Source organism: Staurois parvus, unplaced genomic scaffold, assembly GCF_062004578.1.
Source record: "Staurois parvus isolate SC_StPar_1 unplaced genomic scaffold, SC_StPar_1.0 ptg002003l, whole genome shotgun sequence".
Classification (NCBI taxonomy): Eukaryota; Metazoa; Chordata; class Amphibia; order Anura; family Ranidae; genus Staurois; species Staurois parvus.
Window position 1 is genome coordinate 11,590 of NW_028319799.1, and position 144,179 is coordinate 155,768.

At 51.8% G+C, this 144,179-nt stretch overlaps 3 protein-coding genes and 1 pseudogene across 4 annotated transcripts in view; all 4 read left to right on the top strand.

The window, feature by feature from the left end:
- LOC149433053 (interleukin enhancer-binding factor 2 homolog) overlaps positions 1-300 on the top strand; it is an 11,447-nt gene extending 11,147 nt beyond the window's left edge. The window contains exon 14 of the mRNA XM_089664703.1: positions 135-300. The gene's annotated coding sequence lies outside the window, so the exon portion shown is untranslated. The remainder of the gene's footprint in view (positions 1-134) is intronic.
- A 10,038-nt stretch (positions 301-10,338) lies between these two features.
- LOC149433054 (uncharacterized) lies at positions 10,339-12,916 on the top strand. Its single transcript, XM_089664704.1, has one exon. It carries the CDS (start codon positions 10,339-10,341, stop codon positions 11,872-11,874), a length of 1,536 nt encoding a protein of 511 aa, XP_089520830.1. The 3' UTR covers positions 11,875-12,916.
- Positions 12,917-35,288: 22,372 nt separating this feature from the next.
- Positions 35,289-111,674, top strand: LOC149433055 (atrial natriuretic peptide receptor 1-like; annotated as a pseudogene). The gene is made up of 22 exons (XR_016308884.1): positions 35,289-36,557; positions 65,438-65,637; positions 71,053-71,163; positions 73,435-73,570; positions 83,910-84,001; positions 84,079-84,215; positions 85,462-85,546; positions 87,872-87,992; positions 94,107-94,181; positions 94,513-94,590; positions 96,593-96,698; positions 97,190-97,261; positions 99,279-99,438; positions 100,896-101,051; positions 101,169-101,337; positions 104,175-104,321; positions 105,186-105,309; positions 106,909-106,977; positions 107,090-107,264; positions 109,448-109,546; positions 110,136-110,227; positions 110,833-111,674. The product of XR_016308884.1 is annotated as an atrial natriuretic peptide receptor 1-like (transcript).
- A 30,844-nt stretch (positions 111,675-142,518) lies between these two features.
- The window catches only part of LOC149433056 (integrator complex subunit 3-like), a gene marked incomplete at its 3' end in the record, with an annotated part of 20,820 nt that continues 19,159 nt past the window's right edge, over positions 142,519-144,179 (top strand). Inside the window, exon 1 of the mRNA XM_089664706.1 lies at positions 142,519-143,752. Within this exon, the coding sequence (XP_089520832.1) occupies positions 143,684-143,752 (69 nt within the window). The remainder of the gene's footprint in view (positions 143,753-144,179) is intronic.

Genomic DNA, 144,179 nt, shown 5'->3' on the forward strand with positions numbered 1-144,179 from the left:
TACTTTATAGACCCTTTAATAGTGAAGTAATGACAGTTCTCCCCTAAAAATGGCAGTTGTTGTTTTTTTAACCTTGTCTGCTCTCTGGACCAGTCTTAACCTTTTTTTTATTGTTTCATTTTTTCCTCCTGCAGATTGTGGTCCCTCCAAAGGCAGAAGATAAGGTCTATTCTTGGACCAAGGTCCCTCCCCCGCCATGTTCTTTGTTGTACCCCCCACTTGTGTTGTGAATTATTTTATACTGTAGACATTTTGTTTGTTGCAGACGACAATAAATTTTTATTTCCACCGTTCTTAACACATCTTGTGTAGAGTGATTTTGTACAACTCCTCATGTCTCGGTTCACGTTACTGCTACCTAGAAGTTGCGTGACTTGCGGTGCAACTTTGCTAGGCAACGCAAGTACTACTCTGAAGCAACTTTCAGGGAAGGCCTGGGTAGTCTCCCTGTCGAAGTCTCCCTGTCGAAGTCTCCCTGTCGAAGTCTCCCTGTCGAAGTCTCCCTGTCGAAGTCTCCCTGTCGAAGTCTCCCTGTCGAAGTCTCCCTGTCGAAGTCTCCCTGTCGAAGTCTCCCTGTCGAAGTCTCCCTGTCGAAGTCTCCCTGTCGAAGTCTCCCTGTCGAAGTCTCCCTGTCGAAGTCTCCCTGTCGAAGTCTCCCTGTCGAAGTCTCCCTGTCGAAGTCTCCCTGTCGAAGTCTCCCTGTCGAAGTCTCCCTGTCGAAGTCTCCCTGTCGAAGTCTCCCTGTCGAAGTCTCCCTGTCGAAGTCTCCCTGTCGAAGTCTCCCTGTCGAAGTCTCCCTGTCGAAGTCTCCCTGTCGAAGTCTCCCTGTCGAAGTCTCCCTGTCGAAGTCTCCCTGTCGAAGTCTCCCTGTCGAAGTCTCCCTGTCGAAGTCTCCCTGTCGAAGTCTCCCTGTCGAAGTCTCCCTGTCGAAGTCTCCCTGTCGAAGTCTCCCTGTCGAAGTCTCCCTGTCGAAGTCTCCCTGTCGAAGTCTCCCTGTCGAAGTCTCCCTGTCGAAGTCTCCCTGTCGAAGTCTCCCTGTCGAAGTCTCCCTGTCGAAGTCTCCCTGTCGAAGTCTCCCTGTCGAAGTCTCCCTGTCGAAGTCTCCCTGTCGAAGTCTCCCTGTCGAAGTCTCCCTGTCGAAGTCTCCCTGTCGAAGTCTCCCTGTCGAAGTCTCCCTGTCGAAGTCTCCCTGTCGAAGTCTCCCTGTCGAAGTCTCCCTGTCGAAGTCTCCCTGTCGAAGTCTCCCTGTCGAAGTCTCCCTGTCGAAGTCTCCCTGTCGAAGTCTCCCTGTCGAAGTCTCCCTGTCGAAGTCTCCCTGTCGAAGTCTCCCTGTCGAAGTCTCCCTGTCGAAGTCTCCCTGTCGAAGTCTCCCTGTCGATCCGGTAGCCGTAGTGTTAACTTTATCCATAATGTGCTGGTATGCATAGAATACTGACACAATATAGGACTTGGTTGGAAAGCCACCCCTGCAGTGTGCAGAGGTGCAGGTCTGGGTTCCAACTCTTCGTCCTCTTGATTGGTTGGCCATGATGCAACTCCTGTGCTTGTGAGTTGCATATTCACAACAGGCATGCTCTAATTTGTGTACACCAAGCCATGCATGCGTAGCTCAGTGCACAATCAACGGAGGGGGGAGGCAGGACTACCCGCTGCACTTTTTTTTTTTTAAAAATACACCTCTGGCCCAAACACATACCCAGGATTTAGCTGAAGTCTTAGAGCTGTGGGTGCTTTCATGACCCATAGAACTCGGCTCGCTACAAGGCCTGCCCAGATAATGGCCAAAAGTCCACAAACACACAACTTCATACGGTGAGGACATTTTGTAGACATCCAAAACGATGACTTTAATATGAAGACCACGTACTCTTGTTGGGCTAGAACAGTCTCCATGTCTTTGGGATGTCCTCCACAAGAGTTGGGAGGCTCTGTGGGCATTTCTTATTTGGGAGGTCAGGTACGGATGTTGGATGAGACTTGCCTTATGTGTTGGGCACCAGAAAAATCTGGCTTACAATTGGTGTTCCGATTCACCCCCTGAGGGTGTTCAGTAGGGTTGAGGTCAGGGCTCTGTACAGAACACTCAAGGTCCCCTCCCAAATCAGACTGGTTATCCATGGCTTTATGGAGCTGGCTCTACTATTCTGGGAATGCTTCCCCCAATTTATGCTGGTTACTGAGGCCATGAACTGATATTGATGAAGACCTGGCTCGCACATGGGGCCTCAAAAAAAAAAAAAAAAAAAAAAAAAGTTAGCAAGTTCTAATTCATCCTGAAGGTCTGTAGTAGGGTTGAGGTCAGGGCTCTGTCCAGGACACGAGAGTTCCTTCACACAAAACTGGCCAAACCATGTCTTGTTGGGACATCCCACTCCCAAACCATGGCCAACAATATGGAATTGTCCTTTTTGTGGCATCTTCTACACTTGCCACAAGGTTTTAGAGGATGTCTGTGGGAATTTGTGCTCGTTTGTGAGGTCAGATATTGATGTTGGATGAGAAGATCTGGCTCACCATCAGCTTTTTCAGTTCATTCCAAAGGTGTTCAGTAGGAGTGAGGTCCAGGCTTTGTGCAGGACACTCGAGTTCCTCCACACAACTGGCCAAACCCATGTCATGTATTGTTGGGACATCCCATTCCCAAACCGTGTCCATTAATATGGAGATGTCCTTTTTGTGGCATCTTCCACCCTTTTTTCAGGAAGGCTTTCCACAAGACTTTGGAGGATGTCTGTGGGAATTTGTGCTCATGTGTGAGGTCAGATATTGATGTTGGGAAGACCTGGCTCACCATCAGCTTTTTCAATTCATCCCAAAGGTGTTTAGTAGGGTTGAGGTCAGGGCTATGTGTCCAGGACCCTTGAGTTCCTCCACACCAAACTGGACAAACCCTGGCTTTGTACATGGGGACAGTCATGGTAGAATGGGAAAAGGCCTTCACCTAAAACGGTTTCCACAAGGTTGGAAGAGCATTGTGTAAAAGTCTCGTATTGATGGAAGATGCGTTTCTCCCCTCATGTACCCTTGTTGCAAAGAGTTGTCAGAAGCCCATGGGGGTCAATCTAATACCTCATAGGTTCTCCTAGAGGCCCGTGTGACCCAAGTACATGCGAGAAGGTAATCTCTGGTGTGTTAGACTCGGCAGAGCAGGACAATGCTGACCATGATCAAGAAGGCAACAGCAGCGCCTATGTTCTGGTGTTGGAAGAGCCTGACGGTAGTAAACAAGTCCTTCCACACGGAGAGGTCTGTGCCCGTATGTATCCAGCCGCATCCTTTACTGCTGAGTCTGTTTAGTGGATCAGCGGGAGAATTGGCTCCAATCACTTTAATTTTAGAGTAACGCGTGAACACGGTCTATGGTCACCATGGCAACCCTCATCCACCACCTGAAAATAGGGTACAACACTTAGACAAATTGTGCTCCTCAGGGACCCCATACTGGGGCCAGACATGATTATGATGCTGCAACCCTTTAAAGGTGAGAATGGTTTGTAGTTCTGAGGCTGGTTGACTCTTGTAATGAAATTTTAATGAAACGCTGGAGGGTTTAGTCTTCAAACTGAGAGTATAACCTAAGCAAAGCATACGAAATGGAAGCTTCTGTTCATTGAAGACCAGATATTCATAGTAAGAGTACCTTTCTACCTCTGAAGAAGACACATTGCAGGCGCCCTCGTCCCTTCACGTATTTTTTTGAGGCCAAGGCTCATCCTGTAGTGGATTGTGATAGACAGTCCACGTTTTATTAGATGATCAGTAAAATGACAATTTTATAGTCTTGCTACTGTCTGTATCTTGCTCTTTAAATTCCTTACTCTCTTAAGTAAACAATCAGATATAGGGTGACGGAACAATGATGATAATTAAGATGGCGCCTTCATCCGGAGTCTCACCCTTGGTGACTCATTAGGAGAAAAGTATCTTTTAATGTAAACAACCCCCATAAAAGGGAATGAGTCTCTTTGGGGACAATGATTGGAAGATATCAACACGGATGGACGAACACGCAGAAACCCAGTGGACTTTTCACCCAATCAATGTATATGCTTTGCCTGCATCATAAGCCCTATAAATGATACTGTTAGTTCCTCAATAAAACAGAATTTTAGGAAGTTGGCAAACTGCGAAGTGTCAGTGTCTTACTTCCACGTGCACGTATTCTCATATTAATTTGGCTCACTGGTAGATCACGGTAAATGGTCTGTAAGTGACCGAGTCCAGGACATTTGGCGCCCAGCGTGGAGCCCGGGTTCTGAACACGGGATCAGCCCGACCCAGAGTGGATGAGGGAGACCGTGGAGCATTCCAGACGCGGAGACTGATCACCTCCAAAAGCGGTAAGTGAATTTTTATGTCTAATAATTCCTTACCTGCGTAGTCTGGAATTGCTCAGCGGGACTACTCACCCGTCTGGCTGTCCGTTGATCAGCAAAGTGACAGGTATACTTGCCCGGGGCTCCTTTGAACCCACCTGTCAGTGTAACGTCATCTACCAGTGTGATATGTCTTGTCTTTTGTGTTGTCTGTGTGTACCAGTGTGATTGGTTGGGTTGTTGTTGATGCGCCTGTGAGGGAGGGGAGAATTACGGCAAAATATTCCTCGTCAGGAGTGGACAGGATACACTCTGATTTGAGAGAGGGTGCCGGGCACTCGCAGTCGTGGTGATGGTGACTGTCGAGGGGAAACTCGTAGTCGCAGTAATGGCGACACGGGGGAAAAAACCACAGCCAGGGATTGGCTTGTGGGGGAAAAAGAAAACTAAAAAAAAAAAAAAAAAAAACATTTTACTCCTGACAGGCGTGTCTGAAATACTATGTCATGATCACACTGTGTATGTGGATTAATGTTTGGTGTACACCACGAAAGTGTGGGGATTAGTACAAGTAGTAGTACAGTGACAATCGTAGCTTCTGATATATTGGTTTACAGGGTTAATGTACATTATTCTCAGTGTAGCAGGAAAATAGGGAAGTTACTGGAGGAGAAGCAGGGGGCAAGGTGCTGCGCGGGTTTCGCTTACACTGTCTCACGGCACAGCACTTTCAGAACAGAGTGACGGCTTTGGGGACGACCACCTTAGGGTCCCCGGGAGGGAAGTAAAACAAAATGGGACAGAAACTTATAAAGCCAGAGAACAGTTCGTTTGCTTGTGAACTGGTGGAGGAGAGAGAGGGACCAGAGTATGTAAAAAAGTTGAGAAAGCTGTGTAAAGAGAAGAGAAAGAGGGCTTCTAATGAAGCATGACATGTTAAAGACAGCAGAAACTTGGTTTAATGTGGCCCGCGCCCTACATCAGGAGGGGTGGGTGGAGCAAAAACTGAATCAGATCAGGAAAGGAGATGCGCCCGGCAAGGCGCCGCCCCCCTATGATGATGGCCCGTCCTGGAGGTGCGAGGCATGTGGAAATACAGGAAGGCCCCACCCCGAGAGTCCAGATTTTTGCATACCATGTAGTCAGAACCTCCGGATATGTAAGGGGTGTTCAGTTAAGAATCCGGGGTGGGAGGAGATTTGCAAGGGATGTGACCGGAAGCTGACTATGCAACATCCGATGCTTCCAACTCAGTCACCTCCATTTCCGCCTCCGGCCCCGCCCCTTCCGCTTCCGCCCTCTTCAAAGATGGCGGCGCCCAGTGAGGCCACCGGAAGCCATGTTGACTCTGGGCTTAGTACACCGATACACCATACACACCTCATACCAGCTACCACCTTGTGCCCAGTGCTTACTGTCTCTGGCTCCCAACCACCTTCGGCCCTCCACACACCCCTGATGCCTGTAGCACCACCACCAAAACAAACAGAGGGTTCAGACCAAGTTGAACTGAAGACACCCACAGAATGGCAGGGCTGGAATTTTACAGATGTGGTAACCCCTACCTCTCTGCCAGACAGAAGAGGATGGGCTCAAGAAAAGACAGTGGCTGCGGCAGTCCGCCAGGGTACCCGAGAGGATGATGCTGTTTCCATTTATTCCCAACAGAATGATCCGTTCTCAGAAGGCCATGGTCCAGAAAGCAAACCACTCGTTCAACTTCCCCCAACCACACAACCCCATCGTCAAAAATTATCTGTGTATGAGTCTGGAATGGGAGCAGACTCAGCACCTCATCCCTTTTCTTCCACTTACCACAATCCTGTCTATCGCCCCCAAGGATCTGAAGAAGACCATCCCCGCCCGGTGCCCAACCTACCTGATGCTCCTATCATGTATGTGGCCTTCACTCCATCCCAAGCCTCCGCACTAGTCACAACTCTCCCGGACCCGGAGAAACACCCGATGCCTTTTTACCGGCGCATAGCTCAGATCCAAAAGACCTATTCCACAGCCTGGAGGGATTTGGTCAGTCTGTGTGAGATCAAGGCTGGGGATGCATATTGGCCTATAATGGAAAAGGATCTCACCAGAGTAAAGCCAAATGAGGACACCACTTATGCCTCGGGAATTTCTTTCTGTGACCAGTTGCAGCAGTGGGCCAGAGAGAGACTGGCGGACCAGGCCACCACATTGCAGGACATTGGAAAAGTTCCATACCAGACTAACACAGGTGTTTACAGAGCTGGGATTCAGTGTCCATAACAAGGTACATACTCAAATGCTGGCCTCTGCATTTGTATCAGGACTAAAGGAGTCTGTTCGCAAGGGTTTGATCACTGCCTGTCCTGAGTACCGCACCCTCCACCTGGATATACTGCTGGTGGCAAAAGGTCTGGAAGCGGCCCAGACGACCCGGAAGCCGACACCACTCATGTTGTCAGCTGGAGAGCAGGTCCCCAGAAGAAACCCACTTGTTTGCTTCAACTGTGGAAAACCAGGACATTTCAGAAGGGAATGCAGAGCTCCCAGACGTTCACGACGACTCAATGACTACAACTCAGGGTGGGAAGAGTCTGCAATGCCACCACCTCCACCGCTTCCAGGACCAACACGCACAGGCCCTACCCAAGAACATTTGAACCTTCTCCAATAGGACAGGGGCAAGCCTGTGTCCACTCCCCTTATGACAGTTTCTTCTCATGGATATGGTGCTAGTGGGCCCCTAGCAAAGGTCACTGTTCCCATTGAGGGACATCCTCCGGAAGTTTCAGGCCGCCCCTTGCCAGACCATGTAGAACAGGCCTTACAGGAGCTGCCACTCACTCTTTGGTCCACCGGACCTGAGGATATTGGCCATCTGAAAGTTACTACAGTGTTAGACCAGCTTAAGCCTGGAGCACCATTGCCACGGAAGCCTCAATACCCTCTGAAGCAAGCCCAGATGGACGCCATCTCCAAACAAGTCAATATACTTCTGGAAAATGGGGCATTAATTCCCTGTGTGTCCCCATGCAATACACCCCTTTTCCCAGTGAAGAAAAGAACTCCAAAAGGTGAGCCCACCAAATATCGCATGGTTCAAGATCTGAGAGCAGTCAATGAGGCAACTATTTTGGAAACCCCCATTGTACCAAACCCCCACACCCTGCTTGCAGGGGTACCTCCCACAGCCCAAGTGTTCACAGTTATTGACTTGGCAAATGCCTTCTTCAGTGTTCCGCTGGACCCCTCCTGCATGTATCTCTTGGCCTTTACCCATGCTGGCTGACAGTATACCAGGAGAGTTATGCCCCAAGGGGCCCAAAATTCGCCAAGCCAATTTACAAAGGCCATGACAACTATCCTCAGCACCTGGCAACAGTCACACCCGGAAGTCATAGTGCTCCAATATGTGGATGACTTGCTCCTATGTGCCACCAACCATTCTGAAGGAAAAATCGCCTCTCTGAGCCTCCTCCACCACCTGGCTGAACAGGCTGCAAGGTTTCTAAGGACAAATTACAGTGGTGCCAAACTTCTGTCATTTTCTTGGGACATTGCATTTCCCAAGCCACTCGTCACCTCACACCGGATAGAGTACGGGCTATCCAGAATGTCCCAATACCTCAGGGACCAAAAACCCTGCATGCTTTTCTAGGGTTGGTTTCCTATTGTTGTTCCTGGATCCCAGAAGCCTCCATCTTGATGCAATCCCTTTATGATGCCCTGAAATCTGAACCCTTTACCCTGACAGAAGAAGCTGTACTTGATTTCCATCGCCTGAAAAAAGCCATCTCCACTGCACCTGTATTAGGTCTACCAGATTATGATGAGCCCTTCAAACTTTTTGTGGCTGAGAGACAGGGTCATGCAACAGGAGTTCTGGCACAACGCCATGGGGGTCGCCTCCGGCCTCTGGGTTATTACTCCTACAGGCTAGACCCGGTTGCACAAGGTGGTCCCTCCTGTCTGAGGGCTGTTTTTGCTGTCCATCTTCTCCTGGATAAGACGGCAGATCTGGTCTTAGGACATCCACTCACACTTCTGGCCCCCCATGACATTACCGCAATACTGAACCAAACCCAACCAAAACATCTATCTGCCGCCAGGCATCTGCCTGTGTGACCTGGCGATCCGCCGTGGCCGCCTGGGTGAAAACCAGGAATCCTAACCGCTAGCCAGGCATCTGCGACTGCAAGGCTCCCTTCTTTTACCTGATCATGTCACCCTGGTCAGATGCACCCAGATAAACCCTGCAACTCTTCTCCCTCTTCCAGGGGGGGGGGTAGACGAAGCAGAAGAAGACACCAAAGACGTGGCACCAGAGGATGTGGTACATGACTGTTTGGAACTTATGCAGGCAGAAACTACACACCTACCAACAGTCCATGATACGCCCCTATCAAATCCTGACTTAATACTTTTTGTGGATGGATCCCGCTTTGCAGATAATGCTGGCACCTACCACACTGGATATGCTGTGACTACCGACACAATGGTACTGCAAGCTAGACCTCTTCCACCTTTTATGTCTGCACAAGAGGCTGAACTAAGGGCCCTCACCAAAGCCTGTGAATTAACAAAAGGAAAGACAGCTAACATTTACACGGACTCCAGATATGCACTGGGGGTTGCACTTGATTTTGGCCTAATCTGGAAAATGAGGGGCTTTCTCACGGCAGCTGGGACTCCTGTAAAGCATGGAAAGGCGATCAACCACCTTATGGAAGCACTTTTACTACCAGCCCAAGTGGCCATACTGAAGGTGAAGGCCCACGGTAAATTGACCACTATGGAAGCAAAAGGAAATCATCTGGCAGACATGGCTGCTAAGCAAGCTGCGGTCAGGGAGCAGGAAGAGGATGAAGAGATGTGCAGTGAGGTGATGCCTGTGCTAATTCATCAGCCCAAGGACAACCAACTCCAGGAAGCCCAGGATAATGCTTCAGAAGAAGAAAGGAAGGAATGGATGCAGAAAGGAGCAGTTGAGGACAAAGGATTGTGGGTGGTGGGGAAGAAGGTTTTGCTTCCCAGATCCTTATATCCGGCAACAGTGCAGTGGGCACATGGAGCGTCACACCTGTCCAAGATGCTAATGAACTCTTTGATCAGTAAATACTATGTGGCACCCGGAATTACGGCTTACACAGACAGATTCTGTAAGTCTTGTGTTGTATGTGCCAAGTGCAATCCTGGAAGACCTGAGAAACCTCCAAGCGAGCATCTGGCCAGGGCACTATATCCATTTCAGAGGATCCAGATAGATCATATCCAGATGCCAAAAAGTGGACGATTTGAATATGCCCTAGTGGTGGTGGATATGTTCTCAGGATGGCCAGAGGCATTCGCAGTAACCAACCAGACGGCAAGAACCACTGCCAAGAAGCTGCTCACGGAGATAGTCTGCAGATACGGAGTGCCCGAGGTGGTTGAAAGCGATCAGGGACCGGCTTTTACTGCCAATGTCACGAAAGAGATCTGGGGGGCTCTGGGGGTCACACTTGCGTTTCACACACCCTATCATCCCCAGAGTAGTGGGAAGGTAGAGCGCCTAAATGGGGTCCTGAAGTCAAGGATGTTAAAAATGGCCCAAGAGGTAGGCATGGGATGGCCGGACAGCTTGCCTATTGCTCTTTTCAGCGTTAGATACACACCAAGGGGAAGTCATGGGTTGTCTCCCTATGAGATTTTGTTTGGGTCCGCCCCTAGACTGGGTACCTACTATCCTCAACAATTACAGTTGCAGTCTGACTCATTGACAAAGTATGTGATATCTTTGGCACGTGTGTTGACTAATATCCATGCGCAAGTTTTCTCCTCCATTCCAGATCCTGAGGCGGACACTGGAACGCACACTTTGCAACCTGGAGACTGGGTCTTGGTCAAGAAGTTTCTGCGGAAACATACATTGGAACCCAGATATGACGGTCCCTTCCAGGTGCTTCTGGTGACGGCCACCTCAGTGAAGCTAGAAGGAAAGAGTACCTGGATCCACGCCTCTCACTGCAAGAAAGTTGCACCCCCAGAAGACAACTAGAACATGAGACTATACACATATATCCTTTTGTATGTGCTTTCGGGAATGGGTAGGGGACAAAGAGTGGCAATCACAAGGGAAGGTGGGACACCCGAACAGAGTGGCCTGATAACATTTTGGTACAATTCTTCCAACACCCGTGTGGCCACTTTTGTCTTTGACTTCTGCTTCATAGCGCCTTGTCCGAAACAACCTTGGCAGTGTACTACGTATCAGGATCACTCCAGTAGTATATATATATGTGTGACGGATGACTATTGGGGAGACAAATGCAGATACTGGGGCTCAGTAGGATGGAATACGGGGCCTGACTGGGGGTATAAACCGCTAAGTGCCTTAAACCGCAAAGATAAAAATGGGAAGAGCCTAATTGATAGATTGACTATATTTAAAAAAGGCACATGTTCATATGAAAACCCAACAGGGAGAACTATGCCACTCACCCTCACCATAGAGAACCCCAGCCCAGGAGATGAGGGGCTTTACTGGTTGGGATACTGGGGACATGGGGGAGTGATGGGACAATTCTGGATAAGGGATATGTATAGATCAAACCGATGGAAATCTTTCAGAGATACTGCTCCCACCTATAACCCACTTATGCCAAAGATCAAAACGTTGGCAGAGATGGTGGCCATAGCAAACCCTACATACAAAGATACTATAGCAGTAGAAACCGGCCTCTCAGACACTAATCTGTGGTTAGAATGGATGAGATACAATGCAAACTCGCATAATAAGTCCAACTGCTATGTGTGTGGGCATGCCAGACCACATCTGGGGACGGTGCCACTAACCCTACCAGATTCCATAGAGGAGTGTGTCTTAAGCCTGTATACTAACATCTCTACGAACCAGTCTTTATGTGAGGACTGGAAGAAGCGTTACCCCTTAATCCAAGGAGACGAAAAGGCCCCAAATGGTTTAACCATATATCCCGGTAATTATACCTGCTATGCCAACTATGAGGGAGGAGGAAGGTTTCTTGGGAACTTCACAAAGGGATTCTGTGCTGCTTATAGTACAGCCCGGTCAGATCTCACCCAGAACCAGGTCATGTCATTGGGGGATATATTCTGGATCTGTGGTGATCAGAAGATTAGGACCCGACTGATGGGGAAATGGAGAGGGGAATGTACCCTTGCCAATGCCATAATGCCATTGCACATCCTCTCAGATCCATTACTTAAGGGGCCGCCTAACCCCCTCCATGCAACCAAGCACAAACGAAGTGCCCCACAAGGGAGTTTTGACCCCCATGTCTATATAGATGCGATAGGAGTCCCAAGGGGGGTACCCGATGAATTCAAGGCCAGAGACCAGGTGGCCGCGGGATTTGAATCCCTATTCCTCTTCATCACTGAGAACAAGAATGTAGATTGGATAAACTACATCTACTATAATCAACAACGATTTGTAAACTACACACGAGATGCCTTAAAGGGGATAGCAGAGCAGTTGGAGGCTACTTCTAACATGGTCTTTCAAAATCGTATGACACTTGATATGTTATTAGCTGAAAAAGGGGGGGGTCTGTAAAATGATACCAAAGACCATGACCTGCTGTACGTATATCCCAGATAACACAGGCCCAAATGGGAAGGTGACACTGGCCATCAAGAGGTTGGAGGACCTGTCAAATGAGCTTAAGGAAAACTCAGGTATTACACATCCCTGGGATCAGTGGTTTGGATGGCTGAGTGGCTGGCAGAAAGCCCTCGCCCACGCAGGGGTGGTTATCCTGGGTATTATCATTCTAATGGCAATAGTCGCCTGCTGTGTGATCCCTTGCATTAAGAGGCTAATAGGGAAAGCTGTGAACGAGATCACCCCTACATTCCTGAACTATAACAATGTTGAACTCCCCCGTGAAGAAAAGGAATCCTATACTCCCTTACAGACTGTGGCCCCTGATCATCATATTTCAGACTTATAAAAAAAAAAAAAAGGGGAATGCTACAAATTTCCCCCCCCTAACAGACAACTATAAACAGGGAAAGACAGTGCCTGACTGTGGCCTTCTCAGGACGTATCGAGACTCTAGGGATGGATTAGCCACTCAGGGGCTCTATATGCGTCTTAAAAGAGTTCCAGAGGGAGGGCCACCAGGCAGTTAGGACATCTGAAGACATAGGGACAGTCAGGAATAAAATAGCCATTTTAAGGGGGGATTGTAGTGGATTGTGATAGACAGTCCACGTTTTATTAGATGATCAGTAAAATGACAATTTTATAGTCTTGCTACTGTCTGTATCTTGCTCTTTAAATTCCTTACTCTCTTAAGTAAACAATCAGATATAGGGTGACGGAACAATGATGATAATTAAGATGGCGCCTTCATCCGGAGTCTCACCCTTGGTGACTCATTAGGAGAAAAGTATCTTTTAATGTAAACAACCCCCATAAAAGGGAATGAGTCTCTTTGGGGACAATGATTGGAAGATATCAACACGGATGGACGAACACGCAGAAACCCAGTGGACTTTTCACCCAATCAATGTATATGCTTTGCCTGCATCATAAGCCCTATAAATGATACTGTTAGTTCCTCAATAAAACAGAATTTTAGGAAGTTGGCAAACTGCGAAGTGTCAGTGTCTTACTTCCACGTGCACGTATTCTCATATTAATTTGGCTCACTGGTAGATCACGGTAAATGGTCTGTAAGTGACCGAGTCCAAGACAATCCTATAAGCCCTCCACTTCTTCTGGACTCGAGCATACCTGGCAGGTCTTCCAAGTTTGTAGAGAAGCCCACCTCACCATCTAAAGATGGGGTTGTCTTCTGGGTGTGGAACAACCAGAAGCCCACCTCCCCATGTAAAGATGGGGGGTTGTCTTCTGGGAGTGGAACTTCAGCTATCTCACACCTAAGTCAAGTGGGGTTCAGAGTAGGTTCCTCTGACCGGGGAACTCTCTCAGCCAAAGAAAAGCAATCAGAAATGTAACCTTTCGAGTCGAAAGGATTCAAACAGAAATTTCTGCAACACAGAAAGTGTCAAGTGGAAGTCTCACGGAGTTGGTGGAATCCCAACTGGCCTTGACGCCTTGCAATTAATGTCAAGCAACCAATCTGCAAAAAAAGCTGACAATGGAGCCTTGACCAAACTTGAGGCCAGTCCCAGATAAACTCCAGATTGGGAAAAAAGTCTAGTTGAGACCCCCGACAAGCTTGCAGGGAGAAAACTCACACCGAACACAATTATTTCCAAGATCTGTGGCAAATCTTCCTTGAAGGCACCTTCCAAGTCTTCTGTAGAGTGGGCTTCAGTCTCAAAGAACGCCGGCTGTAACAGCCACGGCACTAAACCAACAACTATAGAAAAAAGGAAGAGTGAACCTTACATCAGAAGGTCTGGATGATCCAGAAGATCCAAGGTTTGACCTCCAAGGAGTGCCTAGTTCTCCTGTTTGGTTCAGAGTGATAGATCAGAGATCAGAGCTCCTGGTTTTCTGCATCATGAAAAACATTACCAAACATGATTGATTACATCTAGGTAACAAAAGTACCGACACTTGGGGGTTCCAGGACAATGACGCACCAACAATGACTGACGGTCCCAGGACAATGACGCACCAACAATGACTGACACTTGGTGGTTCCAGGACAATGACTCACCAACAATAACTGACACTTGGGGGTTCCAGGACAATGACACACCAACAATAACTGACACTTGGGGGTTCCAGGACAATGACACACCAACAATAACTGACACTTGGAGGTTCCAGGACAATGACGCACCAATGACTGACACTTGGTCCCAGGACAATGACGCACCAACAATAACTGACACTTGGGGGTCCCAGGACAATGACACGCCAACAATAACTGACACTTGGGGGTCCCAGGACAATGACGCACCAACAACTGACACTTGGGGGTGCTGGGACATGAACAGTAACCTACGTTTGGGGGTTCCAGAACAATGGCGTCCTGACGACAACCGACATTTGGATGTCCCGGGAGAATGATGTATGAACAGTAACCAATGCAGTGGTCCCAAAACAGTGACACCCTGACAGAAAACAACACTTGGGGGGGTCCTGGGAGAACGATGCATCTACAGTAACCAATGTTTGGGGGACCTAGGACAATGACACAAACAGTAGCCAGCACTTTTTTCATTGTCCCAGGACCCCCAAGTGTTGGTCACTGTCTGTATGTCATTGTCCCAGGACCCCCAAGTGTTGGTCATTGTCTGTATCATTGTCCCAGGACCCCCAAGTGTTGGTCATTGTCTGTATCATTGTCCCAGGACCCCCAAGCATTGGTCACTGTATGTCATTGTCCCAGGACCCCCAAGCGTTGGTCATTGTATCATTGTCCCAGGACCCCCTAGTGTTGGTCACTGTTTGTATGTCATTGTCCCAGGACCCCCAAGCGTTGGTCATTGTATGTCATTGTCCCAGGACCCCCAAGTGTTAGTCATGTATCATTGTCCCAGGTCCCCCAAGCGTTGGTCATTGTCTGTATCGTTGTCCCAGGACCCCCAAGCTTTGGTCACTGTCTGTATGTCATTGTCCCAGGTCCCCCAAGCGTTGGTCATTGTATCATTGTCCCAAGACCCCCAAGCGCTGGTCATTGTATCATTGTCCCAGGACCCCCTAGTGTTGGTCACTGTATGTCATTGTCCCAGGACCCCCAAGCGCTGGTCATTGTATCATTGTCCCAGGACCCCCTAGTGTTGGTCACTGTCTGCATGTCATTGTCCCAGGTCCCCCAAGCGTTGGTCATTGTATCATTGTCCCAGGACCCCCTAGTGTTGGTCACTGTTTGTATGTCATTGTCCCAGGACCCCCAAGCTTTGGTCACTGTCTGTATGTCATTGTCCCAGGTCCCCCAAGTGTTGGTCATTGTATCATTGTCCCAGGACCCCCTAGTGTTGGTCACTGTATGTCATTGTCCCAGGACCCCATAGTGTTGGTCACAGTCTGTATGTCATTGTCCCAGGACCCCCAAGCATTGGTCACTGTATGTCATTGTCCCAGGACCCCCAAGCGGTCACTTTATGTAATTGTCCCAGGTCCCCCAAGTGTTGGTCATTGTCCCAGGACCCCCTAGTGTTGGTCACTGTCTGTATGTCATTGTCCCAGGACCCCCAAGCGTTGGTCATTGTCTGTATGTCATTGTCCCAGGACCCCCAAGCGTTGGTCATTGTCTGTATGTCATTGTGTCAGGACCCCCAAGCGTTGGTCATTGTCTGTATGTCATTGTCCCAGGACCCCCAAGCGTTGGTCATTGTCTGTATCATTGTCCCAGGACCCCCAAGTGTTGGTCATTGTCTGTATCATTGTCCTGGGACCTCTGACAGTAACCAACACTTGCGTTTCCTGGGACAAAGATGTACAGAAAGTAACCAAAACCTAAGGGCCCCGGGGACAATGATGTCCAGACAGTGACCAACATTTGGGGGCCCCAGGCCAATATTTCACCGTCAGTGACAAACAGATGGGGGTTCTGGGACGCTGAAGATCCCCAGCTTGGGTTTCTTACGTATATGCCAGGAAATGTGCTCCAGAATTTTCATACAAAACCTCAACGGCTCCATACCTTCTACAGCCTGCTCACCTGCTGCTGCAGTTCACACATTTAGCCAGAAGATGGCGCCCAGACCTTCTGTTCTTGGTGGTGTGTTCCCAGCCGCTTGGAGTCTTCTGGCTGCCGGTTGGGGTCAGTGGAAATTTTTCATAAAGCCTTCTATCAGTTTCCGAAGGTCGGATGGAAGATTTATATGGCGTTGGATGGAGTCCATAGTCCTGGATTGTCTGTGCGGTTCCAGAGGCACTCCGCCTGCTTATCGTCCTTCCTTTCTGCCCTTACACTCGGTCCCGGGGGGGGTTGTTCGGTGTGTTCGGGAATTGTTTTGGCCCGATTGGCTTGGACGATTTTCATGGAAAATACCTTTTTGGGACTCGAGGTCGGCCCCAACCCTCCGGGCAATGTAGTGTCCCCCCGACTAATACGGCACAAGTCTCGGGAATAACAACCTATATATAGTTTTCTCTTCATTTCCTGTCTCGGGAAGACAACAGGAAGTGAGAGGTCATCTCTCCAACGTGCTTCGTGTGAAGGTTCCCTGAGCTTAGTGTCATGGAATGGACCCCTGAGGGGTGAAGGTTCCCCGAGCTTAGTGTCATGGAATGGACCCCTGAGGGGTGAAGGTTCCCCAAGCTTAGTGTCATGGAATGGACCCTTGAGGGGTGAAGGTTCCCTGAGCTTAGTGTCATGGAATGGACCCCTGAGGGGTGAAGGTTCCCCGAGCTTAGTGTCATGGAATGGACCCCTGAGGGGTGAAGGTTCCCTGAGCTTAGTGTCATGGAATGGACCCCTGAGGGGTGAAGGTTCGTGTGAAGGTTCCCCGAGCTTAGTGTCATGGAATGGACCCTTGAGGGGTGAAGGTTCCCTGAGCTTAGTGTCATGGAATGAACCTCTGAGGGGTGAAGGTTCCCCAAGCTTAGTGTCATGGAATGGACCCCTGAGGGGTGAAGGTTCGTGTGAAGGTTCCCCGAGCTCAGTGTCATGGAATGGACCCCTGAGGGGTGAAGGTTCCCCGAGCTTAGTGTCATGGAATGGACCCCTGAGGGGTGAAGGTTCCCCAAGCTTAGTGTCATGGAATGGACCCCTGAGGGGTGAAGGTTCCCCAAGCTTAGTGTCATGGAATGGACCCCTGAGGGGTGAAGGTTCCCCAAGCTTAGTGTCATGGAATGAACCCCTGAGGGGTGAAGGTTCGTGTGAAGGTTCCCCGAGCTTAGTGTCATGGAATGGACCCCTGAGGGGTGAAGGTTCCCCGAGCTTAGTGTCATAGAATGGACCCCTGAGGGGTGAAGGTTTGTGTGAAGGTTCCCCGAGCTTAGTGTCATGGAATGGACCCCTGAGGGGTGAAGGTTCCCCGAGCTTAGTGTCATGGAATGGACCCCTGAGGGGTGAAGGTTCCCCGAGCTTAGTGTCATGGAATGGACCCCTGAGGGGTGAAGGTTTGTGTGAAGGTTCCCCGAGCTTAGTGTCATGGAATGGCCCCCTGAGGGGTGAAGGTTCCCCGAGCTTAGTGTCATGGAATGGACCCCTGAGGGGTGAAGGTTCCCCGAGCTTAGTGTCATAGAATGGACCCCTGAGGGGTGAAGGTTCCCCGAGCTTAGTGTCATGGAATGGACCCCTGAGGGGTGAAGGTTCCCCGAGCTTAGTGTCATGGAATGGCCCCCTGAGGGGTGAAGGTTCCCCGAGCTTAGTGTCAAAGAATGGACTCCTGAGGGGTAAAGGTTCGTGTGAAGATTCCCCGAGCTTAGTGTCATGGAATGGACCCCTGAGGGGTGAAGGTTCCCCGAGCTTAGTGTCATGGAATGGACCCCTGAGGGGGAATCTCCCCAGCGGGGACAGAGACAGCCAAAAAACCTGACCAGGCATTGCCTTCAGATATACATTTCAGAGCTGCCCCTGCAACCATCTCATTCCACCACTAGATGTCCTCAGGCCACCATCACTCAACCCAGGAGACTGAGGACATACAGTGAGTGCAGGGTGTCATGGAATGGCCTCCTGGGGGGGGTCATGGAATGGCCTTCTGAAGAAGGGTGTCATTTAATGGCCTTCTGAGAAGTGTCATGGGGTGTCGGGTGGGGGGGGGGGGTGTCATGGAATGGCCTCCTGAGGAAGGGGGGGGGTGTCATGGAATGGCCTCCTGAGGAAGGGGGGGGGGTGTCATGAAATGGCCTTCTGAGGGGGGTGTCATGGAATGGCCTTCTGTGGAGGAGTATCATGGAATGGTGTCATGGAAAGGTCTCCTGGGGGGGGGGGGTATCATTTTTGTGTCCTGCTAAGATGGATGTCATGGAATGGTCTCTTGAGGAGGGGTCATGGACTGGCCTCCTGAAGGGGGTGTCATTTTTTTGCCCTATTGAGGGGGGTGTCATGGACTGGCCCCCGAGGCCGGTTTTGAAGTGAAATCTATCCCTTGGGGGACACACTGGCTGCCCTCCCCCACTCATCTCCCATTGGAAAATCCGTTTTGTGACGGAATGGCAATGACATATATATATACCATGTGAGGCCAGACTACAACTCCCATCATCCACAGCACCGACATATATGATGCAAGACTACAACTCCCATCATCCACAGCACCGACATATATGGGGCCAGACTACAACTCCCATCATCCACAGCACCGACATATATATGGGGCCAGACTACAACTCCCATCATCCACAGCACCGACACATATATGGGGCAAGACTACAACTCCCATCATCCACAGCACCGACACATATATGGGGCAAGACTACAACTCCCATCATCCACAGCACCGACATATATATGGGGCCAGACTACAACTCCCATCATCCACAGCACCGACAAATATGATGCAAGACTACAACTCCCATCATCCACAGCACCGACATATATGGGGCCAGACTACAACTCCCATCATCCACAGCACCGACATATATGGGGTGAGACTACAACTCCCATCATCCACAGCACCGACATATATATGGGGCCAGACTACAACTCCCATCATCCACAGCACCGACATATATGATGCAAGACTACAACTCCCATCATCCACAGCACCGACATATATATGATGCAAGACTACAACTCCCATCATCCACAGCTCCGACATATATGATGCAAGACTACAACTCCCATCATCCACAGCACCAACATATATATGGGGCAAGACTACAACTCCCATCACCCACAGCTCCGACATATTTGGGGCCAGACTACAACTCCCATCATCCACAGCACCGACATATATATGGGGCAAGACTACAACTCCCATCATCCACAGCACCAACATATATATGGGGCGAGACTACAACTCCCATCATCCACAGCACCGACATATATATGGGGCAAGACTACAACTCCCATCATCCACAGCACCGACATATATATGGGGCAAGACTACAACTCCCATCATCCACAGCACCGACATATATAGGGCCAGACTACAACTCCCATCATCCACAGCACCGAAATATATGGGGCGAGACTACAACTCCCATCATCCACAGCACCGACACATATACACCATGTGAGGGAAGACCCCAATCCACGCCGCGCGGTCACGGAGAGAAATCATTGAGTGGAGCGTACTGCATCCGTGTTGTGGAGTGGATGTTGGGAGTGATAGTCCCGCTGGTTTGGTTTGGTACGGCACACACGCTGCAATCACAGATCAGTCTGGCGATGCCGGGGAAGCCGTAGGATGGGGGAGCGCGGTGTGCGGACACACTGATGTAGTGATATATGTTGTGTGGATGATGGGAGTTGTAGTTCCCCCCCCCTCCCCCTCAGCATCGCCCGCCATGTTCCAGCTCTGCACATTGTTCTGCAATCCTCAGTCCGCGGAGGGGGCGCTCTGCGCATCTCACATCCGGCCCCCCAGGATTCCGGGGCCCCGATATCCCACCGACTGACCCCTCACCGGGCAGGACCACCAGAGACGAGCGGGGGCCATTGTCGGCACTCGGCGTGTAAAATCCCCAATGAGCCGTCCATCCAGTCCTGACATTCACACAGCTGCGCACCGGAACGCACCAAACACGCACCGGAACGCACCAAACACGCACCGGAACGCACCAAACACGCACCGGAACGCATCAAATACGCACCGAAACGCACCAAATACGCACCGAAACGCACCAAACACGCACCGGAACGCATCAAATACGCACCGAAACGCACCAAACACGCACCGGAACGCATCAAATACGCACCGAAACGCACCAAACACGCACCGGAACGCACCAAACACGCACCGGAACGCATCAAATACGCACCGGAACGCACCAAACACGCACCGGAACGCACCAAACATGCACCGAAACGCACCAAACACGCACCAGAACGCATCAAATACGCACCGAAACGCACCAAACACGCACCGGAACGCATCAAATACGCACCGAAACGCACCAAACACGCACCGGAAAGCACCAAACACGCACCGGAACGCATCAAATACGCACCAAAACGCACCAAACATGCACCGGAACGCACATGTCCATCTTTAAGGGCCAGTTCACACCATAGAAACGCAGTCCGGATGCACGGTTTGTTTTTACGCTTTTTTGGCGCGTTCTGATGAGTTATTTATGCTTCCGGGTTCATTTCTCCCCTCTTATTATTTAACTTAAATAGGGACAGGGTTCGTTTTTGGTGCGTTTTTTGTGTGTTTTTGGTGCATGTTTGATGTGTTTTTGGTGCTTTTTTGATGTTTTTGTTGCGTTTTTTTGTGGTTTTGGTGCTTTTTTGATGTTTTTGGTGCTTTTCTGATATTTTTGGTGCGTTTTTTTGTGCGTTTTTGATGTGTTTTTGGTGCGATTTTTATGCATTTTTGGTGGGTTTTTTGTTTTTGATGCGTTTTTTAGGTTTTTTATGTGTTTTTGGTGCGTTGTTTTATGTTTTTGGTGCTTTTTTATGTGTTTTTGGTGCATTTTTGATGTTTTTGGTGCATTTTTTGTTTTTTTGGTGCGTTTTTTATGTGTTTTTGGTGCGTATTTGATGCGTTTTTGGTGCATTTTGATGCGTTTTTTGTGCTTTTTTGATGTTTTTGGTGCATTTTTGATGTGTTTTTGGTGCTTTTTTGATGTTTTTGGTGCGTTTTTGATGCGTTTTTGATGCTTTTTTTTTATGTGTTTTTGGTATTTTCTGTGCATTTATGTTTTGGTGCATTTTTTGTGTTTCGGTGCTTTTTTGATGCTTTTGGTGTGTTTTTTATGTGTTTTTTGTGCGTTTTTGATGTGTTTTGGTGCGTTTTTGATTTGTTTTTGGTGCAATTTTTATGCGTTTTTGGTGCGTTTTTTAATGTTTTTGATGTGTTTTTGGTGTGTTTTACCGCGATCCAGTAAAAAAAAAAAACGCAGCCTTGTTCTACTTTTTTTTTCTGCATCCGGAACGCACCAGAACTGCCAGCGCTGACGTGAACAATGACACTGACAACCAGATCAACGACTTTCTGTGCGTTTTGGATGCAGAAAAAAAAGCAACTGAAGCGAACTGGAAAGCCTCAAAAACGCACCGGAACTCAACAGAAATTCATAAAAGATGCATGAAAACGCACCGGAATGCGTCCAAAATGTGTCAAAGACATGCGTGGAAAAAAACACATCTGGACTGTATTTCTATGGTGTGAACCGCCCTTACAGATCTGGTCCCTCCCCCCAGTCTGTGATTGGACAGTGAAAGGAGAAGCAGCGCAGCGATGAGCTCATCTGTCACTCTGCTCTCTCCTCCTATCAGCACGCTTCCTGGTTAGCTCGTGAGCACTGCAATGCAGCTGACTGGCTCCTTGACCTGCTTCTCCCTCCCCCAGTCTGATCTCTGCTGCACAGGGACTGGAGTTACAGGACAATGGCGTATGCCGAGTGGGCGTGGCTTGAAGTGAAAAAAAAATGACCCAGCATGCACCAAGCTTCTCCTGATGATGCTGTGAGCTGCACGTGTGTACCATGGGAGGCCTGCGGGGGGCGTATGGTGCTCTTCTCTTCGGGCCCCTTCTGGGGCACTTCCCCCCCCCCCCATGGGGTCTCTTCGATCTCCCGATGACTGAAGGGGCGGAGTTTGGTGAATGGCGCAGTTCACGGCTTATTTTGGCATCAGAGCTCGTCGGACGGGAATAACCGCTACAACCGACCGCGGCAACAATGGAGCCATTATCTGCGCCGGGGGGGGGGGGGAAACTACGGGCACAGATCCCACAGTCCCGGCCACACATCCGGCGTCATTCCCATCCACTGGCTTCTGCCTCAGCCGTCCACCTGGAGGGTGCAGATGAGAGGCTCAGAGACGGCCAGCAACCCCGCCTACAGATGATGTCACCAGCCTGCTGCAGGCAGGAGGAGTCATTTCCTCAGTCCCCTCCCCCAGTGATCAGACTGTACATTGTAACTTTGTAGAAGGGGGAGGAGTCATTTCCTCAGTCTCCTCCCCCAGTGATCAGACTGTACATTGTAACTTTGTAGAAGGGGGAGGAGTCATGTCCTCAGTCTCCTCCCCCACTGATCAGACTGTACATTGTAACTTTGTAGAAGGGGGAGGGGTTATTTCCTCAGTCTCCTCCTCCACTGATCAGACTGTACATTGTAACTTTGCAGAAGGTGGAGGAGTCATTTCCTCAGTCTTCCTCTGGGGGGGTAAAACCACAGCTCAACCACTGGGCTCCCCCCCCCTGCACATGTGAAGGAAGCCTCAGACGTGTAGCGTGTGTCGTGTTTCACACGTGTTGTGTTTTCGCAGTTTTGCGCAGATCTGGCCCCCGGGGGGGCGGAGTTTCTTTCCTCTATTAATAAGGAATGTTCAATATTGACCGATCGTCATCCATTGTCACCGACTTCCTCCATCTGCCCCTCTGTACACAACGGATCGCCTGCTTGTTTGTCGTATCCACAGTCGCCTGCGCTCCGAGGAGAGCCATGACCTCCATACTGTCCCCAGAGACCATCCGAGGGGCCCCTGAACCCTTCCTATGTCCCGGAGGGGCCCCCGAACCCTTCCTATGTCCCGGAGGGACCCCCGAACCCTTCCTATGTCCCGGAGGGGCCCCCCGAACCCTTCCTATGTCCCGGAGGGGCCCCCAAACCCTTCCTATGTCCCGGAGGGGCCCCCAAACCCTTCTTATGTCCCGGAGGGACCCCCGAACCCTTCCTATGTCCCGGAGGGGCCCCCGAACCCTTCTTATGTCCCGGAGGGGCCCCCGAACCCTTCCTATGTCCCGGAGGGGCCCCCGAACCCTTCCTATGTCCCGGAGGGGCCCCCGAACCCTTCCTATGTCCCGGAGGGGCCCCCGATCCCTTCCTATGTCCCGGAGGGGCCCCCGATCCCTTCCTATGTCCCGGAGGGGCCCCCGATCCGTTCCTATGTCCCGGAGGGGCCCCCGATCCCTTCCTATGTCCCGGAGGGGCCCCCGATCCCTTCCTATGTCCTAGAGGGGCCCCCGAACCCTTCCTATGTCCCGGAGGGGCCCCCGATCCCTTCCTATGTCCCGGAGGGGCCCCCGAACCCTTCCTATGTCCCGGAGGGGCCCCCGATCCCTTCCTATGTCCCGGAGGGGCCCCCCGGACCCTTCCTATGTCCCGGAGGGGCCCCCTGATCCCCGGCCACCCTGGTATGTCCCTATTCCTGGCAGCAGGGGGCTCTGCGTCCTCCTCTTTGCTCCTGTTGCTCGGGGATGTGACTGATCGGGTTATTTATTGTCCGGGGTTTCCGGCTCTCCACATCCTGGCCGTCACACAGGGGAGCCCGCGGCCCCTGGAACAATGCTCTGGCTTCTAGGGGCCACTTCCAGCGGCAGGAAACTGCTCCGTGTCCTTGTGTGTGCGCTGACGGCAAATAAGGCGCGGCGTGACCGCGATGACACCGAGTGACCCGGCCAAACCGCCGCCGCTGGGGACACCCTGAGAACATCATCACCGCGCCTGCCGATCCTCGCCCCTTCTGGGTGTACCGTGTGCATGGTGTCACTCCTCATTACATAGGCAGCTTCTGCTTCCTCCTCCCTCAACGAACATTCTGCTTCCTCCTCCCTCAACGAACATTCTGCTTCCTCCCCCAACGAACCTTCTGCTTCCTCCTCCCTCAACGAACATTCTGCTTCCTCCCCCAACGAACATTCTGCTTCCTCCTCCCCCAACGAACATTCTGCTTCCTCCTCCCCCAACGAACATTCTGCTTCCTCCCCCAACGAACCTTCTGCTTTCTCCTCCCTCAACGAACATTCTGCTTCCTCCTCCCTGAACAAACCTTCTGCTTCCTCCTCCCTCAACGAACATTCTGCTTCCTCCTCCCTCAACGAACATTCTGCTTCCTCCTCCCTGAACGAACATTCTGCTTCCTCCTCCCTCAACGAACATTCTGCTTCCTCCTCCCTGAACAAACCTTCTGCTTCCTCCTCCCTCAACGAACATTCTGCTTCCTCCTCCCTGAACGAACATTCTGCTTCCTCCTCCCTCAACGAACCTTCTGCTTCCTCCTCCCTGAACGAACATTCTGCTTCCTCCTCCCTCAACGAACATTCTGCTTCCTCCTCCCTGAACAAACATTCTGCTTCCTCCTCCCTGAACAAACATTCTGCTTCCTCCTCCCTCAACGAACGTTCTGCTTCCTCTTCCCTGAACAAACATTCTGCTTCCTCTTCCCTCAACGAACATTCTGCTTCCTCCTCCCTCAACGAACATTCTGCTTCCTCCTCCCTCAACGAACATTCTGCTTCCTCCTCCCTCAACAAACATTCTGCTTCAGGAGTGATGAGTTCAGGTGATGGGGGCGGGATGAGTTCAGGTGATGGGGGCGGGCTGAGTTCAGGTGATGGGGGCGGGATGAGTTCAGGTGATGGGGGCGGGATGAGTTCAGGTGATGGGGGGCGGGATGAGTTCAGGTGATGGGGGGCGGGATGCGTTCAGGTGAGGGGGGCGGGATGAGTTCAGGTGACCTGGGAACTCAGCACAGGGGTGGTGGGAACCCCTCACAATGGGCACAGCCGGTGTACAGACCCGGGAACTCAGCACAGGGATGGTGGGAACCCCTCATAATGGGCACAGCGGGTGTACAGACCCGGGATCTCAGCACAGGGATGGTGGGAACCCCTCACAATGGGCACAGCGGGTGTACAGACCCGGGATCTCAGAGCAGGGATGGTGGGCACCCCTCATAATGGGCACATGGATGGTGGGAACCCCTCACAATGGGCACAGGGATGGTGGGAACCCCTCACAATGGGCACAGGGATGGTGGGAACCCCTTACAATGGGCACAGCGGGTGTACAGACCTGGGATCTCAGCACAGGGATGGTGGGAACCCCTCATAATGGGCACAGCGGGTGTACAGTCCCGGGAACTCAGCACAGGGATGGTGGGAATCCCTCACAATGGGCACAGGGATGGTGGGAACCCCTCACAATGGGCACAGCGGGTGTACAGACCCGGGATCTCAGAGCAGGGACGGTGGGAACCCCTCATAATGGGCACAGGGATGGTGGGAACCCCTCACAATGGGCACAGGGATGGTGGGAACCCCTCATAATGGGCACAGCGGGTGTACAGACCCGGGAACTCAGCACAGGGATGGTGGGAACCCCTCACAATGGGCACAGGGGGTGTACAGACCCGGGATCTCAGAGCAGGGACGGTGGGAACCCCTCATAATGGGCACAGGGATGGTGGGAACCCCTCACAATGGGCACAGGGATGGTGGGAACCCCTCATAATGGGCACAGCGGGTGTACAGACCCGGGATCTCAGAGCAGAGATCTCAGCGATGGAGTCCCCTGGAGGTGGCCGGTTGGGAAGTATCGGTAGAGAAAGAGGAAGACGGTATTGCCGGGTGTATATCACGCTGACACATTTATAAGGTCAGTAAAGTGCTGTGATTGCACTGTGTGTGGGGGAAGGTCAGACCAAACGTGGAAGAGGATTTATCAGCTGTCCTGAGTGTACCCAGCATGCTCTGAGCTCGGCTTCTCTGCAGTTACAGTGGAACTACAACTCCCAGCATGGCTCCGCGTTCCATCCGTTGCGTCTTGCGGCCTACAGGCCTCACAATCTGACATCCACATTTCAGATTCATGCGGAAAACGTCTTGTTACCCCTGAGATGTGGCGGCAGTCATGCTCCTGGGTGTACCGACCTCGGCGGTTTTCACCGGTTTGGACTCCCCCTTACTGGGGTCTTGAATCCCTCTTTGGGTCCTTCTGGGCCACCATCTTTCCCTTTCACTGCCTGTTGACTCGGCGTCAAGGAACTTTGGTCAGCAATGGTCCATCAGGTGGAGGAACGTCGCTGTGGTACTTGGTCATGAGGACTTTGGCCGGTTCTTTGGTCGTGAGATGTTCTGTTTCTGTGCCATTCGTGATGTTGGTGGTGAGCCATCGGTGGAATATTCTTTGTGCCAATCGCACCGCTGGCATTGGTGGTCACTTCCATTTCTGTGCCATTGGTGGTGGTCACTTCCATTTCTGTGCCATTTAAGCCATTGGTGTTGATGGACAGTGGAGTATTCTTCGGTGGTAATGAGATGTTCAGCTTCTGTGCCGTTCACGGCATTGGTGGTGGTGGTCAGTTCCATTCCTGTGCCATTGGTGGTGGTCAGTTCCATTTCTGTGCCATTGGTGGTGGTCACTTCCATTTCTGTGCCATTGGTGGTGGTCACTTCCATTTCTGTGCCATTGGTGGTGGTCAGTTCCATTTCTGTGCCATTGGTGGTGGTCACTTCCATTTCTGTGCCATTGGTGGTGGTCAGTTCCATTTCCGTGTCATTGGTGGTGGTCACTTCCATTTCTGTGCCATTGGTGGTGGTCACTTCCATTTCTGTGCCATTGGTGGTGGTCACTTCCATTTCTGTGCCATTGGTGGTGGTCAGTTCCATTTCTGTGCCATTGGTGGTGGTCAGTTCCATTCCTGTGCCATTGGTGGTGGTCAGTTCCATTTCTGTGCCATTGGTGGTGGTCAGTTCCATTTCTGTGCCATTGGTGGTGGTCACTTCCATTTCTGTGCCATTGGTGGTGGTCACTTCCATTTCTGTGCCATTGGTGGTGGTCAGTTCCATTTCCGTGTCATTGGTGGTGGTCAGTTCCATTTCCGTGCCATTGGTGGTGGTCAGTTCCATTTCTGTGCCATTGGTGGTGGTCACTTCCATTTCTGTGCCATTGGTGGTGGTCACTTCCATTTCTGTGCCATTGGTGGTGGTCAGTTCCATTTCTGTGCCATTGGTGGTGGTCAGTTCCATTTCTGTGCCATTGGTGGTGGTCAGTTCCATTTCTGTGCCATTGGTGGTGGTCAGTTCCATTTCCGTGCCATTTGTGGTGGCGGTCAGTAGAATATTCTTCACTGGTAACGAGACCTTCCATTTCTGTACTGTTCATACCATTGATGGTGGCTTCATTGGCTTCATTTTTGTGCCGTTCACCGCCATTGGTGGTGGCAATTAGTTGTCCCATTTCTGTGCCATTTAAGCCATTGGTGTTGATGGACAGTGGAGTATTCTTTGGTGGTAAAGAGATGTTCAGCTTCTGTGCCGTTCACGGCATTGGTGGTGGTGGTCAGTTCCATTTCTGTGCTGTTCACACTCTTGGTGGTGGCAGTCAGTAGAGTATTCTTTGTTGGTAATGAGATCTTCCATTTCTGTGCCATTCACCCCATTGTTGGTGGTGGTCAGTGGAGTATTCTTCACTAGTAATGAGATGTTCCATTTCTGGGCCCTTCACCCCATTGTTGGTGGTGGTCAGTAGAGTATTCCTCACTAGTAATGAGATGTTCCATTTCTGGGCCCTTCACCCCATTGTTGGTGGTGGTCAGTGGAGTATTCCTCACTAGTAATGAGATGTTCCATTTCTGGGCCCTTCACCCCATTGTTGGTGGTGGTCAGTGGAGTATTCTTCACTAGTAATGAGATGTTCCATTTCTGGGCCATTCACCCCATTGTTGGTGGTGGTCAGTAGAGTATTCTTTGTTGGTAATGAGATGTTCCATTTCTGTGCCATTTGTGCCGTTGGTGGTGGCGGTCAGTAGAATATTCTTCCCTGGTAACGAGACCTTCCATTTCTGTACTGTTCATACCATTGGTGGTGGCCTCATTGGCTTCATTTTTGTGCTGTGCACCGCCATTGGTGTTGATGGACAGTAGAGTATTCTTCGGTGGTAATGAGATGTTCAGCTTCTGTGCCGTCCACGGCATTGGTGGTGATGGTCAGTTCCATTTCTGTGCTGTTCACACTCTTTGTGGTGGCGGTCAGGGGGGGGGCCATTCATCCCATTGTGGGTGGCGGTCAGTAGAGTATTCTTCACTAATAATGAGATGTTCCATTTCTGTTCCATCCGTGGTGGTGGTCAGTCGAGTATTCATTGCTGGTAACGAGATGTTCCATTTCTGTGCCATTCATGCTGTTGGCGGTGGTGGTCAGTTCCATTTTTGTGCCATTCCTGCTCCTCAGTGGAGGATTCATCGCTGGTAGTGAGATGTTCCAATTCTATGCTGTTCACACCATTGGTGGTCATGGTTAGCTTCCATTTTGTGCCATTCACACCATTGGGGGTGACGGTCTGTGGAGTATTCTTCATTGGTAATGAGAAGTTCTGTTTCTGTGCCGTTTACGCCTTTGCCGGGGGTGGTCAGTGGAGTTTTCTTCATTGGTTATGAGATGTTCCATTCCGTGCCAATCATACCTTTTGGTGATGGCATTCAGTAGAGTATTCTTCTCTGTCAATGAGATGTTCATCTTCTGTGACGTTCACCCTGTTGGTGGGGGTGGTCAGTTCCATTTCTGTGCCATTCATGGTGGCAGTCAGTGGGGCATTCTTCATCTTTGGTGGTGGTCAGTAGAGTATTCTTCACTAGTAATGAGATGTTCCATTTCTGTGCCATTCATGGTGGCAGTCAGTGGAGTATTCTTGGTCTTTGGTGGTGGCCAGTAGAGTATTCTTCATGGTAATGAGATGTGCAGCTTCTGTGTTGCTCACACTGTTGGTGGTGGTCAGTAGAGTATTCTTCACTAGTAATTAGATGTTCCATTTCTGTGCCATTCATGGTGGCAGTCAGTGGAGTATTCTTTGTCTTTGGTGGTGGTCAGTAGACTATTCTTCATGGTAATGAGATGTGCAGCTTCTGTGTTGCTCACACTGTTGGTGGTGGCGGTCAGTGCAGTATTCTTAGCTGGTAATGAGATGTTCCATTCCGTGCCATTCGTACCTTTGGTGATGGCGGTCAGTGGATGTTCACCTTCTGTGACGTTCACCCTGTTGGTGGTCAGTGCCATTTGTGGTGGCAGTCAGTGGAGTATTCTTGGTCTTTGGTGGTGGTCAGTAGAGTATTCTTGGTCTTTGGTGGCAGTCAGTGGAGTATTCTTGGTCTTTGGTGGCAGTCAGTGGAGTATTCTTGGTCTTTGGTGGCAGTCAGTGGAGTATTCTTGGTCTTTGGTGGCAGTCAGTGGAGTATTCTTGGTCTTTGGTGGTGGTCAGTTGAGTATTCTTGGTCTTTGGTGGTGGTTAGTAGAGTATTCTTGGTCTTTGGTGGTGGTCAGTAGAGTATTCTTGGTCTTTGGTGGTGGTCAGTAGAGTATTCTTGGTCTTTGGTGGTGGTCAGTAGAGTATTCTTGGTCTTTGGTGGTGGTCAGTTGAGTATTCTTCACAGTAATGGGATGTACAGCTTCTGCGCCGTTCACATTGTTGGTGGTGGTCAGTAGAGTATTCTTCACTAGTAATGAGAGGTTCCATTTCTGTGCCATTCGTGGTGGCAGTCAGTGGAGTATTCTTTGATAGTAGTCAGATGTTTAGCTTCTGTGTTGCTCACACCGCTGGTGGTGGTGGTCACTGAAGTATTCTTAGCTGGTAATGAGATGCTCCATTTTTATGCTACTAATACCATTGGTGGTGACGTTCAGTGGAGTATTCTTAGCTGGTAATGAGAAGTTCTATTTCTGTGCCGTTTGCACCTTTGCCGATGGCGGACAGTGGAGTATTCTTAGCTGGTAATGAGATGCTCCTTTCCGTGCATTCATACCTTTGGTGATGGCGGTCAGTGGAGTATTCTTCATTGGTAATGAGATGCTCAGTTTCTGTGCCGTTCCCGCTGTGCTCCTCTGTGCTCCTCTGTGCTCCTCTGTGCTCCTCTGTGCTCCTCTGTGCTTCGCCCGCCTTTCCTGAATACTTACAGCATTAAAAACCCAACATGAGTACCATGTATACCAAAACACGGATATAGTACTGCTCAGGAGTATCGGGAGGGAAGGCGGCACTACGTCTGACCTGCCCGCCAGGCTTCTTCGGTATTGACTGTGTTACTAGTACTCTGCTGTGATCACCCAGTACTCTGCTGTACTCCTACCTGCATCTCATTAATACTCCTCTCTTCTCCTCCGCTGTACTTGTGCTCCCTTCTTAATAATACTCCCCACGCGGTCCCATCCCATTGGCCTCCTGTGGGGGTCGCGTATGTGAGGGTGAAGGTTACCCACACAGCCCATCAACCAGATAAAAAGAGGAATAAAGTATTTAGTGTGACCGGCTTTCATACAACCCCCCCCCCCCCAACAATACTCCCCTGATTAATACCCGTCATAGTACTCCCTCACATGCATCTATTCCACCTTCAGACTTTACTCCTCTCATTATTACTCCCTGCAGTGTTACTTCTGCATTCTCCTGCATCACTCCTACAACTGTCCCCTCTAATACTCATTAATACTCCCTGCTGTGTTACTCCTGCATTCTCCTGCATCACTCCTACAACTGTCCCTTTTAATACTCATTAATACTCCTCTCATTATTACTCCCTGCTGTGTTACTCCTGCATTTCTCCTGCATCACTCCTACAACTGTCCCTTTTAATACTCATTAATACTCCTCTCATTAATACTCCCTGCAGTGTTACTCCTGCATTCTCCTGCATCACTCCCTTTAATACTCCTCTCCATCATCCTGGCTGTGCCCCGCTCATTAGTACCATGTATACTCCTTCCAGCGTTACCATTAATACTCTTAGTAATAGTCATCATTCACACCCACCAGATGGGAGTATTAATCTGCACTCTCTCCGTAATGACCTCGGATACATCGATCCCCTCCCCCCCCCCATGTACATTGATGAATACTCTGTCCCCAGGGTGTGTAATGTTCCTCTTCACCCCTCCGGCTCTCTCCTATCAGTACTCTGGGCTGGTGATTCCTCTTATTAGTTTCCATACTCTGACGTCTCTCCCATACTCCTCTCCCATACTCCTCTCTGCATACTCCTCTCCCTCATCCTTCCTCGCTCTCTCTGAGTACCTGTCTGTATCTCATCCCCCTTCTCACACCTCACCGCTCTCCTCTCTCCATTGTGTTGTGTTACTCCCCCTCTCATAATACTTCTCTCTCTGTTCCGTGTACTCCTCTCCTCTCCTTCCTTCTCCACTCAGAGCTTCTCTCCAGTCTAGTTCCTCTCTGGCTCTTATCTCTCTCCTTCCTCTCTCTCTGAGTACCTGTCCCCCCCCCCCCACCATTTCCTCCATCTGTCTGTCCCTGACCTTGCCTAGCAGTACTCCTCTCCACCCTGTACTCCTCTCCTCCCTGTACTCCTCTCCTCCCTGTACTCCTCTCCTCCCTGTACTCTTCTCCTCCCTGTACTCCTCTCCACCCTGTACTCGTCTCCACCCTGTACTCCTCTCCTCCCTGTACTCCTCTCCTCCCTGTACTCGTCTCCACCCTGTACTCCTCTCCACCCTATACTCCTCTCCTCCCTGTACTCTTCTGCTCCCTGTACTCCTCTCCTCCCTGTACTCGTCTCCACCCTGTACTCCTCTCCACCCTGTACTCCTCTCCACCCTGTACTCCTCTCCTCCCTGTACTCCTCTCCACCCTGTACTCCTCTCCACCCTGTACTCCTCTCCACCCTGTACTCGTCTCCACCCTGTACTCCTCTCCACCCTGTACTCCTCTCCTCCCTGTACTCGTCTCCACCCTGTACTCCTCTCCTCCCTGTACTCCTCTCCTCCCTGTACTCCTCTCCACCCTGTACTCCTCTCCTCCCTGTACTCCTCTCCTCCCTGTACTCCTCTCCACCCTGTACTCCTCTCCACCCTGTACTCCTCTCCTCCCTGTACTCGTCTCCACCCTGTACTCCTCTCCTCCCTGTACTCGTCTCCACCCTGTACTCCTCTCCACCCTGTACTCCTCTCCTCCCTGTACTCCTCACCACCCTGTACTCCTCTCCTCCCTGTACTCCTCTCCACCCTGTACTCCTCTCCTCCCTGTACTCCTCTCCTCCCTGTACTCTTCTCCTCCCTGTACTCTTCTCCTCCCTGTACTCCTCTCCACCCTGTACTCCTCTCCTCCCTGTACTCTTCTCCTCCCTGTACTCCTCTCCTCCCTGTACTCCTCTCCACCCTGTACTCCTCTCCACCCTGTACTCCTCTCCTCCCTATACTCGTCTCCACCCTGTACTCCTCTCCTCCCTGTACTCCTCTCCTCCCTGTACTCTTCTCCTCCCTGTACTCCTCTCCTCCCTGTACTCCTCTCCACCCTGTACTCCTCTCCTCCCTGTACTCCTCTCCACCCTGTACTCCTCTCCTCCCTGTACTCCTCTCTTCCCTGTACTCCTCTCCACCCTGTACTCCTCTCCTCCCTGTACTCCTCTCCTCCCTGTACTCCTCTCCTCCCTGTACTCCTCTCCACCCTGTACTCTTCTCCTCCCTGTACTCCTGTACTCCTCTCCTCCCTGTACTCCTCTCCTCCCTGTACTCTTCTCCTCCCTGTACTCCTCTCCTCCCTGTACTCCTCTCCTCCCTGTACTCCTCTCCACCCTGTACTCTTCTCCTCCCTGTACTCCTGTACTCCTCTCCTCCCTGTACTCCTCTCCTCCCTGTACTCTTCTCCTCCCTGTACTCCTCTCCTCCCTGTACTCCTCTCCTCCCTGTACTCTTCTCCACCCTGTACTCCTCTCCTCCCTATACTCGTCTCCACCCTGTACTCCTCTCCTCCCTGTACTCCTCTCCTCCATGTACTCCTCTCCACCCTGTACTCCTCTCCTCCCTGTACTCTTCTCCTCCCTGTACTCTTCTCCTCCCTGTACTCCTGTACTCCTCTCCTCCCTGTACTCTTCTCCTCCCTGTACTCCTCTCCTCCCTGTACTCCTCTCCTCCCTGTCCTCCTCTCCACCCTGTACTCCTCTCCTAGTACTTTCATATCTCTTCCCATTAGTACCTTTACCCCCCCTTCTCCTCTCTTTTTCTCTCTCTTTTTGTCCCCTTATATCTCTTGTTGTCTCTTGGACTCCTTTTCGTTTCTCTCCTCTCCTCTCCCTAACTCTTTTCTTTCTCTTTTTTCTCCTCCCCCAACCCACATTCTCTCCTTTCCTATTTTTTCTCTCTCATTTCCCTGCCTCTCCCTCTCCCCCCCTCTCCTCTCTTCTCTCTCCTCTCTCCCCCATCTTTCCTACACTTTCTCATTCTTCTCTCTCATCTCTCTCCTGGTTCCCCCCTCATCCTTTCTCTCTGTTCTTGTCCCTCTATTCTCGGAGTACCTACCTCTTCTCTCTCTCGTCTCTTTCCATCCCTCCTCTCTGCTCCCTCCATTCTCGGAGTACCTACCTCTTCTCTGTCTCGTCTCTCCCCATCCCTCCTCTCTGCTCCCTCCATTCTCGGAGTACCTACCTCTTCTCTCTCTCGTCTCTCCCCATCCCTCCTCTCTGCTCTCTCCATTCTCGGAGTACCTACCTCTTCTCTCTCTCGTCTCTCCCCATCCCTCCTCTCTGCTCCCTCCATTCTCCAAGTACCTACCTCTTCTCTGTCTCGTCTCTTTCCATCCCTCCTCTCTGCCCCCTCCATTCTCCAAGTACCTACCTCTTCTCTCTCTTCTCTCTCCTCTTTCATACTTGCTCCCCATCCCTCCTCTCTGCTCCCTCCATTCTCGGAGTACCTACCTCTTCTCTGTCTCGTCTCTCCCCATCCCTCCTCTCTGCTCCCTCCATTCTCGGAGTACCTACCTCTTCTCTCTCTCTTGTCTCTCCCCATCCCTCCTCTCTGCTCCCTCCATTCTCGGAGTACCTACCTCTTCTCTCTCTCTTGTCTCTCCCCATCCCTCCTCTCTGCCCCCTCCATTCTCGGAGTACCTACCTCTTCTCTCTCTTGTCTCTCCCCATCCCTCCTCTCTGCTCCCTCCATTCTCGGAGTACCTACCTCTTCTCTCGTCTCTCCTCATCCCTCCTCTCTGCCCCCTCCATTCTCGGAGTACCTACCTCTTCTCTCTCTCTTGTCTCTCCCCATCCCTCCTCTCTGCTCCCTCCATTCTCGGAGTACCTACCTCTTCTCTCTCTCTTGTCTCTCCCCATCCCTCCTCTCTGCTCCCTCCATTCTCGGAGTACCTACCTCTTCTCTCTCTCTCGTCTCTCCCCATCCCTCCTCTCTGCTCTCTCCATTCTCGGAGTACCTACCTCTTCTCTCTCTCTTGTCTCTCCCCATCCCTCCTCTCTGCTCCTTCCATTCTCGGAGTACCTACCTCTTCTCTCTCTCTTGTCTCTCCCCATCCCTCCTCTCTGCTCTCTCCATTCTCGGAGTACCTACCTCTTCTCTCTGTTGTTTTTCCCCATCCCTCCTCTCTGCTCCCTCCATTCTCGGAGTACCTACCTCTTCTCTCGTCTCTCCTCATCCCTCCTCTCTGCTCCCTCCATTCTCGGAGTACCTACCTCTTCTCTCTCTTGTCTCTCCCCATCCCTCCTCTCTGCTCCCTCCATTCTCGGAGTACCTACCTCTTCTCTCTCTTGTCTCTCCCCATCCCTCCTCTCTGCTCCCTCCATTCTCGGAGTACCTACCTCTTCTCTCTCTTGTCTCTCCCCATCCCTCCTCTCTGCTCCCTCCATTCTCGGAGTACCTACCTCTTCTCTCGTCTCTCCTCATCCCTCCTCTCTGCTCCCTCCATTCTCGGAGTACCTACCTCTTCTCTCTCTTGTCTCTCCCCATCCCTTCTCTCTGCTCCCTCCATTCTCGGAGTACCTACCTCTTCTCTCGTCTCTCCTCATCCCTCCTCTCTGCCCCCTCCATTCTCGGAGTACCTACCTCTTCTCTCTCTTGTCTCTCCCCATCCCTTCTCTCTGCTCCCTCCATTCTCGGAGTACCTACCTCTTCTCTCGTCTCTCCTCATCCCTCCTCTCTGCCCCCTCCATTCTCGGAGTACCTACCTCTTCTCTCTCTCTTGTCTCTCCCCATCCCTCCTCTCTGCTCCCTCCATTCTCGGAGTACCTACCTCTTCTCCCTTCTCACACTTGTTGGACTCCCTTCTGCCTGAATCCCACCCAGCGCTCACATCTTTCACCCCCTGGGGACACCCCTCACATGGCCTGTCCCCCCAGCCCCCGCCCACACCCTCCTCTCCTCTCCTCCATTACCTGGAATTGTCAGAACATCTCCCTCTCCTCCCCTGGAAGTCTCTTCCCCCATCCTCCAGAGGGTGATCAGATATTTATCCTCCATTTCCCGCACCCCCCCCCCCCCCCCACACACACAGATACTCTCACCAGTCACCGGATAAATATTTGCAGCTCTGCGAAAGCCAAAATCTCCGGGTTCTGATCTCCAATATTCTCTCCAAGTTTCAGGGTTGCGCCCGGCACCTCCTCTGCCTGCTCCTCCTCCTCCTCTTCATTCCAAGTACCCCCCCAGTAGGTCCTTCCACGGCTGTCAGATCCACTTGGACCGCTGTCAGGGTCGGGGACCCTTCTTTTTGCACCTTGGTGACATCCAGCCAGGGAGGGGTTAAGCCGGGAAGCTTATGATAACAAGGCTTTTGTCACTGAGTCAGGGGAAGGAAAGAAGGAAGCCTGCCTCCGGATAATCGGAATTTCTGTGCCCCCAGCCACTTCCAGCAGCTACGATCTCATGGATGGGAGCGAAGAGACTCGGCGGACGTCAACCGGTTAGCGCCGCCTTGGATGTCTCTCTGTGATCGCTCCCTGGCCAGCGCTACTCTCCGCTGAATCTTTGGAAGAAAGCGCGGAGCGGCTCAAGAAGTGCCCCTTCTTCTCGGCGTATGGGGAAGAGTCGAGCCAGGAGCCTCTAGAAAATGCTTGGGAGGTGGGTGCTGGTGTTCCTGGCCAGTTGGGTGGTTTGCCGCTGCACTCCAGAAGCCCAGAACCTGACCATCGCGGTGCTGCTGCCCAAAACCAACACCTCGTACCCGTGGGCGCTGCCCAGGGTCGGTCCCGCCATCCAGATGGCCGTGGACCGCGTCAACGCCGACCCCGGCCTCCTCCCGGACTTCCACCTCTGGGCGGTTTACGGCGACACCGAGGACAAGCACAAGAGGTGCTCCGAGTCGGCCGCCCCGGTGACCGCCGTGGACATGCAGTTCATCTACCACCCGTACGTCTTCCTGGGACCGGCGTGCATTTATTCGACCGCTCCGGTGGTCCGCTTTACCGAGCACTGGAAGGTCCCCCTGATCACGGCCGGAGCTTCGGCCATTGGGTTCGGAGACAAGGATGAGGAATACAAATACATCACCAGGACCGGGGTTGTCCACTCCAAGCTGGCCCAGTTTTTGATGCACATCCACCAGCAGTACAACTGGAGCAGTCGTGCCATGCTGCTGTACAGCGACGACAAGGACGACCGTGCCTGCTACTTCACCATCGAAGGAGCCTTCGTGGAGCTGCCCAAGTTCAACAATATGACCGTGGTGGACATGAACATGAAAGAGGGCGAAATGATCAACCACACCTCCATCATCCAGGACATCAAGCAGAAAGGGCGCAGTGAGTAACAACTTGCCATCTTCGTTTGCCAACTTGTGGGGGGGGGGAGGTGAATGATGATGCAACACCAACAGGTCACTCTAACAACTACATGTAGGCTTCTTGGAGACCTACAAGTCCATTCAGGGTTGTAGACCACAAGCGGTTGTCCAGGACATCAAGCAGAAAGGGTGCAGTAGATAAAAACTTGCCAACTTTGGAGGGGGGATGATGATGATGCAACACCAACAAGTTGCTCTGAGGGCTACGTGTAGGCTTCTTGGAGACCTACAAGTCCATTCAGGGTTGTAGACCACAAGCGGTTGTCCAGGACATCAAGCAGAAAGGGTGCAGTAGATAAAAACTTGCCAACTTTGGAGGGGGGATGATGATGATGATGATGCGACACCAACAAGTTGCTCTGAGGGCTACGTGTAGGCTTCTTGGAGACCTACAAGTCCATTCAGGCTTGTAGACCACAAGCGGTTGTAGATGTACAAGTCCCAGGTAAACATGGACCTGTGCAGAACTAGAACTCTCAGCATGCAAATAGCCGTCTTGTAGATCGGGGTCTCCAAACTTTCTACACAAAAGGCCAGTTTACTGTCCTTCAGACTTTAGGGGGGCTGGACTGTGACCATTGGGAGTAGAAAATGGCACAGGGGTAGTGGTCAGCGGGAGTAAAAAAAAAATTACATAGAACCTGTAATCAGTAGGGAGTAGAATCATGCCCTATTGTTGGTGTCAGTGGGAGGAATAGTGCCCTATCATTGGTGCCAGTGGGAGGAATAGTGCCCCATCATTGGTGTCAGTGGGAGGAATAGTGCCCCATCATTGGTGTCAGTGGGAGGAATAGTGCCCCATCATTGGTGTCAGTGGGAGGAATAGTGCCCCATCATTGGTGTCAGTGGGAGGAATAGTGCCCCATCATTGGTGTCAGTGGGAGGAATAGTGTTCCATCATTGGTGTCAGTGGGAGAAATAGTGTCCCATCACTGGTATCAGTGGGAGGAATAGTGCCCCATCATTGGTGTCAGTGGGATGAATAATGCCCCATCATTGGTGCCAGTGGGAGGAATAGTGCCCCATCATTGGTATCAGTGGGAAGAATAGTGCCCCATCATTGGTATCAGTGGGAAGAATAGTGCCCCATCATTGGTATCAGTAGGAGGAATAGTGCCCCATCATTGGTGTCAGTGGGAGGAATAGTGTCCCATCATTGGTGTCAGTGGGAGGAATAGTTCCTGACTATTTCCAGCATGCAGATAGTCATCTTGTGGACCACAAGCCCGCTCCAGGTTGTAGACCACAAGCCCACTCTTGGTTGCAGATCCACAAGCCCACTCCGCGTTGTAGACCACAAGCCCGCTCCGGGTTGCAGACCACAAGCCCCCTCTTGGTTGTAGACCACAAGCCTGCTCCGGGTTGCAGACCCACAAGCCCGCTCCGGGTTGCAGACCCACAAGCCCGCTCCGGGTTGTAGACCACAAGCCCACTCTTGGTTGCAGACCACAAGCCTGCTCTTGGTTGTAGACCACAAGCCCGCTCTTGGTTGTAGACCACAAGCCCCCTCTTGGTTGTAGACCACAAGCCCCCTCTTGGTTGTAGACCACAAGCCCACTCTTGGTTGCAGACCACAAGCCCACTCTTGGTTGCAGACCACAAGCCCGCTCCATGTTGCAAACCACAAGCCCGCTCCGGGTTGCAGACCACAAGCCCGCTCCGGGTTGCAGACCACAAGCCCACTCTTGGTTGCAGACCACAAGCCCACTCTTGGTTGCAGACCACAAGCCCACTCTTGGTTGTAGACCACAAGCCCACTCTTGGTTGCAGACCACAAGCCCACTCTTGGTTGCAGACCACAAGCCCGCTCCATGTTGCAGACCACAAGCCCGCTCCGGGTTGCAGACCACAACCCCACTCTTGGTTGCAGACCACAAGCCCGCTGTTGGTTGCAGACCACAAGCCCACTCTTGGTTGCAGACCACAAGCCCACTCTTGGTTGCAGACCACAAGCCCACTCTTGGTTGCAGACCACAAGCCCACTCTTGGTTGCAGACCACAAGCCCACTCTTGGTTGCAGACCACAAGCCCACTCTTGGTTGCAGACCACAAGCCCACTCTTGGTTGCAGACCACAAGCCCCCTCTTGGTTGTAGACCACAAGCCCGCTCCGGGTTGCAGACCACAAGCCCGCTCCGGGTTGCAGACCACAAGCCCGCTCCGGGTTGCAGACCACAAGCCCACTCTTGGTTGCAGACCACAAGCCCGTTCTTGGTTGCAGACCACAAGCCCACTCTTGGTTGCAGACCACAAGCCCGCTCCGGGTTGCAGACCCACAAGCCCCCTCTTGTTTGCAGACCACAAGCAGTCACGCAGAGGTCAACCTTTGCCTCAGATTACATTTTTGTGGACGGAGAACCATTTCAGCAGCTTGGCCGCCTGCGTTCAGGCTGGTCAACGAAAACCAACGAAAAAAAAAGTTCCAGCACGCTGGAAAATGTTTTCCGGAATTTTCCAGCACGCTGTATGTCACATTCAATTTTTAATCTGTAGACCAGCTTCTTTGCCGTGATTCTTGAAATGTTCGTAGAAAGGTCACCATGGCGGTTGATCGGTGGTAGATGATGAATCGGCCCATTGCGGGTGGGGGGGGCGGGGTCAAGGGTCAATCACGGCGATTGTATTGTTGTGGGCGGCCCCTCGGCAGGAATTGCGCGGTTCTGCTTCCCTGCCTGGTAACTGAATTCACATTGATGGAGAGAGAAATTAACTTTTGGCGCTTAAGAAGACATTAATGTTTAATGCCGCGGATCCTTCGCTTGTCGCCTCCCGGGGAAGGGCGCCCGAGGCCGGCTCTGCGTGCCGCCATTGGCTGCGGGTTGTGAATTCTGCGCTGGGGGAGGGGGATAGGTTGTCGGTGACACGGGGAAAAGGTGTGGCAGGCCAAGGATTGGACATTTAATGAGTCCGAATATCTGCTGGAGGAGTCGAGGATCAGCAAAATTCCTCAGGGACAGGCGGCCGCCGCGTGTCTGCAGGAGTGGAAAGGCGGAATCATAGGGGCGGGGCATTCTGTAGAACTGCAAATCCCAGCATGTGCCTTTCCTGGTGGCTACTCCAGGACTACAACTCCCAGCCAGCTCATTGTCATGTAGCAGAACCACAAGTCCCAGCACACCTACAACAGCAGCAGGACTACAAATCCCAGCACGCCCATAGACCCTCTGAGGAACTAAGAATCCCAGCAATCCTGCCGACCTATATACACAGCAGGACTAGAAAACCCAGCATGCCCATAGACCCGCTGTAGAACTAAGAGTCCCAGCACACCTGAACACCTATATACACAGCAGGGCTACAAATCCCAGCATGCCCATAGACACACTGTAGAACTAAGAGTCCCAGCACAACTGCAGACCTATACCAGGAGATGGACTACAAATCCCAGCATGCCCATAGACCCATTGTGGAACTAACAGTCCCAGCACACCTGAGAACTATAAAAGCGGCAGGACTACAAATCCCAGCATGCCCATAGAACCACTAGTCCTAGCAGACCTAAAAATGTAGCAGTACTGCAAATCCCAGCATGCCCATAGACCCGCTGTGGAACTAAAAGTCCCAGCACACCTGAAGACCGATAAAAACGGCAGGACTACAAATCCCAGCACACCTACAGACCAGCAGTAGAACGAGTCTCTGCAGGCCCATAACAGGAGCAGGACTACAAATCCCAGCACGCCCATAGACCCGCTGTAGAACCACAAGTCCCATAACACCTGCAGACCTATAAAAGAGGAAGGACTACAAATCCCAGCACACCTACAGACCTATAAAAAGAGGCAGGACTACAAATCCCAGCACACCTACAGACCTATAAGAGGCAGGACTACAAATCCCAGCACACCTGCAGACCTATAAGAGGCAGGACTACAAATCCCAGCACACCTACAGACCTATAAGAGGCAGGACTACAAATCCCAGCACACCTACAGACCTATAAGAGGCAGGACTACAAGTCCCATAACACCTGCAGACCTATAAGAAGAGGCAGGACTACAAATCCCAGCACACCTGCAGACCTATAAGAGGCAGGACTACAAATCCCAGCACACCTGCAGACCTATAAGAGGCAGGACTACAAATCCCAGCACACCTGCAGACCTATAAAAGAGGCAGGACTACAAATCCCAGCACACCTACAGACCTATAAGAGGCAGGACTACAAATCCCAGCACACCTACAGACCTATAAGAGGCAGGACTACAAGTCCCATAACACCTGCAGACCTATAAGAAGAGGCAGGACTACAAATCCCAGCACACCTACAGACCTATAAGAGGCAGGACTACAAATCCCAGCACACCTACAGACCTATAAGAGGCAGGACTACAAGTCCCATAACACCTGCGGACCTATAAGAAGAGGCAGGACTACAAATCCCAGCACACCTGCAGACCTATAAGAGGCAGGACTACAAATCCCAGCACACCTGCAGACCTATAAAAGAGGCAGGACTACAAATCCCAGCACACCTGCAGACCTATAAAAGAGGCAGGACTACAAATCCCAGCACACCTACAGACCTATAAGAGGCAGGACTACAAATCCCAGCACACCTACAGACCTATAAGAGGCAGGACTACAAATCCCAGCACACCTGCAGACCAACTGTAGAACCACGAGTCCCTGCAAGCCCATAACAGGAGCAGGACTACCAATCCCAGCATGCCCATAGACCCGCTGTGGAACCACAAGTTCCAGACTGATAGCAGCAGGACTACAGAGCACACCGCACACCCGTGGACTCGTTGTGGAACTACAAGTCCCAGGCTGAACACAGACCTATTGCAACCTATAAATCCGTTCACGGCCGCAGACCCCCCGGTCCGCTCAGAGCCCCAGACCTGTGGAACTACAAGTACCAACGTGCAAACAATCGATGAACTACAAAGTGGAACTACAATTGCCAGCACACCGCGCTGTCCTACGTGAAGCAGAGGATGCTGGGACTTGTAGTTCCGTGGCTGCTAGCAAGCATAGTAGATGGTAGCTGTACGGGAGATTGTACAATCAGATTGTATGGTGTATGGTCAGCCTAGAGGTATTAATTTTTATGAACGTTTCGGTCACATATTGGGACTTCTGCACAATCGCCGACCTGAAACCGAGCGACTTCATTGCGTCGGACGGAAATCCGAGGTGGCGGCTGAATAAGCGCCATAACCTAGAACTTGGCACGGTCTCGGTTTTTGTGACGATGTCGGCGTGGAGACGCTCGGATCCGCGGTTACTGCCGCCCCCCGGCTGCTGCCCTGCCCACCGCGCTCAGGTCATGAAGGAGTTAAGTGGCAGTTCGGGGGAGTCAGCCGCTTGCGGATCCAGTGAATGAATAACCAACGGCCATTCCCGGGAGCCATTTTCTAACATACGCTGGGAAGGTGGAAGAGCGGGGGAGGGGGGGACGGGCACAGAAGCTTCCTCTGCCAACGGGCAAAGCGCCAGATGTAGAGTTATAGACTCATTGTTGCCGAACAGGCACAGCCCCGAGCCAGCCTCCCCCACCCCCATCCGGGGGAGAGAGTCACCAATGACAGAAAACCCTCAACTGGCATCCCAGGTCTCCTCTTCACCTGTGTCCGGAGATCTGGACCTTCACCTGTGTCCGGAGATCTGGACCTTCACCTGTGTCTGGAGATCTGGACCTTCACCTGTGTCTGGAGATCTGGACCTTCACCTGTGTCCGGAGATCTGGACCTTCACCTGTGTCCGGAGATCTGGACCTTCACCTGTGTCCGGAGATCTGGACCTTCACCTGTGTCTGGAGATCTGGACCTTCACCTGTGTCCGGAGATCTGGACCTTCACCTGTGTCTGGAGATCTGGACCTTCACCTGTGTCTGGAGATCTGGACCTTCACCTGTGTCTGGAGATCTGGACCTTCACCTGTGTCTGGAGATCTGGACCCTCACCTGTGTCCGGAGATCTACACCTTCACCTGTGTCTGGAGATCTGGACCTTCACCTGTGTCTGGAGATCTGGACCTTCACCTGTGTCTGGAGATCTGGACCTTCACCTGTGTCTGGAGATCTGGACCTTCACCTGTGTCTGGAGATCTGGACCTTCACCTGTGTCCGGAGATCTGGACCTTCACCTGTGTCTGGAGATCTGGACCTTCACCTGTGTCTGGAGATCTGGACCTTCACCTGTGTCCGGAGATCTGGACCTTCACCTGTGTCTGGAGATCTGGACCTTCACCTGTGTCTGGAGATCTGGACTTTCACCTGTGTCTGGAGATCTAGACCTTCACCTGTGTCTGGAGATCTGGACCTTCACCTGTGTCTGGAGATCTGGACCTTCACCTGTGTCTGGAGATCTGGACCTTCACCTGTGTCTGGAGATCTGGACCTTCACCTGTGTCTGGAGATCTGGACCCTCACCTGTGTCCGGAGATCTACACCTTCACCTGTGTCTGGAGATCTGGACCCTCACCTGTGTCCGGAGATCTACACCTTCACCTGTGTCCGGAGATCTGGACCTTCACCTGTGTCTGGAGATCTGGACCTTCACCTGCGTCCAGAGATCTAGACCTTTACCTGTGTCTGGAGATCTGGACCCTGACCTGTGTTTGGAGAACCGGACCTTCACCTGTTTCTGGAGAACTGGGCCTTCACCTGTGTCCAGAGATCTGGACCTTCACCTGTGTCCAGAGATCTGGACCTTCACCTGTGTCCGGAGAACAGGACCGGACCTTCACCTGTGTCCGGAGACTGGACCTTCACCTGTGTCCAGTGAACTGGACCTGCACCAGTTTCCAGAGAACCAGACAAGACCTTCATCTGAGTCTGGAGAACCAGTTCAGACCTTCACCTGTGTCCGGAGCTCTACACAGGAACCTCGCATGTCTCCTCTTCACCTGTGTCTGGAGAACCGGACCTTCACCTATGTCCAGAGATCTAGACCTTCACCTGTGTCTGGAGAACCGGACCTTCACCTGGGTTTGGAGAACTGGACTGGACCTTCACCTGTGTCCAGAGTTTTTTATAGGAACCTCACAGGTCTCCTCTTCACCTGTGTCCAGAGATCTGGACCTTCACCTGTGTCTGGAGATCTGGACCTTCACCTGTGTTTGGAGAACTGGACCTTCACCTGTGTCTGGAGAACCGGACCTTCACCTGGGTTTTAAGAACTGGACCTTCACCTGTGTGTCTGGATCTCTTTAGAAGAACCTCTTAGATCTCCTCTTCGTGTGGGTCCAGAGCCCCATTAATTGGATAGAAATCTGTCATTTTGGAACACCTTGTGAGTATGGAGATCCGAAGCCCAGCCAGCCCAGGGACTGGAAATGAGATCTGCTGGAAAGGATTGCGTGTTTGTGGGTCTCCCGTGTCGCGGAATGAAGCGGGATAATGCCATGTATGGGCGAGGAGCTCGGGAACGCAATGTTTTCCTGGCTGGAAATGTCAGATCTCGTCTGTCACGTTTTATCTGAAGATCGATTTCTGTGTCATAAATCTGATGGATTATGTTGATTGTATTTCACCTAATCAGTCATCTGGATTAAACCGGCAACCACGACAAAATCAGGGGAACGTGTACGAGGAAGGACCTTCATATGTGTACGAGGAAGGACCTTCATAGGTGTACGAGGAAGGACCTTCATATGTGTACGAGGAAGGACCTTCATATGTGTAAGTGGTGGGACTTCTCTAGGTGTACGAGGAAGGACCTTATATGTGTACGAGGAAGGACCTTCATATGTGTACGAGGAAGGACCTTCATGTGTGTACGAGGAAGGACCTTCATATGTGTACGAGGAAGGACCTTCATATGTGTACGAGGAAGGACCTTCATGTGTGTACGAGGAAGGACCTTCATATGTGTACGAGGAAGGACCTTATATGTGTACGAGGAAGGACCTTCATATGTGTACGAGGAAGGACCTTATATGTGTACGAGGAAGGACCTTATATGTGTACAAGGAAGGACCTTATATGTGTACGAGGAAGGACCTTCATATGTGTACGAGGAAGGACCTTATATGTGTACGAGGAAGGACCTTCATATGTGTACGAGGAAGGACCTTATATGTGTACGAGGAAGGACCTTCATATGTGCACGAGGAAGGACCTTCATATGTGCACGAGGAAGGACCTTATATGTGCACGAGGAAGGACCTTATATGTGTACGAGGAAGGACCTTCATATGTGTACGAGGAAGGTCCTTCATATGTGTACGAGGAAGGACCTTCATATGTGTACGAGGAAGGACCTTCATATGTGTACGAGGAAGGACCTTATATGTGTACGAGGAAGGACCTTATATGTGTACGAGGAAGGACCTTCATATGTGTACGAGGAAGGTCCTTCATATGTGTACGAGGAAGGACATAATATGTGTACGAGGAAGTACCTTCATCTGTGTACGAGGAAGGACCTTCATATGTGTACGAGGAAGGACATTCATATGTGTACGAGGAAGGACATTCATATGTGTACGAGGAAGGTCCTTCATATGTGTACGAGGAAGGACCTTCATGTGTGTACGAGGAAGGACATTCATATGTGTACGAGGAAGGTCCTTCATATGTGTACGAGGAAGGACATTCATATGTGTACGAGGAAGGACCTTCATATGTGTACGAGGAAGGACCTTATATGTGTACGAGGAAGGACCTTCATATGTGTACGAGGAAGGACCTTCATATGTGCACGAGGAAGGACCTTCATATGTGTACGAGGAAGGACCTTCATATGTGTACGAGGAAGGACCTTATATGTGTACGAGGAAGGACCTTCATATGTGTACGAGGAAGGACATTCATATGTGTACGAGGAAGGACCTTCATATGTGTACGAGGAAGGACCTTATATGTGTACAAGGAAGGACCTTCATATGTGTACGAGGAAGGACCTTCATATGTGTACGAGGAAGGACCTTCATATGTGCACGAGGAAGGACCTTCATATGTGTACGAGGAAGGACCATATTTAAGGCTTTTTATTTTTTTCTTAGACATTAATTATTAAGACTCAAACATCTCATAGCTTGCAGTACGTCTCCCTCGAATGACACGTTCATCACGGTGACTGGGGCTCCACCAAGGGGTGCCAACCTTCAGCTGTAGGGACCTCTCAGAAGGCCGTCGGGTACATGGGTTCAGGTGGTCCTAGCAGTGGTGGGACTTCTCTAATATCGGAAGTGGTGAGACTTCTCTAATATCGGAAGTGGTGAGACTTCTCTAATATCGGAAGTGGTGAGACTTCTCTAATATCGGAAGTGGTGAGACTTCTCTAATATCGGAAGTGGTGGGACTTCTCTAATATCACAAGTGGTGGGACTTCTCTAATATCGGAAGTGGTGGGACTTCTCTAATATCACAAGTGGTGGGACTTCTCTAATATCACAAGTGGTGGGACTTCTCTAATATCACAAGTGGTGGGACTTCTCTAATATCGGAAGTGGTGGGACTTCTCTAATATCGGAAGTGGTGGGACTTCTCTAATGTCGGAAGTGGTGGGACTTCTCTAATATCGGAAGTGGTGGGACTTCTCTAATATCGGAAGTGGTGGGACTTCTCTAATATCACAAGTGGTGGGACTTCTCTAATATCACAAGTGGTGGGACTTCTCTAATATCGGAAGTGGTGGGACTTCTCTAATATCGGAAGTGGTGGGACTTCTCTAATATCGGAAGTGGTGGGACTTCTCTAATATCGGAAGTGGTGGGACTTCTCTAATATCGGAAGTGGTGGGACTTCTCTAATATCGGAAGTGGTGGGACTTCTCTAATATCGGAAGTGGTGGGACTTCTCTAATATCGGAAGTGGTGGGACTTCTCTAATATCGGAAGTGGTGGGACTTCTCTAATATCGGAAGTGGTGGGACTTCTCTAATATCGGAAGTGGTGGGACTTCTCTAATATCGGAAGTGGTGGGACTTCTCTAATATCACAAGTGGTGGGACTTCTCTAATATCACAAGTGGTGGGACTTCTCTAATATCACAAGTGGTGGGACTTCTCTAATATCACAAGTGGTGGGACTTCTCTAATATCACAAGTGGTGGGACTTCTCTAATATCACAAGTGGTGGGACTTCTCTAATATCACAAGTGGTGGGACTTCTCTAATATCGGAAGTGGTGGGACTTCTCCAATGTCCGAAGTGGTGGGACTTCTCCAATGTCCGAAGTGGTGGGACTTCTCCAATGTCCGAAGTGGTGGGACTTCTCCAATGTCCGAAGTGGTGGGACTTCTCCAATGTCCGAAGTGGTGGGACTTCTCCAATGTCCGAAGTGGTGGGACTTCTCCAATGTCCGAAGTGGTGGGACTTCTCCAATGTCCGAAGTGGTGGGACTTCTCCAATGTCCGAAGTGGTGGGACTTCTCCAATGTCCGAAGTGGTGGGACTTCTCCAATGTCCGAAGTGGTGGGACTTCTCTAATGTCGGAAGTGGTGGGACCGGAGGGAGGGAGAAGGGGCATCCCCAGCAGTAGGTGGCACCGTGGCTCTGAAGTAGATCTAGAAGAGGTTTGAAGACCCTCCGGCACCTGAGTGTTTCTCTTGTCACATCTGGGTGGAGGTTAGACAAATTTTGGAGGTGGTTTGGGAGTTTAGGTCAGGATCAAAGGGGAGTTAGGAGGTTGGGTCAGGATCAGAGGGGAGTTAGGAGGTTAGGTCAGGGTCAGAGGGGAGTTAGGAGGTTGGGTCAGGATCAGAGGGGGGTTAGGAGGTTGGGTCAGGATCAGAGGGGAGTTAGGAGGTTGGGTCAGGATCAGAGGGGGGTTAGGAGGTTGGGTCAGGATCAGAGGGGAGTTAGGAGGTTGGGTCAGGATCAGAGGGGAGTTAGGAGGTTGGGTCAGGATCAGAGGGGAGTTAGGAGGTTGGGTCAGGATCAGAGGGGAGTTAGGAGGTTGGGTCAGGATCAAAGGGGAGTTAGGAGGTTGGGTCAGGATCAGAGGTGGGTCGGTTGTTTAAGTCAGTATTGAGAAGGTAAGTCAGTTTCAAAGATGAGATAAAACTCTAGGACTATATCAGAGGGGAGTTGGGAGGTTAGGTCAGTATTGAGGAAGAATTGAGAAGATAGGTCAGTATCTGAGATGAGTTGGAGTGTCGGGACTATATCAGAGGGGAGTTGGGAGGTTAGGTCAGTATTGAGAAGATAGGTCAGTATCAGAGGTGGGTTGGAGTGTTGGGACTATATCAGAGGAGAGCTGGGAGGTTAGGTCAGTATTGAGGATGGATTGGGAAGATAGGTCAGTACTGAGGTAGAATTGAGAGGATAGGTCAGTATCAGAGGGGAGTTTGGAGGTTAGGTTAATATTGAGGAAGAATTGGGAGGGTAGGTCAGTATCTGAGATGAGTTGGAGTGTGGGGACTATATCAGAGGGGAGTTGGGAGGTTAGGTCAGTATTGAGGAAGAATTGAGAAGATAGGTCAGTGTTTGAGATGAGTTGAAGTGTTGGGAGTATATCAGATGGGAGTTGGGAGATTAGGTCAGGATCCAGAGGTAGGTCAGTTGTTAAAGACAGTATCGAGGATGAACTGATTGGACAAGTTAGTATCTGAGATGAGTTGGAATGCTACGGCTTTATCAGAGAGGAGTTAGGAGGTTAGGTCAGGATCAGACATGGGTTGGTTGTTTAAGTCAGTATTGAGGAAAAATTGAGAAGATAGGTCAGTATCAGAGGGGAGTTTGGAGGTTAGGTCAGTATTGAGGAAGAATTGAGAAGATAGGTCAGTTTCAGAGATGAGATGGAATGCTAGGACTATATCAGAGGGGAGTTGGGAGGTTAGGTCAGTATTGAGGAAGAATTGAGAAGATAGGTCAGTATCTGAGATGAGTTGGCGTGTCGGGACTATATCAGATGGGAGTTGGGAGGTTAGGTCAGTCTTGGAGGAGAGTTGGGAGGTTAGGTCAGTATCGGAGGAGAGTTGGGAGGTTAGGTCAGTATTGAGAAGATACTGTAGGTCAGTATCAGAGGTGGGTTGGAGTGTTGGGACTATATCAGAGGGGAGTTGGGAGGTTAGGTCAGTATCAAGGATCCATTCTGTAGTGAGAACAGTAACTAAAGGCAAGAAGTCTACAAGCTTGGGGGGGTGTTAGAACCTCTGCACATCATTTGGGAGGAGACACATAACCTGGTGATTGAGGTGTCACCGGGGCAGGAAGTGAGGTGGGATTTCCTCTGAGGGGACATATGGGAAGTCGGTGTCTTGGGACTGGTGCAGTCCATGAGGTGTGCTTCAGTGCGCGTCCCCGCGGAATGTTCATCAGCGAGCGCGTTCCCCCGCATGTCGGATCTACAGCCGGAGGAGAAATGCTGACATAAGCGGCCAATGGGGACACGTCCTAGAAGTCACATGCAGGAAGGAAGCCCCTTCGCTGACACTCTGACAGCTGCTTCCTGGGGAAGGGTTGGGGCAGCACGGTGTCATGGTGTCATGGCTGCCACCATTAACCCATAACCAGCCATGTGAGAAGTAACCTGCCAATCCCTGGACCCGGGCTCCGAAAATCCCAACCTCACTGTCCTGTCCGGCCTACAATGTCCTTGTTGCCGAAACCCACATTGACCTAGTCTCCTAATTCACCTCCAGTAGTCAGCTAACCTCCCAACCTACCTCCAGTACTCCCCTAACCTCCCAACCTACCTCCAGTACTCCCCTAACCTCCCAACCTACCTCCAGTACTCCCCTAACCTCCCAACCTACCTCCAGTACTCCCCTAACCTCCCAACCTACCTCCAGTACTCCCCTAACCTCCTTATCCATTTCATAGACTACTCAGACCCATGGCTTATATTGCTCCATCCACAGAAATTCATTCTATACCGACCTAACCTCCCAACTCTCCTCCAACACCGACCTAACCTCCCAACTCTCCTCCAATACCGACCTAACCTCCCAACTCTCCTCCAATACCGACCTAACCTCCCAACTCTCCTCCAATACCGACCTAACCTCCCAACTCTCCTCCAATACCGACCTAACCTTCCAACTCTCCTCCAATACCGACCTAACCTCCCAACTCTCCTCCAATACTGACCTAACCTCCCAACCCACCTCCAATACCGACCTAACCTCCCAACTTTCCTCCAATACCGACCTAACCTCCCAACTCTCCTCCAATACTGACCTAACCTCCCAACTCTCCTCCAATACCGACCTAACCTCCCAACCCACCTCCAATACTGACCTAACCTCCCAACCCACCTCCAATACTGACCTAACCTTCCAACTCTCCTCCAATACCGACCTAACCTCCCAACTCTCCTCCAATACTGACCTAACCTCCCAACTCTCCTCCAATACTGACCTAACCTCCCAACCCACCTCCAATACTGACCTAACCTCCCAACCCACCTCCAATACTGACCTAACCTTCCAACTCTCCTCCAATACCGACCTAACCTCCCAACTCTCCTCCAATACTGACCTAACCTCCCAACTCTCCTCCAATACTGACCTAACCTCCCAACTCTCCTCCAATACTGACCTAACCTCCCAACCCACCTCCAATACTGATCTAACCTCCCAACCCACCTCCAATACTGACCTAACCTCCCAACCCACCTCCAATACTGACCTAACCTCCCAACTCTCCTCCAATACCGACCTAACCTCCCAACTCTCCTCCAATAACTCTCCTCCAATACTGACCTAACCTCCCAACCCACCTCCAATACTGACCTAACCTCCCAACTCTCCTCCAATACTGACCTAACCTCCCAACCCACCTCCAACATTTGCCTGCACTCTGATCACATATATGATAGGGACCTAACCTCCCAACTGACTTGTAATGCTGTCCCACATACCCTACCATGTGTGATCCTGACCTAACCACCCAGCAATTGCAGACTGGATGATAGAGCTATTACCGGACATTCCGTTGCCGTCTCATATTGGCGCCCATCACCCCGTCTCTCCACGGATCGTCCCCGCCTCTGTTGTACAATAAAGATTTATGGGTTTAATTAGGGGGAGGCGGCATTTCCTCAATCTCCTCCCCCAGGGATCAGACTATACATTGTAATTTTGTAGAAGGAGGAGGAGTCATTTCCTCAGTCTCTCCTCCCCTGGTGATCAGACTATGGAAGGTCAATATCCGGGTTGGAAGGTTAGGTCATTATCGAGGATGAATTGGGAGGTAGGTCAATATCTGGGTTGGGAGGTTAGGTCAGTATCCAGGTTGGAAGGTTAGGTCAGTACTGAGGATGAGTTGGGAGGTTAGGTCAGTGTCGGGGATGAGTTGGGAGGTTAGGTCAGTGTTGAGGATGAGTTGGGAGGTTAGGTCAATATCTGGGTTGGGAGGTTAGGTCAGTATTGAGGATGAGTTGGGAGGTTAGGTCAGTGTTGAGGATGAGTTGGGAGGTTAGGTCAGTACTGAGGATGAGTTGGGAGGTTAGGTCAGTACTGAGGATGAGTTAGGAGGTTAGGTCAGTGTTGAGGATGAGTTGGGAGGTTAGGTCAGTGTTGAGGATGAGTTGGGAGGTTAGGTCAGTACTGAGGATGAGTTGGGAGGTTAGGTAAGTGTTGAGGATGAGTTGGGAGGTTAGGTCAGTGTTGAGGATGAGTTGGGAGGTTAGGTCAATATCTGGGTTGGGAGGTTAGGTCAGTGTCGGTGATGAGTTGGGAGGTAGGTCAGTATCCAAGTTGGAAGGTTAGGTCAGTATTGAGGATGAGTTGGGAGGTTAGGTCAGTACTGAGGATGAGTTGGGAGGTTAGGTCAATATCTGGGTTGGGAGGTTAGGTCAGTGTCGAGGATGAAGCTCCATGGATGTATGATGTCCGGGATACCTCTGATCTTCTGGAAGACCTCTTCCTTTTCCTCATCACTCATTGGCTGGTGGCCCCAGGACGCAGTGTTTGGTGGCCCTGGGACTCGGTGTTTGGTGGCCCCGGGACGCAGTGTTTGGTGGCCCCAGGAGACGGTGTTTGGTGGCCCCGGGACTTGGTGTTTGGTGGCCCTGGGACGCGGTGTTTGGTGGCCCTGGGACGCGGTGTTTGGTGGCCCTGGGACTCGGTGTTTGGTGGCCCCGGGACGCAGTGTTTGGTGGCCCTGGGACTCGGTGTTTGGTGGCCCCGGGACGCAGTGTTTGGTGGCCCCAGGAGATGGTGTTTGGTGGCCCCGGGACGCAGTGTTTGGTGGCCCCGGGACGCAGTGTTTGGTGGCCCCGGGAGACGGTGTTTGGTGGCCCCGGGATGCTGTGTTTGGTGGCCCGGGACGCGGTGTTTGGTGGCCCCGGGACGCAGTGTTTGGTGGCCCCAGGACGCGGTGTTTGGTGGCCCCGGGACGCGGTGTTTGGTGGCCCCGGGACGCGGTGTTTGGTGGCCCCGGGACGCGGTGTTTGGTGGCCCCGGGACGCGGTGTTTGGTGGCCCCTCTCTCTCTAGGTGGTGGTAGGACTCTCCAGGACGGTCTCTGAGGTCCCGGGACCTGCCCTCCTTCCGGAACGTTCTGGGCTGTGCAGGATCGCTCGGTCAGGTGACCAGCCAATTATAGTATCTCCAGATCCGCCCCCCAAACTGTCCTCATCGATCCGCCGGCCGTCCTAGAACCCGCGCACAAGGCATTATGGGAAATCTGAGCTCGTTATCAAGTCTCTCGGCTCCCGATCAATATTCTGATTGTTCTGGAAATCCAATTACTTTTGTTCTCTTATGTGGGGGGGGGCATTTTACACCTTACCCCCCCCCCCAAAACATAGACAAACCTCAAAACTAACCCTGGACCCCCCTCCCCCCCACCCCGCGGCCGCGCTGCCAGAGCGAAGCGACAGACGAGACCCGCGGAGAGTTCTTCAACTGACGACTCCAATTAATTACAGGAACGCCGCGCCGCCTCCGATCGACTTCCGTACCGAATCAATGCCAATTACCCCGACACCCCCCCCCCCCTCGGTGCTCCTGAATCTGCCCCCCCCTCGGTGCTTATGGATCTGACTCCCCTCGGTGCTCCTGGATCCCCCCCCCCGGTGCTCTTGGATCCCCCCCCTCCTCAGTGCTCCTGGATCCCCCCCCCTCCTCAGTGCTCCTGGATCCCCCGTGGTGCTCCTAGATTCCCCCCCCCTTCTCGGTGCTCCTGGATCCCCCTTCCTCAGTGCTCCTGGATCCCCCTTCCTCAGTGTTCCTGGATCCCCCCCCCCCCCCCGGTGCTCCTAGATCCCCCCCTTCTCGGTGCTCCTGGATCCCCCTTCCTCAGTGCTCCTGGATCCCCCTTCCTCAGTGCTCCTGGATCCCCCTTCCTCAGTGTTCCTGGATCCCCCCCCCCCCGGTGCTCCTAGATCCCCCCCTTCTTGGTGCTCCTGGATCTCCCCCTCAGTGCTCCTGGATCCCCCTTCCTCAGTGCTCCTGGATCCCCCTTCCTCAGTGTTCCTGGATCCCCCCCCCCCGGTGCTCCTAGATCCCCCCCTTCTTGGTGCTCCTGGATCTCCCCCTCAGTGCTCCTGGATCCCCCCCTCCTAATTTTTATTAATTAGAGGGAATATTTCCTTATCAAACAGAAAAGAATAATCACAAAACATGTTAATTCTCCATTCCTGTCCGAATGTCACCAGAAGATCATTATCAATATTATTATATACATTGTATCATTTATATATATATACAGCACCTCCCAGAAGTGACCCCCCCCCCGGACTGTATACAATGTATATATATATACAGCACCTCCCAGAAGTGACCCCCCCCCCGGACTGTATACAATGTATATATATATACAGCACCTCCCAGAAGTGACCCCCCCCCGGACTGTATACAATGTATATATATATAGTATCTCCCAGAAGTGACCCCCCCCCCCGGACTGTATACAATGTATATATATATAGTATCTCCCAGAAGTGACCCCCCCCCCCCCGGACTGTATACAATGTATATATATATAGTATCTCCCAGAAGTGACCCCCCCCCCCCCGGACTGTATACAATGTATATATATATAGTATCTCCCAGAAGTGACCCCCCCCCCCCGGACTGTATACAATGTATATATATATAGTATCTCCCAGAAGTGACCCCCCCCCCCCCGGACTGTATACAATGTATATATATATAGTATCTCCCAGAAGTGACCCCCCCCCCCCGGACTGTATACAATGTATATATATATCTCCCAGAAGTGACCCCCCCCCCCGGACTGTATACAATGTATATATATATAGTATCTCCCAGAAGTGACCCCCCCCCCCCGGACTGTATACAATGTATATATATATCTCCCAGAAGTGACCCCCCCCCCCCGGACTGTATACAATGTATATATATACAGCACCTCCCAGAAGTGACCCCCCCCCCCCGGACTGTATACAATGTATATATATACAGCACCTCCCAGAAGTGACCCCCCCCCCCGGACTGTATACAATGTATATATATACAGCACCTCCCAGAAGTGACCCCCCCCCCCCGAACTGTATACAATGTATATATATATATCTCCCAGAAGTGACCCCCCCCCGGACTGTATACAATGTATATATATACAGCACCTCCCAGAAGTGACCCCCCCTCCCCCGGACTGTATACAATGTATATATATATATATCTCCCAGAAGTGACCCCCCCTCCCCCGGACTGTATACAATGTATATATATATATATCTCCCAGAAGTGACCCCCCCCCCCGGACTGTATACAATGTATATATATATACAGCACCTCCCAGAAGTGAGCCCCCCCCCCCGGACTGTATACAATGTATATATATATACAGCACCTCCCAGAAGTGAGCCCCCCCCCCCGGACTGTATACAATGTATATATATATAGTATCTCCCAGAAGTGACCCCCCCTCCCCCGGACTGTATACAATGTATATATAGTATCCCCCAGAAGTGAACCCCCCCCCCCGGACTGTATACAATGTAAATATATATCTCCCAGAAGTGACCCCCCCCCCCGGACTGTATACAATGTATATATATATATCTCCCAGAAGTGAGCCCCCCCTCCCCCGGACTGTATACAATGTATATATATATATCTCCCAGAAGTGACCCCCCCCCCCGGACTGTATACAATGTATATATATATATCTCCCAGAAGTGACCCCCCCCCCGGACTGTATACAATGTATATATATATATCTCCCAGAAGTGAGCCCCCCCTCCCCCGGACTGTATACAATGTATATATATATATCTCCCAGAAGTGACCCCCCCCCCAGACTGTATACAATGTATATATATATATATATCTCCCAGAAGTGACCCCCCCCCCCGGACTGTATACAATGTATATATATATATATCTCCCAGAAGTGACCCCCCCCCCGGACTGTATACAATGTATATATATATATATCTCCCAGAAGTGACCCCCCCTCCCCCGGACTGTATACAATGTATATATATATATCTCCCAGAAGTGACCCCCCCCCCCCCGGACTGTATACAATGTATATATATATATCTCCCAGAAGTGACCCCCCCCCCCGGACTGTATACAATGTATATATATATATCTCCCAGAAGTGACCCCCCCCCCGGACTGTATACAATGTATATATATATATATCTCCCAGAAGTGAGCCCCCCCCCCCCCAGACTGTATACAATGTATATATATATATCTCCCAGAAGTGACCCCCCCTCCCCCGGACTGTATACAATGTATATATATATATATCTCCCAGAAGTGAGCCCCCCCCCCTCCCCCGGACTGTATACAATGTATATATATAGTATCCCCCAGAAGTGACCCCCCCCCCCGGACTGTATACAATGTATATATATATATATATATCTCCCAGAAGTGACCCCCCCCCCCCCCAGACTGTATACAATGTATATATATAGTATCCCCCAGAAGTGACCCCCCCTCCCCCGGACTGTATACAATGTATATATATAGTATTCCCCAGAAGTGACCCCCCCTCCCCCGGACTGTATACAATGTATATATATAGTATCCCCCAGAAGTGACCCCCCCCCCCCGGACTGTATAAAATGTATATATATATATATATCTCCCAGAAGTGACCCCCCCCTCCCCCGGACTGTATACAATGTATATATATAGTATCCCCCAGAAGTGACCCCCCCTCCCCCGGACTGTATACAATGTATATATATATATCTCCCAGAAGTGACCCCCCCTCCCCCGGACTGTATACAATGTATATATATAGTATCCCCCAGAAGTGACCCCCCCCCCCCGGACTGTATACAATGTATATATATATATCTCCCAGAAGTGAGCCCCCCCCCCCAGACTGTATACAATGTATATATATATATATCCCCCAGAAGTGACACCCCTCCCCCGGACTGTATACAATGTATATATATATATATCTCCCAGAAGTGACCCCCCCCCCGGACTGTATACAATGTATATATATATATTGTTCTGTAACCCTCTCCTTGTGAAGTAATTGTCGGCTCAGAGGCACCTCGGTGGGTTTTGGCGCTCTGCGCTGCACTAGAAAGGTATTGGTGATCTGAGCCGGGACATATGGGACGCTACCCCTGGGGGGTGGTAACAGATGGTAGAATTGTACGGGAAGCACACAAACCCGGGACAGCTCCATCACGGGGGGGGGGGGGGGGGGGAACGACATTCCGCTGGATAGATATTACCGCCCGACCGCGCCAACTGTTACCTATGAGAGCACAAGTCCCATGGATCCATGGACTTCACTGACACCGATGGGTGACACCCAGTCTTTTCACAAACTTCCTCCCCATTCACAGGACATAGAAATGACTGAACCCCCCCCAGGTTCCCCCTCCCCCCTCCTCTGTAATGTTAGGGAGGGGGCGGGGGAATTCATGTTTGCCATTATGAAGCCTGTCTGTACTGTGCTGGCAGATCTCATTAACAGGTAATGACACCATCAATGGGGCACTTTTCTTCCTACTGACACCATCCATGGGGCACCTTTCTTCCTACTGACACCATCCATGGGGCACCTTTCTTCGTACTGACACCATCGATGGGTCTTCTTTCTTCCTACTGACACCAATGATGGGGCACGTTTCATCCTACTGACACCATCAATGGGGCACTTTCATCCTACTGATGCCATTGATGGGGCTCCGTTCTTCCCAATGACACCATCAATGGGGCACCTTTCTTCCTACCGACACCATCAATGGGGCATCTTTCTTCCTACTGACACCATAATTGGTGCACTTTTCTTCCTACTGACGCCATCAATGGGTCTTCTTTCTTCCTACTGACACCAATAATGGGGCTCCGTTCTTCCCAATGACACCATCCATGGGGCACCTTTCTTCCTACTGACACCATCAATGGGGCACCTTTCTTCCTACTGACACCATCAATGGGGCTCCTTTCTTCCTACTGACACCATCAATGGGGCTCCATTCTTCCTACTGACACCATCAATGGGGCACCTTTCTTCCTACTGACACCATCGATGGGGCTCCTTTCTTCCTGCTGATACCATCGATGGGGCACCTTTCTTCCTACTGACACCATCCATGGGGCACCTTTCTTCCTACTGACACCATCAATGGGGCACCTTTCTTCCTACTGACACCATCAATGGGGCTCCATTCTTCCTACTGACACCATCCATGGGGCACCTTTCTTCCTACTGACACCATCAATGGGGCACCTTTCTTCCTACTGACACCATCAATGGGGCACCTTTCTTCCTACTGACACCATCAATGGGTCTCCTTTCTTCCCACTGACACCATCCATGGGGCACCTTTCTTCCTACTGACACCATCAATGGGGCACCTTTCTTCCTACTGACACCATCAATGGGGCTCCATTCTTCCTACTGACACCATCAATGGGGCACCTTTCTTCCTACTGACACCATCAATGGGGCACCTTTCTTCCTACTGACACCATCAATGGGGCTCCGTTCTTCCTACTGACACCATCAATGGGGCACCTTTCTTCCTACTGACACCATCAATGGGGCACCTTTCTTCCTACTGACACCATCAATGGGTCTCCTTTCTTCCTACTGACACCATCAATGGGTCTCCTTTCTTCCTACTGACACCATCAATGGGTCTTCTTTCTTCCTACTGACACCATCAATGGGGCTCCTTTCTTCCTACTGACACCATCAATGGGGCTCCTTTCTTCCTACTGACACCATCCCTGCCGCACCATCCCACGCTCTTACCGTAAAGATCTCTTCCTACAGCCGAGGGAAGAAATCTGCATATTTCAGAGAATGAACAAATTAAAGGGAAACTCCGGGCAGTGTTGGAATTCCGGTGACTGAGGTCCTCTTTAACATTCCCTCACCTGGTAGGGTGACTGACACCATGCCCCCCCCCCCCCCAGTGGGCATTTGACTGGTTGAGCGGCAGGGAAGGCAGGCTAAGTGTCAGTAATGAGGCGTGGGAGGTTCCATCATCTATTATTCATCAGGTAAACACCAAGGTTCCCATTACATTAGCATTTTAAACAGGCGCATTAGAAGTGACACCGCTGGGCTGCTCTGGGGGGGACAACCGGTGTCAGCTATGCGTGTCGGGGCCCCCCCCCGTCTTGTCACCTTGCGGTGGTGATTCCATCTCTCATCAGCAGCAATCATCATCTCTCCGAAGGATCGTTCATATGATTTCCATGTTCCCCGCCGTAGCTTAATGTGCGCTTCAGGAGCCAACCTGAGATAAGTGACACCAATCAGGGAGACGGGAATGATTTCCAGGAGTCGTTCGTAAGAGAGCTCGGCTTTTTCTCCGTCTGAGTTTAATGTGGTTTTCATAGATTGAGCAGGGCTTTCGGTAGGTCTGTGGGCGGGACTGCAGCCTCTCTCGTTGTTCCGTCTTGGGAAGGAAATGCCTTCCCTGCGCCCCAGTGCTTCCAGGAGACTGAAAATGGGGTGTCAACAAGAATGGGGTGATAGATGTCAGCAGTGGGTCGTTCGTGGGCTCAGGAGTTGGTGTTCCCAAACGTGGGTGTCAACGTTACTCAGCATCATCAGAATAAAAGGCCTTGACTGGTCCATTGGGAACATCTACAGGTTAGGCCAGAGTGCCCCTTTAAGTTAGGGCCTGGAGGGCCGAACATCAGTGTCAGTAGGAAGAAAGGTGCCCCATCGATGGTGTCAGTAGGAAGAAAGGTGCCCCATCAATGATGTCAGTAGGAAGAAAGGTGCCCCATCGATGGTGTCAGTAGGAAGAAAGGTGCCCCATCGATGGTGTCAGTAGGAAGAAAGGTGCCCCATCATTGGTGTCAGTACGAAGAAAGGTGCCCCATCGATGGTGTCAGTAGGAAGAAAGGTGCCCCATCGATGGTGTCAGTAGGAAGAAAGGTGCCCCATCGATGGTGTCAGTACGAAGAAAGGTGCCCCATCGATGGTGTCAGTAGGAAGAAAGGTGCCCCATTGATGGTGTCAGTAGAAAGAAAGGAGCCCCATTGATGGTGTCAGTAGAAAGAAAGGAGCCCCATTGATGGTGTCAGTAGGAAGAAAGGTGCCCCATCGATGGTGTCAGTAGGAATAAAGTTGCCCCATTGATGGTGTCAGTAGGAAGAAAGGTGCCCCATCATTGGTGTCAGTAGGAAGAAAGGTGGCCCATCGATGGTGTTGGTAGGAAGAAAGGTGGCCCATCGATGGTGTCAGTAGGAATAAAGGTGCCCCATTGATGGTTTCAGTAGAAAGTAAGGTGCCCCATCGATGGTTTCAGTAGAAAGTAAGGTGCCCCATCAATGGTGTCAGTAGGAAGAAAGGTGCCCCATCGATGGTGTCAGTAGGAAGAAAGGAGCCCCATTGATGGTGTCAGTAGGAAGAAAGGTGCCCCATTGATGGTGTCAGTAGAAAGAAGGGAGCCCCATTGATGGTGTCAGTAGGAAGAAAGGTGCCCCATCGATGGTGTCAGTACGAAGAAAGGTGCCCCATCGATGGTGTCAGTACGAAGAAAGGTGCCCCATCGATGGTGTCAGTACGAAGAAAGGAGCCCCATCGATGGTGTCAGTAGGAAGAAAGGTGGCCCATCGATGGTGTCAGTAGGAAAAAAAAAGCCCCACTGATGGTGTCAGTAGGAATAAAGGTGCCCCATCAATGTTGTCAGTAGGAAGAAAGGTGCCCCATCGATGGTGTCAGTAGGAAGAAAGGTGCCCTATTTTTGTAAGCCTGCCATGGTGACCCTAATCCACCCGGAAAATCCAAAAACAGATTTAGGATCCCCCTTGAGTGTGTACCCAACTGTGCATCGCATTAAGGACACAACCTCCTTCTCCTTCAGGTGTCTGCGTGGTTCCTCCACAGATCTGCTCTCATGGATGAAATTTCTGTTTGGTTTCTGGTTTCCCAAATTGCCTTTGATTTGTGCTTGTAGGGTGAATGGCATTGAGTGCGGTTGGCATGACTGCATTGGTTGGATCATGTTTGGGTTTTGGTAGAAACGTTCCGAAACTGGGAGTGAGTTGGGTCTGGTTGGCAAGATTGTGTTTGATGGACCATATTCAGCTTCTGGAAGGAACATTTTCTCTAGTATCTCTAGTAGTATGGGGTGTCGGGGTGTCAGGTTTGAGTTGTTTTTTGTAGACAGGGGTGTTATTTTTTTGGTAGGCAGGGTTGTGTTGGGTTTGGTAGGCAGGGTTGTGTTGGGTTTGGTAGGCAGGGTAGTGTTGGGTTTGGTAGGAAGGGTTGTGTTGGGTTTGGTAGGCAGGGTTGTGTTGGGTTTGGTAGGCAGGGTTGTGTTGGGTTTGGTAGGTAGGTTTGTGTTGGGTTTGGTAGGCAGGGTTGTGTTGGGTTTGGTAGGCAGGGTTGTGTTGGGTTTGGTAGGCAGGGTTGTGTTGGGTTTGGTAGGAAGGGTTGTGTTGGGTTTGGTAGGCAGGGTTGTGTTGGGTTTGGTAGGCAGGGTTGTGTTGGGTTTGGTAGGTAGGTTTGTGTTGGGTTTGGTAGGCAGGGTTGTGTTGGGTTTGGTAGGTAGGTTTGTGTTGGGTTTGGTAGGCAGGGTTGTGTTGGGTTTGGTAGGCAGGGTTGTGTTGGGTTTGGTAGGTAGGTTTGTGTTGGGTTTGGTAGGCAGGGTTGTGTTGGGTTTGGTAGGAAGGGTTGTGTTGGGTTTGGTAGGCAGGGTTGTGTTGGGTTTGGTAGGTAGGGTTGTGTTGGGTTTGATAGGCAGGGTTGTGTTGGGTTTGGTAGGCAGGGTTGTGTTGGGTTTGGTAGGCAGGGTTGTGTTGGGTTTGGTAGGCAGGGCTGTGTTGGGTTTGGTAGGCAGGGCTGTGTTGGGTTTGGTAGGCAGGGTTGGGTTTGGTAGGCAGGGTTGTGTTGGGTTTGGTAGGTAGGGTTGTGTTGGGTTTGATAGGCAGGGTTGTGTTGGGTTTGGTAGGCAGGGTTGTGTTGGGTTTGGTAGGCAGGGTTGTGTTGGGTTTGGTAGGCAGGGTTGGGTTTGGTAGGCAGGGTTGTGTTGGGTTTGGTAGGTAGGGTTGTGTTGGGTTTGGTAGGCAGGGTTGTGTTGGGTTTGATAGGCAGGGTTGTGTTGGGTTTGGTAGGCAGGGTTGTGTTGGGTTTGGTAGGCAGGGTTGTGTTGGGTTTGGTAGGTAGGGTTGTGTTGGGTTTGGTAGGTAGGGTTGTGTTGGGTTTGGTAGGCAGGGTTGTGTTGGGTTTGGTAGGCAGGGCTGTGTCGGGTTTGATAGGTAGGGTTGTGTTGGGTTTGGTAGGTAGGGTTGTGTTGGGTTTGGTAGGTAGGGTTGTGTTGGGTTTGATAGGCAGGGTTGTGTTGTGTTTGGTAGGTAGGGTTGTGTTGGGTTTGGTAGGTAGGGTTGTGTTGGGTTTGATAGGCAGGGTTGTGTTGGGTTTGGTAGGCAGGGTTGTGTTGGGTTTGGTAGGCAGGGCTGTGTTGGGTTTGGTAGGCAGTCTTGTTTTTGGTGTTGGTTGACAGAATTGTGTTGAAGTGTGTTGATTCTGGTAGACAGCCTTGTCTTGGGTTTTGGATGATAGGACCATCTTGGGTTTTGGGTTGCAGTATTGTGTTGGGTTCGGTAGGCACGATTGCTATGGGTTTTGGCTGTGTCACGTGTTGGTTAACAAGATTGTGTGGTGTTGAGAATAGTTGGCAGGATTTCTTGGGTGTTGGTTTGTAGGATTGTGTTGGGTTTTGGCTGGCAGGAATTGGTTTTAGTCGGTAGGATCGTGTTGGGTTCTGTAGGCACAATTGCTACGGGTTTTGACTGTGTCACGTGTTGCTTGACAAGATTGTGTGGTGTTGAGCATTTTTTGGGGTTTGGGTGGTAGGACCATCTTGGGTTTTGGGTGGCTGTATTGTGTTGGGTTCAGTAGGTTCGATTGCTATGGGTTTTGGCTGTATCATGTGTTGGGTTTTAGTTGGTAGGATTGTGTTGGGTCTTGGGTGGAAGAAACGTGTTGCGTTTTGTGTGGTAGGTCTGTGTTGGGTTTTAGTTTGTAGGATTGTGTTGGGTTTTGGGTGGCAGGAATGTGTTGGGTTTTAGTTGGTAGGATTGTGTTGGGTTTTGGGTGGCAGGAATGTGTTGGGTTTTAGTTGGTAGGATTGTGTTGGGTTTTGGGTGGCGGGAATGTGTTGAGTTTCAGTTGGTAGGATTGTGTTGGGTTTTGGGTGGCAGGAATGTGTTGGGTTTTGGGTAGCAGGAATGTGTTCAGTTTTAGTTGGTTTTGTTGGGTTTTGGGTGGTAGGATCATGTTGGGTTTTAGTAGGTAGGAGTGTGTTTTAGTTGGTAGGATTGTGTTGGGTTTTGAGTGATGGGAATGTGTCATGTTTTGGGTGGCGGGAACGTGTTGGGTTTTGGGTGGCGGGAATGTGTTTTTTTTTTTGGGTGGGGGGAATGTGTTGAGTTTTAGTTGGTAGGATTGTGTTGGGTTTTGGGTGGCGGGAACGTGTTGGGTTTTAGGTGGCAGGAATGTGTTGAGATTTTGGTGGCAGGTCTGGGTTGAGTTTTTGGTGGCAGGTCTGTGTTGGGTTTTAGTTGGTAGGATTGTGTTGAGTTTTGGGTGGCGGGAATGTGTTGAGTTTTAGTTGGTAGGATTGTGTTGGGTTTTGGGTGGCGGGAATGTGTTGAGTTTTGAGTGGCAGGTCTGGGTTGAGTTTTTGGTGGCAGGTCAGTGTTGGGTTTTTTGGGTTGGTAGAATTGTGTTGGATTTTGGGTAGCAGGATTGTTTCAGTTTTCGGTGTTCAGTCCTCGTGGCAGGTACGTGTGGTTTTGGAACCCATCCTCTCACTGGGCCTGTTTTGGAGGATCTCTATTAGGTCTTCAGCTGTCGAGATTATTTTGGGTTCAGTACAATTTAAGGAAGTATGTTTGAGTCATAGAATTAGGCACAATGTATTGTTTATAGAAAGACATTCTTGTCCTGTGAATTCGTTGTTCTAATTTCCACGAATCCTTTGTGATTGTTACACTGCTGTCTTGTGTTCATTTATATTGTTACCAATTTGAACAAAACACATTCCGTGTCCGATGTTCCTCAGGTGGTCGGTGGAAGTCAATTTCTCATTTCTGAAGCCTGTTCACTGGCCGGCCCTGCTTGTTCTTTTGGGTTATGGATGAGGAACGAATTAACAGAGCAGAGAAAGGCATTGTTCAACAAGAACGGGTTAATTGCCAGCGAACGGAATGTCATTCGTTGTCAGCATAAAAAAAAAAAAAATGCAGAACAAAATAGAAGTGCTGAGGCTCTTGAAGGCTGAGAGCGTGTCGGGTCCCCCATGTTGTTGGAGAAAGACAAGTCTGAAAATTACGTACATGAGAAACTAATAAACGAAACTCTCTGACAAAGAGAATTAATGACACCCAGCTGTACGGCTGAAGCCGCAACAACTCGAAGCCGTTAAATTGCCTCCAAATTTCTCTAGCTGGCAGTCAATAACAGATTCACCTCCCGCACCTGGCCGGGTTGATGGCTCTCATGAACGCCGAGTGCCCATCGTCGCTGGTTCCTTTGAAACCCGGCAGACGAATTACTGCATCTATTTATTGAAGGAATTATCGTCTTGTAAGACGAAGTTCTGCAGCCGTAGCACCAGGTTTTTGCTCATCTTACAGTAGTCTGTTGTTTTTCTCCTCCGGAATTGTAGCCATCGTAGTATGGACAATCCTCAGAAGTCAGTTCACAATTTGTGGCATTTTTCTTCAATCGCTACCACAACATGCCCACCAACAAACCAGAGTCTTATCCAAGCCATCAGGCAATTCGATCTCTGCTAGGGCGATCTTATATCCATAGGGCTGAAGTTTAGACAGCAGCTAGAAGGGGTGCAGATGGTTCGACTGCTCTGGGCTCATGGAGTCAGGGTCCCTCAGCAAAATTGGCCCCATCCCTTATCTACCAGCTGCTCTTTTACATCCTGTACAGAAAAATGCCGAATTCCTTTCCATGTCCTTTCCCCTAATCTTCTGCTTCACTCTGTAGGAAGCCTATTACCGAATTATCCATGGTCAACTAGATCAATGATCAACCAGATCCATGATTATTAATATTCATGATCAACCAGGTCTGTGATCATCCAGATCCATGGTCAGCTAGATCCATGGTCATTCTAGAGCTTGATCAACTAGGTCTGTGATCAACTAGGTCTGTGATCAACCAGATCCATGGTCAACTAGGTCTGTGATCAACCAGATCCACAGTCAATCAGATCCATGAACAACCAGATCTGTGGCCAACCAGATCCATGGTCAACTAGGTCTGCGATCAACCAGATCCATGGTCAATCAGATCCATGAACAACCAGATCTGTGGTCAACCAGATTCATGGTCAACTAGGTCTGTGATCAACCAGATCCATGATTATTAATATTCATGATCAACCAGGTCTGTGATCATCCAGATCCATGGTCAGCCAGATCCATGGTCATTCTAGAGCTTGATCAACCAGATCCATGGTCAACTAGGTCTGTGATCAACCAGATCCATGGTCAATCAGATCCATGAACAACCAGATCTGTGGCCAACCAGATCCATGGTCAACTAGGTCTGTGATCAACCAGATCCATGGTCAATCAGATCCATGAACAACCAGATCTGTGGTCAACCAGATCCATGGTTATCCAGATCCATTGTCAACCAGAATCAAGATCAACCAGATCCACAATCAACCTCGTCCATGATCAACCAGATCCACAATCGACCAGGTCCATGATCAATCAGATCCATGGTCAACCAGATCCATGGTCATTCTAGAACTTGATCAACCAGATCCATGATCAACCAGGTCTGTGGTCAACCAGATCCATGTATAACCAGATCCATGGTCAATCAGATCCATGAATAACCAGATCCATGAACAACCAGATCCATGGTCATCCAGATCCATTGTCAACCAGAATCAAGATCAACCAGATCCACAATCGACCTCATCCATGATCAACCAGATCCACAATTAACCAGGTCCATGATCAATCAGATCCATGGTCAACCACATCCATGATCCAGGCTGCCATATCCTCAGTTGTTGATTGGTCCTGGCGGCCGGTTCTCTCCTGCATGCAGGAAGAGGAGATGCAGTTCTATGGCTACTTCCATTAATTTCTTCTGGACCAATGAGATTCATGGTCATGAGATTGTTGGTTTTCTTCAGAATTATGTTAGGCACGGTAATGCATTTCATTTGGAGCCGTGAGTTTGGCGGTCTACACATACAGTAGGTCCCAGAACCACTTGAGGTTACCACGTTAACGAATACTACTACAGAGTATTGGTGGTATTGTTAACGTGGTAACCTCAAGTGGTTTTGGGACCTATCACTGGGATATATTGTATTGGTTGCCGTAGCAATGTACATTGTGCCTTAGGTTTGGGGGTATCTTGAGGTTAGCGGTGTAGTCTTTTCAGGAAACTGGTGAAGGTGGGGTACCAAGATGGCGGAAGGACCGTGTTGCATACGCCTAGTCTGACTATTTTATTAGACCAACTTTTTTTGTGTGTTTCTTTCCCTCTTCCATGTTTCTGCTCCTCTTCCATGTTTCTGCTCCTCTTCCAGTCATCTACATCTGCTGCCCTCCGGACGACCTACGCCAACTCATGCTCCAAGCTTGGCGCCAAGGCCTGTGCTCCGGCGACTACGTCTTCTTCTACATCGACAACTACGGCGCCAGCCTCCAGGGCTCCACCTTCCCCGACTACCGGCGGCCGTGGTCCAGAGGCGACTCCGACGACGCCGACGCCATGGAGGCGTTTAAGGTAAACCAACCCAACTGGCCAACTTTGCAGCTTATTGGAAGGGAATCGGATGGAGGACTTTGCAGAGCTTTGGAGTTAATCCTCACACAGGCCCCGAGTAGCTTTGAGCTCTCCAGACTGGAATAAGTGTTCCGCTGAATGTTTGTGTGTCTAGGGCCCCGGGCCCTCCATATTTCCACACTTTGTGAGTCATGCGTTTTGACAGACGAAGGGATGCGGGGTATTGTCAGAGGAAGGGATGAGACGGAGTGCTTCCTTGAAGGCAGCCGAGGTCTCCGAGAGACAAGGCGGGAAATAATGGACGAGGGGAAGGTAGCGAGAAACGGAAAAAACGAGAAAATATTAGTGAGGAGCTCGGAAAGATGAGGAGAGTCTGCAGATATCTGTATACACGGTATATATATATATATCAATCGTATTCCCTGATCATGAAATACGGAACAGCAAGCCAAATGGAACGAGTCGCATCAAAAACCACCTTCAGGCCGGTGACACCATGACAACTCCCAATGTGACCGGCTGAATAAATGTCGGAGTCTTCCTTTAAGCTCACGTCGGTTCTCATCGATTATATGGCGGAGGATTTGTCGTAGTCGTCCCGCCGCAAGGGAGACGAGGAGAGACGCCATGACAGAAGGTGACCCTAGGCCTCCGCGACTGACAGTTCTGAAAATGGCATTACCATCCCCCCCCACACACACACACACTGAACTGGAACACCCTGTCACCCGTGACTTCTATGGAAGCAGCACTTAGGCTGATTGGGCCCCCCACAGATTCTGGCCCCCAGGTGGGAGCCGTCACTCAACGATGCTGTATATAGTTCTGTCTACATACTCCGCGGTCTGTATCCAATCAGGCGGACTGGAAGCAAAGGGTTAACTAAGCGGGGGGGCTGAGATTCCAGATATTTCTCTTTTTCTTTACCCTCTATCCCCCTATTGTACCCCAGCCCAACCGTGTCGCCCTATTGTACCCCCATCCCCCCTCCGTCCCTCTATTATACCCCGATCCCTCCCTCCATCCCTCTATTATACCCCCATCCCCCCTCCGTCCCTCTATTATACCCCCATCCCCCCTCCGTCCCTCTATTATACCCTGATCCCCCCCTCCGTCCCTCTATTATACCCCCATCCCCCCCCCCCCCTCCGTCCCTCTATTATACCCCCATCCCCCCCCCTCCGTCCCTCTATTATACCCCCATCCCCCCCTCCGTCCCTCTATTATACCCCCATCCCCCCTCCATCCTCTATTATACCCCGATCCCCCCTCCGTCCCTCTATTATACCCCGATCCCTCCCTCCGTCCCTCTATTATACCCCCATCCCCCCCCTCCGTCCCTCTATTATACCCCGATCCCCCCTCCGTCCCTCTATTATACCCTGATCCCCCCCTCCGTCCCTCTATTATACCCCCATCCCCCCCCCCTCCGTCCCTCTATTATACCCCCATCCCCCCTCCGTCCCTCTATTATACCCTGATCCCCCCCTCCGTCCCTCTATTATACCCCCATCCCCCCCCCTCCGTCCCTCTATTATACCCCCATCCCCCCTCCATCCTCTATTATACCCCGATCCCCCCTCCGTCCCTCTATTATACCCCGATCCCCCCCTCCGTCCCTCTATTATACCCCGATCCCCCCTCCGTCCCTCTAATATACCCCGATCCCCCCCTCTATTATACCCCCATCCCCCCTCCGTCCCTCTATTATACCCCGATCCCCCCCTCCGTCCCTCTATTATACCCCCATCCCCCCTTCCGTCCCTCTATTATACCCCGATACCCCCTCCGTCCCTCTATTATACCCCCTCTGTCCCTCTATTATACCCTGATCCCCCCCTCCGTCCCTCTATTATACCCCCATCCCCCCCCCCTCCGTCCCTCTATTATACCCCCATCCCCCCTCCGTCCCTCTATTATACCCTGATCCCCCCCTCCGTCCCTCTATTATACCCCCATCCCCCCCCCTCCGTCCCTCTATTATACCCCCATCCCCCCCCCCTCCGTCCCTCTATTATACCCCCATCCCCCCCCCCTCCGTCCCTCTATTATACCCCCATCCCCCCTCCATCCTCTATTATACCCCCATCCCCCCTCCATCCTCTATTACACCCCCATCCCCCCTCCGTCCCTCTATTATACCCCGATCCCCCCTCCGTCCCTCTATTATACCCCCATCCCCCCTCCATCCTCTATTATACCCCCATCCCCCCTCCGTCCCTCTATTATACCCCCATCCCCCCTCCGTCCCTCTATTATACCCCGATCCCCCCCTCCGTCCCTCTATTATACCCCCATCCCCCCTTCCGTCCCTCTATTATACCCCGATACCCCCTCCGTCCCTCTATTATACCCCCTCTGTCCCTCTATTATACCCCGATCCCCCCTCCGTCCCTCTATTATACCCCCTCCGTCCCTCTATTATACCCCCATCCCCCCTCCATCCCTCTATTATACCCCCTCCGTCCCTCTATTATACCCCGATCCCTCCCTCCGTCCCTCTATTATACCCCCATCCCCCCTCCGTCCCTCTATTATACCCCGAATCCCCCTCCGTTCCTCTATTGTACCCCGATCCCCCCTCCGTCCCTCTATTGTACCCCGATCCCCCCTCCGTCCCTCTATTATACCCCGATCCCTCCCTCCGTCCCTCTATTATACCCCGATCCCCCTTCCGTCCCTCTATTATACCCCCATCCCCCCTCCGTCCCTCTATTATACCCCGATCCCTCCCTCCGTCCCTCTATTATACCCCCATCCCCCCTCCGTCCCTCTATTATACCCCGATCCCTCCCTCCGTCCCTCTATTATACCCCGATCCCCCTTCCGTCCCTCTATTATACCCCGATCCCCCCCTCCGTCCCTCTATTATACCCCGATCCCTCCCTCCGTCCCTCTATTATACCCCGATCCCCCCTCCGTCCCTCTATTATACCCCCATCCCCCCTCCGTCCCTCTATTATACCCCCATCCCCCCTCCGTCCCTCTATTATACCCCCATCCCCCCTCCGTCCCTCTATTATACCCCGATCCCCCTTCCGTCCCTCTATTATACCCCCATCCCCCCTCCGTCCCTCTATTATACCCCCACCCCCCTTCCGTCCCTCTATTATACCCCCCATCCCCCCTCCGTCCCTCTATTATACCCCGATCCCTCCTCCGTCCCTCTATTATACCCCCCAATCCCCCCCTCCGTCCCTCCATTATACCCCCATCCCTCCTCCGTCCCTCTATTATACCCCGATCCCCCCTCCGTCGCTCTATTATACCCCGATCCCCCCTCCGTCCCTCTATTGTACCCCCATCCCCCCTCCGTCCCTCTATTATACCCCGATCCCCCCTCCGTCCCTCTATTGTACCCCGATCCCCCCTCCGTCCCTCTATTGTACCCCAATCCCCCCTCTGTCCCTCTATTATACCCCCATCCCCCCTCCGTCCCTCTATTATACCCCCATCCCCCCTCCGTCCCTCTATTATACCCCCCAATCCCCCCTCCCTCCCTCTATTATACCCCCATCCCCCCTCCGTCCCTCTATTATACCCCGATCCCCCCTCCGTCCCTCTATTATACCCCCCAATCCCCCCTCTGTCCCTCCATTATACCCCCATCCCCCCTCCCTCCCTCTATTATACCCCCATCCCCCCTCCGTCCCTCTATTATACCCCCCCCCCCCTCCGTCCCTCTATTATACCCCCATCCCCCCTCCGTCCCTCTAATATACCCCCATCCCCCCTCCGTCCCTCTATTATACCTCGATCCCCCCTCCGTCCCTCTATTATACCCCCATCCCCCCTCCGTCCCTCTATTATACCCCCATCCCCCCTCCGTCCCTCTAATATACCCCCATCCCCCCTCCGTCCCTCTATTATACCTCGATCCCCCCTCCGTCCCTCTATTATACCCCCATCCCCCCTCCGTCCCTCTATTATACCCCGATCCCTCCTCCGTCCCTCTATTATACCCCCATCCCCCCACCGTCCCTCTATTATACCCCGATCCCCCCTCCGTCCCTCTATTACACCCCCATCCCCCCTCCGTCCCTCTATTATACCCCCATCCCCCCTCCGTCCCTCTATTATACCCCGATCCCCCCTCCGTCCCTCTATTATGCCCCCATCCCCCCTCCCTCCGTCCCTCTATTATACCCCCATCCCCCCTCCGTCCCTCTATTATACCCCCATCCCCCCTCCCTCCCTTTATTATACCCCCATCCCCCCTCCGTCCCTCTATTATACCCCGATCCCCCCTCCGTCCCTCTATTATACCCCCCAATCCCCCCTCCGTCCCTCTATTATACCCCCATCCCCCCTCCGTCCCTCTATTATACCCCCATCCACCCTCCGTCCCTCTATTATACCCCCACCCCCCCCGCCGTCCCTCTATTATACCCCCACCCCCCCCTCCGTCCCTCTATTATACCCCGATCCCCCCTCCCCCCCTCTATTATACCCCCATCCCCCCTCCGTCCCTCTATTATACCCCCATCCCCCCTCCGTCCCTCTATTATACCCCCACCCCCCCTCCGTCCCTCTATTATACCCCGATCCCCCCTCCCCCCCTCTATTATACCCCCATCCCCCCTCCGTCCCTCTATTATACCCCCATCCACCCTCCGTCCCTCTATTATACCCTCACCCCCCCCTCCGTCCCTCTATTATACCCCGATCCCCCCTCCCCCCCTCTATTATACCCCCATCCCCCCTCCGTCCCTCTATTATACCCCCATCCCCCCTCCGTCCCTCTATTTTACCCCCTTCCCCCCTCCATCCCTCTATTATACCCCCTTCCCCCCTTCGTCCCTCTATTATACCCCCATCCCCCCTCCGTCCCTCTATTATACCCTCATCCCCCCTCCATCCCTCTATTATACCCCCATCCCCCCTCCATCCCTCTATTATACCCCCATCCCCCCTCCGTCCCTCTATTTTACCCCCTTCCCCCCTCCATCCCTCTATTATACCCCCTTCCCCCCTTCGTCCCTCTATTATACCCCCATCCCCCCTCCGTCCCTCTATTATACCCTCATCCCCCCTCCATCCCTCTATTATACCCCCATCCCCCCTCCGTCCCTCTATTATACCCCCATCCCCCCTCCATCCCTCTATTATACCCCCTTCCCCCCTCCGTCCCTCTATTATACCCCGATCCCCCCTCCGTCCCTCTATTGTACCCCCATCCCCCCTCCATCCCTCTATTATACCCCCTTCCCCCCTCCGTCCCTCTATTATACCCCCATCCCCCCTCCATCCCTCTATTATACCCCCATCCCCCCTCCGTCCCTCTATTATACCCCCATCCCCCCTCCATCCCTCTATTATACCCCCTATCTTGTCTCCATAGACAGAGGCTTACATGTGTCATATGAAGAATGTGATTGTGTAGATTCCCTCTTACATGTTGTCTCTCCTGGTCAGTCAGTGATGATTATCACCTACAAGGAGCCGGGGAACCCCGAATACTTTGAATTTCTGCAAGATCTGAGGAGCTACACCCCCAAATTCAACCACACGCTGGAGAGCACACTGGTAATCCATGTACCATCTTCTACATGTGTGTGTAATCCACGTACCATCTTCTACATGTGTGTGTAGTCCATGTACCATCTTCTACATGTGTGTGTAATCCACGTACCATCTTGTACATGTGTGTGTAATCCATGTACCATCTTCTACATGTGTGAGTAATCCATGTACCATCTTGTACATGTGTGTGTAATCCATGTACCATCTTGTACATGTGTGTGTAATCCATGTACCATCTTCTACATGTTTGTGTAATCCATGTACCATTTTCTACATGTGTGTGTAGTCCATGTACCATCTTCTACATGTGTGAGTAATCCATGTACCATCTTGTACATGTGTGTGTAATCCATATACCATCTTCTACATGTTTGTGTAATCCATGTACCATCTTCTACATATGTATGTAGTCCATGTACCATCTTCTACATGTGTATATAGTTCATGTACCATCTTCTACATGTGTATATAGTTCATGTACCATCTTCTACATGTGTGTCAGGTTTGTGTATCATCTTCTACATGTGTGTGTAGTTCATGTACCATCTTCTACATGTGTGTCAGGTTTGTGTATCATCTTCTACATGTGTGTGTAGTCCATGTACCATCTTCTACATGTGTGAGTAATCCATGTACCATCTTGTACATGTGTGTGTAATCCATGTACCATCTTCTACGTGTTTGTGTAATCCATGTACCATTTTCTACATGTGTGTGTAGTCCATGTACCATCTTCTACATGTGTGAGTAATCCATGTACCATCTTGTACATGTGTGTGTAATCCACGTACCATCTTGTACATGTGTGTGTAATCCATGTACCATCTTCTACATGTTTGTGTAATCCATGTACCATCTTCTACGTGTTTGTGTAATCCATGTACCATTTTCTACATGTGTGTGTAGTCCATGTACCATCTTCTACATGTGTGAGTAATCCATGTACCATCTTGTACATGTGTGTGTAATCCACGTACCATCTTGTACATGTGTGTGTAATCCATGTACCATCTTCTACATGTTTGTGTAATCCATGTACCATCTTCTACATATGTATGTAGTCCATGTACCATCTTCTACATGTGTATATAGTTTATGTACCATCTTCTACATGTGTGTCAGGTTTGTGTATCATCTTCTACATGTGTGTGTAGTCCATGCACCATCTTCTACATGTGTGTGAGGTTTGTGCACCATCTTCTACATGTGTAGGGTCCGTGTAGTATCCTATACAGGTTTTGTACACCTGGCTTGGTTTCCAGAGTCCAGAGGCTTCAAAGAGTCTTGGGAGGGCAGAATCCTCTAATCCCGGGTCCATGTTTTATTGGGGACCAGCAGGCTGTGGGTACGGGTATGCACCCCCTTTATAATGAAGGATCTGGCCATGATTCAGGGCTCTACCTGGAAGCCAGGAGGTCCTCTGCCCAGAGGTCAGGGTGTAGGCCAGTAGAGTTGAGAGACCGAGGTGCAATTTTCGTCATGTGTTGCTGTGTATCAGTCTGGAACAGGTATGGGCAACTGCGGCTCTTCAGCTGCTTCAGAACTACAAGTCCCATCATGCCTCTGCCTAAGGGAATCATGCTTGTAACTGTCAGTCTTGCAGTGCCTCCTGGGACATGGAGTTCTACAACAGCTGGAGCTCGGCAGTTGCCCATCCCTGGTCTGGAGGAACAGACACAAGGTCTAAACTTGAGGCCATGGCGATGATACTGCAAGAAGCCGGGAGACTTGATACCAATTTTGGTTTTGTGGTGCTGGAAACCCCCTTCAAGGGTAACCCTGTAAGTTCCTTTTTGGACTTCTCCTAAATAAAAGTGGTCCTCAACCCTGGCTGGTCTGTGCTCACTGGGAAGGTCTACACCTTGAATGGAATCCCCCAACATCACAAAACCTATCTCTCAGCCAAGCTTGGAGTTACTTTCCTTCTATCGGCTTCAGAATTGGCACCGCATTGGCCCTGGCTCCCCCTCGGCCTCCTTCGGCCATAGTTTGGTAAGTGCATTGCATGGACCCCGGGGTCACGGAGTATGTACGTCATGAGGAAAAGCCTCATTATCAGGCCTTGGGCAGAACACAGATACAATCTGGGACAGGATCCAGTGTCGGTCCGGAGTGTCACGCCATACAGAGAGCGTGCGTGCGTGTGCCAGGTGTTGGCGGGACTCGGAGGTGTCATTACCCGGGACTGAGAGCGTGCGAGGACAATGCCAGAGGAAGTATGTGTGCTGCCCTGCCAAGACTGGTGCCTCATGACCCCTTCCATCTTCTTCACAGATGAACACGGTGGCAGCGGCCTTCTACGACTCGGTCATGCTGTACGCCCATGTGGTCAACGAGACCCGAGCCAAGGGGGAGAGCATTAAAAATGCAACCGCCATCATCAGCCACATGTGGAACCGAACATACTATGGTAAGACAGTATGTGACAGGAAATATCTGCCCCTCTAGTGTACCCCAATCCCCTCTGCCCCTCTAGTGTACCCCAATCCCCTCCTCTGCCCCTCTAGTGTACCCCAATCCCCTCCTCCGCCCCTCTATTATACCCCAGTCCCCCCTCCGTCCCTCTATTATACCCCAATCCCCCCTCCGTCCCTCTATTATACCCCAATCCCCTCCTCTGCCCCTCTAGTGTATCCCAATCCCCTCCTCTGCCCCTCTAGTGTACCCCAATCCCCTCCTCTGCCCCTCTAGTGTACCCCAATCCCCTCCTCTGCCCCTCTAGTGTACCCCAATCCCCTCCTCTGCCCCTCTATTATACCCCAGTCCCCCCTCCGTCCCTCTATTATACCCCAGTCCCCCCTCCGTCCCTCTATTACACCCCGATCCCCCCTCCGTCCCTCTTTTACACCCCGATCCCCCCTCCGTCCCTCTATTATACCCCGATCCCCCCTCCGTCCCTCTATTATACCCCAATCCCCCCTCCGTCCCTCTATTATACCCCAATCCTCCCTCTATTACCCCCCGATCCTCCCTCCGTCCCTCTATTATACCCCCATCCCCCCTCCGTCCCTCTATTACACCCCAATCCCCCCTCCGTCCCTCTATTACACCCCAATCCCCCCTCCGTCCCTCTATTATACCCCCATCCCCCCTCCATCCCTCTATTATACCCCCATCCTCCCTCCATCCCTCTATTATACCCCAATCCCCCCTCCGTCCCTCTATTACACCCCCATCCCCCCTCCGTCCCTCTATTACACCCCCATCCCCCCTCCGTCCCTCTATTACACCCCCATCCCCCCTCCGTCCCTCTATTACACCCCCATCCCCCCTCCGTCCCTCTATTATACCCCGATCCCCCCTCCGTCCCTCTATTACACCCCCATCCCCCTCCGTCCCTCTATTATACCCCGATCCCCCCTCCGTCCCTCTATTACACCCCCCAATCCCCCCTCCGTCCCTCTATTATACCCCCATCCCCCCTCCGTCCCTCTATTATACCCCCATCCCCCCTCCGTCCCTCTATTATACCCCCATCCCCCCTCCACCCCTCTATTATACCCCCCCATCCCCCCTCCGTCCCTCTATTATACCCCGATCCCCCCTCCGTCCCTCTATTATACCCCCCAATCCCCCCTCCGTCCCTCTATTATACCCCCATCCCCCTCCGTCCCTCTATTATACCCCCCAATCCCCCCTCCGTCCCTCTATTACACCCCGATCCCCCCTCCGTCCCTCTATTACACCCCGATCCCCCCTCCGTCCCTCTATTATACCCCCCGATCCCCCCTCTGTCCCTCTATTACACCCCAATCCCCCCTCCGTCCCTCTATTATACCCCGATCCCCCCCTCCGTCCCTCTATTACACCCCAATCCCCCCTCCGTCCCTCTATTATACCCCCCGATCCCCCCTCCGTCCCTCTATTACACCCCAATCCCCCCTCCGTCCCTCTATTATACCCCGATCCCCCCTCCGTCCCTCTATTACACCCCCCAATCCCCCCTCCGTCCCTCTATTATACCCCCATCCCCCCTCCGTCCCTCTATTATACCCCCATCCCCCCTCCGTCCCTCTATTATACCCCCATCCCCCCTCCACCCCTCTATTATACCCCCCCATCCCCCCTCCGTCCCTCTATTATACCCCGATCCCCCCTCCGTCCCTCTATTATACCCCCCAATCCCCCCTCCGTCCCTCTATTATACCCCCATCCCCCCTCCGTCCCTCTATTATACCCCCCAATCCCCCCTCCGTCCCTCTATTACACCCCGATCCCCCCTCCGTCCCTCTATTACACCCCGATCCCCCCTCCGTCCCTCTATTATACCCCCCGATCCCCCCTCCGTCCCTCTATTACACCCCAATCCCCCCTCCGTCCCTCTATTATACCCCGATCCCCCCTCCGTCCCTCTATTATACCCCAATCCTCCCTCCCTCTATTACCCCCCGATCCCCCCTCCGTCCCTCTATTATACCCCCCGATCCCCCCTCCGTCCCTCTATTACACCCCAATCCCCCCTCCGTCCCTCTATTATACCCCGATCCCCCCTCCGTCCCCCTATTATACCCCAATCCTCCCTCCCTCTATTACCCCCGATCCCCCCTCCGTCCCTCTATTGTACCCCAATCCCCCCTCCGTCCCCCTATTATACCCCAATCCTCCCTCCCTCTATTACCCCCCGATCCCCCCTCCGTCCCTCTATTATACCCCGATCCCCCCCTCCGTCCCCCTATTATACCCCAATCCTCCCTCCCTCTATTACCCCCGATCCTCCCTCCATCCCTCTATTATACCCCGATCTGACCTATCAGAGCACGGCTAATGATGAGAAGGGTCATGCGGATTTAGAAGCTCAGTCCAGCAATAATTGATATTCCAGTTATCAGTGGAGTCTGGAGCGTTGAGTCACCTGCTGGCTTCCTATATTTCTCGGGGACTCCGGCGGAGAGGTTCCCCCATGCAATGACCCCCCCCCCCCCCTGGGGGCACTCCCTGTGCCGTCCTTTGCCTCTATTCTTCTGGGTTCCTGAACGCACAGGAAGCAGCTGGGTGTCAGGCGCTGTGCGTCGTCCTCGCTGCCAGCTCAGGCCATATGGACGCTGATTAGAGATCGCTCATTTTCCAGCAGATGCAAACACTAATATCTTCCTTCCTTCTCCGGGAATGCGTCACTCTGTCCTCCGCCTCCACCGCGCTCCTCGCCGCTCTCGTCTTCATGAAGCTTTAAACAAAAAGTGTAAAAAAAATAAATAAATAGCCTGGCAGCTCTTCAAATTACAAAGGAAAAGATTTTGTTCCAATACTCACCTCCTGACCGGTGCAGCTCCCCTCCCCCTCCATCCGATCTGCGATCCGATGCCCGCTTCCTGTGAGCCCAGGTTGCCAAGAACCCTTCTCTCCCACTAAGCTGGTCTGGGCAATGCCATCACCTCACCCTATTCTCTATGGTAATGGTGGTCAACATGGAAATTATAGAGAGCCTCAAGTGCAGCCCCTGACCCTGCCAGAAGAGAGCGCAATAGCAGAGCATTTTCACACCTCAAAAGCAAAAATATGGTCTTGCTGCATTTTTTTGCAGCATATCTCAATGCACAGAAGAAATTGGAGTACAATACCCCAGCATTGGTGTCAGTGGATGCAATAATAACCCCCAGCATTGGTGTCAGTGGATGCAATAATAACCCCCAGCATTGGTGTCATTGGATGCAATAATAACCCCCAGCATTGGTATCAGTGGAGGCAATAAGAACCCCCAGCATTGGTATCAGTGGAGGCAAGAATAACCCCCAACATTGGTATCAGTGGAGGCAAGAATAACCCCCAGCATTGGTATCAGTGGAGGCAAGAATAACCCCCACCATTTGTATCATTGGACGCAATAATAACCCCCAGCATTGGTGTCAGTGGATGCAATAATAACCCCCAGCATTGGTGTCAGTGGATGCAATAATAACCCCCAGCATTGGTGTCAGTGGATGCAATAATAACCCCCAGCATTGGTATCAGTGGAGGCAATAATAACCCCCAGCATTGGTATCAGTGGAGGCAAGAATAACCCCCACCATTTGTATCATTGGACGCAATAATAACCCCCAGTATTGGTATCAGTGGAGGCAATAATAACCCCCAGCATTGGTATCAGTGGAGGCAATAATAACCCCCAGCATTGGTATCAGTGGAGGCAATAATAACCCCCAGCATTGGTATCAGTGGAGGCACTAATAACCCCCAGCATTGGTGTCAGTGGAGGCAATAATAACCCCCAGCATTGGTATCAGTGGAGGCAATAATAACCCCCAGCATTGGTATCAGTGGAGGCAATAATAACCCCCAGCATTGGTATCAGTGGAGGCAATAATAACCCCCAGCATTGGTATCAGTGGAGGCAAGAATAACCCCCACCATTTGTATCATTGGACGCAATAATAACCCCCAGCATTGGTATCAGTGGAGGCAATAATAACCCCCAGTATTGGTATCAGTGGAGGCAATAATAACCCCCAGCATTGGTATCAGTGTCAGCAATAATAACCCCCAGCATTGGTATCAGTGGAGGCAATAATAACCCCCAGCATTGGTATCAGTGGAGGCAATAATAACCCCCAGCATTGGTATAATAACCCCCAGTCTCCCAGACTCTCCCTTAGTCTTCCAGACTGGTTTATCCGCCTTAACTCTCTCAGGCCGATGAACATGGAATCTCTTCTCCAGCATGAAGCACCATCTCTTGAATACAGCACAGAGACATAGACCTCTCTTCTGTCTCCAAATGGGAGCCCTGTACTATCGACAGGTCCTTGCTTATGACAAGGGAGCACGCCTGCACACTCACACGGCCTGCAGGTCTGCAATAAGACCTAGACACAGGACTGAAGGCTCTGTCCCACCCAAGACTCTTTGAAGACCTTGCCACAGGACTGAAGGCTTCATGCCACCCAAGATTTTTTGAAGACCTGGACATAGGACTGAAGGCTTTGTCTCACCCAAGTGTCTTTGAAGACCTGGCCACAGGACTGAAGGCATCATTCCACCCAAGATTTTTTGAAGACCTGGACATAGGACTGAAGGCTTCGTCTCACCCAAGTCTCTTTGAAGACCTGGACACTGGACTAAAGGCTTCATCCCACCCAAGATTTTTTCAAGACCTGGATATAGGACTGAAGGCTTCGTCCCACCCAAGACTCTTTGGAGACCTAGACACAGGACTGAAGGTTTCATCCCACCCAAGATTTTTTGAAGACCTGGACATAGGACTGAAGGCTTCATCCCACCCAAGACTCTTTGAAGACCTGGCCACAGGACTGAAGACTTCGCCCCACCCAAGACTCTTTGAAGACCTGGCCACAGGACTGAAGACACCCAAAACTCTTTAAAGACCTGGACACAGGACTGAAGGCTCCGTCCCACTCAAGACTCTTTGAAGACCTGGCCACAGGACTGAAGGCTTCATCCCAGCCAAGATTCTTTGAAGACCTGGACAAAGGACTGAAAGCTTTATCCCAGCCAAGACTCTTTGAAGACCTGGCCACAGGACTGAAGGCTTCATCCCAGCCAAGACTCTTTGAAGACCTGGACAAAGGACTGAAAGCTTCATCCCAGCCAAGACTCTTTGAAGACCTGGCCACAGGACTGAAGGCTTCATCCCAGCCAAGACTCTTTGAAGACCTGGACAAAGGACTGAAAGCTTCATCCCAGCCAAGACTCTTTGAAGACCTGGCCACAGGACTGAAGGCTTTATCCCAGCCAAGAATCTTTGAAGACCTGGACAGAGGATTGAAGGCTCTGTCCCACCCAAGACTCTTTGAAGACCTGGACACAGGACTGAAGGCTTTGTCCCACCCAAGACTCTTTGAAGACCTGGACACAGGACTGAAGGCTTTGTCCCACCCAAGACTCTTTGAAGACCTGGACAGAGGACTGAAGGCTTCGTCCCACCCAAGACTCTTTGAAGACCTGGACAGAGGACTGAAGGCTTCATCCCACCCAAGACTCTTTGAATCCTTCAGACTCTGGACCCTGACCCAGGATTACTAAACCTGGAGAACTCTGAATCTCCAGATCTCTTCACTCCAGAGTCACACCACTCCGGAGCCCAGCACTTTCCTATATTCACACAGTGGCAGGGCCTAGCACTGTCACAGTATTAAAAATAATAAAGGCTTCTTGAGGAGAGCGTGCACCAAGAGGGGGCAATAAATGGGTGGGGGGGAGCAGAAACCTGGCATTGTTCCTTGCCTCCAGTAGAGTACATGGGAAGAAATATGCTCCATTCTCCCATAGGCCAGATACATAAATATTCGATTACATACGCAGAGATAAGGGAGTGAAGTGCTGACTCGGCGGTTCCCGTGGCGGTTCCCGTGGCGGTTCGGCCAGGACTTCTAATCTGTATTTAAATTTGTATTTGATGTGATTATTCAGCCTCACGAAAGTGGAACGATCTTTTTATCCCGAGCAACAACCGTTGAGGATGTCTGGAGGCATGTGGAGAGGCTGCTCTGGTTTTGGCCGCAGTCTGACGTCCTTTTCGCGTTGAGTGAAGCGAGAGTTTCAGGCGGCCGGGGTGTGGGCCCCGGGAACCGTTTTACCGAGCGGGCCCTTTTCCTGGAGCAAAGAGATTTCTCCAGCCAAAGGCAAGAAAGAAACATCTCTCCATCGCCGAAGTTTAATTACGAATAATCCTTCTGATGTTCCATCGTCTCCTCGCACCACGAGAGGCCACCAGAACAGAGGAGGCAGATGCGGCGGGCGGGGCTGAATGCGGTCAGCGGTGACACTTAAAGGATTTGTCCTCGGCGGGACTCAAGATGAGGAAAGCGAAAAAAAGGCAGAAAAGGCCTCCTGTGATTTCGAACCACTTCGGGTGTATTCGTTCTGTTACCGAAAACGTTCGTTCTGCAGACACCTACCTTACTGGCCCACCACTCCGAGCAAAGAACTGTCTTGTGTAAGCTTTGAGCAGGGGTGGACTGACAACTCATGGGGCCCCCCGGGCAATAGGGGATCATGGGGCCCCTGTGTCCTCGCCTACACTCAAACCACACCCAAAAAAGCCTATTAATGGTACCAGGGGCATCTCATGGGGCTTCCTACTGTCTCCAGGCAATAGGGGATCATGGGGCCCCTGTGTTCTCGCCTACACTCAAACCACACCCAAAAAAGCCTATGAAAGGTACCAGGGGCATCTCATGGGGCCCCCTACTGACCCCGGGCAATAGGGGATCATGGGGCCCCTGTGTTTTCGCCTACACTAAAACCACACCCAAAAAAGCCTTTGAAAGGTACCAGGGGCATCTCATGGGGCCCCCTACTGACCCCGGGCCCCCGGGCAATAGGGGATCATGGGGCCCCTGTGTCCTCGCCTACACTCAAACCACACCCAAAAAAGCCTATGAGAGGTACCAGGGGCATCTCATGGGGCCCCCCACTGACCCCGGGCAATAGGGGATCATGGGGCCCCTGTGTCCTCGCCTACACTCAAACCACACCCAAAAAAGCCTATGTAAGGTACCAGGGGCATCTCATGGGGCCCCCCACTGACCCCGGGCAATAGGGGATCATGGGGCCCCTGTGTCCTTGCCTACACTCAAACCACACCCAAAAAAGCCTATGAAAGGTACCAGGGACATCTCATGGGGCCCCCTACTGACCCCGGGCCCCCGGGCAATAGGGGATCATGGGGCCCCTGTGTCCTCGCCTACACTGAAACCACACCCAAAAAAGCCTATGAGAGGTACCAGGGGCATCTCATGGGGCCCCCCACTGACCCCGGGCAATAGGGGATCATGGGGCCCCTGTGTCCTTGCCTACACTCAAACCACACCCAAAAAAGCCTATGAAAGGTACCAGGGACATCTCATGGGGCCCCCTACTGACCCCGGGCCCCCGGGCAATAGGGGATCATGGGGCCCCTGTGTCCTCGCCTACACTCAAACCACACCCAAAAAAGCCTATGAAAGGTACCAGGGACATCTCATGGGGCCCCCTACTGACCCCGGGCCCCCGGGCAATAGGGGATCATGGGGCCCCTGTGTCCTCGCCTACACTGAAACCACACCCAAAAAAGCCTATGAGAGGTACCAGGGGCATCTCATGGGGCCCCCGGGCAGTGCCTGAGTTCCCGAATTGATCAGTCCACCCCTGGCTTTGAGCCTTCGGAGTCCTTCCTTACACAGGGCTAAAGGCTCCCCACGTGATTGGTCCACCGCTCACACGGAGCGAGTCACGTGACCCTCCATACGTAGAAGTACGGAGTATTTGTGTCTGACACCAGACGAGCGGGCTGCACACAGAGTTCAGGCGGGAGTCAGGAGGTGGAGCAGTCGTGGCTCTGAGGATGCAGCGCAGGGGAACGCCGACAGGCGCCAATGATTGGACGGACGCGCGGCGCCCGTGACGTCGACTCGGAGTCGTCCCATTTCCACCGGAGAACTCCTTTAAATGCATGCGTTTATGGCAGCTAAATGCGACCGCGCGGAGTGACACCTCCCCCTCCCCCCATTATCAGAGCTCTGGGATAATGATCCCATTTAGGGTAATTTTCCCTTCATTATGTGGCTCCCACAGACCAATCCGCTCACACGCAGACCGCCGCCGCCGTGGATGTGTGCGCCGTTATTGGTTAACCCTTTCCATCCCGGGGGGGGGGGGAGCAGCAGAACCGCCCCCGTCTTTATTGCAGGGTCTTCTCGCTGGCCCGGAACGAGGAGGCATGTGTCAGGCGTGGGGGTACTTCACTGGCTGCATGCTTGTTCCAGGACAGGGGCAAGGAGGAGGGTGGTGGGCCGGGGACACTGCCGGAATTCAGACACGGCAGCTGACATATGACAGGTCCTCTTCACACCAGATTACAGCCCGGTAATGCCTATGTACTAACAAGATCGTTCTCTCATTCCTCCAGCAGTTCCGGTCTGACCCCGCCCCCTCCCCCTCCCCCTCCCCTCCGCGCCAATTTTGCCCAACGAATGCGAAAGGATCGACTTCAGTGGAAACCTTCCCATGCGATCGTTTAGTGGGATGGCATCTATTAGGGAAGCATCTGGTCTTGTTTTAAATTCCATTCCTGGTTTTGTTGACTAGGACATTCTACAGCTTAACCGCTCTTACTGTGAAGAAACCCTTCCGCCACCTTTACTATAAAGAACCTTTCCGATCGCTCTTACTCTAAAGAACCCTTTCCGCATTCATACTGCAAACAATTCTTTTACTGCTCTTAATTTAAAGAACATTTTTTTGACAGCTTTAGTGTAAAGAACCCTTTATATTGTTCTTACTGAAAAGAACCCATTTTACCCCCTTCCTATCACTCCTTTTAAACTCATTCATATTGCTCTTACTGAAAAGAACCCATTTTACCCCCTTCCTATCACTCTTATTAAACTCATTCATATTGCTCTTACTGAAAAGAACCCATTTTACCCCCTTCCTATCACTCTTATTAAACTCATTCATATTGCTCTTACTGAAAAGAACCCATTTTACCCCCTTCCTATCACTCTTATTAAACTCATTCATATTGCTCTTACTGAAAAGAACCCTTTTTACCATTTGTACCCCCCCCCATCACTCTTATAATGAACCCTTCATATTGCTCTTCCTGCTATTTTACCCCCCCCCCCCCCATCACTCTTATTATAAAGAATGCTTCATTTTGCTCTTACTGTAAAGAACCCTTCCCACAACTTTTACTGCAAAGCACACTTTGCTACTGGTTTCACTACAAGCAACCCTCTCCTGCCATTATTAGTTTTATAGAACCCTTTTGATTGTTCTTAGTATAAAGAACATTTCTTGAAACTCTTACAATGAAGAATCCTTCCCATTGTTCTTACTGTAAAAAACAAAACCTTTATACAGCTCTTTCATTAAAGAACTCTTCAATCTGCTCTTACTGTAAAAGAACAAATCTTGCCACTCTTGCTATGAATAATTCTTCCTACTGCTGTTACTGTAAAAAAAAAATCGTTATACTGCTTTTACTGTAACCCTAAAAAACTTTTACTGAAAAGAACACGCATTTAATCTTACTGAAAAAAAACCCTTCCATCCACTCTTACTGTAAAGAACACTTACCCGCTGCTTTTAGTACAAACAACTCTTTCCTATCACTATTAGTTTCACGGAACTATTTTTATTGTTCTTAGTGTAAATAGCATTTTCTTGTCACTCTTACTAAGAAGAATCCTTCCTACTGTTCTTACAGTAAAAATAGTAAAACAAAAATCCTTTATACTGCTTTTTCAGTAAAGAAACCTTTTATCTGCCCTCACTGTAAAGAACTCTTCCATCAGCTTTTACAGTATAGAACCCCTAGTTAGATTTTTATCCCTCCTTTCCTACCACTGTTACTGTAAAGAACCCTTCCTACCACTGTTACTGTAAAGAACCCTTCCTACCACTGTTACTGTAAAGAACACTTCTACAGCTTTTAATGCAAGCAACCTTTTTTTTTTTTTTACTACTCTTAAGGAACTTTTTCTAAGTGTAAAGAACCCCTTCTTGGAACTCTTAATATGAAGAACCCTTCCTATTGGTCTTACTATAAAAACCCCCCTTTATTCTGCTTTTGCAGCAAAGAATGCTTCCACCTGCCCTTAGAGTAAAGAACCCTTTCCACATGCTCTTACTGTAAGAACCCTCCCACCTGCCCTTACTGTAAAAACCCTCCCACCTGGCTCTTACAGTAGAGAACCCTCCCACCTGCTCTTACAGTAGAGAACCCTCCCACCTGCTCTTACAGTAGAGAACCCTCCCACCTGCCCTTACTGTAGAGAACCTGTAGACTCATGCTGTCTCTCCTGTCACAGGGGTGTCGGGATTCATGAGGGTCGATCACAATGGTGACCGGGAGAATGACTACTCGCTGTGGGACCTCTCCGAGACGGGCGGAGACTTTCAGGTGAGATGATTGCAGGTGGTGGCTGGAGCTGGATGGTGATTGGCTGTGACAGGTGACCGTCAGTCTGTCCCTCGCAGGTTGTGGCCAATTATAACGGGACGCAGAGGAGCATCAACCGGGTGTCGGGGAGAGAGATCCACTGGGCGGGGGGGCGGTGCCAAAGGAATGGTACCGCCCTGCGGATTCGACAACAGTAACCCGGAGTGCATGAAAAGTAAGAGAGGGGGTGGGGCTGGGGGCGGGGCCATCAATATATCCTGATTGTGTATATAGTTCATCTCACCTTAAGGATAGAGCTCCGCCCCCTGAGGATGGAAGGATTGCGTGTATAGGTCAGACATCCATCTGGGGGCGGAATCATCTCAGCACAACCCTGACCACTGGAGGTTAAGGTGGGGGGGTGGTCAGCACAAGTCTGACCGCTGGAGGACAGGTGGGGGGGGGGGGGGGTGTCAGCACAAGTCTGACCACTGGAGGACAGGTGGGGGGGGGGGGGGTGTCAGCACAAGTCTGACCGCAGGAGGACAGGTGGGGGGGGGGGGGGTGTCAGCACAAGTCTGACCGCTTGGACAGGTGGGGGGGGGGGGTGTCAGCACAAGTCTGACCACTGGAGGTCAGGTGGGGGGGTCAGCACAAGTCTGACCACTGGAGGACAGGTGGGAGGGTGGGGGTGTCAGCACAAGGTCTGACCACTGGAGGTCAGGTGGGGGGTGTCAGCACAAGTCTGACCACTGAAGGACAGGTGGGAGGGTGGGGGTGTCAGCACGAGTCTGACCACTGGAGAAAAGCGGGGCGGGGGGGGTGTCAGCACAAGTCTGACCACTGGAGGACAGGTGGGGGGGGGGGCAGCAAAGTCTGACCACTGGAGGACAGCAGGGGGGGGGGGTGTCAGTACAAGTCTGACCGCTGGAGTACAGGCGGGGGGGGGGGTGTGTCAGCACAAGTCTGACCGCTGGAGTACAGGCGGGGGTGGGGGGGGCTTTGGGGGTGTGTCAGCACAAGTCTGACCACTGGAGGACAGGCGGGGGTGGGGGGGGGCTTTTGGGGGGTGTCAGCACAAGTCTGACTGCTGGAGGACAGGCGGGGGCGGTGGGGTGTCAGCACAAGCCTGACCGCTGGAGGACAGGCAGATCTGTTCTCCCAGCACAGCTAGAAAAACTTACCACCCTGGGATGGATGAGCTCCCATGCCTAGTGTGGTCAGTAATGGGAAAGCAGATGACCGGGAGGATCACCAAGGACTTCTTCATACCAGGACATGGTGCACCCGGCACAGAGCGGGGAGGGGATGTTGGGGCACCGAGGATACACCACTCACTACAGCTGTAGGGGGCCGGATGTGGGTGTCCCTGAGGATGGGTGTATGGAGCTCAGCCCCCCATCATGGAGGATCCACGGGAGGGAGGGAGAGCCGTGTGTGTGGGGAGGTCTGACACGTCTTCCCGATCTCTTCTCTCCCAGCCAGCTTCTCCGTCCTGGAGGTCACATCCATCGTCATCTGCTTCATCCTCCTCGCCATCGCCGTCTCCTCCGTCTTCATATACAGGTACTCTTCTCCCCCCCCCCGTACTCTTCTCCCCCACCCCACCCCTGATCTACCCCCCCCCCTATACTCTTCTCCCCCACCCCTGATCTACCCCCCCTATACTCTTCTCCCCCACCCCTGATCTACCCCACCCGTACTCTTCTCCCCCACCCCTGATCTAACCAACCCCGTACTCTTCTCCGACACCCCTGATCTACCCCCCCGTACTCTTCTCCCCCACCCCTGATCTAACCAACCCCGTACTCTTCTCCGACACCCCTGATCTACCCCCCTTACTCTTCTCCCCCATCCCTGATCTAACCAACCCCGTACTCTTCTCCCCCACCCCTGATCTACCCCCCCCCACTCTTCTCCCCCACCCCACCCCTGATCTATCCCCCCCAGTACTCTTCTCCCCCACCCGTGATCTACCCCCCCCCCTATACTCTTCTCCCCCACCCCTGATCTACCCCCCCCGTACTCTTCTCCCCACCCCACCCCTGATCTATCCCCCCTTACTCTTCTCCCCCACCCCTGATCTAACCCCCCCAGTACTCTTCTCCCCCACCCGTGATCTACCCCCCCCCCGTACTCTTTCTCCCCCACCCCACCGCTGATCTACCGCCCACCCCCCCGTACTCTTCTCCCCCACCCCACCCCTGATCTGCCCCCCCGTACTCTTCTCCCCCACCCCATCCCTGATCTAACCCCCCCCCGTACTCTTCTCCCCCACCCCACCCCTGATCTACCCCCCCCTGTACTCTTCTCCCCCACCCCACCCCTGATCTCCCTGATCTACCCCCCCCGTACTCTTTCCACCACCCCTGATCTACCCCCCCCGTTCTCTTCTCCCCCACCCCTGATCTACCCCCCGTACTCTTCTCCCCCACCCCTGATTTACCCCCCCCCCTACTCTTCTCCCCCACCCCTGATCTACCCCCGTACTCTTCTCCCCCCACCCCACCCCTGATCTACCCCCCCCATACTCTTCTCCTGGTCCCCCCCACCCAGTATTCTACTGGTCTCCCCCCCTGTACTCTTCTCCTGGTCTCCCCGCCCCCCCCCCCCCCGTACTCTTCTCCTGGTCCCCCCACCCTGTACTCTTCTACTGGTCCCCCCACCCTGTACTCTTCTCCTGGTTCCCCCCACCCTGTATTCTTTTCCTGCCCCCCCCCCCACCTTGGCCTTGTAGCTACTAATTGAAGCCGGCAATGCTCCGGATGGTGTCAGGCCGAGGTGGAGAAGTGGATGGGGGGGGGGGGGTAATTCTCTGGATGGTGCCAGGCCGAGGTGGAGAAGAGGATGGGGGGGGTAATTCTCCGGATGGTGCCGGGCCGAGGTGGAGAAGAGGATGGGGGGGGGGTAATTCTCTGGATGGTGCTGGGCCGAGGTGGGGAGGAGGGATGGGGGGGGGTAATTCTCTGGATGGTGCTGGGCCAAGGTGGGGAGGAGGATGGGGGTGGTAATTCTCCGGATGGTGCCGGGCCGAGGTGGGGAGGAGGATGGGGGGGGGTAATTCTCCGGATGGTGCCGGGCCGAGGTGGGAGGAGGATGGGGGGTGGTAATTCTCCGGATGGTGCCGGGCCGAGGTGGGGAGGAGGATGGGGGGGGGGACCTGATCTTGTTTCCATGAGAGCTGCAGCAGGTTGACTCCAGCGAGGGGATTAGAGGAGACTTCCGAGTGCGTCCCACGTCTCCTCTCTTCCGCAGATTGCAGACCTTAATAAGGGCCAGCGGGGGCCCCGGCCTCTGCACTGGAGCAATCATCCACCTCAGGATTAGTGCTGCCTGCGGGGTCCACAAAGGGTAATCCCCCCCCCCCTCAGGGGCCCCGTGTACATGATCGGGGTGATAATTGATGGATACATTTGTAGATATGAAGTCAATCTGAAGGCCAAGTCTTCTCCTGTGAAGCCATGAGGTTGCCTATTAATAGTCCTGCTCCATATTTCGGGAAGTGATGGACACGGATGGGGCAGTTGCTGACCTCCCTGAGGGTGATGGGAGCTCCTGGCTGTCGGAGACGCTCATTATCTCACAGGGAAGTCAGCTTGTTAGCCTGTACCTGCGAGCGGCCGGTCCCTGGGGAACGTGATGGGCCAGGATGGCGGCGGGTTGCGGCAATGAAGCAGCACACGCGGGGATGGGAGAAATCTCCCCCCGCCTGCCATTGCCAGCGATACATCTGACCATCCGTGGTCACCATGAGGTGATTGATGGAACCAGGTCACTTTGTTCACTCTTTTATCTCAGGATCGGTAATAATTTCAGGCAATGGAATAAAACAGCCGGCCGCTTCTAGCAGCTGCTTCGCACTGACCGGCGTCCCCTGTCTGTCCCTTCCAGGAAGCTGCGGCTGGAGAAGGAGCTGGCGGCCGAGCTGTGGAAAGTGCGCTGGGAGGACATCCAGACCAGCAACATGGAGAAGAACCTGCGCCGAGCGGGCAGCAAACTCACCCTGTCTATGGTAACCACTTCAGACACAAACTCCGCCCCCCTCTCCCCCTTACCGGCTGACAAAGGGTCTTGGGTGTGGCAGCTGACCCCCACTTGGGACCACCACAGTCAATGTAGAAATATGTAGTGCGTCAGCCAATCAGTAGCCTTCTTTGGCTTCAGAATAGCTCACATTAGGAAGCCCCCTCAATGTGTCATGAGCTACGATTTATATACTTCACTCATATTTAGCAGGCCTTTCATAGTTCTTCTAGCCTCTCTTCCCATGATTCTGTACATCTTCTCATCCAATGTGTACACAAGGCTAGGGTAGGCTCCAGGGGCAGACTGACAACTCATGGGGCCCCCGGGCAATAGGGGATCACAAGGCCCTGTGTCCTGGCCAAAACTCAAAAAAGCCTATGAAAAAGCTACTAGGGGCATCTCATGGGGCCCCTACTGACCTCGGGCCCTCGGGCAGTGATCGAGTTTCCAAATGGTCAGGTGGGCTCAGAGTGAGGGCAGGGCTGGAACCAGGGAACCCACAGACTGTATATTCTGGTTTTAGGCTGGGTATACGTTTGATATCTGACCACCAGACTAGAATGGTCAACCAGAACATGAGGAACTGCTTAGGGTCTTCAGAAACCTATGGGAACAGAATGGTTTGAAGAGTAAATTGGTAGTTGTGATCTCTGAAGGCAGTGCCAGCTTCACCCACCATCTTCTAGCATGCAGAAATCGTCTACTACTCAACTACTTTACTCCACTAGTAACATTTGTAGACCATATGTGGACTTCAGGGTTAGACCTTCACCTGTATTCTGTCCCAATAGACAGAAGACCTTCATATTTCCATGTCGGCACATCATTAAGTAATGGAGAACTTCATTAGGTGGCCGGGTGAAAGTATGGGGAATGGTGGAGGAACGGCGGCAAGGAACCAAGAATGAACCCGAGAAGACCTAGAGACAGAAGCCTTGAGATGCATATACAGTGCTTCTGCTTTTTGTGAGGTTGAGAAGATATCTAGGCACTGGACAGAAACAGGACAACAGAGAAGTGCATAAAGTAGCCAGAAGGAGGTAATGTATGTGGACTAATTGAAGATAAGAGGCCAAGAAACCATAAAGTAGCAGGAAGGAGGTACATGGAGTGGTTGAGGGTAGGACGCCGAGAAACAAGACGGAACCAGAGAAGACGGAAAGGCAAAAATGATGGAGAAAGAAACTTAGGATGAACTTGGGGTGGATAATACGATATCACATGTTCACGTTTCACTTCTTAGGGTCATTCTCAAATTTGTTCAGACTAAACCCGATTTCCACTTGTGTCCTCCTCAACATTCGTTTCATTGATCATCTTCACTTGACATTGTATTATCCACCCCAAGTTCATCCCAAGGGTCTTTCTCCGTAATTTTTGTCTTTCCATCTCCTCTTGTTCTGTCTTGGTTTCTTGGTGTCCTACCCTCAACCATTCCACGTACCTCCTTCCTGCTACTTCATGGACTTCTCCATTCCCTCACTGTTGTCCTGTTTCTGTCCAGCGCTTGGATATCTTCTCACCTTCTGTAATGCCTATGAAATGTGTTGGCCTTGGACCCTTTGTTTCTTGGGTCATTTTAACAATAAAGCATTGTCGCCCAAATGCCAGGAGCATGAGAGGTGAATTATGTCACTTCTCGAAGCTAAAGAACAGAGTCACAAGATATTCTGCTTAGAGCAAGATAAGAACTTGTTTGTGGGATTGAACGTGCTTACGACATCTAGAAATGTCACATTAGAAGATAAGAACCTGTTTAAAGGTGTCTACTTGCTGAGAAGTTAGAAATTTTCTCGTTAGGGTAGATGACAAGAAGTTGGGGTAGATGAGAGGAAGTTTGGGGTAGATGAGAAGAGGTTTGGCGTAGATGAGTAATTTAGGGTAGATGAGAAGTTTAGGGTAAATGAGTAGTTTGGGGTAGATGAGAAGATGTTTGGGGTAGATGAGAAGATGGTTTGAGGGTAGATGAGAAGAAGTTTGGGGTAGATGAGAAAAGTTTAGGGGTAGATGAGAAGTTTGGGGTAGATGAGAAGTTTAGGGTAGAGTAGTTTGGGGTAGATGAGAAGAAGTTTGGGGTAGATGAGGAAGTTTGGTGTAGGTGAGAAGAAGTGTGGGGTTGATAAGAAGACGTTTAGGGCAGATGAGAAGAAGTTTGGGGTAGATGAGAAGTTTTGGGGTAGATGAGAAGAAGTTTGGGGTAGATGAGAAGAAGTTTGGGGTAGATGAGAAGAAGTTTGGGGTAGATTAGAAAGAAGTTTGGGGTAGATGAGAAGTTTAGGGTAGATAAGAAGTTTGGGGTAGATTAGAAGAAGTTTGGGGTAGATGAGAAGAAGTTTGGGGTAGATGAGAAAAGTTTAGGGGTAGATGAGAAGAAGTTTGGGGTAGATGAGAAGTTTAGGGTAGATGAGTAGTTTGGGGTAGATGAGAAGAAGTTTGGGGTAGATGAGAAAAGTTTAGGGGTAGATGAGAAGTTTGGGGTAGATGAATAGTTTGGGGTAGATGAGAAGAAGTTTTGGGTAGGTGAGAAGAAGTTTGGGGTAGGTGAGAAGAAGTTAGGGGTAGTGGTAGTTGAGAAGTTTGGGGTAGATGAGAAGAAGTTTGGGGTAGATGAGAAGAAGTTTTGGGTAGATGAGCAGAAGTTTGGGTAGATGAGAAGAAGTTTGGGGTAGATGAGAAGATGTTTGGGGTAGATGAGAAGATGTTTGGGTAGATTAGAAAGATGTTTGGGGTAGATGAGAAGAAGTTTGGGGTAGATGAGAAGAAGGTTGGGGTAGATTAGAAGAAGTTTGGGGTAGATGAGAAGAAGGTTGGGGTAGATAAGAAGAAGTTTGGGGTAGATGAGAAGCAGTTTGGGGTAGATGAGAAGCTGATCTGAAGCAATAGTGTGACCTTTTTTAGATAACGATGTTGAATCAATATGGACTCTTCTCTGGTTCTATCTTGGTTTCCTGGACTCTTCTCTGGTTCTGTCTTGGTTTCCTGGACTCTTCTCTGGTTCTGTCTTGGTTTCCTGGACTCTTCTCTGGTTCTGTCTTGGTTTCCTGGACTCTTCTCTGGTTCTGTCTTGGTTTCCTGGACTCTTCTCTGGTTCTGTCTTGGTTTCCTGGACTCTTCTCTGGTTCTGTCTTGGTTTCCTGGACTCTTCTCTGGTTCTGTCTTGGTTTCCTGGACTCTTCTCTGGTTCTGTTCTGTCTTGGTTTCTTGGCCTTGTCTCTGGGTCTGTCTTGGTTTCCTTGGCCTCGTCTCTGGGTCTGTCTTGGTTTCCTGGACTCTTCTCTGGTTCTGTCTTGGTTTCTTGGCCTCTTCCCTGGTTCTGTCTTGGTTTCTTGGCCTCATCCCTGGTTCTGTCTTGGTTTCTTGGCCTCCTCTCTGGTTCTGTATTGGTTTCTTTTCCTCATGTCTGGTTCTGTCTTGGCTTCTTGGCTTCTTCTCCAGTTCTGTTTTGGTTTTTTGGTCTCTTCTCTGGTTCTGTCTTGGTTTCCTGACCTCTTCTCTGGTTCTGTCTTGGTTTCCTGACCTCTTCTCTGGTTCTGTCTTGGTTTCCTGACCTCTTCTCTGGTTCTGTCTTGGTTTCCTGACCTCTTCTCTGGTTCTGTCTTGGTTTCCTGACCTCTTCTCTGGTTCTGTCTTGGTGTCTTGGCCTTTTCACCGGTTCTGTCTTGGTTCTTGGCCTCGTCTCTGGGTCTGTCTTGGTTCTTGGCCTCTTCCCCTGGTTCTGTCTTGGTTTCTTTTCCTCATTTCTGGTTCTGTCTTGGTTTCTTGGCCTCCTCTCTGGTTCTGTATTGGTTACTTTTCCTCATGTCTGGTTCTGTCTTGGTTTCTTGGCCTCCTCTCCGGTTCTTTCTTGGTTTCTTGGCTTCTTCTCCAGTTCTCTTTTGGTTTCTTGCCTCTTCTCCGGTTCTGTTTTGGTTTCTTGGCCTCTTCTACGGTTCTGTCGTGTTTTTTTGCCTTGTCTCTGGTTCTGTCTTGGTTTCTTGGCCTCTTCTACAGTTCTATCTTGGTTTCTTGGCCTCTTCTCCGGTTCCGTCTTGGTTTTATGGCCTAGTCTCCCAGTTCTGTCATGTTTTCTCAACTTTTTACATTTAACCCTTCCCATACTGCCCCCTCCTCCAATTCATCTAAGCTTTCTTTCTCCATTCTGTCTTTCCAATCCTCCCTGGTTTTGTCATAGTTTCTTGGCGTCCTATCCTCCACCATTCCACATACCTCCTCCTGGCCACTTCATGGAGTTCCCCATTCTTCCTCTGCTGTCATGTTGCTGTCCATTGCTTGGCTATCTTCTAGCCTGCCTGGTATGTTAAGCTCACACAAAAAGCAGACACATTGTACTCTCCACCCCAAGGTCCTCTTTCTCCATTCTGAATTTCCATCTTCTCTGCTTCTGTCTGGGTTTCTCTGCCTCTTACCTGCAACCAAGCTCCATGGGATCCTCCAGCCACTTCATGGGGTTTGTGATTCTTTTCTATTGTCCTGCTTCTATCTGTTGCTGAATATTTGATGACCTACCCATCTTGCTGAGCTCAAAAACGGCAGAGGGCCTTGTACTGTTCACCCCAGGTTCATCTCAAGCCTTCTTTCTCTGAACTTTCTGTGTTCTCCGGTTGTGTCTTGATTTCTTGGCCTCTTCTCTGGTTCTGTCTTGGTTTCTGAAGCTTTTACCCTCCACCATTCCACATACCTCCTCCTGGCCACTTCATGGAGTCTCCATTTCTTCCTCTGCTGTCATGTTCTGTCCATTGCTTGGACATCTTCTTGCCTGTCTAGCATGTCAATCCACCCCAAGTTCACCTCAAGTCCTCATTCTCCTTTCTGTCCAGCTTCTCTGGTTCTGTCTTGGTTCTCTGCCTCTTACCCTCAACCATTCTACATATCTCCCCTCAGCCGCCCATGCACTTCTTCATTACTCTTCTGCTGTCCTGTTTCTGCCCATTGCTTAGCTGTCTGCCCGTCTTCTCACAAAAAGCAAAAGAATTGTACTGTCCACCCCAAGTTTATGTCAAGCCTTTCTTCTCCATTCTTTCTCTTTCCATCTTCTCTGGCTCTGTTTTGGTTTCTTGACCTCTTCTCTGGCTCTCTCTTGGCCTCCTGGTCTCTTCTCTGGTTCTGGCTTGGTTTCTTGTCATTTAACCTTCAATTATTCCTCATACCTCCTCCTGTCCTTTCACAGATGTCCTCATTCTTCTCCTGCTGTCTTGTTTCTGCCCATGGTTTGGAGGTCTGCTGACCTGCCTGGCTAGCCAAGCTCACAAAAAGCAAAAGCATTGTACTGTCCAACCCCACGTGTATCCCCAGCCCCTCTGTTCTTTCTCTTTCCATCTTCTCTGGCTCTCTTGGCCTCCTGGCCTCTTCTCTGGTTCTCTCTTGGCCTCCTGGCCTCTTCTCTGATTCTCTCTTGGCCTCCTGGCCTCTTCTCTGGTTCTCTCTTGGCCTCCTAGCCTCTTCTCTGGTTCTGGCTTGGTTTCTTGTCCTTAACCTTCAACTTTTCCTCATACCTCCTCCTGTCCTTTCATAGATGTCCTCATTCTTCTCCTGCTGTCTTGTTTCTGCCCATGTTTGGATGTCTGCTGACCTGCCTGGCTAGCCAAGCTCACAAAAACCAAAATCGCTGTACTGTCCACCCCAAGTTCATCTCACGCCCGTCTGTTCTTTCTCTTTCCATCTTCTCTGGCTCTGTTTTGATTTCTTGGCCTCTTCTTTGGTTCTGGCTTGGTTTCTTGTTCTTTTAACCTTCAACTTTTCCTCATACCTCCTCCTGTCCATTCATAGACGTCCTCATTCTTCTCCTGCTCTCCTGTTTCTGCTTATTGCTTGGATATCTTCTCACCGGCCTGACTTTCTGAGCCCACAAAAAGCAGAAGGCCTCTTGAACTAAATCCTCCCCCTCCAAGTCCATCGGCTGATTTTGGAAAGGTCCGTGTGTGGCCGAACCAGAAATTGAAGGGCATGCTTCGCGACGCGTGATCACGTAAAGTCCCCCCCTCATCACTGAGCCCCCAATTCACATATACCGTGAAGCGAACTCCACACTTCTCCCACCGTAACACGTTCCTGGTCCTCTGGTCTTGGGCTCATCTTCTAATCTTTGTCGTTCTGTCTCTAGAGAGGCTCCAACTACGGCTCCTTGCTCACCATGGAGGGTCAGTTCCAGGTTTACGCCAAGACGGCGTACTACAAGGTAAATGTGTTTGGTTGTACGTGACCGATGCGGGGTGACCGACACGGGGTGACCGACACGGGGTGACCGACACGGGGTGACCGGCGCGGGGTGACCGACGCGGGGTGACCGACGCGGGGTGACCGATGCGGGGTGACCGACACGGGGTGGAACTGACGGGGACAGGAGAGATGACACCAGCAGAGCTGTAATGTAAATGTCACTCCTGGGAGGATGCAGGATCCCTGTACGGCACAGCTGGTCCCATCATCTCACCGATGACCTTTCCTTTCACACATAATTGATGGTCGGCATTTCCTGTCACAACCATTTCCTTTCATCTCCTCTCCAGGGCAACGTTGTGGCTGTGAAGTACCTGAACCAGAAACGCATCGAACTGACCAGGAAGGTTCTCTTCGAGCTGAAATATGTGAGTGTGGAGCCTTCGGATTGTCTGCCTAATGATTCCGAGGGGCCCCGCCGCAAAATGACTCCGAGGGGCCCCGCCGCAAAATGACTCCGAGGGGCCCTGCCGCAAATCCACACATTGGTGTCACTCCACTCCGGGAGGGGGGGGATCGACCGTCCTCAACTCGTGATCGAACTTCACCTCCCCAGACTTTCCAGTATGAGGGCCACAGAGTATGCCTTACAAAGATTCCCATGTCAACAAAACGTCCCCCCTTACTTCAGGGTCCCCCCTTACATCACAATCCCCCCTTACTTCAGGGTCCCCCCTTACATCACACACCCCCCTTACTTCAGGGTCCCCCCTTACATCACACACCCCCCTTACTTCAGGGTCCCCCCTTACATCACAATCCCCCCTTACTTCAGGGTCCCCCCCGTACATCACAATCCCCCCTTACTTCAGGGTCCCCCCTTACATCACAATCCCCCCTTACTTCAGGGACCCCCTTACATCACAATCCCCCCTTACTTCAGGGTCCCCCCTTACATCACAATCCCCCCTTACTTCAGGGTCCCCCCTTACATCACAATCCCCCCTTACTTCAGGGTCCCCCCTTACATCACACTCCCCCCCTTATTTCAGGGTCCCCAGCAGAGTCCCCCTTACATCACAATCCCCCCTTACTTCAGGGTCCCCCCTTACATCACACACCCCCCTTACTTCAGGGTCCCCCCTTACATCACACACCCCCCTTACTTCAGGGTCCCCAGCAGAGTCCCCCTTACATCACAATCCCCCCTTAGTTCAGGGTCCCCCCTTACATCACAATCCCCCCTTACTTCAGGGTCCCCAGCAGAGTCCCCCTTACATTACAATCCCCCCTTACTTCAGGGTCCCTGGGACCAAGGACAGTTAGGCTGGGGAGGAAAGGTCTAGATAATGCTGGATGTCCTCCAGCCAGGAAATGGGGCGGAGCTCTATATGGAGGCGGAGTTTATATTGTGAGAAGCTCACAATGTGCAGTGAAGCCATTTCAGGCCATGGGAGGAGCCGGGACACCTAGAGGATGGAGGGAGGATTGCACCCCTAGGGGGGTCAGTAGCAGGGACCTTCTGATGGAAGCCTCACAGAGGGGCCCCTGGCCCCCTCCTCATCCAAAGGGCCGGACACCTATTATGCTCTATAGGGGGGGGCCCATCTCTGCTAATGAGGGGAGAGCCGGCCGCGGCTCCAGACTGATTGAGTTCAGGACAAGCTCCTCCCTCTCCCTTTTTGGTTGAAGTTTTGGGAAGTCGCGGGCCGGTGTTGAGAGGGAACACAAGGGTGGGGGGGGGGGAGAGGGTAAGGGGGCTACACTCAGGGCCGGGGTGGGGGGGAGAGGGGTAGGGGGGCTACACTCAGGGCCGGGGTGGGGGGGAGAGGGGTAAGAGGGCTACACTCAGGGCCGGGGTGGGGGGGAGAGGGGGTACGGGGGCTACACTGAGGGCCGGGGTAGGGGAGCTACATTCAGGGCCGGGGATAAAGGGAAGAGGTGTAGGAGGACTTAGGTAGGGAAAGTTTTCAGGAAACACTGCTGGCCCCTCACACCAGCCATGATCTGACTGCATTGCATAGAGAGGCACAGAGACCCAGTGATGACATCATCGGGTATAAAATAAGATATGCAATGGAAGGATTATGTTTAGGAATGTCATTATTATGTTAATGAGGGGGGAGGGGAAAGATGAAACTTCAGCTTTAACCCTTTCCTGGTCCTCTGAAGTCAGCCGGGGTGACGTCATTGGGAATAATTGGCAGTGCTTTCCACTGGAGATCGCTCGGCAATGGCCGGTTGTCGGGGATCACATGACAATTCTGAGACCTCCCCCCCCCCCAAAAAAAAAACAAGTCACTAGGGGCTGCTGCTGTGTCCATGTTCTGCGGGGGTCCCCTTAACATGGAGGAGGTGTCGGGGGGGGGGGGGGGTATTTGTTATACAATGTATCGATCTTCCCAATAATCATCTCCTTTCCCATTGCAGATGAGAGACGTACAGAACGAACATTTGACCCGATTTGTCGGCTCGTGTATAGACCCCCCCCAATATCTGTATACTGACCGAGTACTGCCCCCGGGGGAGCCTGCAGGTGAGTACTCCACCATAGAAGATGTGCAGAGCATCGCTCCCTCCCCTCCCCCTCCTCAGGGATCCATATTGATATATTCTGCAGATTATTGCATCACTGACCTCTCTAGAGATCTGCAGAACATCGCTCCCTCCCTTCCCCCTCCTGACATCTCCATATTGATATAATAGGGCTCCATCCTACGCGTTTCGTCACACATGACGTCATCAGGGACACAATACATATAGATATATTCTGCAGATGATCCCATCACTGATCCTTCTAGAGCTCTGCAGAGCATCGCTCCCTCCCCTCCCCCTCCTCAGGGATCCATATGGATATATTCTGCAGATTATTCCATCGCTGACCCCTCTAGAGATCTGCAGAACATCGCTCCATCCCCTCCCCCTCCTGACAGATCCATATTGATGTATTCTGCAGATTATCCCATCATTGACCCCTCTAGAGATCTGCAGAGCATCGCTCCATAATTGTCTATCTCCTCTCTGCAGGATATTCTGGAGAATGAGAGTATTACTCTGGATTGGATGTTCCGATATTCGTTGATAAATGACATTGTGAAGGTAAGCGGGGGGTGGGGGGGAAGGGGCGGGGGGCGGGGGGGGGGGGGGGCGCTGATCTCTGTCCTCAGAATGCCGATCACGCCACCAATCAGGCTGCACTGTAATTGGCAATAATCGATGTAATCAGCATCCATCATCACCTAATGAACGTTCGACTATTACCAACCCATTACAGCTGAACTTTCATCTGCTTATATTTACCCCCCCCCCCCTTCCCGTCCCCCCTTCCCCCTCCTTCCCTCTCCCCCTCCTTCCCTCCCCCCCTCATCAACAAGATAAGGACATTTTTTAATTTGAACCTTTCCATATTCATTACACACCTCATTATAGACATCACTGGGTCTCTGTGCTTCTCTCTGCAAGGCAGGCAGATCATGGCTGGTGGGAGGGGCCGGCAGGGTGCTGTGCGTAACTTCCTGAAAACATCCCAGCACCCCGCCTCAGTACTCCTTTCAAGCTCCCCTCAGTCCTGATGCAATTAGTGGGAGGAGTTATGCAAATAGCGAAATGCCTTACAGGCTGGGTGTCAGTCTGGGGGAGTGAGCAGGCTGTATTGGCATAGGTGACACCCATGCAAATTTGATGTCGGTGGTCCAGATTGGTGGGGAATGTTACTTGGCCTCCTGTATGGTGTCAGTGGTCCAGTCTGTTGGGGAAATACTTGGCCTCCTGTATGGTGTCAGTGGTCCAGTCTGTTGGGGAAATACTTGGCCTCCTGTATGGTGTCAGTGGTCCACACTGGTGGGGAATGTTACTTGGCCTCCTGTATGGTGTCAGTGGTCCAGTCTGTTGGGGAAATACTTAGCCTCCTGTATGGTGTCAGTGGTCCAGTCTGGTGGGGAATGTTACTTGGCCTCCTGTATGGTGTCAGTGGTCCAGTCTGTTGGGGGAAATACTTGGCCTCCTGTATGGTGTCAGTGGTCCAGTCTGTTGGGGAAATACTTGGCCTCCTGTATGGTGTCAGTGGTCCACACTGGTGGGGAATGTTACTTGGCCTCCTGTATGGTGTCAGTGGTCCACACTGTGGTGAATGTTACTTGGCCTCCTGTATGGTGTCAGTGTTCCAGTCTGTTGGGGAAATACTTGGCCTCCTGTATGGTGTCAGTGGTCCAGTCTGTTGGGGAAATACTTAGCCTCCTGTATGGTGTCAGTGGTCCAGTCTGTTGGGGAAATACTTAGCCTCCTGTATGGTGTCAGTGGTCCAGTCTGGTGGGGAATGTTACTTGGCCTCCTGTATGGTGTCAGTTGTCCAGTCTGTTGGGGAAATACTTGGCCTCCTGTATGGTGTCAGTGGTCCAGTCTGTTGGGGAAATACTTGGCCTCCTGTATGGTGTCAGTGGTCCACACTGGTGGGGAATGTTACTTGGCCTCCTGTATGGTGTCAGTGGTCCAGTCTGTTGGGGAAATACTTGGCCTCCTGTATGGTGTCAGTGGTCCACACTGGTGGGGAATGTTACTTGGCCTCCTGTATGGTGTCAGTGGTCCACACTGTGGTGAATGTTACTTGGCCTCCTGTATGGTGTCAGTGTTCCAGTCTGTTGGGGAAATACTTGGCCTCCTGTATGGTGTCAGTGGTCCAGTCTGGTGGGGAAATACTTGGCCTCCTGTATGGTGTCAGTGGTCCAGTCTGTTGGGGAAATACTTGGCCTCCTGTATGGTGTCAGTGGTCCACACTGGTGGTGAATGTTACTTGGCCTCCTGTATGGTGTCAGTGGTCCACACTGGTGGGGAATGTTACTTGGCCTCCTGTATGGTGTCAGTGGCCTCTTGTATGGTGTCAAATGTGATGCTGAGCTGCAGTGATTCGAAGAACTGAAATCCAATGAATGAAAGGGGTGGGGCCAGGGACAGTCAGGCTAGAGTTAGGTGACGCTGGGCGTCCTCCAGCCAGGAAAAGAGGCGGAGCTTTGTCTGACACATGGGGCTATAGAACCTCGCTGGAAAGGAAAGTAATCAAAGTGCTATTTTCATGGTCCTGATTCTGCCCCGTTGGGTTGTCCGTCTCTTTCTCCTTCAGGGAATGCTCTTCCTGCACAACAGCGTCATCGGGTCCCACGGGAACCTCAAGTCCTGCAACTGCGTGGTGGACAGCCGCTTCGTCCTGAAGATCACCGACTACGGCCTGGCCAGCTTCCGTGGGGTGGTGGACTCCGAGGATTCTCACGCTTTTTTTGCCAGTAAGATGGAGGATCTCCACTCAGGAGATCATTGGGTGACATGTAGGGGGACATCTGACTGGAGGCAGCTAAAGGACGACCCTCCTTGTGCCACTGTTACCCAAATGTATGAACCTCGGGGGTGACCGATAGTGTGGGTGGTTGTCATCAAGCTGACCCCTGACCCTAGGTCCTCACTCAGATATCTGGCATACTTTCACTATCCAAAGTGTGTCCTTCTATTGACCTCCTAGTATGGCCTTTCCCAACTAGGGTTCCGTGGAAGTTTGGGGTTCCTCCAGACGTTGCTGGGGATTCCGTGAGCAATGAGCAATTTCTGCCTCTTACATGGGTACCTGATGACATCAGTGACCTTTTTAGTGATCTGTAAGGTGGGGTTCTTCCTACTAAACCTAGGTGTATGGAGCATTCCTCCTATTGACCACGATGTACCATGTGCTGTAGATCTATTAGGGGTTCCTGGAGACCACAAAGGTGTTTCAAGGGTTCCTCCATGCTAAGGTTGTCCTAGTAGAAGGCCTAGAGAAGCAGAATTCCCGATTATCCTGGCAGGTGTTCCTCCATGGGTGAATTTAAGATTTGTATTCGGCTATGTGAAAAATCGGGTCCCACAGGAACCTCAAGTCCTACTACTGCATGATGGACAGCCGCTTCGTCCTGAAGATCACCGACTACGGCCTGGCCAGCTTCCGTGGGGTGGTGGACTCCGAGGATTCTCACGCTTTTTTTGCCAGTAAGCTGGAGGATCTCCACTCAGGAGATCATTGGGCGACATGTAGGGGGACATCTGACTGGAGGCAGCTAAAGGACGACCCTCCTTGTACCACTGTTACCCAAATGTATGAACCTCAGGGTGACCGTGGTGGTTGTCATCAAGCTGACCCCTGACCCTAGGTCCTGACTCAGATATCTGGCATACTTTCACTATCCAAAGTGTGTCCTTCTACTGACCTCCTAGTATGGCCTTTCTTAACCAGGGTTCCGTGGAAGTTTGGGGTTCCTCCAGACGTTGCTTGGGGTTCCGTGAGCAATGAGCAACTTCTGCCTCTTACATGGGTACCTGATGACATCAGTGACCTTTTCAGTGATCTGTAAGGTGGGGTTCTTCCTACTAAACCTAGGTGTATGGAGCATTCCTCCTTTTGACCACGATGTGCCATGTTCTATAGATCTAGTAGGGGTTCCTGGAGACCACAAAGGTGTTTCAATGGTTCCACCATGCTAAAAATGTTGAGAAAGGTTGTCCTAGTAGAAGGCCTAGAGAAGCAGAATTCCCGATTATCCTGGCAGGTGTTCCTCCACGGGTGAATTTCAGATTTGTATTCAGCTATGTGAAAAATTGGGTCCAAGTGGAGCTTCAAAGGGAAGGGAAAGGGATGTTGTTCTGATATCGAAGTCTTCTCGCTTTCTGCTGGCCGTGCCATTCCGAGGTGTTTCCTCATCCATTGTTGTTGTAGAGCGGCTGTGGACGGCTCCGGAGCTCCTCCGTATGGAATCCCCCAATCCTCAGGGGACCCAAAAAGGAGACGTCTACAGCTTTGGAATCATCCTTCAGGAGATCGCTCTCCGAAACGGGGTCTTCTACATGGACAGCGGTGACTACAGCCCCAAAGGTGGGTCTCCTGACCAGTGTGCTGACCCCACGCAGGCTTCAGTAGATTCCTTCTTCCTCTCGTTTTCTCTCCTGTGGTTCCTCTCATTTCCCAAACTCTTCTTTGTTTTCCTTTCAGAAATAATAGAACGCGTGAAGAGCCAGGAAAAGCCGTACTTCCGACCGTCCACCAACCTGTACTGCCATATCCAGGAACTGGGGGTGCTCATGCAGAGGTGCTGGGCAGAGGACCCTCTAGACAGGCCGGACTTCAACCAGATTAAAGTTCTGCTACGAAAGTTCAACAGGTGAGGATCTGCATGCCGAGAACGCCTCTGGGTTCAACTTCCTCCTATTTTCATCTCTGAAGAACCCTACTAAATGGGGCCGGGGGGGGGGGGGGGGAGATATCCATAGAGGGGTCATGGCCGGCATTTACGTATGCAGCATTATTTAGATGTTGTTTTAGTTGGTATTGAGGGACCTAATGTGTGCCAAGAAACATTCCCCACCAGTCTGGTCCTCTGACACCATACATGAGACCAAGTAGATTTCCCCACCAATCTGGATCATGGACATGGTACAGGAGTTCAAGATACATTCTCCACCAGTCTGGACTACTGACACCATAAAGGGGGGGGGGGGCAGGTAATATTCCCGAAAAATCTGCACTATTGACACCATACAGGAGGCCAAGTAACATTCCCCACCAGTGTGGACCACTGACACCATACAGGAGGCCAAGCATTTCCCGACCAGACTGGACCACTGACACCATACAGGAGGCCAAGCATTTCCCGACCGGACTGGACCACTGACACCATACAGGAGGCCAAGTATTTCCCCACCAGACTGGACCACTGACACCATACAGGAGGCCAAGTATTTCCCCACCAGACTGGACCACTGACACCATACAGGAGGCCAAGTAACATTCCCCACCAGTGTGGACCACTGACACCATACAGAAGGCCAAGTAACATTCTCCACCAGTGTGGACCACTGACACCATACAGAAGGCCAAGTAACATTCCCTACCAGTGTGGACCACTGACACCATACAAGATGCCAAATAATATTCCCCACAGTGTGGACCACTGACATTATACAGAAGACCAAAGTAAGATTGACACAATGCAGGAGTCCAAGCATTTCCCCACCAGACTAGACCACTGACACCATACAGGAGGCCAAGCATTTCCCCACCAGACTGGACCACTGACACCGTACAGGAGGCCAAGTATTTCCCCACCAGACTGGACCACTGACACCATACAGGAGGCCAAGTATTTCCCCACCAGACTGGACCACTGACACCATACAGGAGGCCAAGTATTTCCCCACCAGACTGGGCCATTGACACCATACAGGAGGCCAAGCATTTCCCCACCAGACTGGACCACTGACACCGTACAGGAGGCCAAGTATTTCCCCACCAGACTGGACCACTGACACCGTACAGGAGGCCAAGTATTTCCCCACCAGACTGGACCACTGACACCATACAGGAGGCCAAGTATTTCCCCACCAGACTGGGCCACTGACACCATACAGGAGGCCAAGCATTTCCCCACCAGACTGGACCACTGACACCGTACAGGAGGCCAAGTATTTCCCCACCAGACTGGACCACTGACACCATACAGGAGGCCAAGTATTTCCCCACCAGACTGGGCCACTGACACCATACAGGAGGCCAAGTATTTCCCCACCAGACTGGGCCACTGACACCATACAAGAGGTCAAGTAACCTTCCCCACAGTGTGCACCACTGACACCACAAAAAAGGTCAAGTAATTTTCCCTACCAGTCTGGTCCACTGACACCATACAGGAGGCCAAGTAGCATTCCCCTCCAGTGTGGACCACTGACACCACAAAAAGGTCAAGTAACTTTCCCTACCAGACTGGTCCACTGACACCAAACAATAGGCCAAGTAAAATTCCTCACCAGTCTGAACCATTGACACCATACAGGAGGCCAAGAACATTTCCCACCAGTCTAGACCACTAGTGTTATACAGAAGACCAAAGTAAGATTGACACAATACAGGAGGCCACGTATTTCCCCACCAGACTGGACCACTGACACCATACAGGAGGCCAAGTAACATTCCCCACCAGACTGGACCACTGACACCATGCAGGAGGCCAAGTATTTCCCCACCAGACTGGACGACTGACACCATGCAGGAGGCCACCAGACTGGACCACTGACACCATACAGGAGGCCAAGTAACATTCCCCACCAGACTGGACCACTGACACCATGCAGGAGGCCAAGTATTTCCCCACCAGACTGGACCACTGACACCATGCAGGAGGCCACCAGACTGGACCACTGACACCATACAGGAGGCCAAGTAACATTCCCCACCAGACTGGACCACTGACACCATACAGGAGGCCAAGTAACATTCCCCACCAGACTGGACCACTGACACCATGCAGGAGGCCACCAGACTGGACCACTGACACCATGCAGGAGGCCAAGCATTTCCCCACCAGATTGGACCGCTGACACCATACAAGAGGTCAAGTAACATTCCCCACCAGTGTGGACCATCTACACCAAATTTTGACTCTTCATGTTGCAGCAACAATGGAGATTGGTTAGACGGGACAATGTCAGGTTCTGGTGATCCGGTGCTCCCTGTAGCCTCGTTTTCTTGCTCTTAGCTGGCAGAAGGAACCCTGGCTGGTCTTCTGTAGTCCATCTTCTTCGAGGTTCCATAGGTTGGGACTTGTTCCTCACCAGTATGGACCACTAGCACCGTTTGTTAAAAGTTCATAGAATTGTGCCTTGTACCCCAAAATCTCGCTCTCCATCTGTAGGTTGCAACAGAAGTTGCGATTGGTCAGAGCAGGCCACGCTTTTCCAATATCGTCCAGTTCCGGTGTTTCGGTGCTCCCTGTAGCCTCCCTTCCTTGTTCTCAGCCTGCAAGGAGGACCTCCGTTGGTCTTCTCGGTTGGTCTTCTGTAGTCCAGCCTCCTCAAGGTCCCTTCTGTTGAGTGTTTAGATTGGACCTGCTGTAAAGAGACGTTGTTGGAGCATCTGTGGACTTCCAGTCCCCGCTTCCAGGAACATCAGAGGAGTTCCGTGTGTTGGTGGTCCTCTGAGTATTGTTGTGTTCGTGGTCCGCAGGGAGAACAGCACCAACATCTTGGACAATCTGCTGTCCCGCATGGAGCAGTACGCCAACAACCTGGAGGAGCTGGTGGAGGACCGGACCCAGGCCTACCTGGAGGAGAAACGCAAGGCTGAGGCTCTTCTCTACCAGATACTTCCTCAGTGAGTATGAGGACAGAGGGCTGCCCAAACGTTGCTTCTTCTTGTCTGCTGCACCTCCGGCAGAGCAGAGTATTTCAGGAGAGGAGAGTTATAGAGGAAGGAGCGGAGTCCTCCAGCAGTGCAGAGTATTTCAGGAGAGGAGAGTTATAGAGGAAGGAGCGGAGTCCTCCAGCAGTGCAGAGTATTTCAGGAGAGGAGAGGAAGGAGCGGAGTCCTCCAGCAGTGCAGAGTATTTCAGGAGAGGAGAGGAAGGGGCGGAGTCCTCCAGTAGTGCAGAGTATTTCAGGAGAGGAGAGTTATAGAGGAAGGGGCGGAGTCCTCCAGCAGTGCAGAGTATTTCAGGAGAGGAGAGTTATAGAGGAAGGAGCGGAGTCCTCCAGCAGTGCAGAGTATTTCAGGAGAGGAGAGGAAGGGGCGGAGTCCTCCAGTAGTGCAGAGTATTTCAGGAGAGGAGAGTTATAGAGGAAGGGGCGGAGTCCTCCAGCAGTGCAGAGTATTTCAGGAGAGGAGAGTTATAGAGGAAGGAGCGGAGTCCTCCAGCAGTGCAGAGTATTTCAGGAGAGGAGAGGAAGGGGCGGAGTCCTCCAGTAGTGCAGAGTATTTCAGGAGAGGAGAGTTATAGAGGAAGGGGCGGAGTCCTCCAGCAGTGCAGAGTATTTCAGGAGAGGAGAGGAAGGAGCGGAGTCCTCCAGCAGTGCAGAGTATTTCAGGAGAGGAGAGTTATAGAGGAAGGAGAGGAGTCCTCCAGCAGTGCAGAGTATTTCAGGAGAGTTATAGAGGAAGGAGTGGAGTCCTCCAGCAGTGCAGAGTATTTCAGGAGAGAAGAGTCACGAGTGGTCATGCTGCCTCTTTTCCCCCTTGCAGTTCTGTGGCCGAGCAGCTGAAGAGAGGGGAGACAGTGCAGGCCGAGGCCTTTGATAGCGTCACCATCTACTTCAGCGACATTGTGGGGTTCACGGCGCTCTCGGCTGAAAGCACGCCAATGCAGGTACTGCGGAGTGACTCTTTAGTCCTCCTGCCCCCATGTGTCCTCCTCTCCTCCTGTCTTCCTGCCCCCATGTGTCCTTCTCTCCACCTGTCCTCCTCTCCTCCTGCCCCAATGTGTCCTCCTCTCCTCCTGTCCTCCTGCCACCATGTGTCCTTCTCTCCTCCTGTCCTCCTGCCCCCATGTGTCCTTCTCTCCTCCTGTCCTCCTCTCCTCCTGCACTCAGGGTCCTCCTCTCCTCCTGTCCTCCTCTCCTCCTGCACTCAGGGTCCTCCTCTCCTCCTGTCCTCCTCTCCTCGTGTCATCCTCTCCTCCTGTCCTGTCATCCTCTCCTCCTCTCCTCCTGTCGTCCTCTCCTCCTGTCGTCCTCTCCTCCTGTCCTCTTCTCCTCCTCTCCTCCTGTCATCTTCTCCTCCTGTCCTCCTGTCATCCTCTCCTCCTCTCCTCCTGTCATCCTCTCCTGTCCTCCTCTCCTCCTGTCCTCCTCTCCTCCTGTCATCCTCTCCTCCTGTCCTCCTCTCCTCCTGTCGTCCTGTCCTCCTGTCATCCTCTCCTCCTGTTGTCCTCTCCTCCTGTCGTCCTGTCCTTCTCCTTTCCTCCTGTCCTCCTGTCCTCCTCTCCTCCTGTCATCCTCTCCTCCTGTCCTCCTCCTCTCCTCCTCTTCTCCTGTCGTCCTCTCCTCCTCTCCTCCTGTCATCCTCTCCTGTCCTCCTCTCCTCCTGTCCTCTTCTCCTCCTGTCATCCTCTCCTCCTGTCCTCCTCTCCTCCTGTCCTCCTCTCCTCCTGTCGTCCTGTCCTCCTGTCATCCTCTCCTCCTGTCGTCCTCTCCTCCTGTCGTCCTGTCCTCCTCCTTTCCTACTGTCCTCCTCTCCTCCTGTCATCCTCTCCTCCTGTCCTCCTCTCCTCCTGTCTTCCTGTCCTCCTCTCCTCCTGTCCTCCTCTCCTCCTGTCATCCTCTCCTCCTGTCCTCCTGTCATCCTCTCCTCCTGTCGTCCTCTCCTCCTCTCCTCCTGTCGTCCTCTCCTCCTGTCGTCCTCTCCTCCTCTCCTCCTGTCGTCCTCTCCTCCTGTCGTCCTCTCCTCCTGTCGTCCTGTCCTCCTCCTCTCCTCCTGTCCTCCTCTCCTCCTGTCGTCTTCTCCTCCTGTCGTCCTCTCCTCCTGTCGTCCTGTCCTCCTCCTGTCCTCCTCTCCTCCTGTCCTCCTCTCCTCCTGTCATCCTCTCCTCCTGTTCTCCTCTCCTCCTGTCCTCCTGTCATCCTCTCCTCCTGTCGTCCTCTCCTCCTCTCCTCCTGTCGTCCTCTCCTCCTGTCGTCCTGTCCTCCTCTCCTCCTGTCGTCCTCTCCTCCTGTCGTCCTGTCCTCCTCTCCTCCTGTCCTCCTCTCCTCCTGTTCTCCTCTCCTCCTGTCATCCTCTCCTCCTCTCCTCCTGTCGTCCTCTCCTCCTGTCGTCCTCTCCTCCTCCTGTCCTCCTCCTGTCCTCCTCTCCTCCTGTCCTCCTCTCCTCTTCTCCTCCTGTCGTCCTGTCCTCCTCCTCTCCTCCTGTCCTCCTCTCATCCTCTCCCCGCCCGGCGCCTTGTTCTTCGGTCTCACGGTTCCTCTTTCAGGTGGTCACGCTCCTGAACGATCTCTACACTTGCTTTGACGCCATCATTGACAACTTTGACGTGTACAAGGTGAGGAGCGCGGTGGGCGGAGGTCTCCCTCGCCATGCTGAACTCTCAGCTCTTTCCTTCTCCCAATGTAATAATAAATCGTCCTTTTCTCTGGGATGATCACAATTGTCAGGTGGAGACGATCGGCGACGCCTACATGGTGGTCTCCGGGCTGCCGGTCCGCAATGGGAAGCTCCACACCCGGGAGATCGCGCGGATGTCTCTGGCCTTGCTGGACGCTGTCAAGACGTTTAAAATCCGACATCGACCCGCGCAGCAGCTGCGGCTTCGGATAGGAATTCATACAGGTGAGGAGGGGGCGGGGCCAGGTCTATCACCTGCCTAGGGTCCCACCCACAGCTGGAGGTAGGCATGGACCGACTCCGGGAACCGGCGCCACGTCTGTGGATCTACAGCCATGGACACCGACGGTCCGCAGGACTAGCTGTGTTTCTGGGTGTCAGACTGGGGGCCAGATCCACTGGGAGGGGCGTCCCTGAGACCACATGAAGAGGCCGGTGTCACAGTGGCACAAAGGGAGTGCTGGAGACACAGGAGTGCTGGAGACACAGGAGTGCAGGGGACACAGGAGTGCAGGGGACGTTAGAGACACAGGAGTGCAGGGGACACAGAAGTGCAGGAGACACAGGAGTGCAGGAGACACTGGAGACACAGGAGTGCTGGAGACACAGGAGTGCAGGGGACGTTGGAGACACAGGAGTGCAGGGGACGCTGGAGACACAGGAGTGCAGGGGACGCTGGAGACACAGGAGTGCAGGAGACACAGGAGTGCAGGGGACGCTGGAGACACAGGAGACACAGGAGTGCAGGGGATGCCGGCGACACAGGAGTGCAGGAGACACAGGAGTGCAGGGGACGGTGGAGACACAGGAGTGCAGGAGACACTGGAGACACAGGAGTGCAGGAGACACAGGAGTGCAGGGGACGCTGGAGACACAGGAGTGCAGGAGACACAGGAGTGCAGGGGACGCTGGAGACACAGGAGACACAGGAGTGCAGGGGATGCCGGCGACACAGGAGTGCAGGAGACACAGGAGTGCAGGGGACGGTGGAGACACAGGAGTGCAGGAGACACAGGAGTGCAGGAGACACAGGAGTGCAGGGGACGCTGGAGACACAGGAGTGCAGGAGACACAGGAGTGCAGGAGACACAGGAGTGCAGGGGACGCTGGAGACACAGGAGTGCAGGGGACGTTGGAGACACAGGAGTGCAGGGGACGCTGGAGACGCAGGAGTGCAGGAGACACAGGAGTGCAGGGGACGCTGGAGACACAGGAGTGCAGGAGACACAGGAGTGCAGGGGACACAGGAGTGCAGGGGACACAGGAGTGCAGGGGACACAGGAGTGCAGGGGACACAGGAGACGCAGGAGTGCAGGGGACACTGGAGACACAGGAGTGCAGGAGACACAGGAGTGCAGGAGACACAGGAGTGCAGGGGACACTGGAGTGCAGGGGACACTGGACACACAGGAGTGCATGAGACACAGGAGTGCTGGAGACACAGGAGTGCAGGAGACACTGGAGTGCAAGGGACACTGGAGTGCAGGGGACACTGGAGACACAGGAGTGCAGGGGATACTGGAGTGCAGGAGACACTGGAGTGCAGGGGACACTGGAGACACAGGAGTGCTGGGGACACTGGAGACACAGGAGTGCTGGGGATACTGGAGTGCAGGAGTGCAGGGGACACTGGAGACACAGGAGTGCTGGGGATACTGGAGACACAGGAGTGCAGGGGACACTGGAGACACAGGAGTGCTGGGGATACTGGAGACACAGGAGTGCAGGGGACGCAGGAGTGCAGGGGACACTGGAGTGCAGGGGACGCTGGAGACACAGGAGTGCAGGAGACACAGGAGTGCAGGAGTGCAGGGGACACTGGAGACACAGGAGTGCAGGGGACACTGGAGACACAGGAGTGCAGGAGTGCAGGGGACACTGGAGACACAGGAGTGCAGGAGTGCAGGGGACACAGGAGTGCAGGAGTGCAGGGGACACTGGAGTGCAGGAGTGCAGGGGACACAGGAGTGCAGGGGACGCTGGAGACACAGGAGTGCAGGGGACACTGGAGACACAGGAGTGCAGGAGTGCAGGGGACACTGGAGACACAGGAGTGCAGGGGACACTGGAGACACACTGCGCAGTGGGTGGATCTGCTACCTGGACCTGTGCTGTGTGACTTCCTCTCTCCACGCATCACCAGTCAGTCTCATGGTGGCTGAGAGGAACTTCACTTTGATGAGGCTTACTATACATCATACACAGGGGGTGCAGTGGGTGTGTCTTGGATTCCACTCCTGCAATGCAAATAGGTTAGCAAAGGGGTTCCCAGATCATGGAGGAAGTGGGGGGAGGGGCAGGTGTACTCCTTAGCTGGTAAAGCTACTATGAGGGTCCATGATATAATCCCGTACAATAATCCTAGGCAGTCCTGCTTGTCCTACAACTAAGAGCTTGTGTCTGTGTAGGTCCCGTCTGTGCCGGAGTTGTGGGCCTTAAGATGCCTCGATACTGCCTCTTCGGAGATACGGTGAACACGGCATCACGCATGGAGTCCAATGGCGAAGGTGAGATTGCCTGTCTGGATGAGGTATGTGAAGACAACAACTGTAATGCCCGGTCTTGTCTTCTCTTGGAGGAGCAGTAGATGTTTCTTTAGGGTCCTAGAAGGTAGGATTTCTTCAGTTGTGTCCTCCATAGATAGAGCGCTGGGCTCTGGGTTAGAGGTTATTGAAATGTCCACTTGAAATGAGCATAAAGCACCAGATGCCCCCATTGCTTTGGTTCAGGGGTCTCCAAACTTTCTAAACACATGGCCAGTTAACTGTCCTTTGGCTTCAAGAAGTTCCAGACTGTGGCCAGTGGGTGTAGACAATGCCTCATCGTTGGTTTTAAACAAGGAAGAAGGCCCCATGGTTGGTATCAATGGGAAGTTGAGTGCCACCGAGGGTGTCAGTGGGAGGAATGGTGTCCCGTCAGTTGTTGGAATAGTGCCCCAAGGGCCAGATAAAGGCAAGCAAAGGGCCATATCTGGCCACCACTGCTTTCGTTGATAAGATGGTCATTAAAATGGTCCATCAGCACGTGTGACCAGTTCTAACCATGAACCTTCCATCCTTCTGCCTTTCATGTGGTTGATATTTTTGTGTTTTGTAGCACTAAAGATCCACGTTTCCACAGACACACGGAATGTCTTAGAAGAGTTCAGCTGCTTTGAGCTGGAACTGAGAGGTGACGTAGAGATGAAGGTAATGGGCATGTTCTAGATAAGTTCTACTCATTTGTCAGGGTCCTGTCCACGGCAGAAGTTCTGGAAGATCTGGCATTTCTGCCAGTACCCTGCATGGCCGCAGAAGCACACATTAGCCTCAGTTTGGCCTTCCTCAAGTGGCTGGATGATACTATCACGTACCTGGTGATGGAGGCCAATGGAGAGAGGGCTTCTCTTGCGGCTAAGTTCCAGACTCCCCTGAGAGTGGGACAGCGGGAGTCAGGCCCAAAGTGGCACAGGTCGCCTGTGTTAGCACTCCTACAGGCGACCTGTGCCACTTTGGGCCTGACTCCCGCTGTCCCACTCTCAGGGGAGTCTGGAACTTAGCCGCAAGGGAAGACCTCTCTCCATTGGCCTCCATCACCAGGTACGTGATAGTATCATCCAGCCACTTGAGGAAGTGATGAGCCTCCTTATAAAGGCCGTCTGGCACCAAACTGAGGCTAATGTGTGCTTCTGCGGCCACGCAGGGTACTGGCAGAAATGCCATATCTTCCAGAACTTCTGCCGTGGACAGGACCCTGACATCATTCTTCATAGAATGGTCAGTGCTCTTCATACCTCATTCCATCTCTTTCCCAGGGCAAAGGCAAGGTCCGAACCTACTGGCTACTGGGCGAACGAAGCAGCAGCAGCACCCACGGGTGACACCTTGCTGGCCTTCACAGGGGATTATGTGACTTGGGGTACTCTCAATCCTCAACAAGGCCATGTTTGTACCTCACAGACATCTCCACCTCACCGTGGCAATTGACACTAAGGAAGGTGGTGGAGTAAACTGCCAAAACGTGGACCAAAGCCAAAGGAGGCTTGGCCTCCCTCACACGTAGACATGTGAACCAGCACACGCAACCATGCCGTAATGAAAGATGGAGCAGTTGAGGGACTACAAACATCCATGGCAAGGAGCTGTCTCCAAATTGTAAATGGTCTCCCCCACTTGAAAGACCAGATCTGCATTGCGTCTATAGAAGTTCCTGTCCAACACACTAGGTTAAGGCTGAATCATCTGAAGAACGGACGTACGTTCCTCAGAATGCATCGGTGATGTCCTTCAAGAATCAAGTAGCAAATAAGGACCTACAACACCAAAGTCTCTCCTCTGAACTGACAAGGATGGTACTAGCCATCCCATCTACCTCACCTGAGGTCTCTCTATCATGGACGCCTTCATCAAGACCACCCTTCCCTTTCAGCTAGTTAAACCCTAATTTATTTCATATCTCTGTTCCTTGGTTCTAGAGCTTTGTGAGGGTTCAAAAGTGACTGAACCCAGCAGACCAATGGACCCCACAAGCTGGAGCTTCAAGAAGAAAGAACCTCTGATGGGAAATCTTGGCCTCCGACGCCCAACGAAGATTTTATGGGCTACAAATGTGAAGTGGACGTTCCGAATTTACTGCTATAAATATTTCTAAATTCTCGATGAGTTATAGTATTTTTGGGTACATATGGATTTTTGTAGCTCGGTGGTGGAGGAGGCTGTGCGGTTTTTAAGAGGGTTGGGTGAGAAAAGTGGAAAATTGTGTCAAAGACTTACCGTCATTTTCTTTTCCAGGTGCCAGTCCATGGCAGCATACGGTACTGTAGTGTCCCACCATGTTGGTGGCAGGAAAATGGAAAACTGTATCAGATAGTTACCATCTTTTAATTTCCTGATACCAATCCATGGCAAATATTACCACGTGTTTTCCGCCATGTTGGTGACAGGAAATGGAAAATTGTATCAAAGACTTACCATCATTTTCTTTTCCTGGTACCAATCCATGGCAGATACTACCACGTGTTTTCCGCCATGTTGGTGACAGGAAATGGAAAATTGTATCAAAGACTTACCATCATTTTCTTTTCCTGGTACCAATCCATGGCAGATACTACCACGTGTTTGCCGCCATGTTGGTGGCAGGAAATGGAAAATTGTATCAAAGACTTACCGAAATTTCCTTTTCCTGGTACCAATCCATGGCAGATACTACCACGTGTTTGCCGCCATGTTGGTGACAGGAAATGGAAAATTGTATCAAAGACTTACCATCATTTTCTTTTCCTGGTACCAATCCATGGCAGATACTACCACGTGTTTGCCGCCATGTTGGTGACAGGAAATGGAAAATTGTATCAAAGACTTACCGTCATTTTCTTTTCCTGGTACCAATCGATGGTGGCATACAGTACAGTAGTATCCCGCCATGTTGGTGTCAGGAAAATGGAAAATTGTATCAAAGACTTACCGAAATTTCCTTTTCCTGGTACCAATCCATGGCAGATACTACCACGTGTTTGCCGCCATGTTGGCGGCAGGCAATGGAAAATTGTATCAAAGACTTACCGTCATTTTCTTTTCCTGGTACCAATCCATGGTGGCATACAGTACAGTAGTATCCCGCCATGTTGGTGTCAGGAAAATGGAAAATTGTATCAGATAGTTACCATCGGTTTCCTTTCCTGGCATCAATCCATGGCAGATACCACCACGTGTATGCCACCATATTGGCACCAGAAAACAGATTTTCTCGTACTCATCTAGAACAGATGAATACCGTTTCCCATGGGGGGGGTCAGTCTTCTTTCCCGTACAAGTAGAGGGAAGAGTTGGATAGATACCGTTTTACTGCATCAGACTGTCGGTCAGTAGCAGGGGCGGACTGACCATTTGGAAACTCGGGCACTGCCTGAGGGCCCAGGGTCAGTAGGGGGCCCCATGAGATGCCCCTGGTACCTTTTTCATAGGCTTTTTTGCGTTTGGGCAAGGACACAGGGGCCCCATGATCCCCTATTGCCCGGGGGCCCCATGAGTTGTCAGTCCGCCCCTGGTCAGTAATTTAAAGATTCACAACATCCAATGGTGAGGGACATCAAAGGTCATGGATTGGGGGGCATCAGATCAGAGAGAAGATCCGTAGAGGGATCCAAGTCTGCAGATAACAATATAAATGGGCCCATTGTGGAGAGCCACACACAGGCTGGCGGCGTACGGGAACATAAAGCCCCGGCGGCCCGCTAACGATTAAATGAGTTCATTTTCTACTTGAGATTCAAGTCTTTGGTTTCAGACGAGAAAGTAATTAACATGATTACAATGAGCTATTCACCGCGCAGAGCCGACGCTTCCCCGCTGAGAGCCGACCGCCGTGCATACAGAGGACCTCTGGCCGCTCCGCAGACGCGCCTGTCGCTTTAAAGCTGATGGCGCTCATTAAGGGGGAGCGAGTCAGCGAGAAGGCGAGAAATTGGACAATTCGTACTGATGTCTGTCTGTGGAGGAGAGAAGGATCTGTGTGCTCCTCACCGCCGTACCCCTTCTATTGTCATTAACTCCTTCTATAGTCATGGCCCCTTCCATCACCATGACCCCTTCCATCACCATGACCCCTTCCATCACCATGACCCCCTTCCATCACCATGACCCCCTTCCATCACCATGACCCCCTTCCATCACCATGACCCCCTTCCATCACCATGACCCCTTCCATCACCATGACCCCTTCCATCACCATGACCCCCTTCCATCACCATGACCCCTTCCATCACCATGAACCCCTTCCATCACCATGACCCCTTCCATCACCATGAACCCCTTCCATCACCATGACCCCTTCCATCACCATGACCCACTTCCTAGACCATGACCCCCTTCCATCACCAGGACCCCTTCCATCACCATGACCCCTTCCATCACCATGACCCCCTTCCATCACCATGACCCCTTCCATCACCATGACCCCTTCCATCACCATGACCTCCTTCCATCGCCATGACCCCCTTTTATCCCCATTACCCTCTTCCTTCATCATTACCCCTTTCCTTCACCATGACCCCCTTTTGTTGCCATGACCCCGTTCCGTCGCCATGACCCCCTTCCATCGCCATGACCCCCTTCCATCGCCATGACCCCCTTCTATCCCCATTACCCTTTTCCATCACCATGACCCCGTTCCATCACCATGACCCCCTTCCATCGCCATGACCCCCTTCTATCCCCATTACCCTTTTCCATCACCATGACCCCCTTCCACCACCATGACCTCCTTCCATCACCATGACCTCCTTCCATCACCATGACCCCTTCCGTCACCATGGCCCCCTTCCGTCACCATGGCCCCCTTCTGTCACCATGGCCCCCTTCTGTCACCATGGCCCCCTTCCATTGCCATTGCCCCCTTCCGTCACCATGGCCCCCTTCCGTCACCATGGCCCCCTTCCATCACCATGGCCCCCTTCCATCACCATGACCCCCTTCTATCACCATGACCCCTTCCATCACCATGACCCCCTTCTATCGCCATTACACCCTCCATTCCTTAACTCTTTCTGTCTCTCTCCCTCTCTGTACCTTACCCTCCTCCTCCACCCTGTCCTTTCCTTTTTACTCTCTTAATGCCCCCTCCCCCCTCTTCCATTAAACCATTTTCCTCTCTCTTTGTATTAATCCCCCTATGTCTCTCCCTCCCTCTTTCTTTCTTTTTCTTTCTCTCTTTCTCCCCCCCCCCCGCTCTCTCCTATCCCCCCCTCTCTCTCTCTTTCTACCCCCCTCTCCCCCCTTTCTCTCTCCTCCCCCTCTCTCTCCCCCCCTGCTCTCTCTCTCTCTCCTATCCCCCCTCTCTCTCTCTTTCTACCCCCCTCTCCCCCCCCCTTTCTCTCTCCTCCCCCTCTCTCTCTCCTCCCCCCCCCCCCTCTCTCCTCTCTCCCCCTCTCTCTCCTCTCCACCCCCTCTCTCTCTCCTCCCCCTCTCTCCTCTCCCCCCTCTCTCCTCTCCCCCCCCTCCCCCCCTCTCTCCTCTCCCCCCCTCTCCTCTCTCCCCCTCTCCTCTCTCCCCCTCTCTCTCCTCTCCCCCTCTCTCTCCTCTCCCCCACTCTCCTCTCTCCCCCTCTCTCTCCTCTCCCCCCCTCTCTCCTCTCCTCCCCCTCTCTCCTCTCCCCCTCTCTCTCCTCTCCCCCCCTCTCTCCTCTCCTCCCCCTCTCTCCTCTCCCCCTCTCTCTCCTCTCCCCCCCTCTCTCCTCTCCCCCCCCCTCCCCCCCTCTCTCCTCTCCCCCCCCCTCTCTCTCTCCATCATATTGAGGAAAGTACAGCCAGAGAACATTTGATTGGAAACACTCCCTGCACTCCCTGGGCTCCCCTGACATCTGCAGCCCGTCATCCGTACATCCATCATCCCCAGAACAGCCGACCGCCTGACCTAAACCCCCAACGATTCCCCCTCTTGCAGGACGGGGGGGACCCCGAAGGTGATACGAGGGACAGGAGAGGAAAGATTAAAGTACGATCTGGAGGTTCGCTCATCGGGACGAACTTTGCTGTTCATTGGTGTGGCGTGGAACGCGGTCATGTGACGAGGATGAGACACAAATGATGAGATGAATTCAGTGGGGGGGAGAGATAAGTTGTCTTCTGATACGGGAAGAATTGTGCAATGTAGGAATGTTTGTCAGGGCCCCATCGCCCGGGCCCCATCCCCTGGGCCCCATCACCCCCCGCCCGGGCCCCATCCCCTGGGCCCCATCGCCCCCCGGCCGGGCCCTACCTACACCCCTCATCTGGGGGTCTCCTGGACATGTGGCTGAGATTTGTGAGCGTGTGTTCCTCGCCCCCCCAGCCGTGGAGGGGTCACTCCAGCGAAGCGGGTCGATGAGTTCTTGGCGCGGTGGACGCGCTCCCCCCTCTCTGGTTGTGCAATAGCCGGGGAGCAAAGCTGGCTTCCCTCAAATGTCAGGCGGAGGTCCACCAATCCACAAAAGGTCCGGCCAGGCTGACCGAAGGCGAGCCCCGACGTGTGTGGAACGAGCTACCAGCTAGGCTTTGCTAATGACAATAGGGGGTTAATGACCGGGGTCAGAGATCTTCCAGCACGCGGGACAACATTCATCCATTTATCAGCTCTCCCGCTGCCCTCAGGACATCAATTTTATTTGGACGTCCAAAGCAATGGACAGAATGGCGCCTGGCTAGGGTGGATGGAAGCCAGCTGTACAGCCAGAGCCAATCAGAGGAGTCCTAGGTCATGTGATCACCGCGACCATCGGAGCGGTCGGTGAACAAGCCAGGAAATGAACTCGTCCAGGACGAAAAAAACGTTTTATCACCATAACAGATTAGTGAGCGCAGTGCGTGTTCCATGATACGGATTGGGCGATCTGCTCATCAACGCAACAACTGCCGAGAACAAACTAACACAGGAAACGCCTCTGCAGATGTAACTCCTCCCTTCATCCTCCGGGTGTACGGCTCCTCCCCTTCAGTCTTGCACAGGTGTACCGGCTCCTCCCCTTCAGTCTTGCACAGGTGTACCGGCTCCTCCCCTCCAGTCTTGCACAGGTGTAGCGGCTCCTCCTCTTCAGTCTTGCACAGGTGTACCGGCTCCTCCCCTTCAGTCTTGCACAGGCGTACCGGCTCCTCCCCTTCGGTCTTGCACAGGTATACCGGCTCCTCCCCTTCAGTCTTGCACAGGCGTACCGGCTCCTCCCCTTCGGTCTTGCACAGGTATACCGGCTCCTCCCCTTCAGGCTTGCACAGGTGTACCAGGTCCTCCCCTCCAGTCTTGCACAGGTGTACAGGCTCCTCCCCTTCAGTCTTGCACAGGTGTACCAGGTCCTCCCCTTCAGTCTTGCACAGGTGTACCAGCTCCTCCCCTTCAGTCTTGCACAAGTGTACCGGCTCCTCCCCTCCAGTCTTGCACAGGTGTACTGGCTCCTCCCCTCCAGTCTTGCACAGGTGTACCGGCTCATCCCCTCCAGTCTTGCACAGGTGTACAGGCTCCTCCCCTTCAGTCTTGCACAGGTGTACCAGCTCCTCCCCTTCAGTCTTGCACAGGTGTACCGGCTCCTCCCTAGGACTGGAATGGCTTCCTGTGATGTCACTGCACACTGAGAGCGTCTCACAATGTGCATTAGAAGCTGTTTGCCACAGATAAAGCTCCACGCCATTTCCTGGCTGGAGGGCATCCAGCATCATCTTGCTCTTTCCACCCCAACCTATCCCTGGCCCCGCCACTATCATCAGTTCTTGCAATCGTGGAGGCTCAGCATCACATGTGGGCGTTACTTATGCAAATACAGCCTCTAGATTAACACACCCACTCATCAAGGCATTTTGCATAACCCCTCCCACTGCTTGGTCAGGACTGAGGGCTCTTGGGAGGCATACTGAGGCTGGGTGCTGTGATGGTTTCAGGAAGCTATGTACAGCCCCCTACTGGCCCCTCCCACCAGCCATGATCTGCCTGCATTGCATAGAGAAGCACAGAGTTGCAGTGACATCACCAGGTATAATATAGGTTAATGGGGGAGGGGGGACAAGGGAAGGCAAAATATAATCCGATCACATTCAGCCCTGAAGACTTCCAGTGGAATGTTCCTTCCCGTGTGCAATGAGCGGAGTGCAGGGCGCCCTCTCCTGGTGACGTCTGTCTATAGCACAGGAATACTTTCTGCACCCCCAAGTAGACCCCAACGTGGCCGGCTGCAGATTTATACCGCGCACTCCGGCTGTCGGCCTCAGATCATCGCTGTGACAACGAGGAGGCGGAGCAAACGTTTCCAATTATCAACAGACTAAAAACCTCTCTGCATCCAGAAACCCGGGTGACAAGATCAAAGCTGCAGCAAACGGATACAAAACAGATTAAAGCTGCAGCAAACGGATACAAAACAGATTAAAGCTGCAGCAAACGGATACAAAACAGATTAAAGCTGCAGCAAACGGATACAAGAAAGATTAAAGCCGCAGCAAATGGATACAAGACAGATTAAAGCTGCAGCAAACGGATACAAGAGAGATTAAAGCTGCAGCAAACGGATACAAGAGAGATTAAAGCTGCAGCAAACGGATACAAGAGAGATTAAAGCTGCAGCAAACGGATACAAGACAGATTAAAGCCGCAGCAAACGGATACAAAACAGATTAAAGCCGCAGCAAACGGATACAAGAAAGATCAAAGCTGCAGCAAACGGATACAAGAGAGATTAAAGCCGCAGCAAACGGATACAAGAGAGATTAAAGCTGCAGCAAACGGATACAAGAAAGATTAAAGCCGCAGCAAATGGATACAAGAAAGATTAAAGCCGCAGCAAACGGATACAAAGGAGATTAAAGCTGCAGCAAACGGATGCAAGACAGATTAAAGCTGCAGCAAACGGATACAAGAAAGATTAAAGCCGCAGCAAACGGATACAAGAAAGATTAAAGCCGCAGCAAACGGATACAAGACAGATCAAAGCTGCAGCAAACGGATACAAGACAGATTAAAACCGCAGCAAACGGATACAAGAAAGATTAAAGCTGCAGCAAACGGATACAAGAGAGATTAAAGCTGCAGCAAACGGATACAAGAGAGATTAAAGCTGCAGCAAACGGATACAAGACAGATTAAAGCTGCAGCAAACGGATACAAGACAGATTAAAGCTGCAGCAAACGGATACAAGACAGATCAAAGCTGCAGCAAACGGATACAAGAGAGATTAAAGCTGCAGCAAACGGATACAAGACAGATTAAAGCCGCAGCAAACGGATACAAGAAAGATCAAAGCTGCAGCAAACGGATACAAGAGAGATTAAAGCCGCAGCAAACGGATACAAGAAAGATTAAAGCCGCAGCAAACGGATACAAAGGAGATTAAAGCTGCAGCAAACGGATGCAAGACAGATTAAAGCTGCAGCAAACGGATACAAGAAAGATTAAAGCCGCAGCAAACGGATACAAGAAAGATTAAAGCCGCAGCAAACGGATACAAGACAGATCAAAGCTGCAGCAAACGGATACAAGACAGATTAAAACCGCAGCAAACGGATACAAGAAAGATTAAAGCTGCAGCAAACGGATACAAGAGAGATTAAAGCTGCAGCAAACGGATACAAGAGAGATTAAAGCTGCAGCAAACGGATACAAGACAGATTAAAGCTGCAGCAAACGGATACAAGACAGATTAAAGCTGCAGCAAACGGATACAAGACAGATCAAAGCTGCAGCAAACGGATACAAGAGAGATTAAAGCTGCAGCAAACGGATACAAGACAGATTAAAGCCGCAGCAAACGGATACAAGACAGATTAAAGCCGCAGCAAATGGATACAAGACAGATCAAAGCTGCAGCAAATGGACACAAGACAGATTAAAGCTGCAGCAAACGGATACAAGAAAGATTAAAGCCGCAGCAAACGGATACAAGAGAGATTAAAGCTGCAGCAAACGGATACAAGAAAGATCAAAGCTGCAGCAAACGGATACAAAACAGATCAAAGCTGCAGCAAACGGATACAAGACAGATCAAAGCTGCAGCAAACGGATACAAAACAGATTAAAGCTGCAGCAAACGGATACAAAACAGATTAAAGCTGCAGCAAACGGATACAAGAAAGATTAAAGCCGCAGCAAACGGATACAAAACAGATTAAAGCCGCAGCAAACGGATACAAGACAGATCAAAGCTGCAGCAAACGGATACAAAACAGATTAAAGCTGCAGCAAACGGATACAAGAAAGATTAAAGCTGCAGCAAACGGATACAAGAAAGATTAAAGCCGCAGCAAACGGATACAAGACAGATCAAAGCTGCAGCAAACGGATACAAGACAGATTAAAACCGCAGCAAACGGATACAAGAAAGATTAAAGCTGCAGCAAACGGATACAAGAGAGATTAAAGCTGCAGCAAACGGATACAAGAAAGATTAAAGCCGCAGCAAACGGATACAAGAAAGATTAAAGCCGCAGCAAAAGGATACAAGACAGATCAAAGCTGCAGCAAACGGATACAAGAAAGATTAAAGCCGCAGCAAACGGATACAAGACAGATTAAAACTGCAGCAAACGGATACAAAACAGATTAAAGCTGCAGCAAACGGATACAAGACAGATCAAAGCTGCAGCAAACGGATACAAGAAAGATCAAAGCTGCAGCAAACGGATACAAGAGAGATTAAAGCTGCAGCAAACGGATACAAGAGAGATTAAAGCCGCAGCAAACGGATACAAGAAAGATTAAAGCCGCAGCAAACGGATACAAGACAGATTAAAACTGCAGCAAACGGATACAAAACAGATTAAAGCTGCAGCAAACGGATACAAGACAGATCAAAGCTGCAGCAAACGGATACAAGAGAGATTAAAGCTGCAGCAAACGGATACAAGACAGATTAAAGCCGCAGCAAACGGATACAAGACAGATTAAAGCCGCAGCAAACGGATACAAGACAGATTAAAGCCGCAGCAAACGGATACAAGAGAGATTAAAGCCGCAGCAAACGGATACAAGAGAGATTAAAGCTGCAGCAAACGGATACAAGAGAGATTAAAGCTGCAGCAAACGGATACAAGAAAGATCAAAGCTGCAGCAAACGGATACAAAACAGATCAAAGCTGCAGCAAACGGATACAAGACAGATCAAAGCTGCAGCAAACGGATACAAAACAGATTAAAGCTGCAGCAAACGGATACAAAACAGATTAAAGCTGCAGCAAACGGATACAAGAAAGATTAAAGCCGCAGCAAACGGATACAAAACAGATTAAAGCCGCAGCAAACGGATACAAGAAAGATTAAAGCCGCAGCAAACGGATACAAAACAGATTAAAGCTGCAGCAAACGGATACAAGAGAGATCAAAGCTGTAGCAAACGGATACAAAACAGATTAAAGCTGCAGCAAACGGATACAAGAGAGATTAAAGCCGCAGCAAACGGATACAAGAGAGAATAAAGCTGCAGCAAACGGATACAAGAAAGATTAAAGCCGCAGCAAACGGATACAAGACAGATCAAAGCTGCAGCAAACGGATACAAGACAGATTAAAACCGCAGCAAACGGATACAAGAAAGATTAAAGCTGCAGCAAACGGATACAAGAGAGATTAAAGCCGCAGCAAACGGATACAAGAAAGATTAAAGCCGCAGCAAAAGGATACAAGACAGATCAAAGCTGCAGCAAACGGATACAAGAAAGATTAAAGCTGCAGCAAATGGATACAAGAAAGATTAAAGCCGCAGCAAACGGATACAAGAAAGATTAAAGCCGCAGCAAAAGGATACAAGACAGATCAAAGCTGCAGCAAACGGATACAAGAAAGATTAAAGCCGCAGCAAACGGATACAAGACAGATTAAAACTGCAGCAAACGGATACAAAACAGATTAAAGCTGCAGCAAACGGATACAAGACAGATCAAAGCTGCAGCAAACGGATACAAGAAAGATCAAAGCTGCAGCAAACGGATACAAGAGAGATTAAAGCTGCAGCAAACGGATACAAGAGAGATTAAAGCCGCAGCAAATGGATACAAGAAAGATCAAAGCTGCAGCAAACGGATACAAAACAGATTAAAGCTGCAGCAAACGGATACAAAACAGATTAAAGCCGCAGCAAACGGATACAAGAAAGATCAAAGCTGCAGCAAACGGATACAAGAAAGATTAAAACCGCAGCAAACGGATACAAGAGAGATTAAAGCCGCAGCAAACGGATACAAGAAAGATCAAAGCTGCAGCAAACGGATACAAAACAGATTAAAGCTGCAGCAAACGGATACAAGAAAGATCAAAGCCGCAGCAAACGGATACAAGAAAGATTAAAGCCGCAGCAAACGGATACAAGAAAGATCAAAGCTGCAGCAAACGGATACAAGAAAGATTAAAGACGCAGCAAACGGATACAAGAAAGATTAAAGCTGCAGCAAACGGATACAAGAGAGATTAAAGCCGCAGCAAACGGATACAAGAGAGATTAAAGCCGCAGCAAACGGGACAAGAAAGATTAAAGCCGCAGCAAACGGATACAAGAAAGAATAAAGCTGCAGCAAACGGATACAAGAAAGATCAAAGCCGCAGCAAACGGATACAAGAAAGATTAAAGCCGCAGCAAACGGATACAAGAGAGATTAAAGCTGCAGCAAACGGATACAAGAAAGATTAAAGCTGCAGCAAACGGATACAAGAGAGATCAAAGCCGCAGCAAACGGATACAAAGGAGATTAAAGCTGCAGCAAACGGATACAAGAGAGATTAAAGCTGCAGCAAACGGATACAAGAAAGATCAAAGCTGCAGCAAACGGATACAAGAGAGATTAAAGACGCAGCAAACGGATACAAGAGAGATTAAAGACGCAGCAAACGGATACAAGAGAGATTAAAGCCGCAGCAAACGGGTACAAGAAAGATTAAAGCCGCAGCAAACGGATACAAGACAGATTAAAGCCGCAGCAAACGGATACAAAACAGATTAAAGCTGCAGCAAACGGATACAAGAAAGATTAAAGCCGCAGCAAACGAATACAAGAGAGATCAAAGCCGCAGCAAACGGATACAAGAAAGATTAAAGCCGCAGCAAACGGATACAAGAGAGATTAAAGCTGCAGCAAACGGATACAAGAAAGATTAAAGCTGCAGCAAACGGATACAAGAGAGATCAAAGCCGCAGCAAACGGATACAAAGGAGATTAAAGCCGCAGCAAACGAATACAAGAGAGATCAAAGCCGCAGCAAACGGATACAAGAAAGATTAAAGCCGCAGCAAACGGATACAAGAGAGATTAAAGCTGCAGCAAACGGATACAAGAAAGATTAAAGCTGCAGCAAACGGATACAAGAGAGATCAAAGCCGCAGCAAACGGATACAAAGGAGATTAAAGCTGCAGCAAACGGATACAAGAGAGATTAAAGCTGCAGCAAACGGATACAAGAGAGATTAAAGCTGCAGCAAACGGATACAAGAGAGATTAAAGACGCAGCAAACGGATACAAGAGAGATTAAAGCCGCAGCAAACGGGTACAAGAAAGATTAAAGCCGCAGCAAACGGATACAAGACAGATTAAAGCCGCAGCAAACGGATACAAAACAGATTAAAGCTGCAGCAAACGGATACAAAACAGATTAAAGCCGCAGCAAACGAATACAAGAGAGATTAAAGCCGCAGCAAACGAATACAAGAGAGATCAAAGCCGCAGCAAACGAATACAAGAGAGATCAAAGCCGCAGCAAACGGATACAAGAGAGATTAAAGCTGCAGCAAACGGATACAAGAGAGATTAAAGCCGCATCATGCTGCAGTTTTATTAGCGGAAGGCCATGTAATGTGCATTGCAGACAATGGCGGAATAAACCGGCAGATATCTGTGATTTGGTTCCTTCTACATAAAGCACATCCCGGGGTGGTGACCCCAAAATGAAACGTCATGTGACCCCCCAGTGTCCCTGTACAACGCTGAGCTTCCGGGACCAATCAGAATCCAAGCAGTTATCATAGCGGAAGAGGAGATCCATATTGTAGTTCCCGGAATGCAGGAAATAGGGAGGAAGGTTTGATAGGATGGGGGGGGGGGAGCAGATATGTGAGGGGGGGTCAGGAGTGCAGGAGTGTTGTCACCCTCTGAGGAGGGGGGAGAGGATGACCGACAGACCATTAAAGATGGAGTTTAATCTGATTTTATTCTGCCCCCCCCCCCACCTTATCAACATGACAAAATCATTTTTTTAAAATAATATTTCCATGATATTTCCTATTTTATTTCAGGTGATCTCATGACTGGGTCCCTGTGCTTCTCCATGCAGTGCAGGCAGATCAGGGCTGGTGGGAGGGGCCGGCGGGGGAGGGCTGCATGCAGCTTCCTGAAAACATCCCGGCAGACAGAGGGGTGCAGCTGAAGGATGGAGGTCAGATTTCGGGGTGACGGGCAGGCAGCAATATTCTGATTGGTGAAGGAAGAGCGGGGAATCGGCCGTCACTTGGGAGAAGATGTCCAATAAATCCAATAAAATGATCCATACCCGATCACATCGATCAATACCTGATTACATTGATCAATACTACTCGATCACATCGATCAATACCCAATCACATCAATCAATACCCAATCACATCAATCAATACCAGATCACATCAATCAATACCAGATCACATCAATCAATACCTGATCACATCGATCAATACCAGATCACATCGATCAATACCAGATCACATCAATCAATACCTGATCACATCAATCAATACCAGATCACATCGATCAATACTGGATCACATCAATCAATACCAGATCACATCGATCAATACTGGATTACATCAATAAATGCCTGATCACATCGATCAATACCCGATTACATCAATCAATACCTGATCACATTGATCAATACTACTCGATCACATCGATCAATACCCGAACACATCAATTAATACCCAATCACATCAATCAATACCCGATCACATCAATCAATACTGGATCACATCAATCAATACCAGATAACATCAATCAATACTGGATCACATCAATCAATGCCTGATCACATCGATCAATACCCAAACATATCAATTAATACCTGATCACATCAATCAATACCAATTCACATCAATCAATACCAGATCACATCGGTCAATACCCGATACGCAGCATGCCCGAGGCAGCCCCACCCCCATTCCCTCTGCACCCCAGCGGGCCAATGGCAATATGACAAGTGACAGCGCGGTCTCCATCGGCCCGCCCCCAACGCCTGGAAATGGCGGCGTGGCCCCTTTAAGATGCAATCTCTGGTCCCCGGGATTCAGGAGACCCCCGACATCTCCTTTAAGTGCCGGGAATGATGGGAGACGGCGCCCCCCCGACAGGAGCCGCGGGAATTCAGCGAGCGTTCCTGCGTTCTGCCGTAATCCCCCCTCCCCCGCGCAATTATAATCCATTCCGGGGGCCACTATCCACTGACACCAATGACTTGGGGGCCTCTAGTCCACTGACACCAATATTATTGGTTTTATTTTCTCCTGGGGCCATAATCCCACTGACACCCAGCGATTTGGGGACTGCCCTGACGCCATAATCCCACTGACACCCAGCGATTTGGGGACTGCCCTGACGCCATAATCCCACTGACACCCAGCGATTTGGGGACTGCCCTGACTCCATAATCCCACTGACACCCAGGGATTTGGGGACTGCCCTGACGCCATAATCCCACTGACACCCAGCGATTTGGGGACTGCCCTGACTCCATAATCCCACTGACACCCAGCGATTTGGGGACTGCCCTGACGCCATAATCCCACTGACACCCAGCGATTTGGGGACTGCCCTGACGCCATAATCCCACTGACACCCAGCGATTTGGGGACTGCCCTGATGCCATAATCCCAGTGACACCAGAGATTTGGGGACTGCCCTGACGCCATAATCCCACTGACACCCTGCGATTTGGGGGGCTGCCCTGACGCCATAATCCCACTGACACCCAGGGATTTGGGGACTGCCCTGACGCCATAATCCCACTGACACCCAGCGATTTGGGGACTGCCCTGATGCCATAATCCCAGTGACACCAGAGATTTGGGGACTGCCCTGACGCCATAATCCCACTGACACCCAGCGATTTGGGGACTGCCCTGACGCCATAATCCCACTGACACCCAGCGATTTGGGGACTGCCCTGACGCCATAATCCCACTGACACCCAGCGATTTGGGGACTGCCCTGACGCCATAATCCCACTGACACCCAGCGATTTGGGGACTGCCCTGACTCCATAATCCCACTGACACCCAGGGATTTGGGGACTGCCCTGACGCCATAATCCCACTGACACCCAGCGATTTGGGGACTGCCCTGACTCCATAATCCCACTGACACCCAGCGATTTGGGGACTGCCCTGACGCCATAATCCCACTGACACCCAGCGATTTGGGGACTGCCCTGACGCCATAATCCCACTGACACCCAGCGATTTGGGGACTGCCCTGATGCCATAATCCCAGTGACACCAGAGATTTGGGGACTGCCCTGACGCCATAATCCCACTGACACCCTGCGATTTGGGGGGCTGCCCTGACGCCATAATCCCACTGACACCCAGGGATTTGGGGACTGCCCTGACGCCATAATCCCACTGACACCCAGCGATTTGGGGACTGCCCTGATGCCATAATCCCAGTGACACCAGAGATTTGGGGACTGCCCTGACGCCATAATCCCACTGACACCCTGCGATTTGGGGGGCTGCCCTGACGCCATAATCCCACTGACACCCTGCGATTTGGGGGGCTGCCCTGACGCCATAATCCCACTGACACCCTGCGATTTGGGGGGCTGCCCTGACGCCATAATCCCACTGACACCCAGCGATTTGGGGGGCTGCCCTGACGCCATAATCCCAGTGACACCAACGATTGAGGATGTACTCTCCTAGGGGCCAGCATCCATTGACAGAACCGGTTTGGGGCAGCTGCTCTCTCTGTTGGGGGGTAGAAGGTTCTGGAAGGTTCCTCCAGTCCTTGGTCTCACGAAGTGGAGAATCTCCGACCTAGAGAAGGAGCGCGGCCCTGGGGGGGACACAAATGGTCAACTGGGGGCCCAACTTTTGTTCATTTTCAGAAATGATTCCAGACTCCAAAGGTTGTCAGAAGCCAGAGCCGGGAGTTGGGTGTCGGTGGTTGGGTGGTGAAGGGTTAACAGCTGCACACATGGAAGCTTCTCATTCCCGGGGGATTTAGGACCTGCTGGGAACGGGAGTCCTGACTGGTGGCCTTCACTTCGGTGATTTACGCTTTCCGCGGTGTCACCCCCGTGTCACGCTCCCAGCAGGAGAGCCATTTCACCTTGACGTGTTTCCAGGAATAAAGCACGCATGGTCGCACGCTCATCAATCTCCGACCCCCACTGAGCTGCCCTGGCAGTTGGATGGCCTAGCCGCTTCTGTGAAACTACAAGTACCAGCCGGCCCTGCAGATCACAGGGGGGGGGGAGGGGGTGTCAGGAAACTTGGGCACAGATGGCCAAGGAAAGGAAGATTTGGAGGATCTGTGAAGGGTTCATTCTGAGCCGTGGGGAGGTTTCAAAGGGTTCCTCCCAGGGGCCCGTGCCCAGGGCAGTACTGAAAATACCCGGGTACTACCACTGAGATATGGAGGACCCCATGGGCACTGACACCAATGATATGGAGGACCCCATGGGCACTGACACCAATGATATGGGGGGGCCACTATCCCACTGACACCAATGATATGGGGGCCACTATCCCACTGACACCAATGATATGGGGGCCACTATCCCACTGACACCAATGATATGGGGGCCACTATCCCACTGACACCAATGATATGGGGGCCACTATCCCACTGACACCAATGATATGGGGGCCACTATCCCACTGACACCAATGATATGGGGGCCACTATCCCACTGACACCAATGATATGGGGGCCACTATCCCACTGACACCAATGATATGGGGGCCACTATCCCACTGACACCAATGATATGGGGGCCACTATCCCACTGACACCAATGATATGGGGGCCACTATCCCACTGACACCAATGATATGGGGGGCACTATCCCACTGACACCAATGATATGGGGGCCACTATCCCACTGACACCAATGATATGGGGGCCACTATCCCACTGACACCAATGATATGGGGGGGCACTATCCCACTGACACCAATGATATGGGGGCCACTATCCCACTGACATCAACGATATGGGGGCCACTATCCCACTGACACCAATGATATGGGGGCCACTATCCCACTGACACCAATGATTTAGGGAGCTGGTCTTCCCTGGGGGCCACTATCCCACCAACACCAATGATTTAGGGAGCTGGTCTTTCCTGGGGGCCACTATCCCACCAACACCAATGATTTAGGGAGCTAGTCTTCCCTCGGGGCCACTATCTCACCAACACCAATGATTTATGGAGCTAGTCTTCCCTGGGGGCCACTATCTCACCAACACCAATGATTTAGGGAGCTAGTCTTCCCTGGGGGCCACTATCTCACCAACACCAATGATTTATGGAGCTAGTCTTCCCTGGGGGCCACTTTCTCACCAACACCAATGATTTAGGGAGCTGGTCTTCCCTGAGGGCCACTATCTCACCAACACCAATGATTTAGGGAGCTGGTCTTCCCTGGGGCCACTATCTCACCTGGGGGCCACTATCTCACCAACACCAATGATATAGGGAGCTAGTCTTCCTTGGGGGCCACTATCTCACCAAAACCAATGATTTAGGGAGCTAGTCTTTCCTGGGGGCCACTATCTCACCAACACTAATGATTTAGGGAGCTAGTCTTCCCTGGGGGCCACTATCTCACCAACACCAATGATTTAGGGAGCTAGTCTTCCCTGAGGGCCAATATCTCACCAACACCAATGATTTAGGGAGCTAGTCTTCCCTGGGGGCCACTATCTCACCAACACCAATTATTTATGGAGCTAGACTTCCCTGGGGGCCACTATCTCACCAACACCAATGATTTATGGAGCTAGTCTTCCCTGGGGGCCACCATCCTACCAACACCAATGATTTAGGGAGCTAGTCTTCCCTGGGGGCCACTTTCTCACCAACACCAATGATTTAGGGAGCTAGTCTTCCCTGGGGGCCACTATCTCACCAACACCAATGATTTAGGGAGCTAGTCTTCCCTGGGGGGCCACTATCTCACCTGGGGGCCACTATCTCACCAACACCAATGATTTAGGGAGCTAGTCTTCCCTGAGGGCCACTATCTCACCAACACCAATGATTTATGGAGCTAGTCTTCCCTGAGGGCCACTATCTCACCAACACCAATGATTTATGGAGCTAGTCTTCCCTGAGGGCCACTATCTCACCAAAACCAATGATTTAGGGAGCTGGTCTTCCCTGGGGGCCACTATCTCACCAACACCAATGATTTAGGGAGCTGGTCTTCCCTGGGGCCACTATCTCACCTGGGGGCCACTATCTCACCAACACCAATGATATAGGGAGCTAGTCTTCCCTGGGGGCCACTATCTCACCAACACCAATGATTTAGGGAGCTAGTCTTCCCTGGGGGCCACTATCTCACCAGCACCAATGATTTAGGGAGCTAGTCTTCCCTGGGGGGCCACTATCTCACCAACACCAATGATTTAGGGAGCTGGTCTTCCCTGGGGCCACTATCTCACCTGGGGGCCACTATCTCACCTGGGGGCCACTATCTCACCAACACCAATGATATAGGGAGCAAGTCTTTCCTGGGGGCCACTATCTCACCAACACTAATGATTTAGGGAGCTAGTCTTCCCTGGGGGCCACTATCTCACCAACACCAATGATTTAGGGAGCTAGTCTTCCCTGGGGGCCACTATCTCACCAACACCAATGATTTATGGAGCTAGACTTCCCTGGGGGCCACTATCTCACCAACACCAATGATTTATGGAGCTAGACTTCCCTGGGGGCCACTATCTCACCAACACCAATGATTTAGGTAACTAGTCTTCCCTGGGGGCCACTATCTCACCAACACCAATGATTTATGGAGCTAGTCTTCCCTGGGGGCCACTATCCTACCAACACCAATGATTTATGGAGCTAGACTTCCCTGGGGGCCACTATCTCACCAACACCAATGATTTATGGAGCTAGTCTTCCCTGGGGGCCACCATCCTACCAACACCAATGATTTAGGGAGCTAGTCTTCCCTGGGGGCCACTATCTCACCAAAACCAATGATATAGGGAGCTAGTCTTCCCTGGGGGGGCACTATCTCACCTGGGGGCCACTATCTCACCAACACCAATGATTTAGGGAGCTAGTCTTCCCTGGGGGGGCACTATCTCACCTGGGGGTCACTATCTCACCAACACCAATGATTTAGGGAGCTAGTCTTCCCTGAGGGCCACTATCTCACCAAAACCAATGATTTAGGGAGCTGGTCTTCCCTGGGGGCCACTATCTCACCAACACCAATGATTTAGGGAGCTGGTCTTCCCTGGGGGCCACTATCTCACCAACACCAATGATTTAGGGAGCTGGTCTTCCCAGAGGGCCACTATCTCACCAAAACCAATGATTTAGGGAGCTGGTCTTCCCTGGGGGCCACTATCTCACCAACACCAATGATTTAGGGAGCTGGTCTTCCCTGGGGCCACTATCTCACCTGGGGGGCACAATCTCACCAACACCAATGATATAGGGAGCTAGTCTTCCCTGGGGGCCACTATCTCACCAAAACCAATGATTTAGGGAGCTAGTCTTCCCTAGGGGCCACTATCTCACCAACACCAATGATTTATGGAGCTAGTCTTCCCTAGGGGCCACTATCTCACCAACACCAATGATTTAGGGAGCTAGTCTTCCCTGGGGGCCACTATCTCACCAACACAAATGATTTATGGAGCTAGTCTTCCCTAGGGGCCACTATCTCACCAACACCAATGATTTAGGGAGCTAGTCTTCCCTGGGGGCCACTATCTCACCAACACCAATGATTTAGGGAGCTAGTCTTCCCTGGGGGCCACTATCTCACCAAAACCAATGATTTAGGGAGCTAGTCTTCCCTGGGGGCCACTATCTCACCAACACCAATGATTTATGGAGCTAGTCTTCCCTGGGGGCCACTATCTCACCAACACCAAAGATTTATGGAGTTAGTCTTCCCTGAGGGCCACTATCTCACCAGCACCAATGATTTAGGGAGCTAGTCTTCCCTGAGGGGCCACTATCTCACCAACACCAATGATTTAGGGAGCTGGTCTTCCCTGGGGCCACTATCTCACCTGGGGGCCACTATCTCACCTGGGGGCAACTATCTCACCAACACCAATGATATAGGGAGCTAGTCTTCCTTGGGGGCCACTATCTCACCAAAACCAATGATTTAGGGAGCTAGTCTTTCCTGGGGGCCACTATCTCACCAACACTAATGATTTAGGGAGCTAGTCTTCCCTGGGGGCCACTATCTCACCAACACCAATGATTTAGGAAGCTAGTCTTCCCTGGGGGCCACTATCTCACCAACACCAATGATTTAGGGAGCTAGTCTTCCCTGGGGGCCACTATCTCACCAACACCAATGATTTATGGAGCTAGACTTCCCTGGGGGCCACTATCTCACCAACACCAATGATTTATGGAGCTAGTCTTCCCTGGGGGCCACTATCCTACCAACACCAATGATTTAGGGAGCTAGTCTTCGCTGGGGGGCCACTATCTCACCAACACCAATGATTTAGGGAGCTAGTCTTCCCTGGGGGGCCACTATCTCACCTGGGGGCCACTATCTCACCAACACCAATGATTTAGGGAGCTAGTCTTCCCTGAGGGCCACTATCTCACCAACACCAATGATTTATGGAGCTAGTCTTCCCTGAGGGCCACTATCTCACCAACACCAATGATTTAGGGAGCTGGTCTTCCCTGAGGGCCACTATCTCACCAACACCAATGATTTAGGGAGCTGGTCTTCCCTGGGGCCACTATCTCACCTGGGGGCCACTATCTCACCAACACCAATGATATAGGGAGCTAGTCTTCCCTGGGGGCCACTATCTCACCAAAACCAATCATTTAGGGAGCTAGTCTTTCCTGGGGGCCACTATCTCACCAACACTAATGATTTAGGGAGCTAGTCTTCCCTGGGGGCCACTATCTCACCAACACCAATGATTTAGGGAGCTAGTCTTCCCTGGGGGCCACTATCTCACCAACACCAAAGATTTATGGAGCTAGTCTTCCCTGAGGGCCACTATCTCACCAGCACCAATGATTTAGGGAGCTGGTCTTCCCTGAGGGCCACTATCTCACCAACACCAATGATTTAGGGAGCTGGTCTTCCCTGGGGCCACTATCTCACCTGGGGGCCACTATCTCACCAACACCAATGATATAGGGAGCTAGTCTTCCCTGGGGGCCACTATCTCACCAAAACCAATCATTTAGGGAGCTAGTCTTTCCTGGGGGCCACTATCTCACCAACACTAATGATTTAGGGAGCTAGTCTTCCCTGGGGGCCACTATCTCACCAACACCAATGATTTAGGGAGCTAGTCTTCCCTGGGGGCCACTATCTCACCAACACCAAAGATTTATGGAGCTAGTCTTCCCTGAGGGCCACTATCTCACCAGCACCAATGATTTAGGGAGCTAGTCTTCCCTGGGGGCCACTATCTCACCAACACCAATGATTTAGGGAGCTAGTCTTCCCTGGGGGCCACTATCTCACCAACACCAATGATATAGGGAGCTAGTCTTCCCTGGGGGCCACTATCTCACCAAAACCAATGATTTAGGGAGCTAGTCTTTCCTTGGGGGCCACTATCTCACCAACACTAATGATTTAGGGAGCTAGTCTTCCCTGGGGGCCACTATCTCACCAACACCAATGATTTATGGAGCTAGTCTTCCTGGGGGCCACTATCTCACCAACACTAATGATTTAGGGAGCTAGTCTTCCCTGGGGGCCACTATCTCACCAACACCAATGATTTAGGGAGCTAGTCTTCCCTGAGGGCCACTATCTCACCAACACCAATGATTTATGGAGCTAGTTTTCCCTGGGGGCCACTATCTCACCAACACCAAAGATTTATGGAGCTAGTCTTCCCTGAGGGCCACTATCTCACCAACACCAATGATTTAGGGAGCTAGTCTTCCCTGAGGGGCCACTATCTCACCAACACCAATGATTTAGGGAGCTAGTCTTCCCTGGGGGCCACTATCTCACCAACACCAATGATTTAGGCAGCTAGTCTTCCCTGGGGGCCACTATCTCACCAACACCAATGATTTAGGCAGCTAGTCTTCCCTGGGGGCCACTATCCCACTGACACAAAACATTGGGGAACTATTCTCCCCTCATGGCCATTATCTCACCAACACCATTGATTTGGGGGCCAGTTTTGCTTGGGGGCCACTATACCACCAATACCAATGGTTTACAGGGTATTCTTCCACAGGACCATTACCCCACTAACACCAACAATTTTGGGAACTATTCTTTCTTGGTTCCCACTATTCAACTGGCGCTAACATTCTGGGGGCTCTTCTTCTCTGAGGGCCACTATGTCACTACCACCAATGATTTAGAGGGTATTCTTCCCTGGGGGCCACTATCCCACTGACACCAATGGTTTGGGTGGTATTCTTCCCTGGGGGCCACTATCTCACTGACACCAATGGTTTGGGGGTTGTTCTTACCTGGGGCCACTATCCCACTGACAGCAATGATTTGGGAGGTATTCTTCCATGGGGGCCACTATCCCATTGGCACCAATGATTTGGGAGGTATTCTTCCATGGGGGCCACTATCTCACTGACACCAGTGATTTGGGGGGTATTCTTTCTTTGGGGTCCACTATCTCACTGACACCAGTGATTTGGGGGGTATTCTTCCTTGGGGGGCCACTGTCTCACTGACACCAATGATTGGGAAGCTGTTTTTCTGTGAGGGCCACACTCCCCTGACAACAATGAAGGACCGGTTCGAGTCGATCTGTCTGTGCAGGGTTATGAGGCATCATGAGGAGGCCTTGGGGTGTTCACTGCTGAACGCAGGAGACTTCCGTGTACGTGTTGTCACCATCAGCCCACCATGGATGCGTCTCAACACTGAAAAATCGCTATAAAGCATTGAGTCAGACTGTTCGATCTCTAATGACGTGTCCATCTATGGTCAGTCTATGATCCATCCATGGTCAGTCTATGGTCCATCCATGGTCAGTCTGTGGTCCATCCACGGCCAGTCTATGATCCATCCATGGTCAGTCTATGATCCATCCATGGTCAGTCTATGGTCCATCCATGGTCAGTCTGTGGTCCATCCACGGCCAGTCTATGATCCATCCATGGTCAGTCTGTAGTCCATCCATGGTCAGTCTGTAGTCCATCCATGGTCAGTCTATGATTCATCCATGGTCAGTCTATGGTCCATCCATGGTCAGTCTGTGGTCCATCCATGGTCAGTCTGTAGTCCTTCCATGGTCAGTCTGTGGTCCATCCATGGTCAGTCTATGGTCCATCCATGGTCAGTCTATGGTCCATCCATGGTCAGTCTATGGTCCATCTGTGGTCTGTCTATGGTCCATCCATGGTCAGTCTATGGTCCATCCATGGTCAGTCTATGGTCCATCCGTGGTCAGTCTGTGGTCCATCCATGGTCAGTCTGTGGTCCATCCATGGTCAGTCTGTGGTCCATCCATGGTCAGTCTATGGTCAGTCTATGGTCCATCCATGGTCAGTCTATGATCCATTCACTGTCTGTCTATGGTCCATCCATGGTCAGTCTGTGGTCCATCCATGGTCAGTCTGTGGTCCATCCATGGTCAGTCTATGGTCCATCCATGGTCAGTCTATGGTCCATCCACGGTCAGTCTATGGTCCATCGACGGCCAGTCTATGATCCATCCATGGTCAGTCTATGGTCCATCTATGGTCAATCTATGGTCCATCCATGGTCAGTCTATGATCCATCCATGGTCCGTCTATGGTCCATCTATGGTTAATCTATGGTCCATCCATGGTCAGTTTATGGTCCATCCATGGTCAGTCTGTGGTCCATCTATGATCCATCCATGGTCAGTCTATGGTCCATCTATGGTTAGTCTATGGTCCATCCATGGTCAGTTTATGGTCCATTCATGGTCAGTCTGTGGTCCATCCATGGTCAGTCTATGGTTTGTCTATGGTCTATCCATGGTCAGTTTATGGTCCATCCATGGTCAGTCTATGGTCCATCCATGGTCAGTCTATGGTCCATCCATGGTCAGTCCATGGTCCATCCATGGTCAGTCTATGGTCCATCCAGGGTTAGTCTATGGTCTGTCTATGGTCCATCCATGGTCAGTCTATGGTCTGTCTATGGTCCATCCATGGTCAGTCTATGATCCATCCACGGCCAGTCTATGATCCATCCATGGTCAGTCTATGGTCCATCCATGATCAGTCTATGATCCATCCATGGTCAGTCAATGGTCCATCCATGGTCAGTCTGTAGTCCATCTATGGTCCATCCATGGTCAGTCTATGGTCCATTTATGGTCAGTCTATGGTCCATCCATGGTCAGTCTATGGTCCATATATGGTCCATCCATTTTCAGTCTATGGTCCATCCATGGTCAATATATGGTCCGTCTGCCCCATCATTGGTGTCAGTGGGAGGAATAGTGTCCCATCATTGGTGTCAGTGGGAGGAATAGTGCCCCATATTGGTGTCAGTGGGAGGAACTATGCCCCTTTGTTGGTGTCAGTGGAGGGAATAATGAACCAAGGGCTGGATTGGTGATAGTGGTTGACCATCTGAGAGGCAGAGGTTACTCATTGCCCCATGACGCCCCCAGCAACCTGTGAAGGGACCCTGCTTGGAACTGTCTGGGGTAGACGGAGGTCAGGGTACGGTCCAATCAGATGTCCCATGGCTGAGTCCTCATCTGATGCAAATCGTCCGTTTTATTTGCGGTTCTCGATGCCAAATCCCACATAAATGGCAGTTATGTTGCCGGAAAGTCTCCCTTCTGCTGCGGCGATATGCGGAGACTTTCCATAACCCAATTCTTGTCTTTGAATTAACTCCTTATTGCCCTTCCCTGGGCGGACCCCCCCCCTCTGCACTGCACATGCCCAAAGCTAGACCCCCCCCAACACCGCCGCTCCATTCTCCATCCAGAACACGGCTGTGCCTGTCGCTCTGCTGCAGTTTAATTAAAGATAATGGAAGCGCCGGGCCCCGCTCTGCCTGGGAGGGTGCAAACAATGAGGAGAGAAATGGCGCATTACAGCTGGAGGATCGTCCATTATGTCTGTGTGGAGGCGACAGATAAAGCTTTATACAACCCGCCGCACGGCTAATCACCACCGCAGAACCCCCGCCAACCGCACGGCTAATCACCACCGCAGAACCCCCGCCAACCGCACAGCCGCTCACAGGAGAAACAATGTATAGAAACAACAAAGGGGGAGTGTGTCCTCCTGGGGCCCCCAAATGTCATTGTTCTGGGTTCCCTAAGAGTCAGGGTGTCATTGTTCTGGGGCCCACAAGTGTCAGGGTGTCATTGTTCTAGACCCCCAAGTGTCAGGGTGTCATTGTTCTGGGGCCCCCAAGTGTCAGGGTGTCATTGTTCTGGGAACCCAAAGTGTCAGGGTGTCATTGTTCTGCATTTACCAAGTGTCAGGGTGTCATTGTTCTGGGGTCCCCAAGTGTAAAGGCGTTATTGTTCTGGACCCCAAGTGTCGGGGTGTCATTGTTCTAGACCCCCAAGTGTCAGGGTGTCATTGTTCTGGACCCCCAAGTGTCAGGGTGTCATTGTTCTGGACCCCCAAGTGTCAGGGTGTCATTGTTCTGGACCCCCCAAGTGTCAGGGTGTCATTGTTCTAGGACCCCCAAGTGTAAGGGTGTCATTGTTCTGGGACCCCCAAGTGTCAGCGTGTCATTGTGCTGGGATCCCAAGTGTCAGGGTGTCATTGTTCTGGGACCCCCAAGTGTCAGGGTGTCATTGTTCTGGGACCGCCAAGTGTCAGGGTGTCATTGTTCTGGGACCGCCAAGTGTCAGGGTGTCATTGTTCTGGACCCCCAGGTGTCAGGGTGTCATTCTGCTGGGACCCCCAAGTGTCAGGATGTCATTGTTCTGAACCCCCAAAGTGTCAGGGTGTCATTGATCTGGACCCCCAAGTGCCAGGGTGTCATTGTTCTGGGATCCCCAAGTGTCAGGGTGTCATTGTTCTGGACCCCCAAGTGCCAAGGTGTCATTGTTCTCGACCCCCAAGTGCCAGGGTATCGTTTTTCTGGGACCCCCAAAGTGTCAGGGTGTCATTGTTCTGGGACCCCCAAGTATCAGGGTGTCATTGTTCGGGAGCCCCAAGTGCCAAGGTGTCATTGTTCTAGGTACCCCAAGTTTCAGGGTGTCATTGTTCTGGGTACCCCAAGTGTCAGGGTGTCATTGTTCTGGGACCCCCAAGTGTCAGGGTGTCATTGTTCTGGGACCCCCAAGTGTCAGGGTGTCATTGTTCTGGGACCCTCAAGTGTCAGGGTGTCGTTGTTCTGGACCCCCAAGTGTCAGGGTGTCATTGTTCTGGGACCCCCAAGTGTCAGGGTGTCATTGTTCTGGGACCCCCAAGTGTCAGGGTGTCATTGTTCTGGGACCCTCAAGTGTCAGGGTGTTGTTGTTCTGGACCCCCAAGTGTCAGGGTATCGCAGGGTATCGTTGTTCTGGGACCCCCAAGTGTCAGGGTGTCATTGTTCTAGACCCCCAAGTGTCAGGGTGTCATTGTTCTGGGACCCTCAAGTGTCAGGGTGTCGTTGTTCTGGACCCCCAAGTGTCAGGGTGTCATTGTTCTGGGGTCCCCAAGTGTCAGGGTGTCATTGTTCTGGGACCCCCAAGTGTCAGGGTGTCATTGTTCTAGACCCCCAAGTGTCAGGGTGTCATTGTTCTGGGACCCTCAAGTGTCAGGGTGTCATTGTTCTGGGGTCCCCAAGTGTCAGGGTGTCATTGTTCTGGGACCCCCAGGTGTCAGGGTGTCATTGTTCTGGGACCCCCAAGTGTCAGGGTGTCATTGTTCTGGGGCCCTCAAGTGTCAGGGTGTCATTGTTCTGGACCCCCAGGTGTCAGACTTCCAGGAAATCTTCATTCAAAGAATCCCAGCAGCCCGCAGTGCTGCCTCCGTCTGGGGGGTTGGTTGTGCCGTGTGCTGCCTCCGTCTGGGGGGTTGGTTGTGCCGTGTGCTGCCCCCGTCTGGGGGGTTCGTTGTGCCGTGTGCTGCCCCCGTCTGGGGGGTTCGTTGTGCCGTGTGCTGCCCCCGTCTGGGGGGTTCGTTGTGCCGTGTGCTGCCCCCGTCTGGGGGGTTCGTTGTGCCGTGTGCTGCCCCCGTCTGGGGGGTTGGTTGTGCCGTGTGCTGCTCCCGTCTGGGGGGTTCGTTGTGCCGTGTGCTGCCCCCGTCTGGGGGGTTCGTTGTGCCGTGTGCTGCCCCCGTATGGGGGGTTCGTTGTGCCGTGTGCTTCCCCCATCTGGGGGGTTGGTTGTGCCGTGTGCTGCCCCCGTCTGGGGGGTTGGTTGTGCCGTGTGCTGCTCCCGTCTGGGGGGTTCGTTGTGCCGTGTGCTGCCCCCGTATGGGGGGTTCGTTGTGCCGTGTGCTGCCCCCGTATGGGGGGTTCGTTGTGCCGTGTGCTTCCCCCATCTGGGGGGTTGGTTGTGCCGTGTGCTGCCCCCGTCTGGGGGGTTGGTTGTGCCGTGTGCTGCCCCCGTCTGGGGGGTTAGTTGTGCCATGTGCTGCCCCCGTCTGGGGGGTTGGTTGTGCCGTGTGCTGCCCCCGTCTGGGGGGTTCGTTGTGCCGTGTGCTTCCCCCGTCTGGGGGGTTCGTTGTGCCGTGTGCTGCCCCCGTCTGGGGGGTTCGTTGTGCCGTGTGCTGCCCCCGTCTGGGGATTTCGTTGTGCCGTGTGCTGCCCCCGTCTGGGGGGTTTGTTGTGCCGTGTGCTGCCCCCGTCTGGGGGGTTCGTTGTGCCGTGTGCTGCCCCCGTCTGGGGGGTTCGTTGTGCCGTGTGCTGTCCCCGTCTGGGGGGTTCGTTGTGCCGTGTGCTGCCCCCGTCTGGGGGGTTCGTTGTGCTGCTTTGTAATAAACATCGATTTGTTTCTTTTCCCAGCGAAGAGATCGTTCCTCTGTACACAGCATGTTGGAGCGCTGGGCTGTGATTGGACGCAGCCAATCAGCAGGTCCCGAATGTCAACCATTGGGCGGGATCTGCTGATGATCTCCTGCTAACAACAAATGGTTCCGGGAGCGTCACGCCTGTATTGCACCGTGTGTGATGGATCCTTCGAATTACTCGACATCGGTCTGGGGTTATGTACCATCACCAGAACTACACGGCATCCAAAGTACACGTCATCCGAGCTACACGGCATCCGAGCTACACGGCATCCAAAGTACACGTCATCCGAGCTACACGGCATCTGAAGTACACGTCATCCGTGCTACACGTCATCCGAGCTACACGGCATCCAAAGTACACGTCATCCGAGCTACACGGCATCTGAAGTACACGGCATCCAAAGTACACGTCATCCGAGCTACACGGCATCTGAAGTACACGGCATCCGAAGTACACGTCATCCGAGCTACACGTCATCCGAGCTACACGGCATCTGAAGTACACGGCATCCGAGCTACACGTCATCCGAGCTACACGGCATCCGAAGTACACGGCATCCAAAGTACACGGCATGCGCAGTACGAGGCATCCGAAGTACACGTCATTCGAAGTACACGTCATCCGTAGTACACTTCATCCGAAGTACACGTCATCCGTAGTACACGTCATCCATAGTACACGTCATCCGAAGTACACGTCATCCGTAGTACACATCATCCGAAGTACACGTCATCCGTAGTACACGTCATCCGTAGTACACGCCATCCGAAGTACACGGCATCCGAAGTACACGGCATCCGAAGTACACGACATCCAAAGTACACGGCATCCGAAGTACACGACATCCAAAGTACACGGCATGCGCAGTACAAGGCATCTGAAGTACACGGCATCCGAAGTACACGTCATCCGAAGTACACGTCATCCGAAGTACACGGCATCCGAAGTACACGTCATCCGAAGTACACGGCATCCGAAGTACACGTCGTTCGAAGTACACGTCATCCGTAGTACACGTCATCCGAAGTACACGTCATCCGTAGTACACGGCATCCAAAGTACACGGCATCCAAAGTACACGGCATGCGCATCTGAAGTACACGTCATTCAAAGTACACGTCATCTGAAGTACACGTCATCCGTAGCACACGCCATCCGAAGCACACGGCATCCGAAGTACACGTCATCCGAAGTACACGTCATCCGAAGTACACGGCATCCAAAGTACACGCCATCCAAAGTACACGGCATCCAAAGTACACGGCATGCGCATCCGAAGTACACGTCATTCAAAGTACACGTCATCCGAAGTACACGCCATCCGAAGTACACGGCATCCGAAGTACACGCCATCCGAAGTACACGTCATCCGAAGTACACGCCATCCAAAGTACACGCCATCCAAAGTACACGCCATCCAAAGTACACGTCATCTGAAGTACACGTCATCTGAAGTACACGTCATCCGTAGTACACGTCATCCGAAGTACACGGCATCCGAAGTACACGGCATGCGCAGTACGAGGCATCCGAAGTACACGTCATCCGAAGTACACGGCATCCGAAGTACACGGCATGCGCAGTACGAGGCATCCGAAGTACACGGCATCCAAGCGCCACAAAGCAAAAACAATCTAGAATTCATGTTTAATATTCAAAGCAAACTCCTCCCCCTCCCCCACAGACAGGCAGAACGACAAAATAATTCTTTCAATTCGTTATCTAAGCTGTTTTATTCCTTTTCAGGATTTTAGTTGTTCGTTCATTTCTGAGTCACACATGAAACATATCGAACCGACATTCACACGGGACCTTCAGAAGATGGCCGTATTCTGTTCTATTCTACTCCATTCTATTCTACTCCATTCTATTCTACTCCACTCCATTCTATTCCATTCCACTCCATTCTATTCCATTCCACTCCATTCTATTCTACTCCATTCTATTCTACTCCACTCCATTCTATTCCACTCCATTCTATTCCACTCCATTCTATTCTACTCCACTCCATTCTATTCTACTCCACTCCATTCTATTCTATTCCACTCCATTCTATTCTACTCCACTCCATTCTATTCCACTCCATTCTATTCTACTCCACTCCATTCTATTCTACTCCACTCCATTCTATTCCACTCCATTCTATTCTACTCCACTCCATTCTATTCTACTCCACTCCATTCTATTCCACTCCATTCTATTCTACTCCACTCCATTCTATTCTACTCCACTCCATTCTATTCCATTCCATTCTTTTTCTTTAGTTTTTATTGTATTTTCTTCTTGTTTTCCAATTCGATTCCCATTTTGGCTGAATTTCGTTGTTTCACATCCGTTGCTATGGTAACCTGGATACGTCTGAATTTTTGAATAACAAGAAATGTGACAGAATTTTAATTTGGAATGATCCGCACGTCTACTCCCCCACCCCTCCATGATTTATTTTTCTGAGAACCCCTCCCAGCATTTCCAGCTGCGGCCATCTTGGGTAAGGGCAGATGATTCATGCAGCATTGACTTCCTGGAATCCATCCACCCTTAGCTCAGGCATGCAGGTAGGAGGGTGTGGCTTAGCTGAGAGAGCCCCCCCTGGGCTGTATGACATCATTTGCCTAGGCCAGAAACCAGGAAGTAACTGAAGAAATGTAAAAAAAAACAATATAAACCCCAAAAATCTCCCCCCTTCCTATGTATGTACTAGTAGTCGCAGGATTTAGGGATTGCGCAGCGGTCATCTTGGTTAAGGGCAGATGATTCATGCTGCATCGACTTACTGGTATCCATCCACCCTTAGCTCAGGCATGCAGGTAGGAGGGTGTGGCTTAGCTGAGAGAGCCCCTCCTGGGCTGTATGACATCATTTGCCTAGGCCAGAAACCAGGAAGTAACTGAAGAAATGTAAAAAAAACAATATAAACCCCAAAAATCTCCCCCCTTCCTATGTATGTACTAGTAGTCGCAGGATATAGGGATTGCGTGGCGGCCATGTTGGTTGAGGGCGACATTCCACTTTCAGGAAATGCGATGAAACGTAAAGCTGTTTTTAATCGAATTCGTTTGGATCATTCGGTTGCTTCCATACCCCATTCCAGGCGCGGTTTTGTGGCGATGGCGTTTTCTGTGAGACGCATCAGGTTGAAGCTGACCCGGTCACGTGACCTCCATATACCCGTCCCATATCTCTCTATACACTGCATTGCAGGTAGGAGGCGCTCCTGGACGGGAGGGCGGCCATCTTCTCTGTCTCATAGGACACAATGGGGTCTCTAATGAGGTGAAACATCCACAAGGCCCAGCCTGGGCAGAGACAGGCGAGGTCACATGACAGTAGTGGGCGGGTCTTTCAGTCATGTGATCAGTTCTATGTCCCTTTATGAGGATCTGTGGACATCACGTGACCTGGATTGATGGTCAGTGGATGGATGTCACTGGGGGGCCCCATATGGAGTCTCTTCAGGGGCCCCTGAGCTCACTGAATGACTGTAACAGACATAGGAAGGGTGAGGTCAGGAATGGCTGCCCCTCTCATGACTGACTTCCTTTATAACTCCCACAATGCACTATAGAGACACTCAGCTGTTGCTATAGGTGACAGGGAGAGGTTGCTATGGGCAAAACAGCCGGTTCTGCCCGTACACTCTCATGTTGTCCCGACTTCCGGCGCCCATGGATGACTGAACCCGCTGATCACCCAATCGGGGATCGCAGCTGCCCGGCTCCTCCCCGCATCTCCCACCCCTCAACAAACATGGCGGAGCCTGCGCTGAAAGGCGATCACCTGACCTCCCCGCGTTTCCGCCGCTCGTCAGTCTCGCTTGGCCGCCATTGGCGGGAGTGGTGACGTCACGCCGGAGGGCGGTGCGCTGCGCTGTCAGTCTAGCGGCTACCCACTTTGTGATTGGATAGTGGCTGTGGAGCGGGGCGGGCGCTTCCGGCCGGTTGTTGAGCTGTGGATGGTTTCCTGTGTGTGCTGGGAGAGGGCCGGGGCGCCGCGGAACAGAGCGCCTCAGTACCCAGACAGGGGCCCCTCAATTCACATAGGGCCCCTGAATCCGCATAGGGCCTTCAGTCAACGGTTTGGGTTCATTCAGGCAGGATAGGGCCCTAATTCCCCATAGGGCCCCTAACAGACAGCCAGGGGCCCCTTTATACCTCTTTTAGACACGTAGGGGCCCCTTGTACCCCATAGGGCACGAAAAGACACCCTAGGGCCCCTTTATACCCCTTATAGGCACGAAGGGGCCCATTTTTAACCCTTAGGGCCCCTTATTGACAGTCAGGGGCCCCTTTGTACCCCTTGGGGCACTAGAAGACAGCCAAGGGCCTTATACCCTCTAGGGTGCCTATAACCAGGGGCCCCTCCTTACACAGAGGGCCCCAATAGACAACCAGGGGCCCCTTTATATCCTTTAGGGCACTTTAAGACATCTAGAGTAGGAATAGGTAGCCGGGGGCCACTCTTTACCTACAGGGACCCCTTATATCCTCTACGGCACCTAGAGTCGGTGGCCCCTCTTTAATTGTAGGACCAGCCAGGGGCCCCTCCTTACACATAGGCCTTTAATACATAGCTAGGGGCCCCTGAAGGCACATAGGCTCCCCAGTACGAAACCAGGGGCCCCTCTTTTGATATAGGCCCCTAGTAGACAGCCAGGGGCCCCTGAAGCCACATAGATTCCCCAGTACTCAGCCAGGGGCCCCTTCTTCCTTATACACTTGCAGATCCTCAGCTGAGATCTACACCCAGGGGCCCCTTGTATTTCAGGGCCCCCTGATTCTTTGCCCCACCCCTGTTGCTTTGCCCTTTCTGCAGAGCCCCAAATATACAGGTTAGGGCCCCATACAACCCCCCCCCTCATTCTAGATCACCCCCTCCCCCGTTTGAGTCTAGATGTCCCCAAAATCTCCTTCACTCCCATCGCCCAATCAGGATCTTGATTTTTAATAAGTACATAACCCCTCCCCCCCCCCCCCCGTACACAGAGACAGGCCCCCCTCCTCCACCCTCGCCCATCGTATGACAATCCCCGCCCCCCACAGGGTGTAAACGCAGGACGGCGACACCCGGGGCCCCAACATGGAGCAGAAGGCGAAGAGCAAGTTATTCATCTCCACCAGCCTGGACGCCAAGGATGAGCTGGAAGAGGTAACAGAGAGAGGGGCCCTCCACCCCACCCCCTCAGGGGCCACAGAATATGGGGCTGTAAAGGGAACCGGTCACGGGAGGATAATGCCGGCTGACCTCTCGGTGTGGGCGTGCTGGTTCCCCCCCGGCACCATGGAGGGCGTCTGGCACCATGGAGGGCGTCTGGCACCATGGAGGGCGTCTGGCACCATGGAGGGTGTCTGGCACTCATTGGCAGCAGCCGGTCATATAGGAAGCCCTGAAGCCAGGCAGCCGGTATGTTCAGGAGGCCACCAATGGTGTGGGGGGGGGGGGGGAATCTCGCTTCTTCTCCCCGGCTGTCATCTCCATCCTGCCTGCAGTCCATGGTAGGATCAGGATGGCAGCCCCGGGGCCTGCAACATGTCAGCAGTGCAATCCGTCATGTGTCTGCCCTGACCGGTTCCTC

Excerpts from the sequence above, each read along its gene's own strand:
- LOC149433054 (XM_089664704.1), top strand. The coding sequence starts at position 10,339 with ATGAGACTATACACATATATCCTTTTGTATGTGCTTTCGGGAATGGGT.